Source organism: Cyanistes caeruleus, chromosome Z, assembly GCF_971803275.1.
Source record: "Cyanistes caeruleus chromosome Z, bCyaCae1.hap1.1, whole genome shotgun sequence".
NCBI lineage: Eukaryota > Metazoa > Chordata > Aves > Passeriformes > Paridae > Cyanistes > Cyanistes caeruleus.
Window position 1 is genome coordinate 35400796 of NC_141732.1, and position 122930 is coordinate 35523725.

The 122930-nt window shown below is 40.7% G+C and overlaps 2 protein-coding genes and 2 long non-coding RNA genes across 12 annotated transcripts; 2 read left to right on the forward strand and 2 right to left on the reverse strand.

Moving 5' to 3' along the window:
- Positions 1-4658: 4658 nt before the first annotated feature.
- Positions 4659-60151, reverse strand: PCGF3 (polycomb group ring finger 3). 9 transcript variants are annotated; one of them, XM_086866759.1, is made up of 10 exons: positions 59865-59912; positions 32879-32921; positions 25544-25661; positions 20807-20903; positions 17077-17132; positions 15846-15956; positions 15226-15314; positions 13470-13607; positions 11396-11476; positions 4659-9963 (listed from the first exon to the last, which is right to left on the reverse strand). In XM_086866759.1, the coding sequence occupies exons 3-10, from the start codon at positions 25650-25652 to the stop codon at positions 9916-9918; spliced, it is 729 nt and encodes a 242-aa protein (XP_086722885.1). In that variant the 5' UTR covers positions 25653-25661; positions 32879-32921; positions 59865-59912; the 3' UTR covers positions 4659-9915. The 9 variants fall into 9 exon arrangements, with proteins under 9 accessions (XP_086722885.1, XP_086722883.1, XP_086722886.1 ...); XM_086866757.1 differs by lacking the exon at positions 59865-59912 and adding an exon at positions 59252-59749; XM_086866760.1 differs by lacking the exon at positions 59865-59912 and adding an exon at positions 54227-55284.
- Positions 60152-65430: 5279 nt separating this feature from the next.
- Positions 65431-81383, forward strand: LOC111941768 (uncharacterized). Its single transcript, XR_002870248.2, has 4 exons — positions 65431-67204; positions 68257-68387; positions 79360-79600; positions 80174-81383. It is a non-coding gene; the product is annotated as an uncharacterized LOC111941768 (long non-coding RNA).
- Positions 81384-85155: 3772 nt separating this feature from the next.
- LOC147648346 (uncharacterized) lies at positions 85156-90062 on the reverse strand. The gene is made up of 5 exons (XR_015280035.1): positions 89141-90062; positions 88603-88744; positions 87959-88231; positions 87566-87655; positions 85156-86196 (listed from the first exon to the last, which is right to left on the reverse strand). It is a non-coding gene; the product is annotated as an uncharacterized LOC147648346 (long non-coding RNA).
- Position 90063: 1 nt separating this feature from the next.
- Positions 90064-115225, forward strand: SLC49A3 (solute carrier family 49 member 3). Its single transcript, XM_086866756.1, has 10 exons — positions 90064-90305; positions 98999-99157; positions 100000-100219; positions 106032-106108; positions 106226-106363; positions 106936-107052; positions 108585-108737; positions 110561-110718; positions 111742-111854; positions 113298-115225. The coding sequence occupies exons 1-10, from the start codon at positions 90177-90179 to the stop codon at positions 113450-113452; spliced, it is 1419 nt and encodes a 472-aa protein (XP_086722882.1). The 5' UTR covers positions 90064-90176; the 3' UTR covers positions 113453-115225.
- The last annotated feature ends 7705 nt before the right edge of the window (positions 115226-122930 follow it).

Below are 122930 nucleotides of genomic sequence, written 5' to 3' on the forward strand. Positions count from 1 at the left end.
AGAAGTAAGGGAAACTAATTAAGGAGTGCTTTGATAAAGAAAGTTGCAGCTAAATCAGGAAAATCCAGTTGTAAAATAATCAGAGCCATTTCTGGACTCCAAGAGCAGGAAGGCTTACAGAAGAGAATGAGCAAAGAGCCTCAATATGGAATAAACCTTTGAGGACCTAGAATGCCATGTTATGCCTACCTCCACATTGAAATCTTGCAGACATGTGCTCCTAGAGCTCCTGTGAGTACCTGCCAGCAGATGGGTGGGGTCTAGCTGACATTGGCCCTGGATCAGTACTAAGTTTGAAACAGCAGCATGCATCTCTGGTAAAACTGATCTGTCAGAGGGCAGATAAGGGATGATACGTGAACCATCTTGACTTTTTGACTTCTTGACTTCTCAGTTAATGACTGCACCCTAGCTGTCACTTTGATGGTGTGGAATATCCATTCTTTCAAAGATATGCTTTATTTTCTTTGAGGCTGTCTGTCTGGTAACCATCTGTCTGGTAACATAACTGTCTTTGGATACCCTCCTTGTTACTTCCAGGCCTGACCTCTCTGACTGGTTATATGATCACCTCAGAGGTGATCCAAAGACCCTGGAACACCCCAGGACACAGTTTCTTGCCCTCTCAGCTGTGACCGGCCACCTTGGAGCTACCTTTCCAATCCAAAACCTGACTCCCTCACAGCCAAAGGACTCAGTAAGGGCCTTCTTGCACAACTTCTGCACTGGGCCTGCTGGGTCACCAGGGACACATGCCCAGCACCTCCAGCATGCAACAAGACATTAAAACAACACAACATCCAAAGCAACCTCATGTACTGGAAAAGGCATTTCCCAACTCATCTCTCTTTCCATTGTGTCCTTTTCCAATTACTTTGCACTCAGAAGGGCACAGACTTTCCAGACATCCCAAGTAACGCCTGTGAAGTCCATACTTTTTCCCTTGACTTCACTGTTTCAGTCAGCTCACCCTTCCTGATGACCTTCAGAATCTCCTGTAGTATTCCATTTTTTTTTCCTTTGACTTCAAATTAAGTCTATCATCTATTATGTAAGAGTGACTGTCCTTTCAGATCCACAGCCACAATAATCACATTTTGTATGTTCCAGGAACCTAGTGTGTTAATCTACACAGTTCTTACCTCTTCCATGAATTATGGAAAATTAGTAATAAAATCAGCAAGTGGACCAAGACTCGATCACAGGGATTGGGCACCGTGCCTGCATTTTGAAGGATGGGCAGCTCCAGCTAAACTGTTCCTGAGATCAGAGAGGACAGATAAGATACTTCAAATGGCAAAAAATAAGGAGAAAAAAAAAGGCACAAACTGCTTCGCCCCAGCCTGGTATCAGTGGCAAAAAAAGGTAGCAACAGTGTGGTGATGACCTATACTATACTTTTTAAAGTAACCTTAGGTTTTTCTAACTTTTCTTTCTCCTTGCCTCTTTTACTGTTAAATAAATATATAAATTTTTTTTGCATGTGTTTAACCTCATTTTGGTTTTATTCTTATTTCTGGGAATAACTGGACCTTGAGTTCATCCTGCTTCATTCACAAGAGTTTTCTTTGCTCCTTCATGAAGGGGGTGGATTGTAAAAACACCAACAGAACTGGCTCCTGCTCCCAGCTTGAAGCAGGAAGCTGAACTGTCACCTGTACCACTTACAACACAATGTGCAACATCAAATGGGCCACAGATCAGAGTAACAGAACAGGGAAGGATGGAGAGATGGGGCCTTGGCATATCCAGCAGGAACAGCTCCCACACTGCAGCAACAAAGGCAGTCAACCCACCAAAGGCAATGAAGCAGAAGGATGAGGCCCAAGGCAAGATGAGAGCACAGTTTCTTGAGAAGGACCCTCAGAGATCAGACAAACAATACCAAGATGTCAGTCAGATATGGAAAACACTGAAGGTAAGACCCATCTAATATCTCAGACCTGAAAACTTCTTTAAGGCAATGTGGGGTTCCCCAGCTGCCCACCACAGCTCTGTAAGCAACTCTTTGCATTTCCAGCCTCCAGCCATTCTGACTAAAACTAGTGAAGTTATTTGTGAGACTTCATGAGCCTGAATAAACAACCTTGTCCATAAAGGATACTCTAATCTCAAAAAGCTCTTGAAGAGAGAATGGGGAAGTAGGCCCTGACATATCAGAATGCACAGACTTGGGACTGCTTGTTTTCTAGGGAAGGAGGAGACAGTCATCAGAAAGAGGTGCCTGCTTTCTCTTGAGTCACAACACACATCTGTTGAGGTGCCAATGGCAGAGGATCCAGAAACAACTCATCGTCTATGTTTCAAAACAGCATTGACCATTTTAAAGCAATGCCCACTGCAATGGCTGCAATAAAATCTAGAGAGACCCTCAAAGATGAGTGTTTCAGTTGAAATCATTAAGTGTCAGATGTCGCAGCTGCAGTCTGTAACACTGACATGAAGCAGAGAACAGGATCTTTCCCAGAGGTGTGAGAGCAGGCCCAAGGGATACATTCTACCTGACATCCAGATTCACTAGTGTACTAAGTCTCTTTCCAGGCACTTCTGTAAAACAGCAAAATGCATGTAAACAACAATCCAATTAACCCTAATACAGCTGGTTACAAATGCATTGGTTAAATGGAAAAACAGAAGCAACTGGACAATACATTGTATTACAAAATACACCAAAGCAGAACTGCTCTGCACCCTCCTGAGAACCAGTAGAAAAGACCTGAAGTAGAGACATTATTTTCTGCATCAGCAGTCAGCACTGTTCCCAACACCAATTAAAACTGTCATATGATGCAGCCTTGGGGCACCCAGAATCAAAGCCTTTGTGTTCTCTTAAAACAAGGATTCGGGCAAGGGATAGTGAACTTTGCATCAAAGGAGAAAACAAATAAACAAACAAATAGCCTTAAAGAATTTAATGAGAATGAAGTTTCACTTTCTTCAGGTATGCAAAGAAACAATTACAACCTACAAATGGGCAGAAAACAACAGGCAAGGCTTTAACGTCAATCAGTCTTCGTACTGAAGCCAATGGCTTTCAGTTTTGTTCTGCTCTTATTTCCATGGACACATCAACATGCAATCATTACACAAAACACACAAAGCATTGGACAGATATGTCCAATTCAAACCCTTCAGTAGAACACCTCTACACTGTGACAAGTGCAAGCGTACAGTCATGTGAAAGACTAGACATATTTATACAGACGTGGACCACATCTTCCTCTTCGTAGCTGAATCTCTCAGACTACTCTTGTAAACCTTTTTCTCTACTAACATCAGATCATTGATTCACTCTCTCAAAAAAAACCCCAAAAAACTAATCAAAATGAAGCCTAAAAAAAAATCAAGAATAAAAAAAAAAAAAAAAAGAAGCCTAAAAAAAAAAATCAAGAATATAAAAAGCTAAACGATGATGATGTTGGAAATTAAAGATGCAGGGACTGGTTACAGAAGTACATAGAGATTTGCACTGCAGTATACCTCTATTCATATGTGACACTGGATTAAGCCTAATTTGAGACCAACTGACCCATGAATGACTATGTATACACCTGTGTTTAAACAGCTGAATTTATCTATTTTACCTGCACATATTCAATTGATATGGATTTTTTCCCTGACCGCTCTAATCCCAAGGATGAAGTTATTGCACAAAAAAGAGGTATTCCACTCAAAGTAATGTTTTTTTATAGCGGAATTGTCAATCAGCAAAATAAGAAAATGTCAGTTACAGATAAAGTAAGAAATACCAGTAAAATTTTTTTCATATTGTATTACCTCTGGGGGAAAAAAATGTAGTTAGCTCCTACTGGCTGAGTTAGCTCCTACTGGCTGCAGGGCAGGTTTATGCTTTCGGGGCTAGCAAACACATGCGTTAGCACAATTTCTTTTTGTGATGCTTGGGAATTTCAGTCCAAGAGGAAAAGTTTCTACTCTTTATTAGAATAATACCATGTTCAGGAAAGGAGGGAGCCAGGCCCATCACTGGTTACTTCACAGATAGATGGAAGCAACTAGTAGTAAAAAGTTCAGCTAAGTATTAGAACCACTTATAATAAAGGCATGGAAGACTTATAAAATGTAACTTGCTGAATTAGTGCTAATTTTCATTCTCTTTTAAGTAACCATACACAAGCAAAGGGACTTCTCTGCAGACAGTTTGTCATACTGATACTTAAATGAAGCTAGTAGGTGGCAAAGCCCTAATTTCCTCAGGACAATAATGCATGGGTAGTATCAGCGCAACTAAGAAATATGTGTATGAATAAAACTGCCTTCAAAGCAGCCCAGAGTAGCTGACAGTTCCCAACAGGCCAAGTGCATAAACAAAGGAACACATACAGGTCAGGTAAGTAAGTGCCTTTTTATCCAGGTACATAAAGACACCGGGATAATGCTGTTTTCCCTCTGGGTGACTGAAGCCATTTAATCCGGCAGTTTTAATCTGCCTATCTGGCAGTTACTTGACGCACAATTGTCACAGACATACTGCCAGTAGAGTAATACTTTTTGTGTTTTGAGCAAAAGGCAGATTTTATGACAATGCAATGCCACACCACCTCTGTTTCAGTCACACTGCATTTATTCAGTGCTACGATGACTGCTAGTTCCTTATTTACCCGGGAAAGAATGGGACAAAAACTTCCAGCCTCACAGCATTTCAGTTAGTTTCTCTGCTTTTATTAACAAGCATATAATATTCATTGGCAAAACACTGGATACAAGCTTCACTATCATAAAATCGAACATTAAGCATTAATCCCCAAAAGGCTTATTCAGACAAAACTAGCCACCAGTAGTACAGAAATTACACAGCAACACAAAGCATAAAAAATTGTAAACTTTTAAATGAAGCTAAGCCAAAAATATGGTTTTACACTCTGACAGTTCCAGAATCTTTATTATGCCATATATGAGGATAAAAGGCTTAGTGGTTGCACTGGCTAATTGTCCCTTAACTGCAAAATGATCCTGTTTGCAGAAGGAAAGAACAAACTTTCCTTTTGTCCAGATAAGTCACTTGAATTAAAGATTCCATCAAACCAATACTTTCAGTTTCAAACAGAAATAACAAAAATAGTGGAATATCAGTATTCAAAACTCAGGAGTTCTTCCTTCAGCCATACCTCTGTTTGAATGGATGATCCCACTGGTTTCTGTGGAACCATCCAGGTTATTAGTAAAGTTACCAATGTAAATATTCATAGAATTGGACATTTAGTTCCCACCCTACCACCAGGACATTGTACAGGTCTTCGTGGCTTCAAAAGATTTCCAAAAACTCTAAGCAGGATAAAATATGGAGCAAACAGTAAAGTCATACCTTTAATTTGTATATAAATAAACAGGTAAAACATTACCTGTTGACTTGCCACAAGACCCACGTTCCTAGGTAATTTCTGTCCTGACTGCAAGTTAGTGCAGAGATTGAAGATGATTCCATGCTCTTTAATCTTGTTCTCTGCAGCTTTTTCTTCAAAAATAGATCTCAAGACCCAAGTAACATCTAATTATATCTTATGTAGGGAGACTTGTGTGTGGAACTATTTCTTTCCCTGTTACCAACTTTAGGCAGACTAACTGAAGTTGCATTAACGTTTTCAGTGAAACATACAAACTGAAGTGATTACCTGAGGAAAAGCAGAAACTTTGTTTTTCTGTTCAGTAAAGCCTTCTGTACAAAACATGTACCTAAGATTCATCTCACTGATGTACAGACTGGTTGGCTTTTTCCTATTATATTTATCTCAATGTAATATGCAGAATGCTGTAAAATAGCAAGTTATATTTATCATCTAGTAGAAAAAAAAAAAATCTGTAAATCCCCTAGGACTGTGTTGTTATAAAGACAATAAGAGCCAGATAAGCTTTCAAAGGCTAGTAGCCTATTGGAAAAAATAGCACCATCATAGTTGTAGTCTGATATTTTTTATGGTCCCATATCTCCTGAGTGACAGTGTTGTGCATACTATTGCACAACCAGTAGAAAAAAATATTCCCAGGTGTGATGGTACACAAATATACCAGACCTAACAATGGCACAAAACATTTTCAGATAGGCTGCAAGTCTTGTCGATTGCTTCCACAATTCACATTAAGGTTTCTTGCAAGATCGTTTATTTTAAAATATTGCTGACAGATAGTTCTTGTACTTACAGATATTTTAAATCCCCCATTTCACTCTTAAAATAAAAAATGGAACAAAGCATAAAACACACACACCACCCCCAAATAACAGCCCCAAATAAAACTCCATTTAAACAAGTGAGAAAAGCCATCTACATTCCTTTTAAATGTATGGTAAGTAGATGCTACATTTACAATTTAAACATAAGCCTAAAAAATGCATGTTTCAAACCTATTGCACAAAAGCATAAGTAATGCTCTTTATCCGTACAAAACAAAATCATACAGATGAAAGCTACTTAAACTCAATGTAAAAGGAAGAAGCTTGTAAAAACATCTTAAAATTTCATTCTATGTGCCCGTAAATAAAGCTGAACCATTGAAACCAAAAATACTTGGATGGTAAAATAAGACAGAAGGCTTAAAATAGAATAAATAATTTTATAAAGTTAAAATTTAAACCCCCAAATCTTATTTAAATTCAATATTATATATTCTATCTGAATTCTTTATTTTTAATGAAAGTATACTTAATGAGACTCTAAGCCCAGGTGATTCATCAGTCTCATTGCTGCTGAGGATAATGCAACAAGATACTTCCTTACTGCAACTATTTACCAGCGTAAGAAATTGTAAAAACTACTTCACAGTAATGGCATCTTCACAAAAGCCAAAATAAACTACCATGATCTCACCAGGACTAAGTAATATCTATGGCCGAGTCCAAATTTTAGTTCAACTTTGAACAGTATCAGGGTAACTTTACCCAATATAATCTTGATATAAATTCTTTTAAGTGTCACAGAAATTAAACAAGGCTCTGACCCAAAGAAAACCTTGCTCTACACTGTAGTCTTTTAGTGAGACTAACATATGGTACAGACACAGTCACACCACTCCCGAGGGCAAATTTATAGTGAAGATGTTATCACATGTGATTCATTAAAACAACTGAGTAACTTTGGGTTTCTTTGTTGGTTTGGGGGTTTTTTGTTTGGTTTTCTTTGTTGTTGTTGGTTTTTTTCACTGGTGCGGTTTTATCAGATTAAACACATTGCAAAAGCAGTTACACACAATTATAAGCAAAAACCCCAGCTATAGGTATTAATACTGGCTTGAATTTATGTATCCATATAAACAGTTTTCTATATACTGATAGCACCATAACAAATTCAAGTGATTCTAAAGATGGTTATAAACTTTTAAGTTTTGTATTGTAAGTTGTTACAGCAAGAGATAGATTTGAAAGGCTTCTGAATTTGTGTGTTCATAATTAATTTCTCAGTTGCTCAAGTACACAAGGAAATAATGAAATCCCAATGTACTTTAACAGCACTGCGTCAATGCCTAGTCATACAAAAGTTTTCTGCTGTACACACACTTGAGGTAGACATCTCATTTATATGTGTCTATGTATATATATTTTTGTGTGTGTGTGTATATATATATTCTGATTAAGGTGGTTAATCAGAATGCTGTCTGGCAGCTTTAGTTTTATGTCTACACCAGGTACAGCCACTGTGTGTATACTCTGGGTACACAGAGTGGGGACTCTTTACAGTCCTGTCCATATTCTCAGTGCCTCAGTGACAAAGCCAGCCCCTTCTTTACTAGAACAGTAACAACCATGTAACAAACAGTTCCAGAGAGGCCCAGTATGTCAGCTTGTGTACACATCCGTATCACCTGCATTCACTGCTTTCATGGAAAGTTTTAAAAATGGTAGACACATGATCTCATCTGTTCTTTTCTGCCAGATCAAGTAATTAGAAAGACAGAAAAAAAGCTGAAAATACACAAACAGCAAGACAAAATCAGAGCCAAATTTGACTCAATGAATCACAGACATGCACACACACAATGCCACACAAGAACCAGATGTGGATTTTTGTGTAACCTAAACATTCAAATGCAGCTATCTTAGACTTTCACCCGGCAAGGACAGCAGCATGTTCTGGCTTTAGTGTGGCTCTCCTTTCCATCTCCACAATTCAGGAGGCTCCCTTTCATTCTCTGCTCACGTAATTTTTTTTTATTTCCTTCCCACTCACATCTGTGACTGTAATCAAAAATAAGGAGCCCTGTTGTCAGAGGTAAGCACAAGCAGCAGCAGAGCTGGGAAAGGAGAACTGAAGATTCCAGAGAGAGAAATTAAGGGAAATGTGCTGAGGAATGTAGCGCTTTGAAAACTCAAGAGGAAGAATATTTAAAATGCTTAGATAATCTCTTGCAGTATCAGCTTCTGGTTATCAAGTAACACTTTCTAGCAGAAGAAGCAAAGGAGCAAGCAAGAGGAAGCAGGGCTTCTTATCCAAAGACAATTTATCAAACAATAACAGGGTTTAATAATAGGAATAGCAACTAGCATTTTCAGCTGACAGGAAAACGCAAAACCAAAAATTAAGTTAACTATTTCCATCTGGCAGCAATAGGGCATACACTGTTTTCAGTGACTTCACACCTGTGCCAGACAAATGTTCTTACAATCGTACTATGGACGATACATAGCGGATATAGCTTGCAGAAATCACTTTCAACTACTGTTTTTTTCAAAGCCAATTATTTCAAAAAGCCTTACAAAAAGTGCAGTGAGCCCTGCTAAGTGCCATTGAGGGTGCTTTCTATAACATACATAGTTATATGTGTATATAGATGTATGTACCCATACATACATGAATGTGTACTACCTTGCATCCATTAGGGCTGATGCAAGCAAAATTACTAGTTAAGGCCAAAAGGTGCTAAAATAATCTTGTCTTGACTCCCCATTTCTCCCTACCCCATGTAAGCTAGGAATTCCAGTAAGGAAAATGCTATGGTTTCATAAGAAAACAGCTAAAGAAATTTAAAGCTGCCCGTAATATCTGAAGAAGTTTTAATCAGTGAAATGAAAAATCTGCAATACTCTCAAAGTTGCCAAGAGCCACTGTTTCAACAGCTAGTGATAGCAAATTCTCTCCAAATTAAAAACTGATTTCTGCAAGCCACAAATACATAAGAAATGCTTATTTTTTAAGAAATTCACAAATCTAGCACTTGTGAGTATTTGTCATTACATGGTGCAATTTATACCATAGCAAAATATATATCACGGCACATTAAAATCAACTGAAATTATTTCTATTAGTCTTACCAAATTAACACGTATACAGAAGTATCAAAACTTTATTAAAACACAAGGTGAGGGAAAGCAATAACTGGGCAAAAAATGACAAATTTATTGGTTTCCCAGAATTTCTTAAGTTTTCAATGCAGCATAATAAATTATCACCAGTCACTGTATTATCAGGTATGTTCAATGCTCTACAGAATAACTTGAATAAAGCCAATGCAATCAGGCATACTATATAAGACAATAACACTTTGCAAAAATATAGTTTTTAAAGATTTAGAATGCGAGAAGTAACTAAATGCAACTTGGTGTCAAAAGCAACATATTTATATCACCCCACAACACTCTAATTTTTTTTCTGTGTGTAACTGTAAGAGACAAATCAGGCTGAGCTACATGGAACTGTGAAGTGTTTTCAGTATCTGTAAACTTAATGCTGGTAGTGTCTTGTTGAATTGAAACTTCTTTCTTCCATACAAAAAAAGTATAAATATTGTCTGCCCAGAAGTCTAGGTAAAACATACCTAGGTGAAATATTCAGGACAGTCCACTATGAAAGCCCTCCAGTCTTCCAAAATTATTCAGCTGGTTTGTGTCATGTGATTAGTGATGCACTAAGAAGGTGCCAGATGATAGTCTCTGCAAAAAGCTCTGTCCAGAAGGACAATAAAGTTCCCTTACAGCAAGTCCATTTTGGGTCTATAGTGTAGCAGTAGAGGTGCTTTCTGTAAAAGAGAAATACCATTAAGTTAAGAAACAAATCCAGAATTAATCTGTTCAGTAGGAAAAACTTCTGTGTCATAAACCATAGCTTCAATTAAAGATGAGAGCAGCTATCTGACTTATGAAAAATTCACCAAGACAAAGACAATGGGCAACTTCATCTGTGGGGCTCAAACAAGTGATAAAGAATCCCTTCCCCTTTATTTCAGGAACAGATTTGTTTATCTTGGGAAACTCCCTGAAGCAATGGACGTGTCTAGAAAGCAGCATTAGAGTATCTGGTACTTCACATGTAATAGCTCTCACTTGATTCCTCTTCTGTGAAAGCATCCATTGATTTTTTTATTTTTTTTTTATGAATAGGCAAACTTCTAAAAACCACAACATCCTGCACCATCGAGTTTTGTATCTCATGAAAACACTTGCTTCAGCTTGTTTGTTCTGGACCTTCCATGTCTCCGTTTCATTTTACATCCACCACATCTTTCACTTGGGAAGACAGTTTACAGTTCTGCTTTCCACATCTCAATTACACAGATCTCTCACAGGTGAAGAGTAGACTATGTACAGATGCATATTAATTTGATGCCCCTGTTTGGTTCTCCCTGCTACACCACAAAGCCCTACTATTTGCATTGTATCTTTTTATCTATACCTACATTCAACTTCAGGTGTTAATCACCGGTCAATCAGAACTGTGAAGACTTCATCCAAGACTTTATCATCCATCTGTCACTAACCTAAATAATGCCAATGCTGTCACTGCACTCTTAATTAACTACTCAAATCCATTTCCATGTCATTCAGAAACACTGTATGAAACAGATTCCAGCAAGATTCCACTTGTGACATTTGCATTTTTAACACTGATCATTGACTTTATCTCGTGACTCTTACACAGGTCAATTTTTTTTTAACTCCAAGACAGAAAAATGCTTCTCTACTCACATGTGGACTGCTTCTAGGTATGCATCCAAAGCCCCCAAGTGATTTCACCTCAGTGTACACTCACTGTATGCTCAGAATGTGTTGCTTTTGCACTACAATTATGAACTTCTTGTTCCAATAACTCCATGTATACACATACTGACTCTGTTCAGTGTTGACTTCCCTCCTAAGTGTTTGGTTTTGCTATTCATCCTTACTGTCTGAAGGGGCTAAAAATAATACTTTTTGTAGCTGCTACTTCCTCTGCCAGACTTTATAACAATTTGACAGCTAATGCAGTCTTTTCTCTTTTCTCTTGCAATGAATACTTCTCCTTTCCCTCATTTACTGGAAACAACTAAATACTTGGTGTCTAAGGATGTTGTAGTAGATATTTATAAAAGTAGCTTGTATGAAAGTATACTGCAGTATAGTTCCAAATTATTGCTATTTTATAAACATTTTATTTGACCACTTCATGATTTACATTGCACCACTGTGTCATACCTTAAATCTCCATCTAGTAACAACTACAAACTTGAGCGTGTGGTCCTTGCCAAGAATCTCTTCATTGCATAATATGTCCAGCTGACAAAATAAAGGTAACAGTTAATTCATTGGGACCCAATGGACCAAACAACATATTTCACATAATACTACACATTTGACAAGACTTCTTTTTCCCTGAAGATACTGGAACTGGTAATCCTGCAGCTGTCCTGCAGACAAAAAACATACCAGGAAAGAAAAGATAGTATCTTTTCTCAACTCTCAACACAGAGTACTGAAAGACAATGTCAATGCCTGCCTAGGAAACACATTATGATCTGGACTTAACTGCTTGATTTATCTTCCTGAAGAGTACTAATGGCCTTTCCTGAAAGCTTTATGTGCTTTTAAAAAGGCTGCATACATGAACAAGGAGAAAAAAAATCTCAAAGAGACCTGTTATTTAGCATACTATGATTTATTTTTTTTTTTTAACTAACACCAGTCAGCTGGCATTGTTAAAAGGATAGACTTTTTTTAAAACTGTCTGCCATATACTCATATGCTATATTTATGGGGTTTTTACAGATGGTGAATAAACATCTTTTGTTTTTTACCCCAGTTTTAAAAAAAAAATCTTGATATTAGAAACAGTAAGGATCTCAACAAAAAAAACAAAAGGATCGTATGACTACTCACCTACAATAACTGAACATGAACTAAAACCAGGGAACATGTATAAAAACAGTTAGTTCCAGCAAGGTGGCTTATATCACAATGCTTTACCCCACAGCCCAGAAAGATCTGAATATGCATACAAGTCTACTTACATGGCAATATTTCAAACCTGGAATAGTCTGTATCAAGCAACCAAGTGACCACAAACTCAAATTCTCCTTCTATGTTACTTGGTACTGGTACAATTACACAGCCATTTATGTCCTTTTTAAGAAGGCAGAAAGGGATAAAGGAATAAACAGTACTCCTGAAAAGTCTTTCTTTCAGTAGAAACCAAGTAGATCTTTAAGTCACAGATTGGCACAGTACACTGGAGGGCTTACACATGTATATACCAAAAGAATACATTAAAAAAAAGCCTTCTGAACAATCCTTCTAGCTATGCAGCTGCTGGGGTAAAGCTGGGAGTCAGCCACCTCTGAGCCAGATGGGGACAGGACAGGATAAATGGTTTTGTTTCAGGAAGACTGGCAGAGTTTGGGGATGCACTTGAATCATAAGACAGAAAGAATGTCAGTTTGAAGTGTACAGAAGCTGTGACGGAAAAGTAGTAAGAGATGCAAATTGGCTGTTGACAAGTTTGAGCAGAAAGGTATTGACACACTGGACTGGAAGCAGATGATCTGATTTGGATGAAATGTCTTAATGAAATTCAGTGAATCAGGGTCACAATATGGAACAGAAAGATGTCAAGTTAAGAGTCAGCTGAGATGTCCAAAAACTGTGACCAAGATCCACCCAAGTGATAAACAGGGGCTGCATTCATAGTTTCCCATTGTTATTTTTGAATCTGATCTAGGAGAAGTGCAAAGTATTGCCTTTCCTTCTGTACCTTTCAACTTAAACTATTCCCATGATTCCTTGTAAAGACAGGGAAAAGCAGGCATCTGGTAACACTCCGGCTGTGGTAGGCAGCACCTTCAGACTGAGCTCCACTAAGAGCTCAGAAAAGAACAAAGTATTTGTGGTGCTTTCTCTTCAGCCAGGCTTCAGTGTTGTTCAAGTGTTGGCTTCTGCCTGGCCCCTGTAGATTGCAAACTTCCTGAAACACTGGGGATAAACTCAGCTACAACTGATCAAACAAATCATCTTGCCGGAGTCCATTTCAACATATGTCGAAGCATATAACCAAGCCTTTTAGCTCAACTATTTATAAATGCACATGAAAAGATGCACTGCAAACTAAGAGGAAAGTCCTAAGAAAGGACAAGAAAATGGCTATATAACATATAATTCAATAAGCAGTGTATGCTTCTGTTTTCTGAAAATAAAATACATCCTTTTGCAAAGGAACAAACACATCCCTTTAAAGTTTTTATATCTGTAAACTTATTTTAAAAAATTAAAATAGTACCTCATTAAAAGAAGAAAGGTTGAGTTTTTTGGCAATGAACTTCTTTAGATGCAAGACTGTTGCTTGTGCAGAGCAACGAATCCATTTTCGTTTCAGTCCACGCAGTTTGCTGCTATTGCACTCCAAGCAGATGCTTACCTTCAGGAAAAGGCAAACAATCAAGAGCTGGCTGCAACCATTTTCTGCAGTCCCCCTTATGTATTCCGCGTGCAGTTTTTATTGATCCAATAAAGTGAAGTACAGTACTAGTATTCTTTAAACTGAAACACCTATTAAGAAAATCACATTTTCCAAGATCTCAAAAGTTGAGTGGTAAGTAATAAGACAAAAATGTTCAAGTAGTAATTTTTGGTGTCAGAAGGCTGCTTTAGTCCAAATTCCATAGGCTGTTAATAGCTTACGAAAACTGTATGTTAAAAGCTAGAGCAAGAAAAAAGTAAGAAGAACTACTTCCAATTCTTAATGATTGCTTCTAACAATTTCTTACTGTTAATGCAACTGCTAATCGAGTTTAATTCTAACATGTTTTAAAAGAATGAATACAAATGATATGACTATTTTTTCAAATTCTCACTTCTTTTCCCATCCAGCTACAGTCTAAGCTTTGTGATGATATGCTTGTATTGCACTAGGAGGGTCTAGTAACAAGTACAATCCCTTTGAAAGTTCCCTCACATGGAAACTGAAAAGAAAATTAACCCAAGCCAAAGTTACTCTGGACACACATAACCAGAAAACATAAAAGGCATGGCTTGTTTATCCCAAAAGGAGTTATCACCTTTCAAGCAAGGTTGTGTTCAAAACATAACATTGGGCTTCCCTGCTTTTCTGATATAGGGCTAACTCTGACTTAGTATTAAAGGCTGAAAACAAAATATGTAGTAAATTACTGAGAGTGCTGTTAGGGAAGCTTCCCTGTCTGACCATCCAGGAAGCACTCTGGCAGTCACATTCACACCACCTGAGCTGGGAATGAAGCCCCTTCACAGCTATACTCCTCACACTGTCAGACCAGGATTTCAGCTCAACCCCAGGTTTCCCATAGCAGATTCTCAGACATCCATGTCCTTCAAACAGCTTAATTGTGGTGCAATAACTAAATAACAACAGCTCCAGCTGGTGCCTCTGAGAAGGGACCCTGAACAAAGGAACCCCTGAGCTTTCATACCCTCACAGCTTCAGTGTCTGGGGTGGGGGGTGGTCTCAGCTCCTTCTGTGTCTCAGTGTCCAGTCCTTGATGGTGCCACAGGTCCCTGTGCCCCTTCCTGTGCCAATGGTTACCAGCACATGGCCTCTTGCCTTGGGCTCCCAGCCAGAGCTCAGCCTGCAGCTCTCACTGCAATTGCACCCTGAGCTACCTGCACTGAATGTGTTAACAGTGCCAGAGGTTTAATTCGTAATTATCAATATACATTCAGCTCAATGTATCATGGTAACAATGGGGTACACTCCTGTAGATGGCAGAAAATTACACAGATTTGTTTTGACAGCAATCTTTGAAAACTCATAAACAGTAGGAACTATAAAGACATTTGCATGAAAATTTGAATGTATTCTCCCTTCGTGCCAAAACCCTGAAGTAAAACCTCATGCTTACAAAAAAACATTACCCAAACTGCATTGTATTTGTATCAGAGAGCAGAAAAAGTAGCTTGAAAGAAGCTTATTTTCTTCTCTGTTAGATTATCCAAGTTATCCTACCAAAGCACAACAGCTAAAACACAAGATAAAACTAGAGCGTGCCCTTTGAGCCCACCTGTTCATCACTTCGGTGGTAGTCATTATCTTCTTCCTGTTTTTCCTCCGAAGTTTCTTTATTAATATTTTCATCTGCTTTAGTTTCACCTTAGATAAAAAAACCCAGATATACAGGACACATACATATTATTTTTATATATAAACCCCAGATAAACTCAGCAGTCGTTTAGCTGTCAGTTGTTTAGTTGTATTAGCATTATAATGCTAATACAATTAAAACAGCACATTTCAGGACTAAAGTATAGAATAAGCTTTGCTATTCCCAAATTGTGTTTATCGGCTCAAGTAACACTGGCAGCCAACAGCCCATGACATGAAAGAGGAAAATACCTACGGAGTTCAGCTGCCAGCAGCCCAGAAGCTGGGTAATTTCACAGTCCCCATGTACGCACTACTATGGAGACCGATTTTGCCACAAGCAACATGCTAGTAACAGCTAAAACAGAATTCTGTGCACAAATAAGGGACAAGGCAACAATCTCATGCCGACTCAGTTCCTCACTGTTAGGAAAAAATTGTGACTGTAATATACCCACTGGGCACATACTTCCAACAGATCTGTTTATCAATTTACTAGCTGTCACCCACCAAAGATAGAATAAAAAAAGGACTATTTACCATTTCGATGAGAATCTAGGTGCTGTTTTGTAGAACATGTCTCCCCTTTGATGTCCCCTGGAACTTCCATGCCCAGTTTGTGATAAAACTCCCTTTGCTTTTTCATTTCCGCTGTTTAAAATTGCAAATATTAATCCCTGTAATAAAGTTCTAATGCAATATTTATGAAGTTATTCCAAATCCCTTCCCACTTAAGGATTGCCAACAAGTGGTGGTGGTGTCATTATTTACTGTCCTCTATCTCTCCTATCGCATCAAGTCATGCCTCATCTTATTTTTCAGAATTACAACAGCATAAAGCTATCTACTACTACTACTATACCATCACTGCTAAAATGAGATGGAATTTAAAATACGGCAGCTAATTTTGAATATCTCCCATTCTGAATACGGCCCTATTTCAGTCAAAACATTGGTTTTGATTTTTTATTTATACTTCTGATTTTCAATATCCTAGAAATAATTTTTGAAGTACCTACTTAATCACACCGATATTTGAAAATGCTCTGGTTAAAAAGCAGCTTAAAGAGATTAAAATACTCTATTTAAATGAAAGCTTTAACGTACATTAAGAGAAGAAAAATACTGAGAAAGTTTTATAAAGTATTTCTTTAGTTTATCAGATCTAATGTCAAATAGGATTATGAAAACACAAATTGGAAGCTCCCCGATAGGAAAGAACTCTCAAAATATTAACTAAAAGCAGTCTGCATTGCATTTCACCTCTGAGAATTCTAGAAAGTTTGAACAACAGGTACACAGTTTGACAAAAACAAATCAGTTATGGTACAGCAAGATTCAAAAGCTGAATAACTATTCTGCTTTATGTAATATTGCTTTTGGAAGAAACATCCCATGTTGCCTCTCACCACCCCCACACCCAGTTGCTGCTAATACAGGTATGAAATTAAATTAAAGTAATTGCTAAAAATCAGCTATTAATCCTCTATCCAGTCCCAAAACTTATAAAATACTATACTACATGATATACTCACTAACTTGAAGTTACAACTGAGAAGGGTATGGAGAAAAGAACAGAGGTTTTCTTGAAGTGTACTAGTTCATATAGTCTTGGTATTAATTACACAAGTGAAAGAGTCTAGTTTTCTACTGTGTATTTTTCTCAGTTGCCCTCTCCCATCCCCTTTTTCATCACTTGAAACTTTTGGTTTTTTTAATGTCAAAGAATTATCTGCAAACTGACCTTTAAAAAGGTCACACCACAACTCACCTTCTTGGAGGCCTGGCACAAGTTTGTAAACAATATCTTGCATTGTTCTGTCATGACTAGCAAGGAAAAAAAAAGAACAAAAACAAAATCAAAAGCTTAAGTTCACCATCTTGATTGAAAACATTTCTCTTTAAAAAGTTCCAGTACTAACCATATGCAAAAATCTTTAAATTTACCTAAGCAGAATTTTACTTCTCAATCAATATTCCTATCAAATCAGAAAGAACAGCAACAGAAAACAAATTATGAAAAAATTACAGGCTAAGACAGAAAGCAAATGAAAGTTTGAGAAAGACTAGGCTGTGGAGGAAATCACCCCACTGAATACATCCTGCTGCATCAAAACAATTATGTAACTAATAATCTAGAATTCTTTTCCAACTTTGAGATAAACTCTTTTTTATTACAAACAATCAACGATAGCTTGTTTCTCACCACTATAGACTAATTTCTCACATTTCTAGATTAGTTACCTTTACTACGATTCTTCTAAAATGCATAAGAACAGTTCACACAAAAAGACCATAAAAAAACCTAAATTTTACTTTGTTCTTAAAAGACAACATTTTAACTGTGAGAAGCATTATGTACCTAAGTAGCTTGTATAGGTAGTGTGGCTCAAATGAAAAAAAGGTAATAATCCCACCACAAGTAGAACAGCAGGGCCACTTAAGATTCTAAACTCAAATCCTCAGCTCACCCAGAAAAATCCTGTTCTAGTCTAAAATAAGTTACAGTGTCAAAAGAAATTAAATATTACATTAAATTCCATTTAAGAAATAATCTAAGAAGTAATTCAAATGTCTGCCTTGGCTACTGCAATGTCATTACCCCAAAGAATCTGCAGTATCAAGTCCTGAATCTGCAGTGGAGATCAGTAAGCAAGTACAGAAATGGCGAGAAACATTTACAAACAGTAATAACAATACTTTAAGTAGCACTACAAAAATATTCAAAATATCACTTATCCTAAATTCATGTCATTTTGACCAGTAGCAATCTCAGGCTTGGACTATGAAGTGTCACATATGGACTGCAAATACATTGCCACAAATATTTCAACAGAACTATGTAAGTAAGACATCATCATTACATCAGAGGTGGCAATCTGGGGGTTGGAACTAGATCATACAAATCATCTTTAAGGTCTTAAAAAAATTTAAGATTTTATGATGCCATTTAACAGTATTTAGAAATATAAACAAGGAGACACATTTGGTTTACCTATTTTCTAGACAGACTGAGATGAATAGGAGTTTAAATCTCCACTTTCAAATACCTTGTGGAACTCTGGACTGTCAATTATTTTTTAAGAAAGATAAGAGAATATATCCAAACATAGGCTGGACAAAGTTTGCTTCAATTTTGATGAGACAATATTTTACAACTAGTTGTAAAATCTAAGTGTCTAACTGACTTGAGTTGAAGTCTATTCAACAACAAAAGTCAAATAACAAATTGCCTTCCAGCTGCTCTCAATATCATGTTGTTTCCTGGCCCCTTTTTGCACAAAAAACCAAGACCAATATGTTGTTTTTGTTTACATGTCATTTACTCATTCTTGCCTATTTGCATCTACCTATCCCTTTAATTATACACTCATACAGGATATTATCAGTGTATTATATAAATGTGGGGACAGCATACTTAGTTTCAGGCTCCTGAATGAGGATGGGCTTGAGCAATATAAGCGTGTATGAAATACTGACAGTTTTCTGTAAAAGTGCAATCAAACTTATTTGCTATAACCATTGCTTCTGAAATTTTTATAGAAGTGAGAAAGGCATACTGAAAAATGCTGTGAACAATGCAAGTTCTTTATAATGGAAGACAAAACACTACTTGATATGCAACAGCTAATGCAGACACACCATCACAATGCATTTTCAGCAGGAGTTACTACACTGCAGTAAAATGAAAAGAAAGCACTCACGGAAAAGAAAGAATGTCTTTTCTGACAAGAAAAGGAGAAAAAAACCCAACAAAAACACTTAGTGAAAAGGCAATTATAGTATGTAAATGCAGATGGAAAATAAGGAGGTGACTGGCAACAGCCAACATGGCTTTCACTAAGACTAAACTGTGTCTGACAGATTTGGTGGTCTTCTATGATGAGGTTACAGAGACAGCAGATGAGGAAAGGCATCTGCCTTGGAATTGTGCAAAACATTAGATGCTGTCCTGCAACAACATCCTTGACCCTATTTGGAGAAACATGGATTTGACCAATGCAGCACTTGGTGGATAAGGAATTGGCTGGATGGTTGCACTCAAAAGAGCTGTGATGAATGGTTCAATAGCCAAGAGGTCTCTCAGGGGTCAGTACTGGAACCATTGCTGTTTAACATCTTTGTCAGTGACAGTGGGATGGAGAGCACCCTCAGCAAATTTGCCAGCAACACCAAGCTCTGTGGGGCAGTTGACACACTGGAAGGAAGGAATGCTTAGGAGGTGGGTCCATGTGAAGCTCAAAGTTCGACATGGCTAAGTACAAGGTCCTGCACCTGGGTTGGGGTAATCCCAAGTACAAATATAGGCTGGGCAGAGAAGTGATTGAGAGCAGCTCTGAGGATAAGGACTTGAGGGTATTAGAGAATGGGAGAATTAGCATGACCTGGCAATATGCACTTGCATATGCATATGCACAGAAAGCAAACTGCATCCTGGGCTGCATCAAAAGAAACCTGGCAGCAAATCAAAGCAAGTGATTTTGTCCTACTCTGCCTGCAAAAGACCCCACCTAGACCACTGCTTTCAGCTCTGGGGCCCTCAAATAAAAAAGATGTGGACCTGCTGGAGTAAGTCCAGAGGACAGGCATGAAAATGATCAGAGGGATAGACCTCCTCTCCTGTGAAAACAAGCTGAGAGAGTTGGGGCTGTAGAGTCTGGAAAACAAAGGTTGCAGGGAACCCTCAGAGCAGCCTTCCAGTACGTGCAGAGAACCCATAAGAAGGCTGGAAACAGACTTAATACATGAGCATGTAGTCATATGACAAGGAGGAGTAGTTTTAAACTAAAAGATAGCAGGTGTAGGTTAGATAATAGGTAGAAATTTTTCTCTGAGAGTGATGAGGCTGGAAGAGATTGCCCAGGGAAACTGTGCGTATCCCATCCCCGGAAATGTTCAGTCCAGGCTGCATAGAACTTTGAGAGATCTGATCCAGGTAAAAGGCATCCCTGCCCACAGCAGGGCAGCTGAAACTAGATCTCAAAAGATCCTTTCCAACCAAAACCATTTTATGATGATTCTATGACATTCTTATCTGCTCCTATGACCTAATCAGACCTTTGAAAGATTAACTGAACAATAAAGCTGAAAATTATTTTGTTCATTACTGTCAGAAGCTGAAAAGCATTGTTCATCTGAGACTAATGTTTGATGACTTTGTGAAAGTGTAACTCCTCTAAATATTTATATATATATATATTTATTTTTTTTTTACAACCCAAGTGTACAAAACTAGTAATTACTAAATCCTACTAAAAATCACACAGAAATTAAACATTTAAGTATTCATTTGTTTTTAAGTCTGGAACAAGCTGCCATGCTACAGCCTTGCAAATTCATAGCAGAAATTTCATCCTGTATCTCCTCCTCAATCTCCTTCAAACTTCTTTTTAAATGTTCAACATGCTGATGAGCAAGAATGAAAATTTTGGGAGAAGCTGTACTGTAACAAAGGGTATAAACCAGAATGAAGCTACTTGCATTTCTGCTTTTATACTTACCCAATATACTGTAATGGGTGGCTCTGATGTATAACAATCCGACAGGTTGGACAGGTGTTGTTTTCCTCCAAATATTTTACTAGGCAGCTTCTACAGACTAGTAACAAAGAGAGTCACAATTAAAAAGTTAATTTTTTTACATCGTATATGCATGATGACTAATTCATTAATCTTCTTGATACACGGAAGGGATGCAGTAGAATTAAAGCATCCATACCTATCGAAAACCTTCTTAACACAGCATACAACATATATACACATACAACAAATCTGAAATTTACTAGAATAAAAACTTCTAGCAGGTCAGCATTCAGTTTGCATAGATGACATTACAGGAACTACTTTCCATTAAGATACTAAACAAAACATATTTTCTTTAACCATTGCTGCACACAGAACAAATGTGTATGGTGGCAATAAAGCCAACACAAAAAAAAAGAAAAAAAAATCCAAAGCAGGAAAGTGGCTATCTGGGTGTTATTTTAATTCTAACCTTCACAGAGTATACTACAGCTCAGCTTCCACCAGAAGAAAAATTACATTGTCACAGACCCTCAGTATTAGTAAAATGTCCTAGTAGGAGTTGCTAAAGCAGTCTTTCACTATTAAGCTGAATATAAGCACATTTCTATATGCAAACACAATCACCGATCTCTTTCAGATTAAACTATTTATACACCACTCTCCTCTGTCCTGCCCCAAAATAGTACTCATAAAATACACCACTACATGATATAATCACTAACTTGAAGTTACAACTGAAAGGGGTATGGAGAAAAGAAAAGAGGTTTTCTTGAAGCGCACTCATTCATGTAGTCTTGGTATTAATGCACTTATCACACAAAATGAAAGGATTTCTGTAACTGTAGTGCCATCTACCTCTCAAACAAGAAGACAGTAAAATTACATAAACACTGGTTAATTAAAAAAATAAAGTAACAGTAAATGAGGCATTATAACTTTGCATTGTGCTTTGTATTTACACACCTAGGGTGACAGGACTGTTGGTAGCAGAGGTTAGACAAAGCCTCATAGCTTTGCACATTAAGTACACATCTCGCACAGTAGCTTGTTCCAGCAGAGTGCCAGAACAGTAGATCCACTTGCAAAAGTGAAGAAAAACTCCATTCCTACCAAGTCAATAAAAGCAGAATCCGACTGAGGAAGTAGGGACAAGTATCCTGGAAAGAGTACAAGGATGTTGCTAAGTTGTGTAAGGAGGGGTCAGAAAGGCCAAATCACAGCAGAACTTGACAATGGATATGAAGAATTGTAAGAGTTTCTGTAAGTACGTCAGAAAAAGGTGGTAAAAGAATGTGTACCCACCCCTAGATGAACATGACTGGCAAACCAGTAACAATGAACAAGAAGAAAGCTGAGGTATTCTATTTTTCTGCCTCAGTCTTCTCTAGCAATTTCTCTTCCCACAGCTCTCGCGCAGTTGAACTGCAAAAGAGACTGAACTGCAAAGGAGGCACTGGGGACGTAAAGTCCCTTCAACTATATGAAAAGATAAGACTCATGAACACCTGGGAACATGAATACACTTAAGTCTCTAGGATCTGATGAGATGTCTTGAAGATCCAGGGTCTTGAATTGGCTGATGTAGTTTCCAAGCCACTCACAGCAATACACCTGACAGTCAGGTAAAATCCCTGGTGACCAGAAAAAGGGAAACATTGCTTCCGCTTTTAGGAAGTGGTAGAGAGACCTGGAAATCACCAACCTGACTGCCTTCATTCTGTGTCTGGAAAGATCATGGAACAGATCTTCCTAGAAGCTGTGCTAAGGCACATGGAGGACAGGGAGGTGATTTCAGGCAGCCAGCACAGCTTCACCAAGAGCTCTGAGCAACCTGATGCAACAGAAGACGCCCCTGCCCATTGCAGTGGTAATGCATTAGGTGACTTTTTTAAGGTCCCTTCCAACCCAAAGCATCCTGTGGTCTATGGTATCTAAAACATCATTGTATGTCAGTACATCTTCCAGCCTGGACTAGGTAAGCACTAACTCCTCTTAAAATTAACTGGTCACAAATTGGCTAATGCTCTGGCAAGTTTCAGTCTCAGCATAGTATCCAAATAAATGCCACTAGATGGCTCATGAAGGGCAGTACAGCCACCTAGATTCTTTTCTTCTGGGGTCAGGTTTGGATTAATAAACTCTCCTGAAACTGGAAGTCTTTAGAGTAATGGATAGACAACATGGAAATCATTCTATGGTTTCAAACAATATTATTACCAGTATTTTATATTACCTTGGTTTTCCAGTATTTCTAATCTGTTTACCCAGATATGTGGGCACTGATGTGGACATGAACTGAGCTGTACATTTTCTTATTTCCTAAACACATCAGAGAAGTTTCATCAAAAACAGGAAGTGGCAAGGCTAATGCTCACTTTTTTATTTTAACAGTTTTACTTCTCTTGACTTTTTTCATTTCTGTATCTAGTTCAAGCCAACCTTTTATCATCCTGATGAATCCAGAAGATGAAACCTTCAATAACATGAGGTTTTCCCTTTCATAAAATAGAAAGATAGCTTTCACATGTAAACACTAACAAAACTGACATTACAAACACGAAGTTTAACAAGACCTGCATATATCATCTAGCCCAGTTTAATCAGGGAACAGATACCAAGTAAAAAACATACTTAAGACTTCACTACTAATGAAGTTTTTAGCAACTGACCTACAGGCCTAATTGTCACCAATAAGCTAAAACCACAGCAGGGAAACAAGTAAGAAAGAATTCCCCCTGAATTCAGTTTTACAAAAAACTTGCCCTGTTCCTCCTAAGGACTGGCCTTGGTCCTCCAAATTACTTCCACTAAAGGACTCAAGAACTTCATTTGCTACTGAAGAGACTTTGGCTGAAGATCAGGAAAATAGAGAAAAATTGCAAAGTTGAGAAAAATGTGTAGTTCTGAGTAAAGGAGAATTAAAGTTTCAAAGTGGTATAATTTAGAAGAGAAATCACCATCTCAACAGACAGGGTAATTTCATGATAGATTTTGCAAGACTGCTTTTCCAGGAACATACATTATTAGCATTATCTTATACAATACAAACAATGCCAACATGCATGTAAGATTTTTTTAAAAGACAGGACCCTGTGCCTCTTCTCACGAAACTAATTCTACAGAACACTGAGTGAAGCAATATTCATAAAATATAAACTGTCAAAATAAGGGAGAAACAACACAAAGAAAACCCCAGAAAAAGCAGCAGGAAAAGGTTCTAAGATACATTCCCTGACTTTTGCAGCAAGCACTGTACCACTGTGGATTAATCTATGTATATCCTCCATAAGCAAACATAAGGTATAGTGTGGATGATATCAGCTGAAGGGTATTTGTGAGGTTTTATTTTTAAAGAACAATGAAAAATGACCTCTCTCTAGCTCTCTGACAGCCATCTTAACTTGTTATGATACTCATTTTCTATACACTCTACTTACTAGCAGCAGTAAAGAAATTTGGGCAAAACTAAGTAGAAGTCCAACTCTGAAAACAATACTACAGAAATTGAGACATGAAGCAAGAAGGCTCTGGAGAGACCTTAAAGCAGTTTTCCTGAAGTTGAAGGACACCAACTGTCACTTCTTTACTGTGAGGGTAACTGGCACAGGTTGCCCAAAGAAGTTGTGGATGTCCCAACCCTGGAAGCATTCAAGGCCAGGTTTTATGGGGCTTTGAGCAACCTGATCCAGTAGATGCTGACCAGATGGGCCCATGGCTTGGGGTTTGGATATAGATTCTGGAACCATTCTGCGGTTCTTGGAATCATAGAACGAATCATTCTATAATCCTGCATTCTATAAGGATATCCAGAACAACACAAAGCGTGACAAGTACAACAAATTAATCAAGGCTGATAAACAGAGCTTTATATATTATAAACAAAGCTTTATTATATTATGGAATATAATAAAAAGCATAATCACTAACAAATTGTGAGCACTGCCTTTCCCCTTTGTCAGATATATAAGGTGAAGAAGTCTGCTGACACTTTCTGTTTTCTGATGAAGACACAGTCACCAAATAATTGCCTTTCAAGAAAATTTATGACTATGTCATTTAACTAATTAAACAACATACTAGCTTTTTCCAATGAACATAAATATTGTGGCAGAATAATTTTAAAACATGGGATGTGTTGCAAGGTTCTAAGTCATCCTTTGTTTACATGAAAGTAAAAAGTCACAAAGTAAATTAACAACAAACTACTTAATCACAATGTTTTGGAATACTAGCTTATTTCTAGGATACAATACAATGTAATTCTTCTTTATCAATAAACTACTCTGCTTTCTGCAGAAGAACAGGACAGAAACAGACATCTGAAAGGCTCCAGGTGGAGAACATAAGCTACATCAACTGTCATAGAAGAGAGAACTAGGTATTCCACATTCCTTTAGCATGAAGACAGACTGCATTCTTGAATATTTCCATTACCACTAATTGTACATGGCTTCAAGTTTATGCAGCACAGCTGGAAGGGAAGTAGTTCCCTTCATTTGCTTTGTTAAGAAAGCAATTCATCTGTTAAAGAAAAGCAATCTAGTAAAGCACATACTATTTTGGCTGATGAACAATAGGTATTTAAATTTCAACTGAAAACCACTACAACATGCTGCACATCAAGTTTAAAAAAAAAAAAAAAAAAAGAGAAAAACAAACTGGAACAAACAAAAACCAAGCCAGCAACTTTAACTTAATTATGCTTCTACTTACAAGTATGCAAGCATTCTGTTACAGTAGTAGCATCTATCAGGTATCCATTGCACAGACGACAGGTTATGTGGGCATTAATGTCCCAAAGCTTAATCTTCCTTGTTAGCATCTTTGGTGTCTGTGGAAGAGACATATCATAAAGTAACACAGTTGTAGTCATTTGGGAATAAATGGTTCTCTTGTGCTAGCCCGGCTCCAGAGTTCCGTACAACGTCCATGGATGTGCACGCACAGTGGTGGCACTAGCTTTTATGTCATTTCACAGAAGCTAAACAATGTAAACCCCACACTATTCTGCAAGTCAGTACTGCAAGAGCATAGAAAATGGCCTTTCCTGTATGCTACTAATAAGCTCCTTTACCAACCAATGGACTCACATCTAAGGTGAAACCCTACTATCCTGGTAACCTGAGTCATCATATTTGGTCTAGTAATGATGGAAAACTCACATAATACGAAGGGAGAAAATCCTCAAAGTAATTTCAGATTCAAAAATGTTTTGACAACTGAAAAGTCAAAGCAACTGTTAGGTTTAACCACACTTTTAAGCGCTTGTCTTGTGTCACTATGTTAAAGCATAATTTTGAATCTGTCTCTCAATAATGGGGCTAGAAAGTAAACGTTCTGAAAACCCTTTCATTTAAACACAAGTTAATTAAAGATTACATTACAGATTAAAATAATCCTATTGGCAGAGAAGCAGTATGTTGTGCTAAAACTTGAACTAGACATTTTTTCCTTTCTTTTGAGCATGGGATGACATAGCATATTTAAAAGGAAAAAAAATTAGAAATCAAAAATGAAAAAGCTCATTTAACTTTTCTTTGCAGCAACACCGTTTCCTTGGAGAGAAAACACCACACAAAGCCGTACCTTTACAAATATACTGCTACAAAATATTTTGGAAACTGTACTGTTACCAGAACTTGACCAGCATTTTAGTTAATTGACAGAGCAGGCTACACTTGCTTACAACCTACTACATTTGGTTCTCACACTGCAGAAATTACCAAATTACACTTCTTTCCTTTAAAGTGATTTTACTGTCCCTGGCTCATAAATACTGGTTTTCATCTAGCTTGGTTTGGAAAACATTACACATTACAGAATTTGAATGGCAACACATGTTCCCCAAGTTTCACAAATAGATACTGCAACAAGGTTGTCTGATCTTTAATTTTGTCATGGTTTTTTTTTTTTTCCTGTGTTCAGTGAAGTGGTACCAATAAAAAAGAACTATCAAACAGCAAACTTCCACACCCATCTGAATTATTCCAGTGCAGAGAAGTACCATATGTTCTACTATAAACTATGGAGAAACATATCCGACACCCACCCATTCAAATCTGCATTGTCCTACACAAAAAGGACTACAAAGACCTCCAGTTCTCATAGTTAAGAAGTAAACAATGGGGGAAAAAAATTCAAACTTACAGTATTGGAGTTTAGTTATAAATCTAGTGACCTCTGATTACAGAAGAATAAAGGAGCAGATTGGTTTTGCAGAGTGGACAAAAGAGGTGAGAACCTATACCCAGAAACTGAATTACTTTTCTAAACTCTATAATTATTTTTAACCCTCTGAAAACCAGCCACACATTAAATCCTTGCAAGTTAGTGCATGAGATCATCAGTTAGAAGCTACTGCAAGAGGTATGTACATTTCTGTGGTGCTGAGGAAGAGCTATTCAACATCACACTTCAAGAAGAGCTCAAGGGATGGCACCAAGACACCAGTTAAATACAAAGTGAGCATGCTAAAAAACACAATTCATGACAGACAAAAGTGAAATTAGGATACACAGATCCTAAAAAAGGTAGTATCAGTACAAGTCTAGTTACTTGTCTAGGCAGGAATTCAGATGAAGGTGTTCAGGATAACCACAGGCAGAATCCAAGCACAACTAAGGCAGAAGAGGCAAAGACTTAATAGTGAAATCTGAAGCAAAGAATTTGTTTATTTTCTGGAAAAAAAAATACAATTTTTCCTCAGAACAGTAGAGATAAACACTGCCACTAGAAGAAACATCAACAAACAAACAAAAAATTTCAGATGGAGTATAATATTACAAGAACAGTGATAGAACCACACAACAAAGGCAAAAATAATATAAAAAAATAGTAAAGCCCATTGTGCCAGAGGAAAAAAAAAACAAAAAAAGATGATAACAATAATAATACACACTTTTCCAATTTAATAGGAAAAAAAACTGTATACATTTTGGAACTGGACAAATGAGTATCTTCTAGAATATCAAAAGCAAGCCTATCAAATCAACCTTATGAAAATTTCATACACCTTTTAAGGAGGACAGAAAGTCTCTCTCATTAGATGTTTAAAGGACTGAAAGTAAGAACTACTGGAAGAAGTAACAGAAAGGTAACAGGTCTTTCCAGGGCAGTAGACACCTCAGTTTCAAATGGTAATAAAGCCCACAGTAGGAGATTTCTCCAGAAGGCCTGGAAGAAGCTGCTTTCTTCCAGCTATTGAAACAGGAAAAGGATCTCTTCTCTGCTCATGGAGTGATTCAGACATGGTTGCTTCAGCACACATGGGATCTCCAATAAACAATGCAACTTTTAAGGTCTGTAAGCAAACTATCAGTGTCAGAGTTTACTTAAGCCTGCTTTTTGTACAGTTGTGACCCATGTCCTCTAGGCTTGGGAAAAAGAAGAACTCAGAATGACTCTCTTGCCTTTCAAAGCAGTTAACATGTTACCACAAGAGAACTTATTAAAAAAAAAATAAAAAATTAAAAAGTCCAGACCACTTCTAATCTATTTAGAAAGGTAGAGAGAAGCTCTCAAAAAAATGGCATATTACCAAGATGTCAGTTCAGTCAGATAACATAAATACTCAGACTTTGCAGAAAACTTGAACTGCTTCCTAAAGGGAAATAGAAAAAAAAATTTAGCAGAACTAATGACACATATAAAGAAAAAATAGAGACACTAATGTTACAACCTCATATAAGAAATTAAATCCACTAATCATAGCAACTAATTAGAAACATAAAGTAATTCCACAATATGTAAATTCCACATTTATCACCTGCCTGCTCTGTATCACTTCAGTAATAACATAATTTCAGATTTCATCATCAAGTTGGGGGGTTTTTTTCTCATTATTACTGCATTTTTAGATAATATACAGTCATACTAGGAAATACAAAGCTAAGCTACTACACTACAATGCTTAAGAAGAAACTCTCCATGTGGCTAGGTGGCTAATACAGAATGTCTTTCATGTTCCTATCTGGAATACATTAGCTATCAGCTCAGAAGGGATACTAGGCTATTTGAACCACACATCTGCTTTTGGGAAGGCATCCCAAGATACCCATGTTTCTACAGCCTACTGCCAAACAAAAATCATATAAAGATAACCAAGTTGTTACCACCCCACCAAAAAAACCCACACCACACACTTATTGTAAGTAATCATATATAATCTGAAGTACACTGCTGCAGGAGAAAAATGTGCATTAGATCTGGAGATTAGAAGCAAGATGGAAGCACAAAATATTCACAAGATGTTAATACTGTATATAATAATTGATATGCCTAGTCCAAGTTCGATGTTATCTCAATCCCAGCTTGTTGTAAAGACTGCTACTTTAACATTAAGAGTACAGATTTTAATTAAAAATATATTTCTCAAATATTTAAGATTTATATCATTCTAATCACCCTGAAAATTTCAGTTTACTTGAGTTTATAAAACATGCAAATACTGAGTTTACCAAACCGCAGCAAATGAAGACCGAACTAGTTTTTTTCTAACTGCTGGCCTCCCATGAATGCAAGATGACCCTTCTCTTGACAAAGTCTGAGTTTTTTGAGAAAATCTCAATTTTGTCCTTCACAAGTCTCAGCATCTGTTTTTATTATTATTTAAGTAGACTTTCAAAGAGCTACTTTTAGTATATAAACATGTAGTAATGTAAAAGAAGCAAAGCATGTTTGCCAGATGCTGGATTCCTCCAAAGTATTCTGAATGAAGGGACATCCTTCTGCTTAGGCTACTGAGTGTTCTGCACATGCAATTAATCCATGCCAGCAATCTCATACAAAGTGGAACTAAACAGCAAAACCACACAACATCCAAAACATCAAAATTGACTAAGAATCACACAACCTACTTTTCTATTTTTCAGACAAATCCAGGTCTCCCTTAAACACCTTCCCTTTGAAAAAGGGGTATTTTTTTCAAATCTGAATTTCAGGTATCTCTTTCACAGAACACATCTTCCCATCTCTCAAACAGTTATATGCTGAATGGAAAGCTAAAAATTACTTCACATACCTCCAAAACAAGTAATCTAACCTTAAAAACAAAACCCACAGGAGTCTAAATACACCTTCCCAAGAAACTGTGCAGCTTAAAAACACAGACAGATATCTGGATAACACACTGAGCCACTTGGTCTGACCTCAGTTTACTCTGCTTTGAGCAGCTGGATTATACAGCATATCCTGAGTTGGAAGAGACCCATGGAATCATAAAGTCCAAATTCCTAAGAATCACATCATGTGCCTGAGAGTGTTGTCCAAACGCTTCTTGAGCTCTGTCAGGCTGGGTGCTGTGACCATTTCCCTGGGGAGCCTGTTCCAGTGCCCAACTAGCCCCTGAGAGAAGAGCCTTTCCCCAATACGTAACCCAAATCTCCCCTGACACAGGTAATGCCATTCCCTCAGGTCCAATTACAGGTCACATCACATGAAGGACACGAACTCCTGATGTGTTTTCTAACCTGAATTATCATGTGATCCTATGAATTTACTATCTCTGCCTATCTGTGTAATAAACAAGCTGAACTTCTTACTATATTGACTGCTCTCAAGCTATGGATGGCTGGTAGACCATCACAATCATAGACACCAACTCCATGAAGTTAGTGTGAGCTCAACATATAGAACTGGCTGCTATAAAAAGAAAACAGAGAATCAGCTTGACAGTAAAGTCACGCACACCAGCTTGAAGCAGTAACAGCAGATGATAAGTTTATTGTTCCAAAGCACAAACTAGGCTGATACCTTCTTGCCTAAAAATATATTAAAAAAAAAATCAGACCAAAAACATATCACCCAATTGATACCACTTTTTTTACAGACTCCCTAGACTGTGCAGGATTTAGTAAGAATAGCAAGCTTCTAAAAGAGTATTTACATTTGCCTTATTTTGTAATGTGACCCATCATTCACTGTAGAAGATGCATGCTCAAGAGCTTCTAAATCTTTCACAGGATCACAGTCAAGCTCAGAGGAGAAAGTTTCATAGAAAGCTACCACTCTATATGAAAACAGGTAAATTAGAGGACAGACCAAATTCTGAACATTAACAATATGATTTTCCAAACCTAATAGCTCATTTGAACACTGCAAACCTCAGTACTCCCACTAAACCCTTACAGCAGTTAGCAGACAACAGAAAACCATACTTTAATTTAGTTTTTAGAATGCCAAAGTAAAGAAAGTCGAATCTCTGTAACACAGAAATTCTTTAGTTCTCCTACATTAAATTGTTAGTTGTTCTAATATTTACCTGCTCAAATAGAAACCTATGAGAGCAAGCAATCTCAAACTTTAAGAACTGTAGATAACTTTGAAACTTTCAACCCACGGACTGAACCATGACATTTCAGTATAGAAATTTAAAATCTTATTTTTTAGTGAGTCAACAAATGGACACTGAAGCCAAAATACAGTTCTTCTTCCTCAAAACCATGTTGCAGGAATAGTAAGAAATCACTCCTCAGATTTATAATCACAAAACTCTTTTCAACTTGCCAACCAACCAACAAAACCAAACAAAAAACCCAAAAACAACCCAACCAACCAAAAAAAAAAACCCACGAAAAAAACCACCACCACACAAAAAACGACACACAACACACCAACCTGAGCCTCAGCTGTTTCTATAGGAAATGTAAAATTCCTAAAAAGTTTCCCTTCAGCATATTACATAGATTCATAGGATAATGTTATGGATATAATGAAGTAACCTCTCCAAGCTGCTCTAATCCAACCTTGCACTCAAAGTGGGCCCACTTAAATTGAGTTACAGTGGGCTATTCCTGCTTCACTCAGAAAATGCTCAACAATGAAAATTTCACAGCCTCTTTGGGCAGCCTGTTCCAGGGCCAGATCACCCTCCCTGGCAATAAAAGCTCTTACTGTCTCATAGGAATCCTCTGCATTGCAACTTGCATACAACACCTCTCAGTCTACAAGTGTGCACCTCCAAGAGCAGTGCAGTACCCTCATCTCGATTTCTCTCTACAGATTGTGTTGAAAATAGCAGTAACATCCTCCCTAATTCTTAGCATCACTTTCTTTAGGACTTTTGTAAACACTGCATAAAAAAGAGCAACATCGAAATCTTACTTAACAACTGAAGAGCCACTCTTAACCCAAGTTGTTAGTACTTCATTCTGGTTATTATTCTGGAGGCAGAACAAATCAGCATTGCACTGCTTTAGAAAAATAGGAAGCCCTCTGAAGTGGTAATAAAGAATTAAGAGATCCTGTTTAAAAAAGTTAAGAAAATACACCAATCTTTCTCTTACAAAGACAAAGCCTACTTTTCTAATATATGCCACCACATCTGCTTGAAATGGATGGGAGACCTGGTAGAAGAATTCCATTTGAACAGACTGTTTTCTTAACAGCTGCCAAGCAATCAATTATTCAGAAACAACATACCAACAATGAAGAGACAAGAGACACTTTCTTTCGGTGCTGGAACACGAAATCCCAAACAAATATAGAAAATGTTCCAAACATTCAGCTAACATGAAAAAAAAAGATAATTTGCAAAAAGATTAGTATTTCTTCATCTTGGTTCCAGCTGACATTATTTTAAACCACACTGTTGGCACGGTGTCAGCCTTTCACTGTCTGGAAGTCTTACAAAACACCAAAAAGAGACTGAGGACATTTACAAAATCTGGACTAAATTCCCAATTAAGAAACAAGCAAACAAATGAACCCACACACATAGAGAGATCAGGAGAGGCTGGAAGGGGATATGCACATTTCAGAAAGTCAACTCATTTTGTTTGTGCTTCATCCACTTCGTCCACTATGGCAATGTTCTCTTAAGATGATCAAGCAAAAAGTTAGGCAATGTATTACAGGCCTCTCAACTAAAATTGTGTCACTGATAAGCCTGCATATCTCGGTACAAGCATTCACATTTCAGAGAGATGTCAGCACTGAAACTATTATTCATGCAAGATTACAGAGAGGATGCACAGAGGGACTCCTCAGAAGTACAACCTTATCATTTATATAGAAACCAGTCCAGAATATTTTGGCCTACATGAGGCATACCTCTTAAAACAGCATCTCTTTTCAGAGTCTGCCATCCAGAGACCTGAAAAGACAGAAAAATAGTCTGAAAGTTAACATCCAAAATTCCTCAAAATACAGCTGCCACAAAGAAATACTCAGCTCACTAAGTTCACCTAAGTTTTTAGGTATCTCTATTAATTTAAGATAACAGTGGGGCAAAAGCACTTGTAAGCCAGAAAAGGCAAAAAAATTTGATCCTCAGGAAAAAGAAAGAAAAAAAAGTTTTAACACAGTGTCCCACTAGACAAGGAAAACTGACCAAAAAAGAAGTCCTAAGAAGTCCTCTTACCATGTGATGGAAAAATAAAAAGAAACTCATTATCTTCAAAAATGACTGGGAAAATAACCAAATAAATAAGAAGAATTCTTGAACAACAATCTATGGATAGGAAGTCTGTAAGGTAAGAAAATACTTTGAATTGAGGATGCACATTTAGATGAGCCACATTCTCAGTTTTCAAGTTGTTTTCAAGCAATTTGCACTTTGTGTTATAATCTTCCAAAATACTTTCAAGGAAATAATTAGTATTGCCAGAATCTCTAGGTATTTGACAGAATAATTTGACTGTGATTATGTAAATAAAATTGTACTTTAAAAAATAGTAAAAAAGAAGAACTTTATTCTTTGGCTAAAGGTGATGCAATCTCACATGAATAGCTAAGTTTGACAGAAGAAGCAATTTTTCTTATTGATTCACACAGGGAAGATTCAGCTGTTACAGACACAGGTAAAGAGTACTACTAGCTCCATCTTCCTGTCCAAAAACATCAAAGGTATAGACTGTAGTTACTGATTTTGCTGTTATATTGCTAAAGGAATTATGAAAACAATGACAAAACAAGATGTTAATGATAACACTTGACGAAAACTTCAGAACAATGCCAATAAAAATCGCTTTGCAGTTCCACTTTCTTTGACTGAATTCAAAATAAAGAATTACTATTAGCTGAAAGCAATGCAAAGTTGCATGAGATGCTCTTTTGTTGGAACCCACAAAAAAAGACTCCCATTGAGGACACAAAGCCCCTCATACAGTAGAATAAACTCTGTAAGACTTTGTCATTTTAAATTTAATTCTATTTCTCCAGCAAAATGTGGAGAACAGAGCAGTGACTGCTTCTAAAGAAACCAGCTCAGAGGCTTATCACCACTCCAAAAGCGTATCACAACATGAAGTCAAGTAACAGTCTTCCAAAAGGACTTGTAAAGCATCTTCCCTCATTGCTGCTGGAAAAGTTACACTTTGGTTCATGTGGAAGAAGAAAATGGCACTCAATTTGTGAGAAAAAAACCAACAATCAAATTGGTCTAAATCATCACCATATTCTTGCTGTTCTAATTACAGGATGATAGTGATGCTATGAAAACTAAAGACAGGGAAATTCAGTTCTTTTTTAAATCTAGTTAATTGCTGGAGACTGGGCAGGTGGATCATTCTACTGATCCTGTAAAAAGTTAGAAGTGAGTACTAATATTTTCTTTAAAGGATTTCCTAAGTGCTGTGATTGCTCTTAACAACTTCTCACATTATCAAACTGTAACTGTTGTTTGTACCACCTAGCTTTGTAAAGCTAAACAGGAAGTTATGCCTACCAGGTACAAATCCAGAATTCCAATGAATGGCAGATTTACAAAGCATTACAACTTTGCTCTATTTTAACAGAATAAGCATGCATATTTTTCTTTTGCTGAAACATAGCACAATAATATTAATTGACTGAAAAGCAGAAATATAATGCTCACAGTGGGGAAACCCTGAGAAAAACAGCTAAATGCAGCAAATAAAAACAATTTTGCCAAATAATTACTGAAAGGTACTAAAGCCACACAGCACTGAAAGCTGAATGACAACAGTACTGGAAGCAACAGGTGTACCTCAATTCACAAGGACAGTATATTTAAGGTGAAAGTCACAGCTCTAAGAACAAAGCATTACAATAACAGAACTTTGTTGAGATACAAAAATAAGTGTGGAAAAAGAATACTACCCTTGCTACGGCAATCAGTTTCATTATTTTCAAAGATGACCAGTAAGTATTGATAAATTAACATTTTGAATATTAAGTATTAACATTAAATTCTTAAGTATTATTATGTATGTTCAATTTTAGTAATTCCACAAACTACACTAGCTGAACAGGCCTGAAAACACCTCATTCCATAAAGATAGAATTAAAAAATGGCTCCTGATATTGTGAGCACAACTACGTAATGAGAGAACTAATGCAGCCAGTTACTAGAATTAAGTCTAATTCACATTTCAATCACAGTGAAAGTAAAGTGTTGACGGTCATGAGGTCAGAGATTATGAAGAGATACAAGCACAGAATCTATGTTTTTCAGCTAGCTGGATTGAAACAAAAATAGTTGAAAAGACAGAAATTGCAAATCAGTTGCAATAGAAAAACAGAAGTTGTTAATGACTGAATAGACAGAGCTCTGCTCTGTAAGGAAATTTATTTAAAATTGACTTACTAGAATAATACACTGACCTGCAACGGATGAAGAGTAACAGTTAAATTAAATTAATTAAAGAGTCTCACCACATTAAAATAAAGTACCTTCCACTTTTCTAAGTTTTTCCATTGTAGGCAAGATCACACATTATCACTCAGAAATTTACCTCAAGAGAACTGGAGAAGCAGTCATAGTCCTACTTCCATTGCTAGAAATGTCAATACATCCTGTACAATATTCTGAAGAAGGATGAGGATATTACCTCAGGTAAGCAACACAGGATGCAGAACATGATTTCAACAGATGGAAGGACAAAGAAAACAGTACTGTGGGTGCTTTAGCTTCAGATATCAAAGTTGTCAGATGTATGTTGTTGAACTTTCACCTTGAAACAATGTATAAGCGACTCACAGAAGAGCACAATGACATCAAACATTAGCAGCGAGAAGTTTGTGCTAGGTTTAGCAAAATGCAGTAACAGAAGATAATTTGTCTTTCAAATTAAATTTTAAAATATTGTAAGCTCCAATAAAACTCTTATGTTTTGTTTGCAAAGCACTGTTTCATAAAATAAACTACTAGAAACAAACCTTTCTGTTGAGCAGAAAACAAAAGATTTAAATTTTCTGTAGCAAGCCTAGTTATGAGTGCATGTAAGATTTTTATGACTTAATTCAAGAGAATAATTACATGTTAAGGCAGAAAATAAATCCTGTCAGCAATTTTTCACATCTCAGTGGAATTCCTCACAAGTTGTTTTTCTTATTCCTGGGAATGTCCTAACACCACCAGATGGCACCAGTACTCTAACTTCAATAAAGCAGGTGGCTGTATCTTAATAACACAGAAAAAACCAGGAGCCTAGAAACAGAATGAATTATATTAAAACAACACATTCACCACCAATCCCATGATGGAGACTTCCAGATACCACCGTGTCCCTGGCAGCCATCCAGACTCACCTGGTCACCCCAATAGTCAGTTCCTCCTGTCTCCCCCTTACACACACGCCTGTCCATGCTGGCAAGCTTGGCTGGTTTGTCAGTAGCACTCGCTCACTTTACTGTAATTGCTGGCACTATAGACTATGGATTCAGCCAAGCACACCAGTAAACCATGTCCCTTAGTGCCACATCTACTCATCTTTTAAACAACTTCAGGGCTCCAACACTACCCTGGACAGCCTGGCTTGAGGCCTGACCACGATTTCAGCACAGAAATCTTTCCAAATATCCAGTCTAAACCTCACCTGGCATAGTTTGAGGCCACTTCCTCTTCTTGTATCACTTGCTTCCAGGGAGAAGAGACTGACCTCCACCTGGTTACAGCCTCCTCTCAGGTGGAGATTGAGGTTTCCCCAAGCCTCCTTTTGTCCAGACTAAACAACGCCTGCTCCCTCAGCTGCTCTTCCTATAGAACTTGTGCTCCAGACACCTTCACCAGGCTCCTATGCCCTTCTCTGGACTCGCTCCAGCTCTTCAATGTCCTTTCTGTTATGAAGGGCCCAGAACTAGACATGGAACTTGAGGTGCAGTCACACCAGTAACGTGTGTAGGGGGACAATCACTGCCCTGGGCCCACTGGCCACACTGTTGCTCATACAAGCCAGGATGTCATTAGCCTTCTTGGACACCAGGGAACACTCCTGGCTCATGTGCAGTCACTGTCAACCAGCACACCCAGGCCCTTTTATATTGGGACATTTTCTAGCCACTCTGCCCCCAACCCAGAGCACTGCATGGGGTTGTTTTGACCCAAGGGCAGGACATGGCACTGGGCCTTTTTCAGTCTCATACTACCAGCCTCAGCCTACCAATACATCCTGCCCAGATAACCCTGTAGAGCCTTCCTGCCCTCCAGATCAACACTCCCACCCAATTCTGTGTCATCTGCAGGCTGACTGAAGCAGCATTTGATCTCCTGATACAGGTTGTTGATAAAAACATTAAAGAGATCTGGCCCCAATACTGAGCACTTGGCCATCTGTGACCAATGGCCAACTGAATTTAATTCCATTTCCCACCAGTCTCTAGGCTTGGCTCTCCAGAGAGCCTTTCAGCCAGCAAAAACTGTACCTGTCCAAGCCATGGGCAGTTAGTTTCTTCAAAATACTGTAGAAAATGGTGCCAAAGGGTCTACTAAAGTTCATATAAACAAGATGAGCCTTTCCCTCATTCACTAAGTGGGTCACCTTGTCACTGAAGGAGATCAAGTCAGTCAATCAAGATTAAAAACTAGGTCAATACAAGACCTATATAGTTATCAGAATACACTCAGTTTTCATGAAGTGACTAGGAAGAAAATCACCAAACCTTCCTACTCCAAGCTAACATCCACATCTATTTTGTTTTTATGTATCCCAGTATTTGGAAAGGACAAGGTGTCTGGGGGTGCTGGAATATTTCACTGTTCCTTAATAAAGGAGGAACTTTCTTTAGCAGGAATAACTTTATAAGACGTAAGAAAGTTATGGATTTCTTCCCAGTAACTCATACTATTACACACTTGTATCACAGGTACTGCTTCCAAGAACAATGCTTAACAAACATATTCACAAACTTCGAGAAGACAACTAAGCAAAAGGGAAGGTGATAGAAGAAAAACTGGAGCAGTACTTAAAGCTCTAGACTACCACATTTTTCTCCCTGAAATACTCCCCAGGTCTAAGTTTATTTGTTTGAAGTACAGCTCCGAGGAAATCACAAAAGGGGAAAAAACCCAAATAAACCAACCAAGGACAAAACCCCCACCTTATTTTGCATACAGCAAGTAAAAGCATCTTAAATACAGACATTAAAATTTCTAATTTATACAAGAGCATTACTATTGCCACAAGAATACTGGAGAAAATTTTTAAAAAACAAAGCTTATGATCCTAGTTTTAAAGCGACTGTGAGAGTTGGTAACTGAAAAGGCTGTTTAGATTTAGTAATTTTGTTTTTTTCCTCTCTAGTCTTTGTTCTGGAACTAAACAAATGAGTGAAATGTTTTTTTCTTCCTCCCTGCAACCAGCTAGCAACCCAAATAAGCTCTATCTGAACACTTCTGTAGTAAAATTTACTATACATAGGAAGTATAACTTGATCCTCAATATTGCTACCCAAGAGACTGATTCAGTGATGAACTTTATGCTAGACAGAGTTTTAGTCTAGAAGTTCTTCCTATTCATTAGCCAATTCACATTTCACATTCATCAAAAGACAAAGAGCTGAGAAGTCAACCAAAGCACAAACCATGTGATCTTTAGCCAAATTCTTTGTAATTGAGTTTGCCATGTCACTTTACAGAACTTGGATCATGATTAATGATGTCAGCTATCAGGTAATGCAAAACAAGGAAGTCTTTGATATCACACTACTTTCATGAAAATATCCTTAAAAATGACCATTGATCTATTATACTCAAAAGAACCTAGCTCTTTTTTTGAGGAGACTTGACTAGCTGCTTAAAGAAAAACTACTAGGAGTGTATTCGCACCACTACTAATAGTTGCATTAAGGTGGCTTAAGAAATGTCCACCCCAAAGCAAAACACATTCACTTTTACACAGGTTTCATTAATTTCAATGTAAAATAAAAGACAGCACTGATAATAAATGACATGTAAAAACTGACACAAATGTTTGAGATTAAGTAGAAGCAATAATCAGAACATAGTAGTGTTAAATCTACCCATCTACTCTCTATTCATATCACATACTTTCTTTTATGGTACAATGAGAGACTGATCTATCTGGTACTTCTCCATCAAACATGTGTTTCTGTCCAGAGAAAATGAAACAGGCCCTGCAGTAAATTGTCAAAGCAGGAAAGATGTTCAAAATTTCTGTCTTACATGTCATTAGTGAAAGGCATAATAAAGAAAAGAAGGATTTCATTAAGGCAGAAGAAATAGCAATGAAGTTGAAGTCTAAGTGACTGAGTGACTCAAAACTGGGTCCCACACCCCTTCAGACAAATTTTGGTAACATTTTCTGTCATTTTAATTTGAAGAAGCAAATGATGAACATAAAACCACCTCCTCCCAGTTGTCACAGGAATTAACTTTCTTAGAAAATTCATAAGATATAAGTACTATTAAAATGTTAAACATATTAAAAATAAACTTAGTTCCCCCCACACAAAGCCATCACCACAAACAACAACAAGAGCCATTCAATTTCAGTTTACCAAGTATCTTAAAAATCTCATTTACTAGACATGTGAATAATACCAGGGTTGAATACAATGACATTTTGATATAAGGTTTTATTTCAATATTTTCTCTTATACATTGCTTAGATTTGGAGTCTTTATTAAAATTAATTGACTGCACTGGAGTCCTGAACTGTGAAGCAACCTTTTAAATTTAGCTAATAGATGGCTGCAAAACTGATCCATCAATGTTTGCAGCCAAAGAGATAAACAAATACCAAAATATCAACGTTAGTGTTCTTTACATTTTCAATTAACAGATGCTTATAAAGCACTAAATGCAGGAAGATATATAGCAAATCAAGTAAGTAATCATTACTTCTCTAATATAATCAACTGAAGACAAGAAATATCTATTTGTCAGAAAAATGGACTAACTAGAGAGTAGTTATACACAGGTTTTACTTTAAAAACACATCTACATCTTCACCTACCAAGAACATAATAGAACACTTCAAAGAAGGAAGACATAATCCCTGCACTGAGATTCCTATTTCGTTTTCAATAAATACTGAGTTTCATCAGACTCAAAATTCATTGCAGATTTGAATTCACAGATGCCAAAACTTAGCAGTATAAAAACCTCCCATGGACAGATGGACTGTGCCTTCCATCCAAACATGTGAAAGCACAGGCTTCAAACATTAACGATATTTACTGCAGCCATAATCAGATAGAGACTAATCCAGAATGTATCATGGGCCAACTTAAGTAACTACAGTCTGCCTTAAGTGCAGTGTTGTAAGCCACTAAGTAAAGCACCTTCTGAGATAATGCTCAATTCTAGATGAAGACATTAAGGAAGAATGGCATGAAACTGGACCAAACATCAGAACACTGTGTGAATAAGAAAAAAACTCCTGTCTTTCCTATATTCACCTATCATATCCTGGTCTGAGAGGGCTGTATGACTGTTACTTACAAGATGAGGGGAAAACAAAAAGAGTTATTTAAATTAAATATACACTGGAAAGAAACCACATGGGCAAACTATCTAAGAGCTAAGTTTAGATGGGCTTTATTCCCAAATATCTGTAATACTCTTATACTTCAGATAATGTAGAAATATAATCAGGAACCTTGTTTGTTTACTTAAAGACACTGGGAGTTAACTAAATGATCCAGACAGTGCTTCAGGCTGTTAGTTTCTCTAAGATGGAGCCTTTGATACAGCAAGGTCACCGCAAACACAGGAAAATTACAATAAATGTGTTTTTTTCTTCCCAGTATGCCAGCTGCAGAAAAACAAATGCAAATTATGTCAACCCTCACTCTGACTTGCAGCACAACCATTATTAAACCCCTCCCATAAAGATTACCTGTAACCTCTCCAAATATTTATTATAGAAGCCCACTGCAGAGTTTTGTGGCAGGACTATGTCATGAGGAAAGAAAATGGAAGTGCAGTTAAAATGTACAAATGGGAATCCAACAGAGCAGAAAAATAAGGACCCTGCTTTTCTATAGGAAGCTGGAGACAGATTTTGGCATTAGCTGCCTCCAGCTCTGAAGGCAAAAGCAAACACAGTGCAAAGAAATTAAAGACTAAGGTTTTCCTGACGTCAAGCAATGATGATTAAAAATTGTCTTATATTAATATGCATAAAGAGCCAATACTAAATCAGAGTTGGCATTTTAAAAGGTTCTGTTTAGGAAGAAGAGCAATGAGAGTGAAAAATAAGAGAATGGCAGATTTTTAAAATAAGGAACATGTACATACACACTAAATGCAACAACCTGGCCTACTTACTTGATTGCTTCCCACCTACCATCACAACTGTCAGCCCCAGTGCGTTATTCCCCATATCCTTCCTCCTCCACTTTTTCCACTACCTCAACATTTCTTAGAGTCAGACAAGGGATAAATATGTATTACATCCACCCAAGACACACTGGAAGTGTTATTATGGAAGTGATCATATTTCCATAGCTCATCAATAGGAAGCTTTTCAAGTGGCAACAGATGGCAGGCACTTCTTATCAGAAATAAACATGATAATGAACATAAAGTAATACATTGTATGAGATTTTTTTATAGGTAGTTTCAGTTTTCTTTCAGAGTATTAATTTAAAAAGTTACAGTAAGTGCAGTTAAAGTGCTTTTACTTGAGCATGTTAGTTCAACACAGATTTCACTGTAAAATGATATCTTATTTTAAAATCAATATTCAAAATTTATTGAAACTAATCCAAAGACTGCTGCTGTTACAAAAGAAAAAGGATTAAAAAAAGAAAAAAAAGGGCTGACTACTGGAAAAAACATTCATCATAGAGAAAGAAACATTAATTATAAAGACCATGCATTCCTGTAGCTAGCCAAAAATGTACAAAACACAAGTTGAATCCAATTCTCAGAGTACTTTCAGAATGGCTAATTTCTTTTTCCTATTACTTTACTGAAGTGTATTAGGATACTACAGTTTGGAGTATTGTTTGTTTATATAGTGGTTCACTATTTTGCCTCCAAGAAGTCATCTCAAAACTACATGCTACAGGTCAGTATTCCTCAACTTTGTCTTACAAGTTTGTCTTACATACTAATATCATAAACCCAGACTGTAAACCTCAGTAAAGGGGGTAAAAAGGTGATTCAACTCTTCAAGGTTTCTTGAATGACATTTAAAATGTCAGTAAGCATACTACCAGAAAAATACAGGGATATTTAGTGTTGTGAATTCCTATAATTTAAACATGCTTTTTCCACATCAACATTTTCTTCATCAGGCACTAGGAGGCAACTGGCTAGCCAGCCAAATTTCAGATGCAGGATACTGAATTGCATTAGTATGAGACCCTAATCACTGGGATCAGATTTACAAGCTTCTGAAATAGTACTGAATTTCTCTATCTTGGGAGGAAAAGTGTCTGGCAAAAGATCTGCATTGCGCAGCAGTGTATCTGGAGACTCAGACTGAGAGCATATGAAATGGCCCTACTGCAACAACTCAAAAATTTCTAAGTTTTGTTGTACCTGCAGTGCCAGCTGCTAAGGGAAACTTGATTCTTTTATTTTCAGCTCCAGCCTTCCAAATCATTGACTCCTTTTAACCTCTGAGACAAGTAATGTAGTGGGCAGAGCAGGAGCCAGCAGCACAAAAGGGAAAGGAATCAGTAGAGGGAAAGAAAGGGCAAGACAAAAAGGTTTTGAAAACAACAAAACACCTTTAAAACTTGGTGCCTTGTACTGGTTTTGGCTGTGCTTGCACTCTGTATCACTGAAATTTGGGATGGTTAGTTAACTATAATGTCAGTTATCACACTATTAAGCCCATTTAGAAAGAGGATGGAATTTTATTACCAAGAATTTTATACCTTTCTTCTACAAACCCTGGTAGACTGAGTACCATCTCCAGGAAAAAAAAAAAAAAGGTACTAAATACAAAGAGTCATAAGACAAAAAAATATTCTTCTCAACTTTTGTGCTCATCTGTTAATAGGGAGGGCGTAGTTTTTAGAACTCACTTAACTCATGCAAACCCGTACAGTTCGTATTTCAGCTCAGCCACTACTTTGTCTTCCACAGAAACCATTTTGACACAGTTGCTTTCACTAACAGCACGTATTCAATGTATCTATCTGAAATCATGTTATGGTAATGTAGGCCATTTCCATTTTATTCTGATAAGACTTAGGCAGCTGAAGCATAAACAGAGAAGAACTACAACAACAGGAAAACAGTCCTTTAAAGCAGATGTTTCAATTTGTTATAGAAAACCTAAGAGAATCTCATCAAACTGTAATATGATCCAACTAGAAAAGGTGAAGTAATGGTCTAAAAATTCTGAAGTATCAGTTATTATTTGTCTTTATTTTGGTGGATTTTCAAAAAATCAAATGGACTTACTACTGTGTATCTACTACTTTGTGTTTTACTGTATGTGCATAAAGTCCTATATAGACTAGTATGGTATACATTTAAAATACAATTTAGTTAATTAAACCTTTGCTTAGAAAAGCTTTTATAAATTACATTGTCAGTAAAATTCCTTGCAAGAAAAATATTTTGTTGCACTTTACATTAGAAAATATATTTTCCTAACTGACATCTAGCCTGTCTTGATTAGCAGAACTTTAAAATATCATCACTGTACTGTTCAAAGCACTTCCTAATAGAGTCACATTAAAACAGTAACTTCTAGGCAGGCAGTGCTGTTTCAAAGCTTAGAGACGCTTTGGGAATGACTCAAATCTGTGGATGATCTTCTGCTGGACTACCAAATTCACTTATTCACAGGAAGGTTAATGGAGAACTTGAGAATGCTCAAGCAAAGAGGATGCACTGCACAGTGAAAACTGAAATTTGTTTGGCAGTGAAACACCACTAGCTTGGCTGCAGTCTGTGAAACCACTTCCTTTAAAAATCTTAATTTAGGTGCTTTCCAGACTCTTCTTCCAATTAAAATAGGCTTAGCTGTTCATCCCATGAGATGCTCATGACAAGGTCTTGACACAGCCCTAAGAACAAAGTAACAAATACAAGGACACAAAAAAATATTTGTACAACAACAGATAAAATTCTCTGCAAGATAGCTTGAATAAAAACATTTGTCTGGCAAGATTTTATCCTCCTAAACATTTTCCAACTTCTGACAAAGAAACACTGATTTAATTACATTCAGATTACTCTTTATATTCTGCTATTTCCTTTTTTAGTGCTGAGGTCATTTCCAATCAACATGCATTTACAAGCATGGATAAAACTGGGAAGCAGTCTTAAGAGTGTCAAAATTTCTAAAGCCTTAAAATATTATAAAAGCAAAGCATTATTGAAGTAGTGAACTTACTTTCTGTAATGAACACCACTATGACCTTCTCTAAATAAAATCTAGCTCATTATCAGAAATCAAAATCACTGCTAGAGGTAGGAGGCTTTTGAAGTAAATACTACTCTTCAGTGCTATCCCATATCAAGTCTTGACAAAAATGTTTCGGAGACATTTGTCACAGACTTGAAGAATATATTCCAACATCCTATTTGTTGAGAATTTAGAGATGTAAACTACAAGTCATTAAAAAGCACTTTGTTTCACATGGACTAGGAGACCAAGAGATCATTGACTTCTCTGACTTCTTGAATTAAAACTGAGATCAAAACCAGCCCTGAATCTCATGAAGAAAAAAAATCTTCAGTGAGATTTTACTACCTGATTTCACATCACTTTTTGAATGTTTAATATCCATGCACTTCAGAGAAGTAATTTAAGGTCTTAACCAAAGCTGAAACAAACTCTAATGTTCATTATGAAGACCTCTGCAGAACAGATGGACAACTCAAAATAACAAATGTCTTTCAGCTGTCGTTTGGGTCTGACGGTGTACATTTAAACTGATTGCTCTGACTCCATGCTGACAAGAAAACCAGGGCCTGAAGAAGCAAGAAGCATGAAGAAACAAGAAACCTTATGGATCTGTACCATCAACTCCTCAAAATCTTTAAGCTATGGTGATTTGCTTACCTTGTTCCACTTACACATATATGTTTTAACTTCCACTGTTGAAAAATCCTAATCACACAATAAAAGCATCTTATCATACAATAAAAGCTATAACCTCAGAAATCAACCACTTATTAACAAAGACAAGAAAAATGTGTGTCCCTGGTAAGTAACTGTATGATAGCCTGAGTACTAGGATTTTTATATCTTTCATCACAGATGTCTACCAGAAATTATAATTTTCTCTATCAACTGTTTCTGGAAAAGAGAGGAAGAATATTCATGTAATTGTCATAAGACAATTCCTCTTGGTATCTATTAAAAAGCCCTTAAAAATTCAGGTTTTCAGTCACCTGACTCCACTTACTGGTCCAGGTACACTGGCAGACCAGTAAAAGAGCAGCTCTTAAAATGGAAGTATGTAGTGAGAGTCCAGAAGCTACTAGCTGGTAAAAAGTAGGAAGGTCAAGTACAATTCAACTGAAGGCACACTTTACTAGCAATCACTTTTTACACATATCTATGTAGATCAAGCCCAGACAGCAGCACTTGATGATGGTTAATTAATCCAAACAAAGATTTGGAAGGGCCTGAGAAAGTACCTATAATTAAAAATTAAGTGACTAAAGCTTTTAACTTCACCCATCTGTCCAATAATTGCCTCGGCACTGCTACAACAGATGACAAGAAAATGTTGCTAGAATTGCTCCATAACCTGGAAGTGGTTAGCAGGTATTCTGAAGTCTTTCTGGATTCAAATGTACAGATAGCAAATTACAGAAAATTAGCTATCCATGTACCATATAATTCAAATTATACAGGTGCCTTGCAAAATTGTTCTTTTGTTCCTGAAAGTTTGGGAGGACTCTTAAGATGCACTCTGTTCATACACGTCTCTCATTATTCTGACATTCAATTCTTTCAGATATCAATTGCAGCAGTGATACAACACACTCAGTCTCCTTGGAACTCTTGCTGCTGCAGTTTTCTTACCCCAGACAATCCTCATGTCTGGCAATGTGAAAACAAACCTGATAATTTTCACATTATTTATTTCATATTAAATACTACAGCAGGATTTTAACCAATAGAGCACAAAAGCTGTTTTTCTTTCTACTTACAGTACTACTTGTTCAGTCCTCCATTTCTTTCAGCATTTAATTCTCTCAATTCTTAACTTGAAGTCTTGAAACTTCGGCTTTGAAAACGTTTTCCATTTTTTTTCCTCTCTCAAAACAAATGTAATTGTAAAGTGACATCATGCTCAGTATACTAAGCGGGGGGTGGGGGGGGAAGAAAGGATACATTTGGCATGATGGCATTTGTCTTCCCAAGTGACAGTTAAAAGTGATGGGGCCCTGTTCCTGGCTGAAAAACTGCCCATGGGTAGTGGTGAACTTCTTATTTTCTCTGCTTCTATGCACAGCTTTTGCTTTTCCTGTTAAACTGCCATTATCTAAACCCATGAGTTTTTCTAGAGTAGGCTCTTCCAATTCTCTCCTCCTTCCTGCTCCAGGGGCATGAGTGAGAGGCTGTGTGAGGCTTGGTTAAACCATGACAGTCCTTTTTCGCACCAGACGTGAGGCACAAAGGGCTCAAGATAATGACAGATTCCATTGGGACATATCAGACTGAATATATAGCTGTTAGTACAGTTCAGCTGGTAAACAGCAGCCTCCTGTGGTTGCCATAGGGCTTGCTTTCCTGATGTGTGTTAAGAACCAACTGCTTACTAGTGCTTGCTTTTTGCTGCTTTCTGTACTGCTGCGCTGCTTCTCACATTAATGAATTGTCCCTGGGAACACTGGTAACACCACATCAATGTGCCTGGGCTGGCAGATGGCCAGGGTAGTGCTGCTGTGCTGACAGGCTGAACTTCAGTCTGAAGTTGAGCTGGAGATGGCAATGTGTGAATGCTTCCATGGTGGAGGACCATGCACCCGCAGCCCAGGTAGAATCCCCTGCTGGAGCAGACAGATGCCTTAAGGAAGCTGAGACCTTGTAAGAAGCCCATGCAGGAGCAGGGTTTCTGGAAGGACCTGTAGCTCCATGGGGAACTCTCATTGAATCAGTTTATGAACAATAGCAGCCCGTGGCAAGGACCCACATTGGACAAGTTCAAGGACAATTGTTTCCCATTAGTGGGACCTCACACTGGAGTAGGGGAAGCAGAGAGCTCCCTGCAGCCTGTGGTGAAGACCATGGTGAAGGAGGCTGTGTCCCTGCAGCCTCAGGAGGACTATGATGTGAACTCCACTAACAGTGGACTCTAACAGGGACCCCTTGCTGCAACCAGGTTGGGGACAAGAATAAGAGTTCACTGCAATATTAGACCCTATACACCCAAAAGGATCAGGTGTAGAGATTATAATGGATATATCATTAAATTGTTCCATTATCTGAATTGTATGTTACAGGAATAAATATAACAGGACTACTCAAACCAACAGAGGACAAGCCTTCCAAGAAGTCCAAGCACAGCAGTGACACAATCTGAGCTGGCTTTGGTGCCCCGTAATTGCATGCAACGCATCTCCTCTCCTGTCCTGAGTGACTACCACAACAGATGGAGCCCAAAGTCACGGACTAAACAAAATCAAAGGATGTATCATGGACATTTTGCAGGGGTGGTCCACAAACTGTGAGAATGACACCTGAGTATTTTATCAAAGAGTGGAAAATGGAATGGTGGTTAATGCACTTGTACTGAATAGTGTGGCACCTGAGCATGATGTAAATGGTATGGAATAAGGGGTAGAATCTGCTGGTTTTGAACAGGGCAGAGCTAATTCTCTTCACAGTGGCTTGTATGGGGCTGTGTTCTGGATGTGTGCTGAACCATGTTGATAATACAGGGATCTATTTGGCTGCTGGCTGGAGTTAAACCACAAGAGGCTTTGACATGTTATTTACAAAGATTGGAAGATTTCTCCTTTTTAAATATATGCTAGAATACACTATTAAAGGCTTCCCTTTTTTAACAAGGAGACCAACAAATAATTTCAATGATATATTAACCCATTAACACTTGGGCTAAAGCAAACCTGTCAGCCACTCCAGGAAATACAGGAATATACCACGAAAAAAAATATTCACTTATTAGTGAGAGTGCACCTGTCACAAAGCAGCATCCACTCCTACTCTAACAGACCTTTCTTCAGTGTCAACCCCACAGGCCTTTTACTACACATATGTTTCTCATGGTTAAGTCTTTTTCATTCATGTACCACTGATGACATGTGATAAACTTCCCTTGAAAGAAAGTGGACAGCCAGCAGTGGAGGTCCGAAAGCCATTTACATTAGCCCACAACTGAGCAGCCAAACTGTCTGAAAAATGTGAGACACTATTCCTCAGCTGCACAAAAACCCCTTAGGCCCTTTTGTCCTCTGAAGAATCAAGGGCAACGAATAAGCACTTGTCAACCCTACAAAGGCAGGGAAAAAACAGCAACCTGGGCAAATCAAACCTAGCAGAACTCTCCTTTTCTCCCTCTGTACCAATGCAAATTGCACTCAAATAACAGCCTTCAATATAAAAACCCTAAAAGGAAGGCTGCCATTAGAATGAAAAAAAAATAAGCTTCTAGTAGAAGAAGGAATAGATGAGAGGAATTACAAAAGAAATGGATGCATTAACAGGTAATAAAAAGGAAAGTGAAAAATAGTAGTTTGAACAAGGGAGGACTAAGGGCAAAAAATGCCTACACTCACCCTATAAGCATGAAACCACATCCTTTCAATAGAGTAAAATTCTAGCTTTTAAGATCTGAGCTTATTTTGACATGATGAACATACCACTTTTGCCATATTAAATAAAAATAGGAACATAAAGTCCTGAACTACTAACCCAGCCATCTTAAGAGGTTTTCTTTTTAATCTTTACAACCTTTCAGCAATTAGGTGCTGTATCCATTAGAACCAGCAGACAGCAGAGAGATCTCGAAGTATCTTCGACCAAAACACAGAAGACATTCATAACTACATTTCATCAGCTATGTCTCTCACATTTCATATGTTCTGAATTTGTCTTACTATGTTTGTACTTAGGATTGCTCCCATTATGTGAAGGAAAGATTCCACTCATGCTTGTGGCAGGCTTAATGAAATAATTAAAGACATGAGCCTGGCATCTTTGAAATTTCTTTGTGTTGCTATGTGTGCTCATAAAAAACAACTACTACACTTCCAAGTCTGAACGACTTCAGCAATGAGGATTACTCCACTTTCCAGTTCAAAATATTCTCAGCAGGGTAACAGCATTTGAAAACTTACACTTGTAGAAAGAATTATACCTTTAAAGCACCCACATTCTACTTATTTTCATTTCTTTGTCATCATTAGATCTGGTGTTTTGCATGCATGTAGGAACAAAGGGAAAAAGTCAGATGTCTAACAATATGAAAACATGCATTATCTTCCTCAATGAAATGACACTTCACAGAAAAAACACCTGCAGTTAACAAAGTTTTTTCTGTTTTACTGGGTTTTGGTTTGAGGTTTTTTTTATTATTTTGTTTTACACTGTTGGTAGGTTTGTGCATTTGGGGTTTGTTTTTATATTTCACTGTCAATGTTGCAGAAAGAAAAGATTTCCAAAGTCTAACTGTTGAGATTTTTCTTCACTGCAGTCTAATAATGCATCACTGTTCAAGAAAACCTGATAATTCCACATGTTGTTGCATCGAAGTTGTTATTAACAGATACTTCCTCGAACTCTGATACCAGCAGACTGACACCATTACACCATCACTATTCTTGTCTGTCAGTGTCAATGAAGAACATTGCTGACAGTGGACAACAACAGCATGAAAGGCTTCAGCATTTACATCTGAATTCTTTGCTGTGACCTAAACACTGCCATGATGTGACATTTGCTGGTATTTCAAATGGAGAAAATTTGCTTGGCAGTATGCAGGAGCTGAAAGGTCTAAATTACTAAATCAACAAAATCTCACCAGGAGATTAGTTTCACTTGTGCAAGAGCCTACACAAACTCACTTCTGCAGTTTTAGAAAATACTGATTGGAACTGTCCACTCCTCTCCTCTCTAATCCCTGGAAGCAAAACCTTCTTACACATCAGGTGCTTATTTTAACAGATACTATCACAAATGAATGATGAAGGCAACTTTATGGCAGTGCAGGCTTCATATAGCGAAAAAGGAGGCAGAAACTTTAGGAAAAGAGGCAGGCGTAAGAAGAGCTACATCCACTGACCTGCTGGACAGACATAATTCTCAAGTGCTGTTTTAACAGCATACATTATTAAGATCTGTCAAAATGATAGTCTGCATTTCCTTCCCTGGGTTCATTAAGAGTGACGGTTTAATCTGGAAGGAGTAGCCAAGGAAACCCTGCTAAATTGCCAAATACCAGCTGCTTACCTGAATCCCAGAGAAAGTAAACAGTTACCAGCTTCTCTTACAGGCACATCAGCACTGCTGCAACACTACAAAAAAATCACACAATCCAGCTAGTAGAAGTTTCCCTTTTCAGCCTTGCCTGTAGACATTTTGCCAAACAGAGGCCTGTCCCTCTGGAATCAGATACTTGAGAAGTGCAAAAGTGAAATTGCTCTTCCCTATCCAGTCCTGGTAATGGTACTTTACAGTCTCTAGAATATAGTTTTAGTCCAAAGAAGAGTTGAAGACATATTCTACATTTAGCTCTTTGCACAAAACTCAGAATCCTTTAAAACCAGACATTGATATCAACTTTGAAAGGAATGGGATATTGTTAGTGAAAATAAAGAAACTGGAACAGAAACCGAACAACCACCTAGCTCTTGCAAACTTCAAGTAAAAAAGACAGCACTAACAGGTGAAACAAAGTAACAATACCTATGTGGAAAGCTAGTATAAAAGCAGACAAATAATGACTAAAATAATGTCTGAAATTACTTTTACGCTGTGAGGAGTCATGACAGCATTTCACATGGACATAATGAGTTTCTGATATACTGACAAATTTTTCTAACCCACACTTTAAGATCAGAAATCAGCAAATTACAAAGAAAGGAGTGGCAGGTCACTGATGAGCTACAGCTTTTTGTAATTATCTTTTATTCAGTCTGTATAAAAAGGTATCTATCATTAGAAACATCACTGAACTTAGAGAATTGATAATTAACATTCAAAGAGACAGCCCTTTCCACACAAAACTGTTCAGCTGCACATTGATACAAACTGTTCAAAAACCATAGCAAGAAACTATTCTCTGAAAAGACTCAGCTTAAACAGAGTCTGACAGTCCATGCAAGGAATAAGTAAATAAACACTATCTCTGGTACTTATCTTAATAATTGTATTCCAGATATACTTTTAAACTACCCTCAATAATTTCTTAATGCCAAATTACTTTCATAGATCCTATTGCCTCCTACAAAAAATTTCAAATTCTAGATGGATGTATAACATACAGCAAAGAGAGAAGAAAATCTTTCACTGAAAGTTATTAACCACTGCAACCTGCTAGTAGTATCTGTAGGCTTGAATTTGGTCCTTCTCTGCAATTCAAGAAGACCTGCTTCTGGTGACTGAACTATACCATAAGAGACAATCAAAATAACTTAACTGACCAACTTCATTAAAAATGTAGTATTTTTTTAAAAGATGACACCCACACTGACACTTGCCTCCCTCCATTCTTCAGAACACAACACACATCACAATGAACATGCACCAGTAAAGGTTTGGTTAACAATGTCAGAAAGGACCATGTCTCCCAGCGATCTCCACAAAGCAAATCCTGAGCATCTGGAAGACTTTCTGCTCTTAGGATTTACCATGTATAGATCTCTTCATACTAGAAAGAAGTCATTTCAGAGGAATAAGAAAAAAAAATAATTCCTTTGGTTATTGGATGAAAGTTTGGAGACGAGAGCTGAATTTGTTTTTTTTTTCCATTTGAATGCTAAAATTGTCAAACTCTGCAGATGGCGATAATGGATGAGTAAGTCGAAAAAAAGGTTACTTATGAGAAGCCATAAACGGCTAAGGAAGCTTGGGGGGGGAAGCAAAAGCAGCTCATTTTTCCCTTCTCTTCACTCTTACAGTGAATATATCTTAAGGTAACAGCAAGTCTAATAATGGAAGCTACACAAGAGGACTTCAGAAACTTTTCACATGTACTTATACTCTAAATTTCCCATTCTAAAGACTAAGAAAAAAAAATCAAAAAACAAAAAACTATGACACTTTCCAAACACCTCCAGAAATTCAATTCATTAGCAACTAATGCTTGTGACTTGGAGAACAAATTCTCTGACAGAGCACTAGCTTTGAAAGTGTACCTCAAGTTCCATTAAGAAAGTAATTTGACCCATTTGGTGGAGTGATGGAGAGAAGAACTGAAGAATGGGAGCAGGATGTACTTTCTCTTCCCTAACGGAAGCAGCAAAAATATTTCATTTGAAGACCATAACTGATTTACATATTTGATCACAGAATTGCTTATGTAAAGAATTAGTTCTACAATTATTTTCAATCCATAGCATTGATAAATTCAGTAAATTAGAAAAAAGCCCACGGTAAAAGACATCTTTGTCCAAAAAAAAGAAAAACCAAAGCCACCAAAACCAGTGGGAAAATAAACAAAATATTATCCTCCATGTATCTGCAAAACTTTGTCCAAATTCAAGCCATTTTTAATCATAATCACACAACCCAAGAGCTATTATTGTTTGGACAAAATAACCTTACATAATTTGAGTAATTGCTAGAGATTAGAGAAAACAAATTAAGATAAACAATTTCCAGTGGCAGTATCTAAGATTATCCCTAAAATGTTACATTAAAAATGACTGCAACTAATACAGTAATTTTTACACCTACGTATTTCCAAGAGAGTAAAACAAAACATTGAAGCGCCAAAATTCACTTAATAGCACATAGGTGCAGACTGCTTTTGGTGACTTTTATCAAAACTTCAAAGAATCTCACAAGCAAGAAGGTGAAGAAAACTGCTCCACCCAGAGTCCTTTTTACCTGGTGTGGTGCCATTTACAATATATCTAATACAAGCCCATACAAGTCTAGGCTACTTTCCCTGTGGCAAATGGTCAAAGAATAACAAATTAAGTATTTTACTAATATAAACACAAATCTTCTGAAATTGTTGCAGAATACCCTGATCCTGGGAGGGATTTCTACCTCACTCTAGTCAATCAAGAAAGAGAAGTACAAGACTAGAAACAAAAAATTAATAAACTGATATGCAAATAAAGTACTTACTCTGGTGCTACCAAGCCTGACACTACTATTAACAAGTATACATGTCATTAAAAAGTATTTCAATTCAACTACTCCTACGCAATAATAGTTAGACTGAAACTTTTGGTAAAATATGTTATTATCACAGTACTTCAATAACAGAAAAGACCCACATGGATTTTTCAAAGAAAATAGAAAAATATTGGGCATCTGCAATTTGTCTGAGAACAGTATAAGCATAAATCAGAGAACTTTCTTTTGCCAATATTCGAACTAAATATCTGTGAAGTAATCATCATGTTATGGCAAACCAATTAAAAAAGCATGATCTTAAAGCCTAAATTTACTTAAGATGCAAGTCTACTTTGCAATTAGTTTAAGGAAACTGCTACAAGGAGAAGATAGTTTAATTACTCATTTCATTCAACAAATTAAATAAATCCATGCAAATGTTACTAAAAAAGGTAAATGTTTAAGACCATGGATTTCACTCAAGAGTGTAATTTTTTACTACACTTTTCACAGCAAAGAACTTTTCCACAAGTGTAGTCTTTTGTACATGGCAAGGACAACTTGTGCATGTGGGTAAGAAATTTTAAGTGAGCATTTAACAAGTTATGTTTGCTTTTTCCTAAAAAGGTTCAGTAAAGCTTAAAAAACAGACAGTAAACAACCAATTAGTACAATGCTAAAGCAAGAAAGATTAATCACTTGCTCTAGCACTTGCAGCTGGGGGGGCTTTCCTAATTACAGACAGAAACAATCTGGTGTGGGGTCCAGACCTCAAAGAAAAGGAATAACTCAAAAATGGAAAGAATACCATTTCAAGCATTAAGAAGATGGGTTTGAATACAGTGTGTTAACACTTTAAGAAAGTGATGAAATACTATTACAAGTATCTTTAACAGGTATAGATTTAACAGAAACTGTGCTCTGAAATGTAAATACTTGGATGTAGGAAAAGGAGCATATATACTTTCAGGAAAATGCATTATTAGATACTTACACAGCACATAAAAAATCCCTTTACCTCCTCCTATTTTGAATCCTGAAATCAATATCTGAGTCCTTGTGTCTAGAACGTAATTTATATATTAGGGAAAAAAATATAAATGAAAGAAAAATCCAGTTATTATCACAACAAAAAAGTATGAAATACAATCATCTGAAATGCAGGAGTTAAGATCCCAGACCATCTTGATTACTAGTGCCGAGGAAGAGCTTAAGCTTCTAAATGTCTCCATGTTCAAATAATTTTTGGGAAAAGTCACTCTGGAGGAACAAAGGATGGCACTATATTGGAAAAAAAACAACCCAAAAAATCCTGTTCCTCAGATCTGTTCTAATGATTGCCATTGCTCAGTACAACAAATAATTTTTTATCATAAAAACGTTTTGTCCAGTCATTTAAAATAAATTTGGCAATGTCCTTTAACTAAGTAATCAACTGACCCATGGCTTTCATTATGCCAATCAATACTCAATGAACTCAATAGTTCAAATACAGCAATATGTGTTACATACAATGATTCATAAATGAAGAATTTATAATTTAGCCGGCTTTACTGTATCTTTCAGCTTGTTCTTTCAGGTGACAAACTAGAAAAAAACTGTATAGCACAACACATTAAATGAAAACACTGACACATTTGCATGAAAAAATGACATTTACGTTTACAAAAACTATATTGTTTGCACACATACTGAAAAAGAAGAAAAAGGATGACCTGTACCAGCATAATTCACACAAAATCTGCATTATATATAATAACTGTGATGTTACTGGATAATAATCAACTAGAGAAGGTATTATATGCTGTCTGGTTATGTAGGGAGGAAACAAAGTTCTTAAGTGAAAAGCTTGACAAAACAGCCATTTGCAAGTTAGCAAATAACATCAAACTCATTCCATTAACCTAAAAAATTAACTTTTCCTCTCTTAATTACACAGGTACTGCACAGGATTTTCTCATTGACACCAAATACATAGAGAATGCTTTCTGTCTTAAATCAAAATGAACTTACACTATCCATAAACCAACAGTTTCCACCAGTAAGGACAGTCTCAGTACCAAACAAGAAGGATCCTAACTACTGCCAGAATACAGACCTTTTTAATGTAGACAAAGTTCTAAGTTACTGTCAGTTAAAATTTCAGAATATTTTGAGAAAAATAGTTTTCTCAAAATCATCCAAAATAAATGTCTGCAGGGAGAATAAGTCTCCTCCATGCCACTTTGCAGAGATGAAAAACAGTGTCAGAACTATAAAGAAGTTCCTCTGCTGGCAACAAAACTACAAAAAAGACTAATTATCACTCTTGCATATTTCTTCCTTACAATCTCTGCCCTATCGTAATGCTACCACACATACCTTGATTTACTCCAGTTCTCACCCCCTCAACAATTTCCCCCACTGGCTCCATCAACTTATAATTGTGATTTCAAAAAGGCAGTCATAACTGTGAGAACAGTCATTTTCTGACACAAAGAACAAGTAACTTGAGCTCACCAGAGTTCGTCATTCTCCCTACTTTTAATGATCTGTACCACCCCCTACTTTTGAAAAGTATGTGTTGTGTTTGTCAAAGGAATAAAGAGACCCTTAAGTTCCTACATACACTTTGAAATTCCTAGTCTAAAGTACTGTTTCTGATTAAGGAGAAATAAGAAAAGGCAGAGAGGGGAAAGAAAATAGTGTCATTGAAGAACTCACTGCTGGTTTATTAGTTCCTACAGTGCTGGCTCTCCGGTATGATTTAAAGACTTCAGGTCTCTACAAACTTCAATCAAACTTTCAGTAGCACACAAGGTTTTTTTGTCCAATTAGTTCCCATCACACTGAGTATTTCAATTTCATATTCTGTTGATTTAAGTATAGATGAACTTAGTCAGTAAAATTAACTTGAGAAAAGCTAATTTTCAGTCAATGAGGCAGCATCACGAGCAGTAACTGAGGTAAGTGTGGGGGTAAACACTAGATCAAGCTGTACAGGGGGTTCCCAAGGTCAGGGACTCTAGAGCAAGTGCTCAGAGCTGCATTCAGACCTGGAAGCCTTATTGTGCCAATCAAGCTGGTGGATGAATAGATGGAGAGCAGCCCTGGGGAGAAGAACTCGGGGGTGCCGGTGGTGGCCAGCCAGGGGATTCTGCCTCTCTGCTCTGGTGAGATCCCACATGGGTCTAACCCTAACCCTGCATCCAGCTCTGGGGTCTCAGCAAACTGGTATTGCTCAGCCTGGAAAAGAAAAAACTTTAGGTGACCTAGTCGCAGCCTTCCAGTACCTGAAGGCAGGCTACGAGAAAAGAGAGGGATTTTTTACAAGAGCATGTAAGGACAGGACAAGAGGGAAAGGCTTCAAAGTGAAAGACAGGAGGTGTAGACTAGATATTACAAGGAAATTCTTTTCTGTATGGGTGGTGAGACACTGAAACAGGTTGCCCAGAGAAGCTGTGGATGCTCCATCCCTAGAAGTGTTCAAGGCCAGTTTGGATGCTGCCCTGAGCACCTGGGTCTAGTGGGAGATGTCCCTGTCCACAGCAGCGAAGTAGGGACAAAATCATATTCAAGGTCCCTTCCAACCCAAACATCCTGTGATTCTATGAAATTTCAGTAAGAGATGCAAGTTTTCTCCAGACTCTTCAAAGCAATTATAGAACAAACCACTATTTATAGTGTTTCTTCAGTTAGCTATAAAACTGTGTTACATATCACAATAGGTAAGATTGCTTTTAACACAGAATAATCTGCTTCTTTTTTCTCTTGTACTGCATATAAGATTTTCACATACTTGCAGTTGAATACAGCAAGCTTAAATTTTAAAAAGGGAGGTGTGACAAATGCAAAACTACTTCAAGACAGAGCTTCCAAATAAGTCTTGTATAAGCTAAAAGACATGGTCACCTTCCACCTGGCTTCTAACCTACTCGTCAAACTGTCCTTCACATTTTCTTTAAACATGACAGCAAACCTAACCTAGTAAATCAGAGAAGTTTCAAACATCATTAAACATCTTTAGCAGCACTGAAAAAAGAGACTAGAGTTTACATTAATAAACTCTCAGGAATGCTGACAGTCTTAAATCAACTGCATCTCCAAACACTACTATCAAAACAAGCTTTCACTTACTAACTACTGAATTACTACATACATGTATCAAACATGCAGTTCCAAAGCAGGAAGCAGAGAAAATATTTCTTTTATAAAATACAAGACGTCCTTATACTTTCTTGTAAGCTGGTATCATAATTTAAGATCTAAATTACAGAGTGAAATGTTATCAATATGCATGTTTTTCAAAACATCATGTCCACATCCATTTTGTAGCTTAAAGCTTAGTAGCTCCACTTAAGAGTTTCAATGGAAATGCTTCAACTTCTTCCCACAGTACTGCCCAAGGAGTTCAGGAATTGAATCCAGAATAATTTCAATCCTGGAAGTTCATTACATGACAAAAGCTAAAAAGGCCACAATACCTAGATTAAATGACCATATGGGAAAACAGAAATGAAAGCTATTAAAGTAAGTTTAGAATGGCTCTTGATGAGAGAACTTACCTGTATCTCAAATACAGAGCTTTGAGATGACCTCCTCTAAATTGCATAAGTAGACAGGAGATGTAAGAGCAGGACCGCTGCAGTGACTAAATGCTGTACTTTACAGTCTCTCAGTAGCAGAAATCTTTCATATCATAGTAATTAATTTCTGCCATTCTTGGCATTAGTATTAGGCTAGGATAATTACAAACTCTAAGTAGACTTTATTACAACATTTCCAAGTGTTCAGTCTTGATTTTCTATGGTGACAGAAGAGTAACAAGATCAAAGCAGCCAGATCAGCCCACAGAAAGAAATCCAATAGATTTTCCTCAAAAATTGTTTTATGAAATGTTTTATTTCCAAGCTTTCTGTCACTGTGCACCTATGCATCTCTAGAAAGTCACTTGACCCTCTTCTAGTACACCTTATGTGTTTTCACCAAGTAGCTTGGGTTCTGCACAGCTTCTGTAGTCCCTTAAACACATTATAAACTGTCTGCAAGCATAGCTTTAACAGAAATACTAAAGCTACTGAAAGGGTACAAAGTTTCTGTTTCTATTCCCCTTGTTACCAAAGAATTTTATGACTTTCAGAGCACCTTTATTAAACACATGATGAGTATCAGTTTATTCTAATCTGATTTGCACTAAAAGAATAAAAGCAAAACTTCACAAGTATCCTATCCCAAATTAATACTAATTTTTAAACAGCACATTACTTAGTACTAAAATAACCATTAACAACATATCTAGCATATGCTTTATTTTTCATTCAGTATAAACAAAACTGATCTAGAATGGACGACACATACATGGGATGCTCCTTAAACATAAAGGCTCATTTCAGCTTTTTTTTTTTTTTATTTTTTATATTTTTTTTTAATTCAAAGCTTTTTATCCACAAGCTTAATTCTTCTGTGAAACTCTGGAAGAAAATACACAGTATTATTTCAAAAAAATACCAAAGAAAATATTTTCAGAACATTCCAGAGGATGTAGGGGTAATAAACCAGAATGTCTTGAACTGGTTTCTCAGAGACATGCATTTTGTACAGAAAGCAGGAAGAGTCTAAACTGATCTGACAGAAAGCCTGCACAGTTTTGTAACCAAAAAAAAAAAAAAAAAGGAGAAATTGCAAATATGTGAAAGCAAAAGAACATCCAAGCACTTGATAACCCACAATAATCAAACCTCCTTTGAACATTATTAACTTTGGGACATGCAAAACTTTCCTCACAGGACACTGAAGTAACACCCAATGCTTTCAAGCTAAAAGTGACCAACTTACAAGGCCAAATGTGACACCACAAGTTACTAGAACTCGGTGGTTTAGAAAACTTTCCGAATTTCTTAATACCGAATACACACACACATATATGCATGCGTGTGTGCATATATGCATATTTGTCCTTAGACTGTAAAACAATCCAAGCCCCTATACTTTACCTATGATTATCAATTAATTTCCTATTTCCCACGACTTCGTATCCCATATACACAGCACTGGAGCCACATACCTGCACGGCTTAAGTCGCACACCGAAGGAACGTGTCCCCTCTATCTCCACCTTACTGGAAACGCCATCTTCACCCCTCCACTCAACGAGACCCCTTCTCCCCAAGCCCTGGGGTTCTGCCCCCTGCCCAGGCCCCTCCACACAGCCGGCAACTCCTCCCGAGGGTAGGAACGGGTGGGGCGAGGGGTGTGGGGGTTTCCTCTCCCCCAGCAGCCGACAGCCACCTTCCCCCGCGGTGGGCACACGCAGCAGGACAGGGACAGACACTCCCCCGGCCCACGGAGACTCCCTGACAGTTTCGGGAGAGGAACCCCACAGAACCCCGACCCCGCCTGTGACCACCCCACGCCCGCCCCGAAAGTTCCAGTGCGGCCCCCCCCCAACCCCGGCCCGATCCTCCGCAGCCCCCCACGCCGTCGGGCGGAGAAGACCCTCGGCCTACACCTCCCGCACCTCCCGGCCCCCTCCTTTCACCCCGCAGCCCACACCGCAAATACCCCGCAGACGGGCGGGGGGGCAGCGGGCCCGCCCCGCCCCCGAGCCCCTCGGCTGCCGTCCAGCCCCTCGGCGGGGCAAGGCCGGGACCCCCACGCCGCCCCCGGCCCCGCACTGACCTGACGGGGGGGGGGCGCGGCCGCCGCTCGGGGCTACAGCGGGGGCTCCCCCCGCCGCCGCCGACCCTCCGCTCCCCGGCCCGTCCTTCTCCGGGCGCCACCGCAGGGTAGAGAGCAGAGGAATCGGAAACGCGAGGCGGAGGGAAACACCGGCCCCTCTTCCCCTTCCCAAGAAATTTTTAAAAAGAAAAAAAGGGGGATTTAAAGGGCTCGGCCCGGAGTTTAAAACAAAGAGGCGGAAATAGCCGAGTGCGGCCCGAGCGGAGCCGAGCGGGGGCGCCGCACTCGCGGCGCATGCGCGTAGGGCGCTCACCCGGGCACGGCGCCGGCCGCCCCCTCCTTCCCTCCCCCGGGCCACGGGGCCGGCGAAAGGGGGTCCGGAGCCCCCGCCAGGCCTGGGCCTAAGCCACGTCCCGGTCATGGAACTGCAGAGTGCGCTGAGTTTGAAGGGAGCCATCAGGATCGTCGAGTCCGACTCTTATCCTTGCACAGGACACCCATAAGAATCACCATGTGCCTGAGAGCATTGTCCAGACACTTGTTCAGCTCAGTCGGGCTTGGTGCTGTGACCACTTCCCTGGGGGGGTCTGTTCTAGTGCCAAAACACCCTCTGGGTAAAGACACTTTTCTTAATACGAAACCTAAAGCATCTCTGATACAACTTCAGGCCATTCCCTCAGGTTCTGTCAGTGGTCACCGCAGAGAAGGGATCAGTGCCTGCCCGTCCATCTCCCCTGGTGAGGATGTTGAAAACTCAAATCCCCCCTCAGTCTCCTCCAGGCTGAACAGACCAGCCGACCTCAGGTACTGCTTGAATGGCTTCCCCTTACAGCCCTTCACTGTCTTCATTGCCCTCCTCTGGACATTAATGGCTTAATGCCTCTCTTACGTTGAGGTGCCTACAAGTGTACATAGCACCCAAGGTGAGGCCACAACAGCACAGAGTAAAGGTAGGAGGAGTAGAGGCTGGGTGCCCAGCCTTGAAAAGTCCATGCAACTTGTGAGCAGGAAGGTCACAGCAGAGGTGATTGGCTTCTAGTCAGCATGTGCCTATGCATTGCTCCAAGCTGCCTCTTCTCTCTGAAAGGTTTTCCTCGAAAGCACACAGGTGTCTTTTCAACAGATGAGAGTGGAAACTTGAGTAGGAGCTGGGTGGAAGGAGAAGCTTTAATATGAGTGCTGGTCGCAAGACACACTGGTATCAAACTGGGTGGCTCAAAACACTGACAAAAAACTGATGAAATGACAAAGATTCTGTCTTCCTGAAGGTGTGAAGTCATAGGTCAAAGAGTATGCAAAAAGCTTGGGAAGCCCATGCCAAATTCAAGTTTGCACCAAATAGCTGAACATTTAACTTTCAAAGACAAGTACTTAAAAATTCACCTATCCAAAGACTAAAGACACCAAACCAATCTTTACCTTCACAAATATGCATGTAATATGAATGTAACTGTTAAAATACCTGCATATTACCCTCTTTTCTTTCTTCCTTCCCAACAAAGAACAAGCCATGAGACAATCTTCCATCTTTCTAAAAATGCCATTGGAAATGGGCTATCTGATATGGCACAAGCCCTCCATGATCTACAAACCACTGAGCTTTTATTGTGTGCCAAGACAGGGGCTGTGCTTGGCTCTGGGAGCTATGTTTTCCAGATGCTAAGCCTGAGTTAATGGAAAATATGTCAGCATTTTAGATTTGCTTTGTTTCAGTTCAAGGGTTATGTAGTTACATGAGTGCATTTTGTCTATCTGAAATATAAACTCTGTTTCCAGTTTAACCACAAATTACTTTGTATGGGCCTTTGTTGTGTGTTGTAGAGAGTAATGGGACTTCCTATCTGACCCCTGGAACTGGGGATCAACTGCCCAGAAACAAAAGTAACAAACTAAAAGAATGTGCATGAAATTATAAACTGTATGCTTGCTTTTCTTGTTTGGCTGGCTTGTTTTTTCCTAGTGTTTCCAGACCAAACACTGCAAACTGGGAAAACCATTAAGGCCATGGTGTATAGGTGTTGACTTTGTCTTACTATAGAATTTTTTTAGAAGATGGCACCTTAAACAAAATGATGCGTCCATGCCTATTAAAACAATCTGTAATATACCCACAAACAAATCTATAGTATACCCACTATGACAAGATTTGTGACCCTCAGAGTGCAGGCAGTAATTTGCTCTTTTCTCAACCTCATCACCTAACATCATTTCTAACGCCTTTGGCAATATCATGAAAGTGTGTGTTGGCCATAAGTGATGTTTCTGAAATATAAGCTTTGCCAGTGACTACAGTATCTGATATCACAACTAGAGTGCCTTTTTTGAGCTACAACACTGGATATTAGGAGAGAAGTGAAACTTTTTGTTTGCATTGCAGTCATTGAGCTGCGGTCAAACTACAGAATTTCAGAGTGTGATTTGAGGAGAACTAGAAATTGCATTTAAAGGAGTCTTGATGTTAAGCTTTACATGAATTAGGCTTTATAGTTTTCACCCAAAAAGAGCATGATGTGAACATGGATAAATTGAATCTCTAGATTCCAGAAGTATGTATTTCCTCACTAAAACAATTCATGGAACAGAATCTTCTTGACAGAAAAAACCCCAAACATCTCAGGTTTTTTTTATCTTCTTTTAGTCTCTAACAGTGAGAAGTAACTGGTCAGCATGAGCACATTAATAGTAATGCTATAAACGAAGAAGTTACTAGAAACCAAACAAAGCGACATATTTTCATAAACAAAGCAGAAAAGTAGCAAATAAAATTAATAAAACACAAAGTAGGAAAATAAAGGACAAAATTACTTTAATTTAAGACTTACTATGATAAAGTGCTTAGAAACAGGAACATTGAGAACTAATATTTCCAGTAGTTTCTCAGAGCACATGAGCTACATTGATTCTGTAGGTCGGTGAGCAAGACTGCATCAGCAAGTGCTGAGAGAGCCTGTTGATGCCATTGCAAGGCTACTTCCCAATTATTACCCTCTCAAGATCATGGTGACCAGGCAAGCCCCCTCTGCACTGAAGAATAGTAAATATTTCATCTGTCTTTGAAAACAGTAAGAAAGATCATTTAGAGAACTACAGCTTCACTTTGGTCCTTGAGAGTCATGGAGAAAGATCTCAGAGCTGGGTTCAAACATCTTGCGGCCTGAAATCAAAGAGGTCAAGAACTGACCAGCTAATTTCTTACACAACGATGTACCAGGCACAAATTATTTAGGCACCATATTCTAATGGCTAAGTCTGTAAAATCTGGGCATTATCAGAACACACACACAGAATGTGAGGCTGGAAGGGGCCTTTGGAGATCACTCAGGGGAGTCTCCCTGCACAAGGGAGGATAAGCTACAGCAGCAGTGTTGCTTCTTTAGTTATCACCAGACCAAGCACTGCCATTCTAGATTCTAGATTGCCATTCTAGATTCTGCCATTGTAGATTCTGCATAGTCATCCTAAGGACTGAATGATAATTTTGCTCTTATCCAGGAACCACTGGAGAATAGTCTTTTGAATGTAAATTTCACCACAGCTACATTCTGCCTTCAGAGATGTAGTCTATTAATTCTCTGATTTAAAAATAAAGACCTGGAGGTCATTTACAGGAGGAGCAATGAGCTACCACCCTCTACGGACACAGATGCACAGGTGACAGGCCAATGAACCAGCAAACTGACTTGGCAAGAAACTATTTGAGGGTTCACTGCTCCCCAGATTCGATATTCTGAAATATGGTTCAGCATTTTGTTATAGATGTACTGGAGCATAAGCATAATCCATAAGTTTTTAACTCTAACTGTCATGCAGCCTCCTGCATCTATTAAAATATTAGGAAATTCTTGTTTCTTTCAATAACCTGTAATATTTGGGGCTTGGCGAGTTGATACTTTCTCCCTATTTTCTTTGCAAAAGAATTGATAAAACATTTTTTCAATCTCTAGCTGAAAAGTTTTATTCCTAAACTGATCTCCATTTTTTTTTTTTTTTTTTCATTATTTAAGGATACTGTAAAACTCTGGTAGGTTTAAACCTAAGTGATGGATGTCTAACTATACCTTCAGTCATTCCAACCCACTTGAGCTCTTCAATTGTCCCTGTTACTTGGCTTTCACGGTCCTCCATTTCCCATGGAAAAAGAAATCCTTCATTTTTCTCTGGTCTCAAAATCAAATAAATCAAGCTCATTCTCTAGCCAAATCCACTCAACTGTATGAGACAAACTGATTCAGCAATCATTTGTAAAAGAGCAAAAAGCAAATACCAGCCATTTAAGTATCTCTAGACTTACAAATATTCCCACTCGTAAGTGAAAGATTAATGCTCTTGCCAGAATGCTAGCAATTAGAAACTTCTGGTTATGAAGTCTTCCTCACCAGAAAACCTCTTAATGCTTCAAAGACAAGCATTAAATAGAAAAGAGGAAATAGTGAGGGATTTAGTGACTCAAAAATTAAGAATCTTTTACCACTAATTACTTAGATAAATACAGCTTAGATCCCTTCATTGATCTGGGTTTTCAACACAAACGTTTTAACAATATACTTACTTTTAAATGATGAAATTTAAACTGAGGGCAGGGGGCAGCAGGGAGAAGCAAAACAGAACCTCTTCCTCAGTTCCCAGGAGTTCTGCATCTTGGACATTCTGTTCTCAGAACCTGGAGCTTGCTCCAGTAAGAGGAAAATTATCAGCAGCCTACCTCATTGTGCAAGGGAGTGTGCTGTTCCTGTGACTGTCATCTATAATTATTGCAATAAAACAGAGGAGGAAGTTATCTTCCCGACTTCTTCATGACTATCAATTTTAATTTTAGTATGCCAGACTGAACACTGGTCAGCTGGTCAGTCTTTTGATTGACTGTGTATGTACAAACCACAAACGTCAATACTTAAATTCCAGCAATTCAGTTTCAGATACGCTTCCACACAACCTGTACAGAATCAAAAGCAGAGGTGGTAAACCAGACGTAAAGTATGTAAAGAGGAGCAGACTACTTGAGAGAGGAACATTTAGAAAAAGGGATAAAAATAATTTCTTCCAGTATCCAGCATGTGCTGGATTACCTCTTAGACACACACAAGTCCATGGGACCAGATGGGACCCACCCAAGGGTACTGAGGGAGCTGAGTCACAGAGTCATTTTCAATTATTTACCAGCAGGCCTGACTAAATAAGGAGGTCCCAGGTTGACCAGAAGTTAGTCAGTGTGATACTCATCTATAAGAAGGGCTGGAGAGACAATGCAGGGAACTACAGGCCTGGCAGTGGTGCCAGAGAAGGACATGGAGCATGTTGAGTGCCGTTATGCAGCACATACAGGACAACCAGGGGATCAGGCCCAGCCAGCAAAGGTTTCAGAAGGGCAGGTCCTGCTTGACCAACCTGATCTCCTTCTATAACAGGATGACCAACCTAGTGGATGAGAGAAAGGCTGTGGATGTTGTCTCTGTGAACTTTGGCAGAGCCTTTGACACTCTTTCCCGTAGCATTCACCTGGAGAAATTGGCTGTTCATGGCTTGGATTGGTGCACTCTTGTCTGGGTAAATATCTGGCTGAAGAGCTGGAGTGGTAGCAAATGGAGTTACATCCAGCTGGCATCTGGTTGCAAGCACTTTTCCCCACTACTGGGGCCACTCTTGTTTAACATTCTTATTGATAATTTGGACAAGGGAACAAGCGCCCCTTCGGTCAGATGACACCGAATTGGACAGAAAGGCAGGAAGGCTCTGCAGAAGGATCTGGACAAGCTGGATCAATAGGCTGAGGCCAACTGTATGAGGTTCAGCAAGTCAAAGTGCTGGGTCCTGCCCTTGGGTTACAACAGCCCCATGCAGTGCTGCAGGCTTGAGGAAGAGTGGCTGGAAAACTGTCTGATGGAAAAGGACCTGGAGGTGCTGGTTAACAGGTGGCTGAACATGAGCCAGGACTGTGCCCAGGTGGCCAAGGAAACCAATGGCCTACTGATCCTGATCCATATCACCTATTGTCTTTTGTGCTGAAGTGCAAATACTTCCTTCTATGGGAAGACACATATAGCCCATGCTGTGATCTTCTGCAAGGAATGGGGATCCCTGAGGCCTTTAACAATCTCCTTTTTAAACCTGTCCTGAGTATCCTTGGACTTTCCCTCCTAAGATTTCCAATTCTCTGCAAGGCTTCTCTATAGCATTTTTCACAAGAGTATTACAAGAGATTAATGCATGATCTTGGAAATAGATGGAAATGTCCAGTATGCTATTGGAAAGCTTTTTTCCATATAAATTTGGTCACCTGGTAATTCACCCATATGGAATTAAACATGTAGTTAGGAATGTCCAACATAGGATTTAGAAATTTATGATCAGGTTTCTTGTGGTAGGAAAAATAGGGGGACATCCTGATGATATGATAAAGTTTGTCAGATTGGTGACAATAGAAGATGTACTGGAATGCAAATGTTTCCAGATGTTGCTGCAGTCTTTGAGGTGAAGTAAGCTGTTGATCTAGGAAGGAGGAGAGAGACACAGGCACTAAAAAAGTCTCAAAAATAATCATTTACTGCCATCAAGACTTCAGGAATTAATATATTCACCTTCTGATCATATCCATTTGGGAGACTAGCATATTCATGCTGTGCCAGCCACAAACACTCTGCAGAAATAGCTAGAGTCCACTATGAAAAAGTTATCTTACAATAAGCTTCATCAGATGGCTAGACTTGAGTATGGAGGGAATAGACTGCACCTGCAGGCACAGAAGGAAACCATGTTCTGAGCAGCTTTAGATGGGACTTTATTGGACTTTCCATTGTGTATTCAGGGTTACAGGGATTCTGCATGAGACCTTCTGTGCTAAATGACACAAACCATCCTGTGAAATATTTGGGTCTGCATCATGTAGGTGATTTTCACAGCCTTTCTTAAAGCAGGAACTACTAACACTGCCACCTAATTTCCATGAAGCTCCACAGAAGCATGTGAGCTACTCAACTTTAGGCAGAGACTCCTAGGGCTGATTCAAATGTGTATATGTATGAAGGACAAACAGGATGTCTAAAGCTGTTTGCTTCAACCAGTTCGCTAGTGACCTGGATTTTTCAAGAGCTGTACCCACACCTAGGAACTACCTTTTATAATTTAACATTCAGTTAGATAATGTGACTCAGTGAAAAATAGCCACCTTGGCAAAGCACTTGGCAAGGCAAGATACTTTACTGTAAATCAGTTTTTTTCTAGTTGATCTTCGTGACCCTGTCTCACAAGGGAACAAGTTTCCTGCTTCTGTGATATATACCGGGAAGAGTTTATACCAGGAAGGAGGAACAGACAGAACCTTGGACAAGGAGAAAGGTTTAATGGTGAGTGAAAATCCCAAAGTAGCTATTTCTTTTGGGTGAGAAATTGATACAATGTTGTGAGATAAGTGTCCAATGACAGTCTTAGACATCTCAAGTTGAAGGCAAATCTCTTGTAAATATTGACAGTGAAAGTGTTTGGACTGTATTCCTTTTATAATCACAGAACCTACTCATAAATCTTTGCCTGGTTCCTCTACTTCTCTGTCATCTGATACTGCACAGTATTTTTCCTTTTTCTCTAAGAGAAACAATATCTGGAAATACAGGGACAAGGGAGAAGCAATTAAGGACAAGGTCCAGTCATCCCATGAACTATGTGCAACAAAAAGTCCTACAGTTTGAAGAGCCTTCCTTGAGCCCTCTGGCCTCTGGGGGTTTGGCAGGGAAGGCAGGGAGCAAGAGGAAGTCTTCACCCCAGCAGGGAGAAATCTGTGCTGTTTTTGGTAGAGACAACAGCTGTCATGTTTGAGAACTGGAGAATTTAAGGTTCTCTGGTTGCTAGGTCAAATGCAGCACTACTGCATGTACCCAACAAGGGAAGAATAATCTCTCCCAAGCAAAGACACAGCAAAGCAGCAATTGAGGCACACTCAAATTGAAATCTCACTGTTTGCATGGTTCTCCTCTATTATCCTGGCTCTACTACTTCTGTGCCTCTACCTCTCAGCTAGATGAGGAGGAGGAAGAATGACTGATCTTTCATTCATCCTGTCTGATCAAAGGTTTCCAAGCTTTTCTAGGTCAACATGAGGGGAAAAGCTGTCTGCTGTTGCAGAATGCTACTCTGAAATGGTTTAGATATCAGCACAAGGACATACAGTTAAGGAACTTCTGGAAGACACAGAGATTCTGGATTCATAGGTCGAACAATATAATGGCAATTAGAACAATATCTTGACTCCATCTTGAACCCTACCAGTCAAATCAGCATCACTCATTCAGCATGCAATTTTTGTTCAAGGTGACATTTTGAAAGTATTTCAATCTTAAGGACTCAGCAAGATTAAAAAATATATGTACCAGAGATTGATATCCTCCTTGGAATTTTGCAGGATTGGTGGCCAGATAAACAGGAATTGTGATTCCAGCACTGCCTTCAAAACATTACAATTAATAATCGCCATTTCTAAAAGGAAGAATGGTTCACCAGAGCGTCACAAATTATTTCTTCTCCTGAGCTCAGGTAAGAGGTAGAAATTACACCAGTTTTAACATTTCACAGACAAAACGTGGCTCCCACTTTACTTGCAAATTAGAAAATGGTACATTCTATGAAGGATGAGAGGAAAACATCTGACTATTGCAAAGAAATATTACATATTGACCAACCCATCCATCACCTAATCCATCAAGAAAATTAAACAAAAATGCAGGATGAAAATAAAATAAAATACATGCTATTGAAAGTATTAAATATCATTTAGTTACAGTGGTCTGATTTTCCATTTGGTAAAATTTTACCTCCTAATTATATCTGCCCAATTCTTTATTTAACAGTATTACTTCAAACATTTAGATACATAACAAAGCTGTCTATATCTAGGAGAAAAATGTTCTAGATTTGGCTGGGACAGAGTTAATCTCTTCATAGGTCTGGCTCAAGGTTATGTCTAAGTATACAAAACTTCTAAAAAGTTGTTCTCCTGAAAAAATTGTTTAATTGTACTAAACTCTGGTAGCAACTCAGCAGCCATGAGAACCATACAAGTTCCCCACTTTCTGAAAAGCTTCCTAGTTACTCAGTACAGTTGTTATCTGGTGACCAGAAGCAAATGGCCATGTCAGCTGGCCATCCCTGGTAAGGAGGATATCACCCCTGTTGCAGAAGCAGGATTGACAGCTGGAAGGCAGGGGTAGCCAATATTTCATCTACATATACCCACTGTCACCATATGACAAAGCCAGAGATGGGAAACAAGACAGACGGAGTGAGCAGAGCCACAGAAGACTGAGAAGGAAGGAGCAAGTTATAAGGACTGCAAGGAAGCAGGGAAATGGAGGACTGTCAAATTAATGGCTGCAGGGAGTGAGGAGGAATGACCAAGGAGAAAAGCAATGGGCTGTGCAAGGCGGGTGAAAAGGAGGCTGGGAGATAGGCACCCTGAGATCTGCTAGGCAAACTAAGTAGGGAAAAATTGAGCACAAATTAATACTAAGGGAGAGAAGAATACTGCAGAGAAGGAGCAAAAATATTAAAACAAACGTTGAAAGTCTGTAGGAGGGGAGAAAAAGGACAAAGAGAGAAAGTGGAGGAAAGAACAGGTGAAATTTGGATTTGTTTTTTTCTTAAATTTTACAGAAAATATAGTAAGTGTACATAAAAGCCAATTCCCTGTTTATCACTTCCAGATGTTCTGCAAACACACTTCTCTTTTGCAGAAAACTTGAAAACATTGGTAGACAAAATGAAATGTGTGTTTCTCTTTGATGTGTAACCTGTGACTAAGCCTAAGAGGTCACATGGCAGTGTCTCTAGGTTGTGCCATGACCTAAAGTCACCTGGCTTGTTAGATTTATTGTATTTTCAAATTGACATGAGTGCATTCCTCTTACTTTCAAGACAAAGTACTCTGAACTAAGATATAGTTGAAGCTGTGAATTTGCGTCAGGTTTTGAAAAAAATTTAGGGTGCAGGCCTTCTTCTAAAATGCAGCCACTATAAAGCCTGGGAAATTCTGGGTTGAGTTTTTTCATGTTTCTTTGAAACAGTTTTAGTAAAGGAATTGCTGATTTGAGGCAGTTAGCATTTGTCCAGTGACGTGTACCAAAGCCGGCAACACTTTCAGGCTTATGACTAACATAACTTTTTACAGTAGTTTATACTGGAGAATCCTAAGATTTGAATACTAACTACCTCCTCTAAGCCCTCTTCACTTCTGCAGTATCTGTCCCATTCTGTAACTGCACACATAACTGTAGAAGAATCAGTTTCCTCAAAACCAAAGAAATAAATCAGCTCTCTGAGTGGAAAAAAGGCAAGCATTTCAGCAGGAGATCTGTAATGCATACTTAAACTATGTCTTTATTGGCCACAAAGGAGCTTCCCACGTTGATGTACTCACTGAAAAGGATCACAAAGGATCACATCACAAAGGATGTGAAGGCCTGGCTCCTGTACCCCTTCTTCCTTCCAGGTTTAGGAAGGACTGCTGGTCTTTCCATCAAGAGGGCTACAGTGATATAGTGTCTCTTGACCCAGCCACCTGCTATCATAAACCTCATGACAGCTAGAGTCTGAGGTCACCACTTTATTGCTGAATGTCTTAGAGATTGGCAAAGGAAAGCAAAGATTTGGAGGAGGCAGACATAAGCCATTTTTCTTAGGAAAACAAAGATCGAAATGAGAAGGCTACAGCTTAATGTAAGGCATACTATTATTTCAATCAGGCATTCCCATAAAGGAACAAATCTGAATCATGGTTTTGTGCCACACATAGCAGTCATCCACTGATTAACAATCTCTGCCTGGATTAATGAGTCAGCCAAATCACCCACACGTGTGAAAACTAGAGATAAAATTTATAAGAGCAAAGGAAAAGGCAGCTCTGATTAATGAATCTTAGTCTGCTAAGGTTCCTAGTCATGGACAGCAACTCATTTATCCCTTCTATGAACTCTGAAGATGATGTTACTCACCAGTGATTAATGATTTGGAGTATTTCAAATTGGTGCAGTATAAAAAGCATTGCATAATCACTCTGGAAGTCAGTCATCTCGTTTTAGTTTCTTAAATCAAAACCTTTAGTAGTCCCTTTTGAAATATATTTGCCTTTAATTATTTTTTTATTAAGTAAGAAGCAAAATTGAGTTAGAGTCTTGCTTCCATTCTTAAATCCCTTTTAGGTGCCCTTAAGTTTTTGGCATAAATGAAAGTGTTCCATGTTTCTATGAGAACAAAAAATAAAATTATAAGTACTTCCGAAGTACCAACCATGGTACTTGCCTGCTTTGAAATCTGGATTTTTTTCTTAACATCTTTCTTCCTTATTTTTACCTCAAATGCTACCTTATTAGCACCTGTTTTGATGGTTTTGGAGAGATAGCCCTCACTGATAACCTGGGAGAAAACTAGGCTGACAGGAAAGAACTTCGGAGAAGGCGAGAAGTTAACAGGGCAAACACCAATTATATGGCTACTTTAGCTAGCACGCTCTGAAGTCAGATCCAGTCACTAATGTCAAATAACCAGGTTTGGTGGAACAAAAGTTTTGCATATAAATTTATACCTAAGACATTTAAATTGAATTTCCATTGTATGTAAAGAGAGAGTCAAATCGTCACATTTATCTCCAGTCTAATGAAGTGGTCAATCTGCTCAATGGATTGTGGCAAGGACTGAGAACAGTGTTGGGGCCATCTGAGCCAGGTTACAGCTGTTCTGTGTCCTCATTTAGAGATGAACAAACTCCTCAGCAGATTCCTACATGATGACCTTTCACTTTGAGATGGGGTCGGTGAGAGTGGGAAGGGGTTCTGCTGGGGAGTCCAAATCTCTGTCAAAGAGAATTCTGTTGGGTGCTGTGGGTTAGAATTTAATCAATTACTGAAGATAATACTCTAATGGTTAATCTACACCCATTTATTTAAAGATTCAGCTTGGCTCATTTAACACTGGGCAGTTCAAAGATTTGTTGCATGCTACAGCATACAGTTCCCATATGGGTGCTTTTCGCTTTCCAGAGTTCAATGTTGTTATGACATTTGCATACTGAGCAGCCATCCACGACTTCATTACAACAGCCTCTTTGGTCAACAGTACCAGCTCAATTACCATGTTATCTGAAATACATATAATGCTCAACTATCATTAAAAGGCACAGCAATCAAAAAATCTGCAAGAGCTCAGAGACCTAAACTTGAGTAAGTGGCCTCAGAAGTAATTCCTCCTCATTAGCCCCATGTCTAAAGCCAGATGGACACTGAAAACCCTGAAACTCTCCTGAATACAAAACAGTGCATGATTCTCCTTAGAGGAGGAGAAATTATCTCAACAAAGATGTTTGGCACTTCCTAATTTCGTAGTATGTGTAGCCTTCGAGTGGTGCAGCATGGAGGAGTTACTGTGTCCTGGAAATAGGAGCTGTGGAGAAGAAGCCCTGCAGAGAACAGTAGCAACAGAACTTCCATTTGAAGTGATCTGGTGCTTTTGGGTCCCTGGATGGTAACTCGCATTCTGTGCAGAAAACATACATAGTTTGATTTTTTTCCTGCCTATCTTTTGCCCAATAAACCTCTACTTTTCAACCCCATTTATGGCCTTCCTAGAGGTGCTAGGAAATCCATTTCCACTGTGGTTCTCCAGAAGTCTTCTCTCTCTCTCTCTCTCTCTGGTCAGAAGAAAACCCCTCAATCTGTGGTTCCCTGCCCAGGACAGGACCCAGCCCAATACTGGGACATCATGACTCTCCTCCGTGTTCTCTTCTACCCACTCTCCCCATGAGCCTCTAGTGAGTGGGTTTAAATACTGACAGGGTTCTTGTGCATAGCCACTCTCCCCAGTATGTAATCCCCACAGACAGTACAGCTCCATCTGTGCCACATTTCCAAGTACATGGGGGAGGATCTGCAGGCTGCAGGTTTATTTCAGTGGCATAGAACTTCCATAAGCTTTTGAAGCCCTGAGTGGGCAAGAGTTGGAGGGCAGTAAAAGCTGCCATCCCACCTTTCTTCCCTTCTTACAAGTCAGCTTTAATATCAAAGAGCAAACTGCAAACACAGGATGAAACAAGATGCCAGGCTCCTAAAAAGCAGTGTCAGTGATTAATAGTGTGATCATGCCAAGACATTTGTGGGTTAGCTTACTGCAGTTCAGATTTAAAAAAGAAAATTGAGAAATGTATTTGCATGATGAGAAATGCACGAAAGACTCACAGTGACAGGCTATTACTATGGTGACCAGTGCAGCATCATATTTAGACTACAGTGATAAGAGATGTTGATGGCAGAATCCTGGTCCCTGAAGCAGCCACACCTTTAGGGGAGCTGAGTACACTTTAAAAGGAGGATGAAGGTGTTTCCCAGAGATAATAAAGCAAAAACACAGACAGAAACACTGTCCTAGACATGCACAAGTTTGGAGCTGAGATAGGAGGGCTCTTACATTCCCAAGTACAGCTCAGAGACTACAGCACTACTTTTTCAGTATTTCTAGTGCAACAGGCAGAAAACAAGCAGAAACAATGGGTGCATTTGTGAAGCTGGATACCAGAGGAATACAAAGACTATATTTTTAGCTTCTTATGAGGAAAACATCACAGCTCAGTTGTTTTCAGCTTGCACATTGATGTTTTGTTGCCAGGGAAGCCAGGGCAGATCATGGGATACAAGGCTGAGACCCAGGAAACAGAAAATAATCCCTAAGTCCATATCTAGCTATAAATCATACATTATTTCTTAGAACAGCTATCTATAAAGGGAAACACATTGTCCCATAGCTCTGTGATAATTTTGCTCTGAAAAACCTTCATATTTTGAGCATGCCAAACGGATAGTATTCCATCTTTGGTATAAACTAAGAGCACGTACTTGTGTTAGACTTCAGTTCTATCCTGTTCCTTGCTAAGCTGGTTTTTGTTTTGTTTCATTTTCTCTAGCAATATGTTCATAAACATCTTCTGCTACTTTCCTCCCTGGATTAAGCCATTAGTCTTTTCTTGTACCTGCTTGCCTCTGGTGCTAATACTACAGATTCTACCACCAGATTTCCTTAGTCCTCTACAGTAGCCATCATAGCTCTGTGATAATTTTGCTCTGAAAAACCTTCATATTTTGAGCTTCTCTGTATCTCTCTCCCTCATTCTAGCATCTTGCTGGGGAATAAGGGGCCCCTTTGGTCTCTGGCAATTGTCTTTGGTGCTGTCCCTCTGTATCTCAGAGAAGAATCTGTCTCTTTCCTTTCTGTTACCCCACCACACTGAAGTAGAAGACATCCAAGAGTCCTCGTCTTTCTTGTTTCCAGGTGGAACAAAAGTCTTCTCTCCATCCCTTTCCAGATATACTGTTCTCCAGCACCTTCTCTATCTCTCTGGCAACTGTTGAACTTTTTCCATGGAGACAGTGACTGCCCAGCTCCGAGGAGCCAAAACTGGGCACAAATCTCCAGATGCAGCCAGACTCACTGGTGCTGATGCAAGGAGAAAGACACCTGAGTTTGGGATGAAGTGTCACAGAAGCAAGTTCAGGCATCTGAATCTATTAGAAGCACCAGCCTTGGTGCTCTCCTGAACTTGGGGAATTCTTGGGTGAGAAGTTTTTGTGTAGCAGGTACTGATTTTTCCGGGAGGAAACATCAAAGTGGCACTGAATCAGGTGTATAGAACAGTTCCTTAACACTGTGCCAGCCCTGCAGGGGAACACTGTTTAAAACTGTCCTCAGGGGATGCTGGACTAGATGTGTTTCTTTCCACTGTCTTAATCCCCTGTACCTGATTTTCTTTGGCCTCGTAAGAGATAAAAAGGTAACAGGTTTAAGATTGTAATCTATTTTATGCCATGATACCCCTTAAATAATTGTATTTATTAATTCTGTTTTTCATTCCTGTCAGATGCTGATGTATGAAACATTGATTCAGAGTCTAGCACAATAAAATGACTACTGTCCCACTGCCTGTCTACCCAGGGCAGAGCGTTTTCTTGTCCATGAGAAAACCACTGAAGGGCTCCCTAACCTTTATCTGGAATGTCTACACACTCCATACTAATACTTAAATAATGATAAAAGTACTTTAGTTCAAATTTTTGCAAGTAGCTTTCAGAAACTGCTCAAAGCCTTGTCTTTGTACAATGATCTAAATGCTACCCACTTCCATTGAAACAAATTCTTTTCAGGACTAAAGAATTAATCTAAAATCGTCTCTGAAACTTCTTTTCTCAAGAAGACAGAATTAATTTTAGACACAAAAATCCATACACATAATTTTAGATTCTTTAAGTAAACTGTTGAATGTGGAGCTGGAGTTCAAAAATTATCAGTTATTATTGCATTCTAAGTATCTTGACTAAGATTTAAATTTGAGAAACTGAAATAAATCACTTTAGGAGAGTAAATCACATGGTTCAATCCCAGCTCTTCTGTAATCATTTTAGATAGCAAAAAAAAAAGCTTACAAATATCCCTAGGAGAGGAGAAAACAAGATCAGCTCTTTCCTGGGATTGGCAAGGGCTTATTGTTGCAAACCCATAGCATCAGTTCTCATATGATGGGGAAGTGAGAAACCACATATAATTACTGTCTGCAGCCTTGGAGCCACTAGCTGTCTTTGTGTCTAATGTAAACTCTCTGCAGTTAAATCCAGCTTGCTCACATCTCACCTGTGCAACTGACCCTCAATGACACTGTAGGGAGGTTGGACTGGACCAGGATCTCCAGGGACCCTTGCCACGTCAGCTGTTTTGTGGCCCTGTGAGGCTGTGATCCCCACCACAGCAATGAGGAGGTGCTGTCAGCAGCCACCCTGAGACAGCCCTCCTTCCTGTGCAGAGCAGCACCCCAGTCAAGCCCCAGGTCAGGAGGTCTCAGCTCCTTACTCCTGCTCTATCCCAGAGCCCAGCAAGATGCCTACCAGCTGCAATGGCAGGGTGATGGCAATATGAAGCATTTCCTGACAGTCTGGAGTCACTTCGTAGAAGCTCACACTCAGAAGAAAGATGAAGGTGGGGGGTGATAATTGTGAGATGCTCACCTCAGCATGGAATGCCAAGCTGCAGAGAAAAGCTGCCCCACCACAGTTGAAGCCCCATGCATTTCCTGGCCTGACCTGAGGGATCAAGGAGACCCCAAACTTTCTGAAGCCCAGAAAACACGGATTCCCAGCTGAGATGGGTTAAAGTTTCTTTCAGGTGACATAGAGTGCTTCTCCAGAGGCTAGTGCTGGTGCTGAGGGTAGCTTTACATTTTTATGGAAGAAGAGCAACTGCTTGGTGATGATGGGGCAGTTCTTGAGAACCATCTTGTTTGCTGTCCCTGCCTATGGGAGAAAGCCCTTTGCAGAGACTGAGCCACCATCTGGCCTTAATGAAATAGCTATGATCAGTATCTGGGACATACTGGTGAGACAGGGAAAACCAAAGCCCACAGGCTCACAGGCAGCATGATTCAAGGGTCAGAGCTGCACTGTGCTGGCTGGGTCATGGGCAGGAGACACAAGTGCAGCCAGAGTGATAAACATGAGAAACCCTCACAAACACTATAGGCTTTAGGAGCCCTGGCTTCTGGAATCCTGACTTGCCTTTGTAATAACATTTCCATGCTCCAAACATCCTCCCATACCCACCCACAGCAAACTACCAGCAGGAAAAACAGGCTGCACATCAGAGGTAGAACATTTGTTGGGATAGGAGGAGCTGATGTGAGTTTGTTTTCCATACCCTTTAAGACATTGTTAATCTGAACAAATACATTCCTGCCCTGAAATTACTTTAAAGAGCAATTTTACAGATTATATGCAGAAATTACCTGGGCCTGGCTGATCTAATTTAAAAAGTTCTTTTATGTTCTTGCAACAAAAACAATCTTGTCATTCTCCTCTGTACAATGAACTCTGTTCAAAAGGATGTTAAAAAATAGCCTAACAAGTCGTTCTTGCTGGACATAAATTAAACAAACATAATTCAACTGCTGACTCATTAAATAGAAGCAAGAGGAAAAATTCCTGAACATGGAATGATTTGGAGATCTGGGTATGGCAAAAACACATTGTTAAATTTTATGCCAAGTGTGAGTCTGAGGAAATACCTATAAGGGAAAACACACTGGACAATGCAGATATTGCTGCAAATGGGCATTGGGGTTTCCTTACCCTGTTGCAGTCCACATCTCTCTGCAGTGAGAACTAGTTCTCATGGTATGTGTGACTTCACGTGAATGTAAATTTTTTTACCAGAAAGACTTCTTGAATGTATAAGTAAAATTCCAGACTAATGGAAATAATGTCAAAATCAAATGAGAGATCCTAAAAGCTTGATGACCAGGAGACAATGATAAAGTTTACATTTTACTTGTCTTAAATGAGTGATTTACCATCTAACTAGCATTAGGGAAAATGTAAAGCATAGTTTCATTACTGAATGTTTAGGCCAGGCAGATGTGGGGCTAACCAGTAGACATGTTCATGTTTTGCTATAATGGGATTATCTGAAAAAGGAAATTATAAACCACACTGCCATACCAGATGTGTTATTGCCTGATAGTTGCTCTTTTCCCACTTTGCTCAGGACTTATAATAGGCATTTTCCCAGTTAGGTCAGCCCTGTAAATTATCTTGTTAGAAGTCTTTTTGGGAGGATTTGGTGGAGACAGGTACTTTGCTGTGCAAAAGTATTCATTACTATGACGTGTTCTTTTGCTCTTGGTTTTAAATGCAAGCCAGGCTTTCTGCATGCTCTTCAAAGGAGATGCAGCAGCAGATTTGGAAAGCTTTTCTTCATTTTCTCAAGCAGTAACACTGCAGCAGCCTAGAGGCCTTAGTTTGTTTCCATCTGCCTGTGCAGACTTCTAAGACAGATCAGAATGATTTTTTTATGCCAGCAAAAATCTCAGTGAGATTTTACTTTGTGGCCTTCAAACATGCTCAAGGAACATTATATCTGTGTAGACAGATAGATGGAAACTAATCCTACAAAGAGGGAGGCAACTTCACATCAGAACCCTGTATGACTTAATTATAAACTAGCATGCCTGAGTCAGATGTTTTCATCTTGAAAACTGGGCACATCACACCAAATACTTTTTCCAGAAATTTGACATGAGCAACATATGACAAACATACTAAAATAGTATTCTTTCTGCACTTGGACTATGGAAAACTCCTACAATTTCATGCAAATTAGTTTTATCTTAACAGTTGCCCTCCAATGTATGTGGTATGGGTTTCATCATGTTATTAATGAGATTAGTTAAATTGCATTTCTGATGTGCCTTTGAGCTACAGGTCAAAGGGTAATTGACTGCCAGTACATGACTGGCTCTTATTCCACAGCTCTTCAACTATATTTCCAAGGCAGATGACTTGGGTATTTGACCCTGTGATCCAGAGTAATCCACAGCAGGAGAAGGCCTTCAAGAAAGACAAAGCATTGCCAGTTTCATAGAGCATGAGAAGTTTTGGTTTAAGTGGTGTTTGTCGAGTGGTGTTGTTGGTTCCACACGCACGTTCTTGGCAAGAGGATGTCCATGCTGCTATGATTTATCTTCCTTCCTGTAGCAATAGTCTTCATTATAATGGGTGTCTCCATTCACAGCTTCTTCACTATTGGCTTGCAGATACTTACCCTCGTTTAAACACTGAACATTACCTAGCATAGTTACTCTTCAGTAATATAATCCTACTTAGTCTTTTATTTTCTTTATTAGTTAGTATGCTGTCATTTGAAATGGTGCTACTTCACCCAGTTAAAACCAGATAAAAGAACAGAACATGAACTATTAATACAGGACCTACATACATGCTTGAAAAGCTTCCTGAGATCTTCAGTGATTATTTTATTATTAAGTCTTTTATTGCAGTAAACCTAGATGTCAGACCTAAATAAAGGAAACTTATTTATACTTTTTACAATAGAATTAGAGTAATAGGTCAACCTTTAAGGCTGCCAACACTGCAAAAAGATAGCCAGAGGCCAAAAAAGAAGAATTAGTTAAGTCTGAATGTATGAGTGGCTTTGGTTTTAAGAATGGTATCAATAAGTTGTACGCAAAATACTTCTTAGGAAAATGAAAATGTGGAAGAAATGTACAGCTAAATTGCAGAGAGATGGCTTTCTGCTTTCTCAAAGGTGTTCGAAATACTTGTTTCAATATAGAGGGAAGCCTTATGTTTTAAATAAAATGCAGACTGCTAAAGATTTGGATGGGTCAGAGGAGAAAACCTGGCCTATGTGTTTTTACAAAAAGCTATCAGAAGCTACAGTCCCTAACCCAAGGGGAATTTAGGAACATAAATAAATTGCGCCAGTGTCAGAAGTGATGAGTGTGTAGCATCTGACTGCGAGGAAGGCTTGCGAGCATACTGTAGCAAAGCACAAGAGCCAGGCAGTCTCTAAGCCTCTTGTAGTTTACAGCCCATTTCATACAGCTTCTCTGCACAAGAAATCGTGTAAGAGAAATTTAGAGACACAACTTCCTCCACTCAGCGTTTTTTGTTGATCCTCTTTCTAGAATTCAGAGCCAAATCAGAAGCTTACCTTGACAAATAAAATTTCCTTGTACGCTGTTGACTGTTCAGTAACTAGGCAGACTAAAAAGTTGAGCTCATGCTGACTGTACTTGGAGACAAGGCAGAGGACAGCAGCCTGATTTATTGTCTGCAGTAAGCTGCTTCTTCCAGTCTAGGAATGTGGTGTCTGAGGAGGCAACAGGAGCTCCTGCTGCAATTCACAGTACTTGTGACATGAGAAAGGTAAGGGCATGCTTTTTTAACAGGTGTTATTTTCTGAGTGCATAGGTGCAAAGTGGGCAACCTCACCTTTATGAAATGAGTACTCACACTTCCCCTTTTACATTAAACCTTTCAGTCTGCAAGGAAGCTCATCTGAAAATGCAACTGATGATGTGTTCAATGTGGAACTGAACAGCTGGATTTTAGAGCATTAATATAGTAAAATAAATTATTTTTGTATAGTTTTTTTTCTTTATATTAGTGATAAGTCAGCATAATGTACTGCAGAAGTACAATTACTGAATGGCTGCATTGGCGCTGCTATCACAGCTGATCTTTGTTTTACAAGCAACCAGTTCTATACAGGTTACCTTCACTGGTCTCTAGAATGTAATTTATCCCATGCTCTTTGTATGAACAACTGTCTTGGGTTGCAATGCAAGATGTAACCAAAAGTATTCTATTACCATCTGTTAAAACCAGGTGTGGCAGTGTTCTTTATCTCTTCCATGACGCTCCTCCCTCCAGGGGGATACCTTCTGTTAAGGGGCCATTGAGTCTCACTGCATGACTGATAAAATTACATCATCCCAGGGGGAGGAGCCAGGCATTTCTGTGTGGATGTAATCAGAGAGTTGGGACACCACAGTCAGCCTTTCTCCACCACATTCCCAGAGGAAATCCAGACCATTCTACATTACCACTGAACCTTCAGAGGAAAATGACACCTTTCTACAGGATCACTGCTTCAACAGAACCACATCTGTCACTGCAGGAGGACTGCAGCCACCATTTAATTGGACTGCTACCAACACCCTGACCAACAGGGTGTCAGGTTGTATTCCGACTCTGTCAGTGGGGTTTTTTGTACTACTGCATTTTATTTTAATTTTCCTTTTAAGTTGTAGGGGGTTTTTTTATTTGCATATTTTTTTATATACATACTAGTGAAGAACTGTTATTCCTACTCCCATATCTGTGCCTGAGACCCCCTTAATTTCAAAACTACAGTAATTTGGAGAGAGGGGGTTTAAATTTTCCATTTCAAGGGAGGCTTCTGCCTTCCTTAGAAGACACCTGTCTTTTCAAACCAAGACAACAATTCCTCTGGGTAACACATTACAGTGTTTCTCTTCAGCATGTGCAAAGGCCACAATGACAGTCAAATATCAATATCATTATTTCTGCTGGAATAAAAAATAGTTCAGTTCTGTCACATAGAAGCTTTACCACCCATGCAGTCTATGACATTTTCAAAGTCAAATGATAATTCCAGCTTCCTAGTCTCAAGTCACAGGATGTAAACCCCCTGATCACTTGCACAGAGGCTAATTATTCCCTAAAAGTGTTTAAAATTTTCTGTAACAATTTTGAATTTAAAAAATTTGTGCTTCTGAGAACATTTAAATAAAGTAATTGCATTTTCAGCTGTATTAGCATGTGTGACAACACAGTATAGAAAACAAATCAGCCTCTGGTGGATAAAGTTCTAATAGGAGTTGAGCTTTAAAGCATTTCAGTGATTCTGTAGGGCCATAAAGAGAATTTAAAAGCATAACAATTTGGATTAAATAATTGTATCTTCAGATCTGTTAGTTATGTATGGAAACAAGGACTGGTTATTTGCTCAAGGTGGGAAGCAAATGTGAAATTCAGCACAAGAAAACAGAAGAGGTTCTTTGTGAAATACTATCATAATTTAAAAAATTTGATGACAGACCTATACCCTACATATTTTCCTAACAGCTCTGTGATACTGTGAAACAAGAATCATTAAAGCTGAAAAAAGCAAGAAAACAGGCAATTTTTTTAATCAGGTGGTTTTTACTTTATGGCCTGGTGTAATAAAAATCTAAACAAAATTGGTCTTTCTGCAGAAACCATGTATTTCTCATGCATTTCTACCACATTAATCTTTTATTTTGATCTCCCTCTAAGACCCAGAGTGTCTCTCATGACCCTGAACTCTTTTTGGTTGAGTAGACAGTGGGCCAAGGGGCAGTGTGTGCCTTGGCTGGCTTGGAACAGAGACAGGTTGCCAACTGCCCAGCTTAATTCTGCTCCTGGGCTTTTGGGGTGCTCATCAGAAGACAGAATACCTGGCCCTTCTCTGCCTTCTTTTACACACAGTACTGCATCTTCCTTCTCGTCTTCCTAGAAACCAATTTTTATGAAATTTATATGGCATCACAGTCACGGGGATTTCCACCCTTTTACCCAGCATGACTGAAGCAGGTCAACACATACAAAAAGTTACACAGATCACAAACATTTCCCCTTGGCAAAGCAATGGGTCTTCTAGCAACGCACAGTGTGACTTGTCCTTCTTCCACCAATACTTGCTGGCTCTCATTTTCAGTAGCACTGACTACATGCATGACAAACATAATCATTTTGCCATTTCTCATCCTTCTGGGCTTGTTTAGGCCCAGATGGTTTGTTTTATGTTTACTGGTCAGCAGCTATTTCAGAAACAAAAAGAAGGACTGAGATTATTCCCTAAACTGGTTAATTCTGGATTCTGTGAAGTTTTCACATGCCACTTACTGCTGCCACTGTGTAATAAAAATATTGAATTGCTCTTTTCCAGTTACACAAACTGACAGAAGACCAGGAGTAAAGCAAGCATTCATGTGTTGTGGGTGTGTGAACATACTGTGTGTCCTCCTGCAGAGAGATTAAAAGTCCCCTGCTGGGGATTTCTGGCATGCACAGATGCAGGCAAAAGAGAAGAGAAGGGAAATAACCCTGTAGACCTCTGCACTTTGGTGTCTAAAATCCTCTGCTAACCTATATACGCCTCACCCAGCCTGTATAATTGTATAGCTGCTCTCTACATCTGCAAATTCATATGAAGCAGAAGGAATACATTAGTGCGTTTGACTACTGGAAGGCAAAACTAAAAAAGTTTTTTGAGAACTCAGTAGTTATTAGCAATCAAAAATGACAACATCCTTTTTGGTGTTTTGAATTAGGTTTAGGAAGGGATATTTCATTCCAGGTAAGTGTCCAGCTGAAGGAGCATATAACAGAATGTGCGTCCAATGACATGGTAAATTGCACTGAAGAGAAACTGAAATTACCACAAATCAGGTCTTCCTAACACTGGAAATTGGACTGAGGTGACCAATATGCAGGAAAGGCCTAGGTAAATCATCTTGAAGAGAGAAGGAAAAGGAAAGAGGAAGAGGAGAGAGAGAGAGAGAGAGAGAGAAGAAGATGGAAAGGCAGAACAGGGAGCTACTGTCCACAGATGCCACTGCTTTCTGGAAAGATGAACAACAGTGTTTTGAGGTATTTGAAAACGATAATGGTATGGCCTTTGCACAGTATTCTTAAAGCAGATTTAACTAAGTCCCTTGTGTGTTCCACCTGGATAGCACCCACAATCTCTTCTCATCAGCTTTGTTGCAGTGCATCTGGAATTGTAGCCGTTGCTTTCTGGGACCATCAGGCATCTAATTGTGTTGGTGATATGTGGATCCTTACTTCACTCCTTAGTTCCCATTTAATGTATTTCTTTGTCCAGGGAACAAAGGACAAATCTGGGAATGTTTCTGAGAAAAAGCCAAGGCTTGCCCACAGCTGGGGGGCAAAGCCCAGACACTGCTGACCCAGTGAGCCATCTTTGTGCTGACAAAGAAATAAGGGAGGAAAAAAAAAAAAGCAGAAACAATACTGCTAATTGCTGAAATTTCCTTTTACTTCAACATGTAAATTTGACCCATATTGTTTGGATTTTACATTCACTTATTTTAAATGGAGCATGAAATATGGTCCAATATCATGATTCTGAAAAAGTTTCAGCTATGCATGTTTGCAAAGCCATTAAAACTATTACATCTTTCTACTCAGAAAACAAAATAAAATAGTAAACTAAAATATTATTTCAACTTCTGTACTTGAAAAATTCATTCTACAAGGCAGTAATGAAGCTGCGAGTTCATAAAGGGCAGATTTTTTGATAAACTATAATTCCACTTGTTTTTCTTGTATTAAAAAAAATTAGTATAACTATAAATGGAAACAAAACAGCTCAAGGATGACTAAATACAAAATAAGAAAATAGTCTGAAATATTAGGAAATTTTTACATCTTTCACTGAGTGATCTTAGGCTTCAGAAAAGACCAGTAGCAGAAATACAGCAGTCAGGAGTGTGGTTTACTTCACATTCATAGGGTCCACTTTGTAAGACATATGTAATTTATTTTGGCCAAAAAAGACCTGTTGTGAGGCTGGATCTCCTCATTTGCAGGAATGGTTATAGTTACAAATTTGGAGTTGTTGCTCCATGGTAATAGTTTGGATAGTTTGGTTGTATTTATTTTATATTATAAAGCAATATTATGTTATAATATATTATAATATATGATATGATATGATATGATATTATATTATATTCAAATACAAATCTGTACTCAGCCTTGGGAGAAGGAACATCTCCACAGGGAGGAGCAAGACAAAGTGTAGACAAGTCTTTAAACTCATCCTGCAGAAATTTTTCAGAGATTAGACTGCATAATGGACTTTTATTTCCCTGGCATTTAGAGCAGCAGAGGTGACTTAGCTTCCCATGCTTTTTGCAGCTCCTCACAATTCCCTTACAGCTGGTTTTCCAGGCTCACAACTGCCAGTGATGGCAACACAAGGAATCATTCCCAGGACCTGCCTCACTGTGAAGAGATTCAGACTCTGGACAATTGCTTTGCTACCTGGAGTGCTGGACATGCATTTTGCTGTCTTCTGTGATATTTTTTGTAATTTCACTGGCCTGTTTTACTCTGTTTGCTGAAGCAAGCAGCTAATCTATGTCTGGAGGAAAGTGTCTGGTTCAGCAGTCTGCAAACATGCCAGTGCAGTGACTTCTGCGTTCCTGCTTTCTCTCAATACCTGCCAGTAATGCAGAACTTGCATATGCAATGCTCTCTTACAGTCTGGGAGACACTTTGCTACTGTTTTGCTCTGTGCACTCAGCAATTGCCCTCCCTTCTGAAATCTTTCATTGTTGCTGTTGTTTTTAATTTATTATCTACTCCATGAAGGATCCTTAGACTTGTATCATGGCAGTCTCTAACACAGAGATTTAACTAGTTTCTTCCAGTTCACCTCCCACACAGTGCACTGTGGAAACAAACAGCACACTTGCCGGCCTCCAGGTCTGCAGAATGAGTCTTCTCATTCTTGCTACAAACCAAACACATACACACTTTAATTAACATTAAAACAACCAGATAAAGTAAAACTCAGGACTCCCTGGCAAAACCACCTTTTGCTTCTGAGATCTAGCAAGAAAGAAGCAATGGGCACTGGATCCATTTATGTAATGACTGCACTTTTCACCATATTTTTGTGTAATGAAAATTAATTAAGACCTGCTAATTTAAACATTAAAACATTAAGAAATGCCAGAATAAAAATTTCTTGGGCAAGCCTAATTCCACCTCCACTCCCATACACACACTCTGTACTTAATGAGCCTTCGTGGCCTTTAATTACACTTCCAGGTACCATGTGGGCCCCTTTGATAATATAGAATACACGAAACTAGCAAGCTTGCCTATTTCCTTCTCCTATATTTCTTTATTTTTTTTTAATGTTATCAAGTTTTAGTGCTACTTGACAGAGGGACAGCATTCCTAACAGCAAGAAAGTTCCTGCAGTTTCCTGAAAACCTGTGGCTAAAGAGAGACAAGAACCTATTAGCACCGCAGCACAGAAACCTGCAGCGTCAGCAGCAAGCAGATGATCCATGCAGGTGGATATTACTAATGCCCCAGCTATGATGAAAGGGTTGCAACTCACTCAGTGCTAGTCAACCCAAAGGTGCACCCCTAAGGTGTCTGAGTCCTTATTTCTGCAGCTCCGGACATGTTGCTCCCTGTCGTTTGCACTGCACGGCAGGTGAAGGAGGTGCTTTTCACTCTGACACTCTTTCCAGCAGTGACGAGATCTCTGAAGCCTAAACCAAGTGTATGAACATGCCATCTCAGTTTTCAGGAGAAAAAGAGACAAATAAGCAGATCATCTTGAATAAACAGGGAATTATGGCAGAATTCCAATGCAAAAAAAGGATATGCAGAAGATGGAAGCAGGGATTGGCTACACAGGAAGAATTTACAAACATTGCCCAAGCAGGTAGGGATGACACCAGCTAAGTAAAAGCTCAGCAGAAATTTTAACTTGCATGTCAGTAGTAACAAAAAGAGCTTCCACTGCTAAATGGTAAGCAGCTGGACAAGGAAGATGTCATCTGGTCACTGAGTAGGCTGGGTGTTTTACTCAAAGTGATCACAGTCAAACCTGAGGAACTCAATGCTTTCTTTACACAGCAAGGTCTCCTAGTAGGGCTTCAGGCCGGGATTCATGGAGGGGAGAGATGATCACGAGTAGTAAGTTAGGAGTTGCTGGAGAAAACTTGGCTTGTACAAGTCCATGGAAACACAAGCGCTGTGTCCAACAATGCTGAGAGCTGTGTGATGCCAGTGCCAGGTCACTTTCGATCGTCTTTGAGGAGCCATGGATATCCCTGCCAACTGCAGAAATGTTGCACTTATACTTAAAAAGAACTCAAAGAACAGCCCAAGGAACTGCAGACTGTCCAGTCATACTGCAATCCCTGAGGAAAAAAAAATGAGAAACAAGTTCTCTTGCATGGTATTACTGAACACATGAAGGAGAAATAGTCAATTGTGGACAATCAGCACAGGTTCAAGGATAAGTCATAACAGTGAACATGCCTGATTGCCCTTTTTTAATAAAAGAATGGGATTTGTGGATGGGTGAGAGCAATGGATGTAATTTACCTTGAATTTAGCAACATTTGCAACTCTGTCTACCAGTGTTCTTCTGTTTGAGCTAAGACATTATGGTCTGGATGTGTAGCCAACTGATCCAATTTTGAATGAGGTCAGAGGGTTGTGCTTAATGAGTTGTACTCTATCTAAGGGCTGTGTTGTGGCATCTATCCTAGGACTGATCCAGCAGGAGAACCAATTGCCCAAAGAGGTTGTGCAGTCTCCATTGCTGAGGGTTTTGAAGACCAGATTGAGTCCTAAGCAAACTGGTCTGACTTCCTTGCTGAAGAATTCTAGGAGACAAGAGGGCTATCTTGTCTCAAATACCGATAGCCAGACAGCTGTGGAGCAAGCCATGGATCATTGGTGATAACAGCCAGGAATTGTTGGTAGTAACACACTGAGAAAGCAAAGGATGTGGCTGGAGAAGAGGCTGTAAGGCAGGGACAGCACATTTCCAGGACAAATGTCCTTGTTCTGGCTCCTGGAGATGAGCACAACACAGCACAGCACAAGCGCAGGGATGAGGCTGAGAAGTGGGCATGGACTGTAAGAGGGGATCAAGACCATCAGAGATGCCCAAAGCCTTCTGAGCCATTTCCAGAAAGGTCTAGAGGAATGGTCTGCACAGGATTGCTAATTTGCATAGAAAGTGAGAAGGGATAGGGAGATTTATCTGTAAAAGGTACCCCGATAAAGCCTGAGTGTGTAGGTGCTCCCAGAACCCTGAACATAACATCAGCTGGATCAGTGCTGGAACCAGGAGTGGTGTTCTCACCTTTTCCCTTTTATTCCTTTCACTCTCTCTCCTCCTCTTCAATTCATTCCTCTGTTCTCTTTCACCCTACCCCATTACCCAAACCCAGTGCCATGTGCTTATACCGATTTACATGCCAAGAGTGTCATTTACAAATGAAACTTTGTAAGATTTTGTGGTCCCTCTGACTTGTAATTTCTTTCAACCATGAGCACCTACAAATCTTGGGTACGCCCTTTCCACTTAAGCCACAATTTCTGACCCTGCTTTGAACCTGGATGACTCTGTAACTACCATCATGGGGGCTGAATACTGAAAAAGTGCTATGGGTGAGGAATTCCCTTCCAACACTAAATTATTTTATATACATTTTTCAACCAAAGTACAGAGACTTCACCTATTCCACTGCTGAAAACTTTCTTACCCTTACTTACTGTATCAATTGCATAGCTGGATCTGTTCAGTGCATCTTAGATACGCTCACACATCAGACACTACAGGCATCCCAGTACCTACAAAAGTACCTAAAAAACAAGAAACTGCTAAGAAGCAGACATCACACTTATGCTTCCAGTTCTTAGAAACAAAGATGAAAATAGGGATAGGATATGCTTGGGTATGGGAAAGAGAGGGGAAAAAGAGACTGATAGAAATGTATTAGGAACAAACAGGGCAGCAGGAAAGAATGAGAAGGTGCAGGGCAGACAAAGCCATTTTCTTTCAATACTGATCCTATTGCTGTCCTGGTTATGCTGCCAAATGGTGCCCCTGTTCATACGGGATGTGATATAGAGCAGAGGAATGAGGTCTGCTCGAAATACTCCTACCTTTCTGCAGCCTCAGACCAGTCCTTAAAGGGTGCATATAGCAAGGCAATATCCTTCTAGATGAAGGATAAGTGGAAAAAAGGATTTATTTTCCTCCCAGGTGTTGGAGTAAATTGTTCTGCTCCAAACATCAAAGCGGCTCTCTTTCTTGTGTTGTCCTTTTCCCTTTCCGTGGCCCTGTTTGACTCTGGATTTCTGATGTCTACGCCAAAATGGCAGAGCTCTCACAGAAATTATATCCTTCACCATCCAGCTCCAGTTTGCTCTGGGACCCTATTTCAAGTAGAAAACAGCGCATCACATTATCTTGACATAAATAATACAGAAAGGGGCTAAATAGGGCAGACTTGATTCTGATCTGTCCTACAAATATGTGCAATTTGAGCTTTTAACATATTTTACTAACAAAAGGAATCAGTAAGGAAATCTCACATGGGATCTTGGTTTCTGACAGCACTGTTCAGACATCTTTAATGATAATAGAGATTTTAAGCAGAAAAGGGAGCAAGCATGGTGAGGATCATGAGTCTTATTGAAGCTGATTTTCACACAGGGCTTGTCTGCCAGGAGAGACCAGGGAGAGGAGGGAATGATGGTTCTCTTGGTGAGCTCGGGCCACTATGCCCTTCTGCTGTCCCACACACCTGTGCCTCTTTCTAGCATATTGGTGTGTAAGTTTCTCTGCACATGACAGCACTGCTGGGTCAGAAGGGCAGTTCACTCGTGCACACAACCCAGATCACTGCATGTCTTTCCAGAGCGGGACGGAAGTTGCCGTACATCAGCCTACAACATACAAACAACAGTGCACATTTGTCAGCAGCTCACACACCAGGCAAAACAGGTCAGGCATTTGTAGACAAAGGACCATGTCAATCAGTATTATTACCTTAATATTCCTGGTTGCTATCACAAAATGTCAACTGCTATTACTAAATGTCATCCCATAATTCAGGCTGAGAGAGACTAGAAGGCACAATCTAACAGTCAGTAAAAATTGCTCACTAGCACAAATAGCCTGTGTTTCTCTCTTCAACAACAATCTTCTCAAACAACAGGCTTGACATAGGCTAGAAATGATTCCTTCCTCCTCATTTTCCTCTCTCCACTCCCAACTCCCACCCCAAAATATTTCAGCTAAAATGGTTCATGAGAGAATACTGGCAGGATAACCTTCCTTACCCACTCTTCCAAACATGCTCAAAGCATTCGGCATAAAGTCCTTCTAACAATAAGTGACCTCAGCCTCCTACTGAGAGGGTGATACGGTCTTAGCAGGTTGTGGTGAGGAATGGCACAAGGATTTCCAAGGCCTGAACAAGAGGTGGCGTGCAGATGTTTGTATTTTGGGACCGTTTCTGGAGTCCATCAGCCTGTCAGCTCAGTACTGCTGAGGCCAAGCCGTTGGTGCGTGGTGGGTGTGCGGGGGTGATTGCATATCAGGCTTGACATTAGGCACTACTAGCGTTCATCCAACTTGAAGTCACAGGTCACGTCTGGAACCAGTAGAGGCTTTTCCTTTGCATTCTTTCGCATTTTTTTCTCTTGATGTGTTTTTGGATAGGAGATAATATCTAGTGGGGTGTCTCTACATCGGGGAAAGAAAACGCTGCTGTCTGCAGCAAAACCGATCATAAAAATTCATAACCGAACTATCCTGTGGCTGATAGACCCCTATGGGTCTTACCATTCTCCCCTTATTCTCCTCTAGTCCTTTTATCTACTCCAGTAAGAGAACACCCCTCGGACAGGGCTGCTCCCGCAAGGCTTCTCCCTGCTCATGCCCCCACCAGCACCCGCAGCCGCGGCAGCTGCCGCTCGGGTGCTGCCCGGAGCCGGGAGCTAAGGGGGACTCTCACTGCGACGCGGAGCCCTCAGCGGGCATTAGCGATGCTGCCGACGCTTGCGTTGTATTTTTTAACGACACACGAGCAGGAGCGGTGTGTCCTCGCCCGGGCGTCCTCCTTTCCGCGCACTTGAGCAGCGCCGATGCGGAGCCGCTGCGGAGCGCGGCGAGGCAGCGGCGGCTCCGCGGGGAAGGGCTGGCGCTCCGCCCGGCGGCGCGGCCGGGCCGCCCCGGGGAGGCCGGGAAGGGCGGCGGGGCGGGGCCGGACGGGGCAGTGCCGAGCCGAGCCGAGCCGAGCCGAGCCGAGCCGAGCCGAGCCGAGCCGAGCCGAGCCGAGCCGAGCCGAGCCGAGCCGAGCCGAGCCGAGCCGCGATGGAGGGTGCCGAGGCGGCCAGCCTGCTGGGGGAGCGCAGCCCGGGGCCGCCGGCCCGGTTCAGGACGTACCGGCGGCGGTGGTTCCTGCTGGCCGTCGTGTGCCTGCTGAACTGCTCCAACGCCATGGTGAGTGCGGCCGCCTCTCCCGCCGCCGGCAGCAGCTCTCCGCAGCCGGCCTGGGGCCGGGACGCTCCTGCGGGGCGGTGGGGAAGGGGGCGGCCGGCGGCAGCCCCGGGTGCCCGAGCGGCAGGCCGAGGCGCAGAGCAGGCAGGGAGGGCACACAGCCCTCCGCTGCCGCCTCGCTGTGCGGCAGATCGGGAGAACAGCTCTGGCTGCTACTGCTGCTGCTGCTGCAGAGGGAAGACAGACTGACATGGCTCGCCGGAGCCAAAAGCACCTCGTGTTTCTTCCTAGAAGCAGCCGGGCAATCCTCAGGGCCCTGCCCCAGTGCCCTGTCTCAGATCCACCCCCTCATTCTTGGGGTACAGGGACTCGGTTGTACGCGCAGAGTTCAGGGAAGCGTCAGTCTGGCCGTGCCTTATAAGAATAAGAGGCTTTTACTTTTGAACTTTGTCGTTCTGGTTATGACCTCGGCCTTCACGTTTTCCTTTCGGACCGGGGGGATCCGGGGCACCGAGGGGTGGTGACGGGGGAAGGGCAGGATGGGGCGGGAGGGTGTGTGTGATATCCAAGAGCACAGCAGGAAGTACCGCAGCGTCAAGTCAGACTGGGATGGAGCAAAATGTGTCCTGGAACTCAGCAAAAGTTGCTGCCGAGTCCGCTTCGTAAGCCATGGGGAGACAGAGAAAGTATTCATCGTCTGTGATGGTCACATGTTTCTAGCACAAGAATAGCAGAGCAGTGTTGAAACGCGGTGGGAGAGGAGCAGGAGTTAACTCTGCCGCGCTGCTGGCCTGTGACAGCAGATTTATCTGCTCAGGAAGAGGAGCAAGCTTTCTTTCAGGGTCTGTTGCATATACAGAACACTATAGGAGTAATTCTGCACTAAGCAGATGGTTGTATGAGCTTCGTTTTGCCTACTCTTACTGTCTTGTTCTGAGATACTTGAAAAAATTTGATTCCAGATCATACTCCACCTGTTGAATAGATTTAAATTAAGTTCAGTAGTTACGGAGATAAACCCATAAAGTTTCCTCTTACCAAGGCTTAAATATGAAAAAGAATCCCAGATCGTTGCTTATTAAGTCATTGAGGACATTGTTGATAATTATCAGACTGATGTAGAATTATTCATGTTCTTGAGGATTACCATGCTCTGAATGCAGGTTGTCTGGCAGACAAGATCAGGCACTGCAACCTGAAAACATTTAAATGCTTTGAAGGAAGATTTAGGTATTCCATGATGCAAGAGTGCTGGAGTAGAGAAATGGAAAAACATATTGAATTTGGCAGTTTATGGAAAAAAAAATATAAAAATAGTGCACCTTCTCAATGGAAAATCAGCATATCCTTTAAGAGTTTAAAAAAGTGTACTGCAGCACACTGCATGCTTGCAGTTAAATTGGCACAGCAGAAGAACATTATGTGACAAGAAATAAACACATCCTGCTAGAAGTAGATGGTGACAGCATGGGTGAAGGAAGCTGTACCAAGTCTTTTCCAGGATATGTTGTCAGATCTTGACTTTGCTGAAACCTTAAAAGTGAAACTGGAGGGGTTCTTAAACAGATCTTTTCAGTACCTCTGCAAGTATTACTGTGTCCTCAGTATGTTGCAAAAAACTTTGTAGCCCTGGAAGACTGACCTGTTCTGTCTCATTTGTATCTTATTAACTTCCTGACTGCCCACAGTTTTATTTTTCCATGGTATGAAATTAGGCCAGAACTTTACGACTTCAAAACTGAGTGCCTATTAAACATCCTAGAGTGGAATTACTATTTCTAAGCCATTGCAAAGATCTGGAATGGCAACTGTGCTGACATATAAAGTTGTAATCAAACATTTCCTGATACTAAAGTTTATCCTAAACCTTCCTGATAAAAATCACAGAACAGAGTGATTGAAAGTCCATGAAATCAAAGCGGTTGGTTGCCATTTAAAAGTTCCAGATTAAAAGATTAATTTACCAGTTCTGTGGTGTGAAAAATTGCCCTGCAAGTTGTGTCCTCAATTCCTGTGCAGATTTTGCATGCAGCACTTTGTTCTATGTACACTGTGTCAGGCTATCTGCAAATGCATATAGTAACACATGACTTTCGAATTATCTGACTTGGACCTCAATTACTGGATGAAGCTTCCAGAATAGTGCCTTGTACTCCTCACTCTTGTCCACATACATGCAGTTTTCTATTAGTGGCCTTTGGTGCCCCTAACTGTGGCAATCAGGAGACAGTACTAAGTGGGGGAAACTTTCACAGTGTCAAGAAGACAAGGTAGAAGCAATTTAAGTGCAGGACGGCACATTTGGTCATGCAGCAAGGGCAGATTGAGAAAGGAGTATTTCTTAGTCTGGTTTTGAGTGTGATTGAGCAAAATCATACCAGACCATGTGGTGATGAAAGGACCACTCTTAACACTATTCCACTATATCCCACTATTCCCCCTTCCACTATATCCTCCTGCTCCACTTCATCATATGAGATCCTTTCATTGACCGGAGCAGAGTGGGTTTAATATGGTATAGAGACTGTTAAACCAATGATGAATAGTCCCTTACTGTGCTTCTATTACTGACCTGAGTTTAAAAGCCTCTGTCTCTCCCTGCTGTACAAAGTGGGTACTACCTTAGCAGAAATTTGTTCTCATTTCCTAAATGAGGCTATTCTGGGAATTCCTAGCTGACCATATAGTGTAAGAAACTCCTGCCTTATCTTAAGAAGGCCATAAGCAGACATCAGTATAATATACGTGCTGCCTGGAGTTGTGAGCAGGGAGGATGTTCTGACCACAGCTAAGCTTAAATGATTTATCCCTATCTGTCTCTTGCAGCACTGCTGATGGGGGAGATGACGTAATTCTGCCTGTGATTTCTCCCCAGATTTGTTTTGCCAAACTTATGCTGTGGTTTTGAATGTGATTTTTTTCATCTGAAGGCTTAATATTTAAGGGTATTCATGGTGTGCTTGCAGCTGCTGTAGCACATATGTCCTTCCTTTTTTCCTCCTTCCTGTGGAGCTGAACAGGTGGGAACTTGTGCTTCACAGGAGGGACTGTCTTGCTTTAGCACTGGGGACACAGAAAAAGACAGAAGAATGAAACCAAGAGTGTTGACTGCCCAGTTCTGTGTTCACCAGCATGAGCAAGCTGGGGAGGAGCAGGGGAGCAGAGGGTTGGAGCTAGCTCACATTTGGCCAAGTGGCTCCTGACTCACCAACTGGAGGACTTACACCACCACTTAGTGTACTTGGGAGAGGAAGGAGAGCTGCACAAGTGGAGCCTGGCGTGCTCCAGGGCAGGATACACACGCTCCTCACCACACCTGTCTGCTCCAGCAGTGCCCTTGTAGATACGCATGCGCACACTGCTGCTGCTCTTTTTTCCTGCTACTTCTCCTGAGAGCTGTAGAGACTAAGAGACATCGTGGCAATGATCTGGCCTTTTCTACGATCATGCCTTTGTCCTAATGTCCTAGCTCCTGTGTCAGTGTGGGTGCCTGCAGCTGAGCTTCAGCTGTTTGCTTCCAAACGGTGTGGCCCTTTTAACCTTGAATGTGAAGACCCTGGTGTAAGGGCTTCATCATCCAGTCTCAGGGGAGAAAAAGGCAGCATCCATGTCACAGAAAGACATCTCACATCACCTTGTAAGTGGTGTTCAGATACATGAAAGAAAGCATGCTGGAATTGGCAGAATTGCTGTAGGCAAAGCCCATGTTGGGACTGGCAAGCTGTGCTGCTGCCTATTATGAAGCAGAAGTTCCCGTTTCATGCAAGACAACCCCACTGGCTCCTCTTTTTAAAACTGTACATAAAAGGTACTGCAGGGCCATTTCCAGGGTCTAGTCAGCTATACAGTATGCCAGACAATGAAAAGCACTCCATATAGGAACTTTTGGTAGCTGATACTACCATTCACATGGGAAAGTGGCCTGATTCCCGCCCTGCCTGATTTGCCTTTTTGCAAATATTTTGCTTTCCACTTTCAGAATCTTGATTTGTTCATGAGGAAAGTAGGCATTGATTACCAGCTTGCCCTTTGTGAGGAACTGATTCTGGCAGGGCTGTACCTGCCAGATTTGATTACAGGAATGCCCATACCCTTCGATTGTCATAGGATCATGATCATAGAATCATAGAATGATTCTATGGGCTAGAAGGGATATTAAAGGTCACCTAGTTACATCCTTCTGCCATGAGCAGAGACACCTTCCACTAGATGAAGTTGTTCATACAGCCTGACCTTGAACACCTCCAGACATGGATAGTCCATAATCTCTCTGTGCAACCTGTTCCTGTGCCTCACCAACCTTACAGTAAATTTCCTAATATCTAATCTAGATCTACCCTCCCCGTTTTTAAATCCATTCCAAATGGTTTTACCTGTATATACCTTGTGAAAAGGCATATAGAGGCATGAAGATGCTTCTCTTTTCAGCCACCTTTAATGGAGATTAAGTCTCACTTAATGAACAAGGGACCAAGCAGTCTTTGGAAGGTGCAGGAGAATTAAAATGTCAGCTAGAAGAAGACTAAAGCAGAGGGCAAGAGAGCTGAAAGTGGAGCCGGTACCATTCCCAACATCAGTCAGATAGTTTGAGTGTCACTGTCCTGGCCCTGGTGAAAGCTTTGCTGTTATAAGGTGTGGAGGGGCCCTCCTGTCACTGAGGATATGAGTAGACTCTGGGTGGAAAACATTTATGTCCTTTTCTCCCGGTGTTGGGGCATGGCTCCCCAGCCCGCCAGCCAGCTGTGTGCAGTGAGAGTTAAAGCTGTACTGCAGTGCAAGCCAGAACAGGCTTATGGATCATCAGGGGCCCTTCTGTCCTCTTCCTCAGCTGCCGAGCACAAGTTTTTATTGTGAAGAGTGTGTGCTGAGGTATGTCTTCCAGACCAGACTAGCATGCACTGGAGCTTTTGCTGTCTTCAAACCTAGAAACCACAATGAGATGAGCATGTTTCTAAGGCTTGAGCTCAGAAGAGGCATGTAGGAACTAAAATTCCTGCCTTTGGAGAAGAAACAGTGTCTATTATTATGCTGGCTGTTCCAAAGTCCTGCTAGATGCATATCTGAAAGGAGGGAAGCGTCCATACCAAATGCTGAAGGAGCAACTGTGATCTAAAACATCCCTGAAATAACCAAGGATATTTATTTATTTAATTATGTGTTTATTTATTTATTTATTTATTTATTTCCAATTATGGTAATTTATTTAAATTACAGCTCCTTATGCTACACAAGGAGCTGTAATTTGAAAACAGCTAATGCAAAATCTGTGAGAGAATGCTAGGGAAGTCAGTTTTGACAAGTGTCAGGGGATGGAGCTCAGAATTGAGCTCAAACTCATTGAGGCTTTTTGACTTGCAAAGAGTCCCTGTGATTTAGTGGTTCTTCATGGGCTTCCGTGTAAGTCTCTTGATTAATATACAATGGCCCAGAGCATGAGCTTCTGCTGACTTCCATCATCATCCACTCCAACTTGTGCTAAGTTGAGAATTTTGGCAAAATTTGCTGAAAGTTTTTCATTAATTGTAGCACTGGCAAGGCTTTGAAGGTGAGTGAAAATTGCTTGTCAGCATTACAGTCAGGAATTGACATTGTGGCATCTATTGAGCTTCCTTTGGAGAAGTGCATGTGAGCACAGATGAAGCAGTGCAGTGTGTAACAAGGACTCATCTTGATGCCTTCTGTAACTGACACTGAGGCTTTGGTTTTATGTGGCCTCTCAGGAAATGGAGCTGCATGCAGTTTGACCAGACTGCAAGCTTCACTTTCCACAAAGTGAAGCTTATGCAGGGACTGAAAATTGCAAGGACTGAACAACCCTGCAAGGACAGAGGTATCTCTTTATCTGTCCCAGAAGAAGCAAGCTTCTGGGGTCTGACATCCTGTAACCCCACACATTCTCTTTCCCTTTGCATCTGTCACTGTCATCTACAGTGGGAAGTTTTGACACAGACCATTCAGTTAAGAATTGGGCGTGATGATCCTTGTAGGGCCCTTCCATCTCAGAATATTCTGTCATTCTGTGATTCTGTGTTTTTGGTGTGCCAAAGATGAGTGAAGACAATGGCCCCTGGGGAGTGGTGGAGGGCAGAACCTCTCTCTGTCCCTATTCTGCATCTTTGGATGGAATTTACAGGACTTTGACCTGTCCAAGCTGCATCTCTTTACCTGTTCTCTCTGAGGGGGCTTACCTCAGGGCAGCCCCTGTATAAGCACCAGCCTTGGCAAGGCAAAGTTTCAGAAAAACATGCTGTATAGGGGCTCTAGCTTCCAGCAGAAGAGTTTATTAACTACAGTGGATGAAGTTACCAAAACTGGGAAAATCAAAAGCGGAAGGTGGCATACTGACTGTGTATTTACCTGTGTAGGCAAAACTCCACAATGCCCCCTCTTTGTTGCAGGGGCATTTGGTGGTCTTTTTGACTACAGCTGCATCTTGAGCTCCACTGCCCAGTTCTGAGTTTCTCTGTTAGAGCAACACATGGTAAACAACAAAACATACTTTTTCTCTCCAGTTCCATAAATAAACCCAATTCCTATTTTGAGAGACAAGCTCAGTCTTGGACAAGCTGCAACTTTCTACCCTCCATGCTCTCACACAGTTATGCTAGAACTGGAGTTCAGGATAGGAATATGGGTCAGCCCCTATGCTTGGTTTTCAGCAAGAAATAGTTTTACTAGATGTAGTGGAATTGTGCCAGTTCTTGATCCCAGCTCACCTAGATGCATACAGTCACTGAACAGAAAATGCTGTGCTCTGGCTTGTGGCATCACTTTCCTAATGATGTAATGAATGGTTGAGCATGTTGTGTAGAGAAGCAGGACGGGTGAAAATGTACCTGAAGCTGGCTGACAAAATGTATACTCTCTTTAATTACAGTGTTTCCTGGTAGAGTGTTTCATCACCACCACCCCTGGTGGAAGGCCTTGGGGAACCCAGAAGTGCTATTGCTGAAAATAAACAGCTGGGATTTGTTTGGCAGCTGTTTAGCATCCCATAAGCAAACTAATGCTCATGCCTTAGTAATGCTTGTAACATCTAAACAGTTACATTAGCATTAAACATTTAAATTCCCATCCCAGTCTGATGGAAGTCTGGAAAGTGACCTGGATTAGCCTCCTTGTTGTCTAAGACTACAGTTTCCCTCAGCACCTAGCATCTTCATTCACCTGACTGTAGAAGCTGAGTGAACACCAAATCCATCCCCTACCAGATCTTTGAATGATGTCACATAGTGACATGCTGATTTGAACTGAGTACAGGAGATAGAGCATGGCAGCTCCTTTGGAGAAGAAAGAGCTAATGCTAGGAGTCCTTGCAAGGTTGCTAAGAATATATTCAAAACTTCTCTGTTACTACCACTTACTCATTGCATCCCTGCTAGGTGAAAAACCTAGCTAAAGAATGATTTGCATCTGGCTGTTGTCACCCAGTGACTCTAGGGAGAAGAAAACTCCATCTCCCCTTCTGCTCCTGTCTAATGTGGTAGTTATGGTCCCTGTCATGTAAGAAAAAAAATAAATAAATCCAGGAACACTGGAAGTAGCAAGAAGCAGTTTGTAGGAGCACACCTTCCTCTGAGGTTACCCAAGCCTTTTCCAGTTACACATGAACATCACTGCTGCAGGTTGCAGGCTGTGAAGAGGAAGCTTGTGAGGACAGAGGGGACTACCTGAAAGGCATCTATGGCTGGAGTTCTTTCCTAGGAAGCTATAACTGAAGCTTTTTTCTTTTGAAGGAATGTGAACTGTTTTGTCCACATTTCTGCAAACTCTATAACCTTGAGTATTCAGCTGCAGCAAGGTCTTCTTCTAACAGTGAGGTAACCTGTAATCAACATTATTGAATGGTTATGCCATTTGAGAGGTTAGACCAGTCTTTTTGAAAAGCACCAGGATGCATCTTGGCAAAGAATCCACAGAAACATCCTCTAACTTGTAGCACCTCATTTTTTTTTTTTTCTTGTGGATGTGATCTCAGAACCTGATTTTAGGATCAAGGAGTTCTCATCATTCCCATAAGAAACCAGAAGTAGACAGGAACCATGAAATCAGTGTCTAAAACAAAGTCTGAGGAGCTGTGATCAGATATGGCACTGGAAGGAAAATGTGGATACTTATTGAAGTATGTCTTCTGTGTGTACCTCCCTCTTATGTGTTCTAATACATTAAATAATGCAATCTCTGGATCATTTTCTAATTGTTGAGTGTGTCTAGGAAGGCAGGGAATAATTTATCTCTTGGTTGACATACAGTGAATTTGTTCTTAGAAGGCCACATACAAGTGTTACAAATGGAACTGAAAATGTCAGTCCAAAACCTTAGCTGCTGAGAGAAGACTGCAGATTCTATTTTGTTTTTGCTAACACAGAATGAGTCCATGTGGTTTCCATTAGGTAAGTGTGTGTGTCAGGGCCAACCTGTTCAACATGGGGGCAGAAAAAGGTTGGCTGGCTGCTTTTGCCAGCCTCCAGCATTAGGACTAGGGAACTGGGGATGAGGCAGTGAAATGTATGGGGTGCTCTGGGTCGAGTAACTGCAGACACTGAGGGTTTGAACTTTTATTACCAGCCTTAACATCACAATTTCAAGGAGAGACTAAGACAATGAGCCTCCTCTCAACTCAGTTTGATGGGATGGTGAATTTCTGTTCTGTTGGAGGTGTTCCTGCTTACCCATTCTTGGTACTTGTTTTGCAGCTGTGGCTGACGTTTGCTCCTGTGGCTGATAAGACAGCTGCTTACTTCCATATTTCCCTGGAGATGGTCAACTGGCTCTCAATGGTGTACCTCCTCATCTCAATCCCATTTGGTCTGGTGGCAACATGGGTCCTCGACAGTGTGGGGCTCCGCTGTGCTGTGAGTTGAAGTGTTCTGTTTCCCTGAGGAAGTTTCACCTAGAGGTAGCAGTAGATGCACAAAGCAGTAATGTACGTGCTTTGAATAGGGGTCTTGCCAAATCCTGCAGAGAATCCACTAGATCTCTGTGCTAGTTCAGTAACATCACCTCTGTGGAGATGATGGAGAGAGCAGTGGGAAAAATCAGAATAAAGTTGCCTGCTTGTCTTTTCCAGCTTTAGTTTTAGTTGTCTTAGCTAACTGACAGGGACAGATAGTGTGAGCTGACTCTGTGAAGAGCTTTGTGTAATTGGGTCAGATTTGGGAAAAGTCTTAGCACCGCAATTTCGTTGGCAGGGCCAGTTTAAAGAGTAGCAGGATGGAATGCAAGCGAGAGACCCCTCTGGTCAGAGCTTGGTCTCTGCTGAGCCAGCTTGCGATCTCTGCACAATCCCAGAATTGTGTTGTGGAATACAGCACTGAAACACTAGCATTATAATAGAAGAACATTTGTAGGATCCTTAAGATGGATGATTCATTGCCATGATCTTTGGATTGTCTCAGCAAAATATGGGTGATGGCGCAAGCCTGACAATAGGTGTAATTAGTGAACTTCATATTTCTCATCAATGTGGTTCTTCAGGGAGCCACCTTGCTCCCTATCACCCCAAGACACTCCCTAAGGGGGCGGGTAGGATCAGGAGCATCTTGCCCAGAGGGGTGGGGATGGTCTGCAGGCAGTGATTGCTAAAACCCAGACTCTCCTGTAGTGCATTTAAGACCTTGCTCATGCCAATCTATTGTGTTAAGTTCTGCCCTTCAGGCTTCAGCACACAAAACCTGTTTGTTTCTGCTCACTGCAGGTGGTCCTGAGTGCATGGCTGAACATGGTTGGTAGCATCACCCGGATGTTCAGTGTTCTGAAGTTCATGAGCTTGGGTTCCTGGAATTACTGGTACCTGTTTATTGGACAATGCTTCTGTGCATTAGCACAGCCTCTTATCATCTTTTCACCAACAAAGCTGGCAGCACTATGGTTCCCAGACCACCAGAGAGCAACTGCAAATATGATTGCATCAATGTGTAAGTGATAGCTTCAGAGTGATACTGCTGCCTCATGTAACTTGCTAGAAATTTGTTTGCCTCTCAGAGGCAGCAGGCATGGGAAGTCCTTTGTACTACAGCCATTTGCCTGTGCAAATACAGCTCGGCTCAAGAGTCTTGTAGTCACATGCAACAAAACAAGTGAACAAGAAGGGGGTATAAGCCGCATCCAGCAATAGTGCTTAGTATATGCCACCCAGATTCCTAACCTCCTGCCTCTCTTCCAGGACCATGTTGTCATCTTTGCCTAAATATCACATAGGTGATAGCCCTTAATGTTACTAAGTCTTTAAAGGCCTTAATTTTGCAGTTTCATAGGAAGGTCTTAAATTGCGTTGTAGTGCCAATGGTCACAGTTGCCAGATTCTGTAACTGGATAGAGGTGAGGTGAGGTGAGGTGAAGTAAGGTGAGGTGAGGCTGCTGTGGCAATTTTGCCCATCAGTTCATCCAGTAGGAAGGCTGAGCACGTATTCTTAATTGGTATGTATGCATACACAGATAAAATATACTTGTCTGTCTGCACAAACATGTTGGGGATGCTAAATGGCAGGGCTCTCCATGCAGAAAGCACACCTCCCTTGCTAAGTGCCTGGAAGCTGGGAAACTGGAGGAGAGGCACCAGATAAGCTTGCTCTAATCACATTCCTGTCTTGGCTCCTTTGGGCACAGATAGAGACAGGATACTGCACTTGATAGACCTGTTTCCTCCCTTCATGGGACATTTTATCTAGCAGCCAAATAATTATCTTCCTCTTCTCTCCAAGGACTTGAGAGGTGCTCCAGAAACTGGGCTCGTTCACTGGCTCCAGCTGTGAAGCCTCATGCTACCTGCATGTGTGTGGCAGCCCCATCTATCCTTCTCTCAAAAGCCAGCAGCTGCCTTCCTTCCCCATTGCCTTGAAGCTTTAAGGAAGGGTGAGGCATGGGGAAAGAAGAGCACCTCTATGCAGCTTTTACAATGCTGCTGCTAGACTAGCGCGTAGACGTTGTTTAGCAAGAATGGGTCTATGGTGTCTGAACAAATAAATTATTTTTGCACTGCTTTTCCTAGAATAGGATGGATATGATGACTCACCTGGTTTTCCAGTGCTGAGACAGACCTTCACCTTCCCCACTGCAGGAGCTCTGTTGTCAGTGTGGCATGATACAAGCACTACCAAGGACCACTGGGCACTCAGTGCTTCACAGCCCTGAAGGAACAAAGCCTGCAAACAAAGTGCTCTTTATAAGTGAGAGAGCGGCCTGAGAAGCTACAGAGCATTTTGTTCACACAGCATCCTCAGTCTTTACAGAGCCAAATGAATCTATGACAAAGAACAAACCTGAAGAGCAATGAAGAGTGGAATCCCGAGACCTGAAGCTGTTCAGTGTCTGGCATTTTGGGATGTCAGAGTGCAGGCTGAGTAGGCTATGACTTTTGTCTGCTGCAACACCTGCGTGTTGCTCTATGGAAGACTTTCATTAATAATGCCTGGTTACATCCATAATGTCTTGCTGAACAATATCAGGATTTAATTTCAAGAAAATTTAAATACTGTCTGGAAGGAGTATCTACCACAGCCCCAGTTGTTTAATCCAGTGGTTAATTAGCTCATGGCAAATGTAAACATCTCAATGCTTTTTATGCCTCGTCTTGTTGCACCTGTCTGTCAGGTAGTTATGGACAGAATCAGCTCTTCCTTTTCTTGAAAGACTGAATGGCTCCCACTCAGCCACTTTACAGACAAATTTCCCTTTGCTTCTTCACACTTGTCTCCATTCTTCCTGTTGCTGATGTGAGCTTTTTGTGTCATCCTGCTCCAATTTATCAGTTCCCACTTCCTGTGTAATTAATGCTGAGCAGCACTCAGCATTTCAGTACTGTCAGTATCAGTGCTGCATACAGAAACTGGCTCTACAGCCTCCTACTGTTAATGCCTATGGGTAGGCTTCCCTGGGCTTTTGTGACAAATATAAACCTTGCACCCAGGATCCTGCTGAGCAGCTGAAATTACTATGACTCAGCTGTCAAAATGATTAATCACTCAGCTCATGAGTGTTTGTTCTACCCATCACTTGTAGAGGCTTACTCAGAGAGAAGCAGTGCAGGGCCAAGAACTCAAACTCATTCCCAGATCACAAGAAATTCTCCTTTGTAAGAAGTAGAAAGAGTTGTCTGAGTCCAGTGAAGTGATCTCTGCTTCATCCATAGGAGTCTTCATTTCCTGAGGTCTGTTATGGTTTGTCATTTTCTGCACTCTGAAGAGTTTCAGTGCATCAGCATCACTGACCACAAAACACACAGCCCCACTGCAGAGTACTGCAAGCAAGCCCACCAGGACCCATGGGTCGTAATGTGTAGTTGATTAATTCAGTGACCTCCTTTCTATTCATCATCTAGGCCAGGTAATAGCTCTTCCTAGGAAAAGCAGGCAACTGAAACCATGTAATTACTCAGGTGATCTCAGTCCTTTCAAATTTAGCCCAATGCCCACCTATACCTTTCCAACCCTCATCTACACTTTCTGGAACTGCTTCAGCAAGTTGATAGTTCATGGAAACAGCTGAATAGTTTACAGGCTGTCCCCTACAACGCCCAGTTGCATTTGACACCAACAGAGAAGATGTAATCCATCTCCTTGGAAACTGCTGTTTGATTGTTTCCATGTACTTAGAAGTAGGTAATATTTCACCAGCATCATAAGCTAGTACTTTCCCAAACACAGAGTAGAAATGCTAGAGTTGTGTGCTATAGGATTATTAATGGTACCTCAACATCATTATAGAACAGTCAGGGGTAGAAGGCACCTCTTGGGATCATCTTGTCTAGCCCCCTGCTCAACCAGGTTTGTCTAGACCAGGTTGCCCCTGGTATATGTTGAGTCAGTTTTTGATTATCTCCATGGATGGCATTGTAGGAGCTTATCTGAGCATCTTGTTTCAGTGCTAAACAGCTATCACAGTAATTTAGTTTATATTCAGGTAGCGTTTTCTGTGTTAAGCTTTACTTAACCACTGAGAAAAGTCTGGTTCCATCATTTAAATTATATTTATTATTTATTATATTTAATTATAATTGCAGATCAATGTTCTTTTCTCCAGGCTAACCAGTCCCAGCTGTCCCAGCCTCCTTAGGCATGAGAGATGTTCCAGACCTTTAATCATGTTTTTGGCCCTTAACTGAACTTTCTCCACTAACTTGGAGAAGGAGCCCTGCATTGGACTTGACACTCTGTTTCTCACCAGGGCTTAGTAGAGGAGGAGGATCAGGATCTTCCACCTGCTCCTCCTCATGCAGCCCAGCATGCTGTTGGACACCTTTCTTCAAGGATGCATTGCTGGCTTATGGTCAACCTGCAATCCACCAGGACCTGACATTCTTCTCTGCAAAACTGCTTTCCAGCAGCTTTTCCAGGCTGATCAATCCCAACTCTTTTAGTGTCTCCTCACAGAAGCTCTGGTCCTCTAATCATATTTTCTCTTTTCTGGACCTGCAAATTCATGAGTTCCTCACACTGGGAACCTGAGAACTGCTCACAGTTCTCCAGATGTCGACTTGCTAGTGCTGAGAGTGAAGTCCAGCTCCCACTGACAACACTGCCTAATGCTGAGCCCAGGATTGTGGAGGCTTTCTTTAACAGAAGGCTGTGTTGCTGGCTCATGGTCAAGTTGGTGTCCACCGGGACCCCCCTACCCACTCCTCCTCTGGTCCTTCTTTGCAGAGCTGCTTTCCAGTTGCTGAGTCTCAAGGGGTACTGGTGCATGAGTTATTATTCATACCCAGGTGCAGCATATTGTATTTCCTGTAGTCAAACTTCACAAGGTTCCCCTCTGCCTATTTCTGCAGTCTGTTGCAGTGCCTCTGAGTGGCAGCATTGCCATCTCTTCTGCAAGTCACTCCTCCCAGTGTCACATTGTCTGCAAACTAGCTGTGGGTGCACTCTGTCCTGTCATCCAAACTGCATGGCCCCAGTATCAACCCTTGGGGTGCACCACTGATGATGGGCCTCCAGCTGGTCTTCATGTCAGAGATGACAATCCTCTTGGCCCAGCCATTCAGCTGGATTTCAGTTCATCTCACTGTTCAGTTGTCTAGACAGTGCTTTATCAGCTTGTCTGCAAGGTTGTTGTGGATACAGTGTCAAATTGCTCTTTCCTCATCCATCCAGCAGCCATTTCACTGATTAAAGCTACCAGGTTAGTTAAGTGTTTTTCTTAAATGCTTTAAGTTAAGCATTTTTCATAAGTCATCCTTCATGTGCCTGGAAATGGTGGCAGTGTTCCATGACTTTTCCAGGGAACAAAGTAAGACTGAAAAGCCTGAAGTTCCCTGGATTCTCCTTCTTGTTCTTTTTTGAAGATGGGAGTGACATTTGCGCTCTTCCAATCTCAGGAGCCTCTGTGGCTTTTTAAAGGTAACCAGAAACGGCCTTGCAATAGAAACAATCTGCTGCTTCAGCTCTGATGCATCCTGTCAATGCTATGGATTTGTGTGTGTCTGGCTTATTTAATGTTCTCCAACCTAGTCTTTCTCCACTGAGGGTGAATCTTCATTGCTTCAAGCTTTAGCTCTGGTCTCAGAGCTGAAAGTCAGACTTACCAATCACAGAAGATGTGAAGTAGGTATTGAATACCTTGATGTTTTCTGTGTCCTTTATCACTGAGTGTCCTACCCCATTCAGCAACAGGACCACATTTCTCTAACTTTCCTTTTGCTGCTAAAGTACTTAAGGGTGCCTTTCTCATTGCCCTTCACCAGACTCACCAGGCTGGCTTTGGCTTTCTTAATTCCATCCCTGTACACTAGTAGAAAAACAGCTTTACTGTTTGACTACTTGCAGAATGCTGCCTTAACATTAAAAATTTGTTGTCTGCAATTTTGGATGTTCCCAAGCTGAGTCCCAGGAGTGCTGCTTCAAACACAGCTGAACTCCAGACCCATAATAATGCAAGTGCCTCCTCCTGTACAAAGTCTGCAAGATTCTCTGCTGCCATATAATTTTTGTAATTTGTGTCAGGGATCAGCTTGTTTACCTGCCTGGCCTTTGCAAAGGGTGTATGAAGGCTTGAAAGGTCTCAGGAATGACATAGTGTCACTTCAGAGTGCTGTTCATGGCCTTTTAACAAAGAAAAATAACAGCATCCTGGTGACCCTTGTGAAGAGCATTGCTAGCAGCTTGAGGGAGGTCTCCTGTCGACATCTGAAGAGCTGTGTCTGGTTGTAGATTCCTATGTATAAGAAGGACATGGGCGTATTAGTGTAAGTGCAGTTAAGAAGCCACTAAGACAATTAAGGGTATGGAGCATCTGTCATGGCAGCAGAGGCTAAGAGAGCTATGGCTGCTCACCCTTGAGCTGGGGAATCCTCTACACACTGTATACATGCCTAATGGCATAGGGAAATACAGAAGGAAAAAAACCTCTGTAACTCCTGCTATGTCCAGGACAGATGAAATGGATTTGCCAGTTTTAGTTTTGTCCCTTCAGCTTGAGATTTACTGAGACAGCCTTGAGAGGGTGAGGACATCATAGTCCATAGCTGGAAAATGTTTTACAGGAGTTAGGAGTTGAAGTGAGATAGTTTTATAGAATGGATTTCATGGGGGTGAGACAATAGATATGGCAATATTAAGACCACACAGTCAGCTTCTCCAAATGTTCCCCTCCTGGTTCTCCCTATATATGCCTTGTTTCGTCCTTATTCCTTACAGTGCTGTGCACTGCAGCTGTAGCACTGGCAGGCAATAGGGGTGGATACATGATTCTGGCTTCTTGCATGAAAAAAAATGTTTCTCTTCTATTTCCTTCCAGCCAATCCCTTGGGCATTCTTATAGCAAACTTGTTGTCACCTGCACTAGTTCCTGAAGGAAAGCACATTCCATTGATGGTAAATGAAAACTGCTTTAATCAGTCAGCAGGGCTGATTTGGGTCCAGCTGATTTATTTGTTTGGAGGTAGTGGAGCTGGAAAGACTGGTAATTTGTCTTGTCTTTCTGTTGTGTAGCTGGGTATTTATGCTGTCCCAGCAGTAACAGCCTGTGCTCTAGCAACTCTGGGGATTCACGAGAAGGTCCCGCCAACGCCTCCGTCAGCCAGTGCCACTAACTCCAACTCACAGCCATTCTTCACAGGGCTCAAAATGGTAAGTGCTACAGCATAGGGACTGACATGCTGGAGTGAAGGATGCAGCCCTATAAGATGGGGATATGCTGAATGATCTGCTTACAAAGCAGATTCTGAATGCCATGCCCCCAAACCTGCCATGGAAAGCCCCTTGAAGGAGCTCAAGATGCTTTCCTTCTCAGGGAGTGGAACCTGCTCACAACAAAGCTGCAAGAGATGCTATCGGACCATTCAGCCGTGGACTGGCAGCCATTCAGATAGCTCAAGGCAGACCTCAGTAGGCAGACTTGGGCTTATCCATGAGGAACACAGAACCTGGGTCTTCTGAACAGAAGTAGGAAAGTACATGGCAGAGCAAAGGAAAAATTTGAGCACTGAAGAGTTCCTTCCTCCCTACATGGTCCTCACTGTAACTTGTCCTCTGGCTGAAATGAAAGGACAAAGCCATATTTTCGTCAATTATCATGGGGTCACATGACATCACCTTGTCAGCATTTTCAGCTGAGGAGTCAGAGCTGCTGGCCCTCAAGTCTGCTGTCACAGCCAGGACTTTTTCTTCTTCCACTTATTAACATTAACTTTTTTTTATAGCTCCTGAGAAACAAACCATATATCATCCTGGCAGTGTGTTTTGGAGGAGGAATTGGGATGTTCACCTGCTTTTCAGCTCTACTAGAACAGATCCTTTGTGAAAAGGGGTATTCAAATGTGAGTCTTCTTCCTTTTCTCCCCATTGTCCACATTGTCTGTGATACAATCAAATCGATTTTCCCTTATAAAGGACTCAGAGAAAAATTAAGACAATTGAATATGCTGCAGTCTCATATCTTATTTGCTCATGTTTTCTAATACATATTAACCCAGAACATGGTCAACCTCTTAGTATGATAGATGACCTGTATTTTCATTAATCCCCATGACCAGGCTCCCACTTGCAAATGAAAAATTTTTTTAGGAAAAAAGAATATTGTGATTTTTCTAAGCCACTCCAGAGCACTGCTGTCTATACAGCCTTCTGCCACCTACTCCAGAGTAGAATGGGGCCCAGGTAGGCCCTAGAGTGAGGCTGGAGACCATCTGATGCAAGCACCTTTTCCACTTTGCATAGATTTACATGAAGCCAGGGCAGCAGAAGAGGTCAGTGGTACTGTGTAAGCTATTTCTTTAGCCTTCTCATGACACCAGCAGGTGCTTTTACAGTTCAACACTGTATATGCACATCTGGTTCCTGCTGCTCTCTCCCTCCTGTTTATTAGGAGGATCCCCCATTTCAGGTGCTTCCTCTCAGCAGGCTGCACTTCAGTCCTGGTGTTTGTATTGCCATGAGGGTCCTCTTAAAACACCTCTCCAGCTGTTACGTATGCACATTTACATGTCTGGTCTCTGTCCACCCCATCTTCAGCTCCCAGATCTGCTAGTTGGCTCAGGGCTCCATAGCCAGGTCACATTTTGTACATTCCATTGGCTCTTAATTTGAGACCACTTAAACTTTGCTTTCTGTGCATCATGATTTTGTCTCTGTGTGACTGGCTTGTCCTGGCCCTTTAGCCCAGAGAAGCTATTCCATATACCTTTTCTTTCCAGTGCCCCTGAGGGTCCCAAAAATGTTTTTCCAAATTTGTTAAAAGCTTCTCTGCTTTCAGGATTGCTGTCTGTGTTTGAATTCTTATGGAGCTGAAGAAGTGCTGCAAGCAAAGGGCAATCACTACAGGCAACAGAGCATGTACCCTATCCTAGCCACTGCTCGCTGCCTCTCTAATTAGACTTTGACACAGCCAGTGTCTCCTCTAACATGCTTTGGGTTTGCCAGTGCAGATTCCTGGTAAGAAAAGGGCCAGGAAGATAATTATAAGCATCAGCAGGTCCCAAGGTAGCTGGGCCTGTTGCTACCAGTGTGGACAAAGCACCTGACTGCCCCTGGAAGAGCCCAGTGGCTCCAGGCTGGAATACTTAATGCCAGGGAACTGCTCTTGCTCTGCATCCAGCCTCCCTTGTCAGGTGTACAGACTTGTCATTCTTTGGGAGTGCTGTCACCCCGCTGTCCCCACACACTTGTAGAAGTACCCTGACTCTTGTCATTTGCTGCTCAGAGCCCTGTGAAGGCCTCAGCTACTGCAATGGGCAAGAAAGCTTTTCCTACTTCAGTAAGTGAACCACTGGTAGCTGGCAGATGGGTCAGTGACATTGAAACCTCTTTCCTAATTGCTTTAGTTTCTCATACTTATTCTTCTGCCCTCCAGGATTTTGCTGGCCTGAATGGTGCACTGTTCACAGTCTGTGGTTTGTTGGGTGCTTTCCTGCTAGGCATGTATGTCGACCGGACAAGGAAGTTCATAGAGTCCACCAAGATTAGTTTCTGTCTGAGTGCACTTGCCAGCATCATGTTCGCCGTGGTGAGTTCTTCCTTGCATTGTGCCATTCCCATGGGCTTATTTATCACATATTGCCATGTGATAAATCATCAACTTAAACCAAGGTCGTTTGATGTCATAGTGTTAAGCCCTGTGTTACACTTTGGGATTACCTCTTTGGGCTAGTTTTAAAGAAGAACCCTTTACTGAGGATTTGACAGTCACTGTGGCACCTGGGACAGACTGAATAATATTATTAAATATATATTATAATATATTGTGGTATAGATAAACAGGCATAATCTTACTTCCCTATTCTGGTCGATCATGTTTGCTTATTGACTCCTGAGACCATTCTTTCAAAAAAGGAAAGGGAATTCCTAAGTATTTTTATCACAAAAAATTTACAAGAATGTCATGTTTTTCCAGCACCTGCCTTTAACAGTGGTGGCTGTCAGGGTTGTTGCATTAGCAGAAAGGACCTAGTTATATTCTAGCTCTGAAGTAGTTCCTTGAGAGGGACTAGGGAGGCAGAAGAGGAGGACGCTTGAATTCAGCCAGGAGAGGAATGCACAGCCTGGAGACTTTACACCCGTGGGGCCAGGGTACAGCTGCTCAAGCACAGCCACTGCCAGTGGGAGCCGTCACACAGCAGGAATCTGATCACGACACACAGCACTGCAGAAGACCCAGAATGGTGCAGATCTCTGATTTCCCAGCAGTCTTATGCTGTATGTTTCTCTTCTGTGATGAAAAATCCAGACTTTCACAAGAGAATGATCACACTTTCCCTGGGGCTAAGACCCCAGAGATGGTAGCTCTATTTGGAAAAGATAGACAAATGCGATGCTTTTGTCAATGTAGGACAATGTGCCTAAAGCGCACCTTGCATTTTCCCCTTTCATATTCTGGCATTTGTTTGGAGGATGATCTGAATACAAGTCAGCTTGTCTGGACTCAGGTAAAGTACTGAGTAGGTGAAAGGCTGTGTTAGGAGCAATAAACAAAATATTCCTCCTGCCCTTCCCTCCTCACCTTCATCCCATACAGATGAACTTTTAGTTCAAAGTAGTAGAACAAAAATCACCCATTCAAATCTGTTTGATCCCTTTGCATTTTGAACTCAGATTCCAGACACATAGAGTTTTCCTTGACTTAACCAGTTTAGCTGGGTCAGGCTTGCTGCTGTGCCAGGACAGACACCCTGTGTTCCTCTGTGTGAATTTATTACATGGTCAGGGAAGGAGGTACCAGCAGCATGGCTGCAAAGTACTTAATCTTTAGTAGAATTGGCTGGACAAGGTCATGCTCTTTCCTCCAGAGTTAGGGACAAGGCTATTCTAGGTACTAATCCAGTCTCCAGGTTTTGTTAATATTTCAGGTGTTTCTTTGCTTTTTTGTTTGGGTCTTTTGATGTTAAAATCCCTGTGTTACAAATGCATGTCTGACTGATTTTCCTTACCATTGAGCGGCAGCATCCCAGAATTCTCACAAGTAACCTAATGCAAACATCATTTCCAAAATGTTACTTTGCTGTGGGACAAAGGTGTGTGTTTGGCCCTAGAGAGATGTTGAACATGCTCCTGGTAAGCTACTGACTAGTCAAGTTACTGCAGTACAACCACACACCAGTGCTTTTCAGATAATTCTGCTGATCCTCTCCTTACTTCAGTTCAACAGATAGCTCTCCATTTTGTAGCCTTTTGTTGACCCTAGAGGGTTGAAAGTAAAAAATCAATTTTAGGAAAAGGTAGGGAATATACTGGTGAGTTACCCCCTGAGACATCCTGCAGGTTAAATGTTCAGAGACTTTCTGCACAGCAGTGCTAACATTGAGACTTTGGTATTGTTTTTTTTCCCTGCAGACTTCTCGGTTCAGACATCAGGCCATCATGTTGGCCATCACCAGTTCGCTTTTTGGTTTCTTTGGTTTTGCCATCTACCCCATTGCCATGGAGCTGGCTGTGGAGTGCTCCTACCCTGTAGGAGAGGGCACATCTACAGGCCTGATTTTTGTTGCAAGGTAAGCAGGCAGATTAAATCCAATTGACAGATGAGCTTGTGTTCCAACACTTACACACACACACAGTGGCCTGTGGGTGGAGATAGAGAAGAGCATAGACATCAGTCCTTGCCGTCCTGCTGAATGTCTTTCTGCTATCTGTGCACATGTCCCTGGCAAGGGGAGCTACCTGGCTGAGCCATAGAGTTGAAGAGCTAAATGTTTTAAAACAGGGAGGACTGTGTGGAAGAGGTGCAAGAAAAGGAAGAAGGAAGATAAAGGCCTCCCTTGGTTGGCACAAAGCATGAGTTAACCATGTCCAGCACCACCTGCCTTTGAAGCAGATGTGGGCTACACGCCTGAGAGAGGCATCCATTCCCACAAGAGTACAGAGATGAGTCAGTTCCTGGTGCTCTGTTGAGGGAGATGGGGCTCATCAGTTAGTGAGGAACAGTGACTGTTCCTCCTACCTATTTACGTGCCTAGGGCTGGCTCTGGACTTCAGCAGGAATGACTTGCTGGAGCTCTAAAGAGTGACACCAGTGATCTGATGACATGTGTCAGGTGGAGGTGCCACAGCAAGAAACATCAGTGATGGGCATCAGACACTGCCTTTGAAGGCTGTTGTCCCTCACTGGTTGTGGATGTAGTGGCTGCTGCCAGTCAGCTGTGAATGAGGAGGAGGCTGAAGCCACAGCCTTTTTTGCATCCTCAGTCCTGCACTGAGAAGTGTGTCCAAGTCTCTGCCCAGTGAATATACCTCAGTTTTTTGACAGGTGGAGTTCAACACCTGCTCACCTTCTGAGGGAATATATAGTGATCCTGCCACACAGGCCCTGTGTCTGGAGTTGACCTGGACACCCTGTTGGCGAGAATCAGTTAACCAAACATCTGGGGCAGAGGAATCCAGCAGTAGCTTTCTCTGCTAGAAGGACCATGCTCCAGAAAGAGGCATCATTCTCTGCCAGCTGGGGAAGATGGCCTTGTCTGCAGCACTGGTACCTCAGGCAGGTAACATAACTGCATGTTGGCTTCTTCCCACAGCCAGATTGAGGGTGTGATTTTAATGATTCTTCTACAAGCTCTCACCGTCCATGTTTCTGAGGATCCATTCTCCACCTGTGCCCTTGACCAGGATGGAGCCCTGGACTGGACAAGTAAGTATGTTCTTGAGAAATAACACTGGACACTGTTGCACCCCACGTAGTCCCCACTCTCCTCTAGGTCTCAGTGTGAGAAACTCTGAAAGTCTGAATGCAATTGTAGGGTATCTTCTAATACCCTTTCTGAATCTGTTGGTGCACTCCTTGCTGCTCCTGCTAAACTGATCCTGCAAGATTGAAATGGAAAGAACTCTAAGGTGCCATGAATGCCACTGCTAGCTCTGGGTTAAAATTCTCTTACAGTCACCCTGCAGAGACTTGAGTTTCATAAAGCTAGAAAGCAGCTCTTCTGAGGTGAAGACACTGTCCATGTAGTATAACCAAGGCTGGTTTTCGTATCAGAGGCCAAGGTTACAAATGCTTTGACTGAAAGATACATCACTTGCTTCTGTACACACAGTTGCCTGTGATTGTAGCATACTTGTATGACTTTGTTCTGAGTTATTCCAGATTTCCCCTCCTTTCCTAGCTGGTCAGAAGAGCCATCAACTGAGATGAGCAGGATTACATAAGTGTTTTCAGTGCAGGCTAAACCCTAGACTTGATCTCGCAAGTGGTTCATGTTTATGTCATACTGACACCTAGGGACACCATAAGCAAAGGCTGACCATCACCTATTAAATATATCCTGCTTGGCTGAGCAGAGACTCCCCAGAATAAAGTCTACTAGCTGTAAGGGATCAAGGCTTCATAATAACTGTCCCCAAAAAGCAATTTGACTGCTTCATTCTGAAAGCCTTCAATTTGCCATTTAATCAGATCAGAGTGGGATGTTGGGATTAGGTACACTTCTGTTCCTTTTGTGGTCTGATACATACAGGAAAACCATTGGAGAAAGGGATGAAGATTGTTCATTTGGGACACTGGTGAAATTATAACCACTTCCAGGCTTTGTGGAATAGTCTTTTAGATATACTTTTTCTTTCCCTTCAGAAAAGATTCTTTAAACACTAATTTGTCTGTAATAAAAGTGCATGCTTAGTGAATTTTTCTACACTTTGCTCTCAGATGATATAACAAGAATTACTACCTGTAAGGACCTGTTCCCTTGTGGAGCTCAAGTGATTTGATTCAATCTCTTTTGTAACATTTTTCACAACCCCCCAAGACACAAATGTGGACACTTATGGAGAGACACACACTCCTACAAGTACAATGTGTGCACTGGTGTAAGGCCTCTAACATGGTCATGCAGGACACAGTGTTCTGGAAGCCTTCCACATTTTGCCTGAATTCTCTTCCTATGTTAATGTTAGGTAAAGCAAGATTTGCCTGTTACCAAACTGGTAATGTCCCACTGTGGTCTGCACCCTGTCCTCAGGGGTATCGCTTTTGAGGAGGTCAGACAGAATGTGCTGTTCTGGGGATTTGACCTGTATATTTCTGCACCCATGGGAAGTTTTGGATTCACTGACTAAAAGCGTCTCTCTCTCACAGCTCCGGTGCTGGTGCTGGCTGGCCTCTGCAGTGGTATGGCTTGTTTCTACGTCATCTTCTTCCACACTGACTACAAGCGGCTCCATGCTGAGACAATCAGTGCTGATTTGGTCAAGGCAGAAGATGCAGCAACAGCACATGTTCCTGAACCCTAAACAGATCAAAAAGGGCACGCCAAGGGCCGACTCAGACTAGTGGGCATGGACCAATCCTGAGCTGGTACACTGGGATATCTGTGTCATATTGCACAACAAGCAAGGACTAGAGCAAATAGCACGTTTGCTGTGCATCTCTCAGTCTTGTGTCTATTTGGGGATCTGGGCTGTTAAGGAAGGCTGTCCTGCCAGAAAGGTCAAACTGGCAATGGATAACTATGCACACAACTAAAATTTTTGCCTGACTTGATTCAAGCTAAAGAAATACCACAGTGGAGGGTAGCATCATATTTCAGCCATTTTTAAATTTTCATGTATGTCAATCAAGGGTGGAAGTTTCAGAAAGACAGAAGTTGTGCCTACAACAAACCCAGTGGAAAACTTCTGTTTAAGGTCTGGGGTGCAGCATAACAATGCTTCCACTCCTGTTGGAACTAATTGTGCCTTTTAGCTGAAGGGCAGTAAAAGCTAAAGCATCCTTTCACTTCAGCGGGGATATGTAAGTATGTGATCTGTAATATAAGTCTGTTACAATGAGTCACTTTGTCTTCTACAAGAAAGAAAAGCCTTGCCTGCAGTGCTGCCTATAAAAGAAAATATCAGTAAGCATTAGAAGTTAAATACAGCAGCATTTCACATCCCTCCGGTTCCCTGCTAAATGCTGAGACATTCAGTATTAGTTTGTTTTACTTGGGATTCTCTTTCTTCACCTCTCTTGCAATTTCAGTGATTTAAGTTTTCCACAAGAAGATGAATCTACTGCTTTAATATTAGACTAGCATGATGCTCTCCTATAGAGTATCACTCTTTGAGCAATGATGCTGTAGTGCCTGGCATGATAGAAGCTGGCAGAACAGCTGGCAAAGGTGACATTTTAGTGCAGAGACTTGTCATAAGTTTCTGCAGGTGACAGGGGCTTTGGGAAGGAGACCAAGTAAGAACAACATCAACAAACACCTTCCAGTTCTTTTTGCAACTGACATAATTCTTTAGTGTTAGATGAGATGGGAAGTGAAACAAAAGATCCCATTTAGAAGTCAATTACACTGACAGTGGGTACAACTGGATTTTTTCAATTTACAGTACTTCCACAGCAGTGTAATGTCTTGCTTTGGAGTTTAGGTCTAGTGTACTACCTGAGAAATTCTTACTTTATCACTCCTATGTGATTGAAAAAAAATTAGATGGGATTTCATGATGCTTCATATTATACTTATTTAAAGGGAATCCGAGTACTTGCTGATTGAGGGACCTTGATGCAAATGGAACCTGTAACTAGCTTTACAGGTAGCTAGCTTTTTTCTAGCTTTGTCCAGCTAGAAGATGATCCAATGCCAAGAACACACTGTCCCTGAGGAACACTGTACAAAGGAGCTCTCTCAGTGCCTGAATTCTCTTCCCCATTAGCAACTGAAAGGCTCTCCCTTTGTAAAACACCTGTTTGGGTCCTTCTAAGGAGCCTGCTCACTTCTATAGCTCCAGCCTTGCTCTCACTAGTAAGCACTGATGTTTGTCAAAAGGAGCAGGAAAAAAGTCTGAAACAAAAGTGAAATAAGATTGTTTAAATCTGTCAGAGGAATGAGATAAGCTGTCTTTTGCAAAACTAGATGGTCAGTTCTGCAGCCCTGGAACTAACACAACAAACAGATTAATGCTAAATTTACCTGCCACTTCTGAATTCCGTTGTACTGGGAAGCAAGAAGCACTTGATATTTTATAATTTTATATATTTACAAATGTTTATGTTTTTTAATAAAGGGTGGTTTAAGAAAAGATTAATCTCTTCTCATTGTATCAGTCTTTTAAAACATATTTTATAGATGCAAAGGTGCGTCAGATCTGCTGTGCGGCACAAAGCCAAGGCCCCTGTATTTGCCAGATGTCATTAACTTCTGCTTACACTGACAATGTGTTAATTATAACCTCAGATTCTTAAAATGACGGTGTGAAATTAGCTGTAGGTTAAGCTATGGTTAGCTCTGTTTAGGATAGGTTAAAGGAGTAAGGAGATACTGCTAGCAACTGTCTCCGAAATCTGCTGTTCCCCTGGTCAGCTTGCACCAACTGAGACACTATTATCTTTATCTATGCACATCAAAGAGATTGTGAAAAGGGGAGACTTTTCTCTCTACTAATTCATGAGACATAGAAGTGTGTAAGACACTTTCTAGATTGCTAATGAGTAGTTGCTCCCTCACTGTATGATTTGTCATATCCTGACAGCATGCCATAAAGGCATGATGGCACTGCCAGCAGTGAGGCCAGGCAGTTCATGCAGGTACCTACTTTGCATCTCTTCCTGCTGGCTCAGCTAACTTCACATTTTGTATTTAGAACAAAAGCAGCTCAAGTGTCCATGCTAGTCTGTAATTACCACCACAGCTGAAGTAGACTTTCTGCTGTGTACTGTTCTCTTCAAGACTGTATAACTCATGTATCTCACACCTCACTTACAGATGCCCTTCCCTGCAAAAACCTATGGAAAATGTGAAGCTGAAATCTTAGCAGAACAGAGGGGTCTTGATGGTAAAGCATGGGCCAGGTATGCTGGGGACCCATGTCCTTTCCCTGCCAGAGGAGTGGCCTTCCATGATCCCAATGTTAGCATTCAGGAACACATAATCACGGAATGATTATATGTAGGTGCTTTTGTAAAAGAGTTCTGGGTGTCAGGGGTACACAGACCCAAATCTGACCTGACCTGGTTTTGACCTGAACATGTTTTATACTCTATAGTTACATAACTTACATATTAATTATTAAACTTAATGTTGTTCTATTGTATACATTGATTTCATCCAAGCATGGATTTCTCATGATCCCCCTCAAACCCCTAACAGTTTCTCATGATTCTTTAAACAATAATTATATCTAATCACATCTAACAATTATATAATTTATCATATACTGACTACACAGATAGTAGTCTAGCAGTTTCACATGATCTAGCAAGCACAAGTCCTAACATTTCCCAGAGCTTACCTTTAACACTTTCCCAGGGCCTACCAAGCCTAACTTTCTTTCTAACTCCCTGAATTTTCTGTAATTTTAAAATCTTTTACTATCACCAGCAGAGACCTCTACCATTAGGTCTGTAGGTGTCACTGGAAACCTGCAGAAGGCCTCCTACAAAGGTGAATGGTCCTGGCAGTGGTTTGGACTCACTAAACCCTTCTGTTTTCGTGAAGTTGAAGGAGAGGAGATGGGACAGTCATGTCACCGGTCTCATCACAGCAGTGGATCAGAGAGAAGCCCTCTGAAGCAGGCGGGGATACACAGTCTTGTTGTGGCTGCAGTCTGAGGTCTGCAATGCAGCCTTTCTCTACAGCAGCTCTGTCTGGGTGGGAATTGCAGACACCACCAGAACAGATGGGGCAGATCTCAGATTGCAGGAAAATACATATTTTTCCTGGGGCAGAGACAGAGAGCAGACCTGCATGCAGAACATGTGCTCAGGTAATGCACCTCCTACAGCAGGTGGCTGAGCTGCAGAAGGCAGTGAGAAAGCTGCATAGCATCAGGGAGACTGAGAGAAGGTGTTAGATAGCTGGTCCCAAGCTCAGCCTGCAGTGGCCCCATGAGGCAACAACCAAACAGCCAAAAAAACTCCCTCACCAGAACACATGGAAGGGAGGAGGCTAATAATGCATAAGAATAGAAGCTTGCAACAGCAAGGACCACAGGGGGAAGAGACATCCCCGAAGCCTGAAGTGCTCTTGCATAACCAGTTTGTTTCTCTGCAGACCGAAGGGGAAAGACCTGTCACATCACGAGAGGCACTGGAGCTGAGTAAGGCAGCCCCATCTGCTCCCTGTGTAACAACCAGTACAGCAGCCCCATCTGGTCCCACATTACAGCCAGCACAACTAAGAAAAGGCAGAGGGTGATAGCAGCAGGTGTCTTCTGAGAGGTTCAGAGGTGCTGAGAGACCTGACACTCTAGATAGCTGGTGCTTACTGAGGAGTCGTAGCAGGGATGTCACTGATAGATTACTGAGCCTTGTACACTCCACTCACTGACTGTTAGACACTGCTGTTTCATTAATCCTCCCCTGAAAAAGAAGATGTTTGAAAGGGCCAGTCAGATCTGGCAAATCAACAAATGGCTACAAGCTGCTAGCAGAGTCAGGGTTTCAGCTTCTTGGACGACATGACACACCTTGAGAAACTGGGCGTACTGAGGGCTGATGGGGTCCATCTGCCAGAGAAGGGGAAGAGCATCTTCAACCACAGCCTTGCCAGGCTGGTGAAGAGAGCTTTAAATTCAAGGTGTCGGGAGATGGGAACCTCAGTCTCTCTTAGTCTTTCCAGTCTGGTGGCAAGGCAGCAAGAGATGCCCAGAACTTGGAGTGGGTCAGGAGGAGAATCCATGAAAAGTCACAAAGGAATTCCTGGCACTCCAGCCTGTAAGTCAGTTTCATAAGCAACTGAACTTAAATTCCTTTGTGCCAACACACACAGCACAGGGAATGAACGAGAGGAGGTAGGGGCAGGCACCACAGAGATATGGTAGGGTGGTATGGTAGGGCTCCTACAACTCAAGCATTAGAATGAGAGGTTACAGGCTCTTTGGAAAACAGGCAGGACAGATAAGGAAAGAGTGTTGCTCTCTGTACCAAGGATGCTATGCTGAAGTGGATGGAGTTCTGCAGTGGGTTGGATGAAGAGCCAACAGAGCTCATGGATCTGGATTAGAGCCAAGGCAGGGACAGGTGACATTATAGCAGGGGTTCACTACAGGCTGCCTGACCGGGGACACTGGGCAGGTAAGTCCTTCTGTAGACAGATAGGAACAGCCTCACATTCACAAGCCTGGGCCACAGAGGGGACTTAAACCACCCTGGTAGCTGTTTGGGGGAGAATAGAGCAGGCCGGGAGGTCTCTGGAACACAATGATAATTTCTGTCTCCAAGTGATTAGAGAAAAAGAGGTGTGCTATGCAGGACCTTGTTCTACCAAGAAGGAGAGGCCAGTGGGGAATGTAAAGCCCAGAACAGTCTTGGCTGCAGTAACCATGAAATGGTGGAGTTTGAGATCTATAGGACAGTGACAAAGGTGCAAGCAAGTTCACCACCACCCTGGACCTCAGGACAGATCTTGGGTTCTTCAGAGATGTTTAGGGATAAAGTCCTGAAGGGAAGAGAAGCCCAGGAAAGCTGGTTGATATTCAAGGATCACCTCCTTCAAGCTCAGCAGCATGCACTCCAGCAAGGAGGAAATCAGGCAAAAAATGCCAGGAGACCTGCATGGATGAAGAAGGAACCCCTGGACAAACTCAAACACAACAAGGAAACACACAGAGTGTGGACACAAGTGCAGGTAGCCTGGGAGAAGTGCTGAGAGATTGTCTGAACTGCCAGGGATTAAGTAAAGAAAGCTGGTTTTGGCCTGGTTTTTGGTAGCAGGGGAGACCACAGAAGTGGCTTCTGTGAGAAGTTGCTGGAAATTTCCACCATGTCTGCCAGAGCCGGTCCCTGATGGCTCTGAAGATGGATATGCCACTGGCCAAGACTGGACCAACTAGAGATGATGGTAACGCCTCTGTGATAATATATTTAAGAAGAAACCAAAACAAAGGTAGGAGTACAGTTTTAATTCTAGACAGAGAAGACAAGGAGGTGAGAACATGTGAGACACCACGGTCAGTGGAGAAGGAGGGGCAGGAGGAGCTCCAGGCACCAGAGCTGAGGTTCCCCTGCAGCCCCTGGTGCGGCCCATGGTGAAGCAGCTGTGCCCTGCAGCCCCTGGGGATCCACGGGGGATGCAGAGATCCACCCACAGCCCATGGGGAGGTGCCCATGCCAGAGCGGATGGATGCCTGGAGGAGGCTGTGATCTAGTGGGAAACCCACCAGAGAGAGGGCCCTGCTTCCAGCATGGAGCAGCCTGTCCTTGGGGGACTGCACCCTGTGGAAAAGTGACCTTCACCACAGCAGTTTTGGGAGGATTGTGTGCCTATGGGAGGGACTCACATAGTTTTGGGAGGACTGCTGCTCCTTAGATTTGGAGCCAAGCTGGAGATGTTCACAGGGAACTGTCTCCTATGGGAAGGAACTCCATGGTCTCACAGGGGAAAGACTTCCCTCCCTGTGCAGCAGAAGAAAACCTTGGGTGATGAGCTGACCAAAAACCCATGCCCTATCTCCTGTGCTGTGGGTGAGAAGGAGGAAGTGGCTGGGGGAAGAAAAGGCACTTTTAAGGTCTTATATTACTTCTCACTATCCTCCTCTGATTTTGTTAGTAAAAAAGTCAATTTGTATCTCTAAATTGAGCTTATTTTGCCCTTGGAGTATTTTCTCCCAGTCCTTATGTCAACTCACAGACTCTTCGATAATTTCTTCTCTCCTCTGCTTAGCTGTAGCAGAGGAGGGTGAGTGAGCACTTTTGTGGGTGCCTGGCATTTGGCCAGTGTCAAATCACAACAAATCCTCATAGACATAAATCTAGCCAGGGACAACAAGGGCAACAAGAACGATTCTATAGGTATACTGTATAGGTACTGTAGCTAGGCTGTCTCAGGCACTGTCAAGTAACAATTGTTTTGGCATTGGCAAAGGCACAGTGACAGACCTATTGCTGGGATAGTCCTGGTGAGAAGGAGGTTGGACTGAAAATGTCCTGCCAGCAGCACAGCTGTAAATCCACATTCAGATGAAGAAAACAAGTGGGTTGTATGTACCTCAAATCCCCTCTAATAACTCAAGCACCATGGGACCCAGACTTCCAGGATCACTCTTTGCAGTTTCCAGATGATATCAAGCAGTTCAAACAGACAACATGCCACAAGTTCGGTGGAGGCCATCTAGTTGCATGTGCCCCACCATCAGGTATGAAACTTTGCAGACTATCTTTAGGTAGGTCAGGGTTGGGCACTTTTGGGTCCAATTGTATTCTGCAAGACTCCTCGTGTCTCGCAGCCTCCATAGAATCTTGACTTTCAGAGATCTGTAACTCAGTCAGGGAGTTGTGTAACCAAAGCAAAAGTTTTAGTTACCCATGAATTACAAATATACTGATCAGCACATAATGAATATAATCTTTTCTTAAACACATGTGTAAGTATACTCAACTCCTGTTCCACAAACAGTGTCCAAGCACTTTGTAACACTGTGATGGCACAGCCAGACACACTTTGTGGTTACGTGAGTGAACCATATAACCAGCAAGGGGGCAAAGTAGGACTCAGGTTTATTCAGAATAAAGGTTGCTAGAAAATGAGCACAAGAGACTGGAAATAAGAAACATACATTCTATATACACAGTAGCAAAAGCAAAACAAATATAAACAGTGTGAGGAACAGGGAAGACCTCTACCCCATTGTGGGAAAGAGACAGCATAGAAGAAGTCAGGCACAATGGAGCAAAATCAGAAGACATAAGACAAGCTTACTTTAACCTCTCTCCTCAAAGTGCTTCTGTGTTTCAGTGCCATCCCCTCCTTGACAAGAAGCCACTCAGGACCTCAGGCAGCAATGCTAAGGAGGTTGCATCTGCTACATGGTACTCATAGCTTATTGAGAGCTGAGCTACATAGTCACAGGGTGGGAAAATGAAGATGCGATGAACATCATGCAAGAATGAATCATTAGCAACAACTGTGTTGTTACAGAATAGATCTACAATTTTCCATCTGATAGATCTGAAATACAGGTGTATTCACATACCAGTCCTGGTTTGGGCTGCTTTGATGACTACTAGCCTTCCTCCATAGGTCTCCGTGCCACTTCCCTTTGCCAGTTCCTGCAGGACAGAGTCTCAGAAAAGTCTGAGAAACCTGACAGCCTTCATTGAGCTTTGTCCGGCACTAAGGAAATACAGAGGAAAAGAAGCTGTGGGAGATGTTGCTGTACCTATCATGCAACCTCATCTTAACCTGCTTTTTCCTTGCCAAGCAAGCTGTGAGTGGAAAAGGGAAAGTCCCACACAGGGGCTACTAGGGAGCCAGGCACTGTGCAAAATCCCTTGGTGTGAAACTAACACCTTACTTATAGAAAAGTTGCACAGAACCTGGCAGGTAGTTGTAAAACTTTATGGCCATTGTGAGCCTATTTTGTGGGAAAGTAGCACACCTCAGTGTTGAAAGCAGTCCATTCAGACAATCTCCCTTGCAGCAAAGAATCCAAATTCTGGGTGCCTTCTTGGGCAGGGTATTGAGTCTTGCAGAGCCAACAAGAGCTATGGCACATTTGGGTATATTGGAGTTTGGTGAGACAGTGTATGGGCCCTTGGGCATGGCCTTGGAAAAGTCTGAGAAAGTCTGGAGGGTTTAGGGTTTAGGTTGTGGACAATTTAGATGAGTCTTTGGGGACAGTTGAATGTGGCTTGAGATGTAGTCCTGGCCCAAGAGAAAGGTTTCATGGTATTTAGTGGTTGCAGACCTAGACACAGGTTATGGGAAATTCTGGGGGCCATGGACAAGCTTGTGGTTTGCTTGGTGGCTCCTGCAAGAGACTTATGCATATTTTGTGAACAACAAAAAGGGTTTATGGGGTGTTTATAGGAAATGATGGCTTGTGGGCCTTTGAAGGACTTTCATGGGTTCAGACGCAGGGGCTGGGAACTTTGGGGGGGCTGTGAGGCAGGTTTGTGGGGTTTTGAGGGTACTTAGGTAGAGTTTGCAGGTATTCATCACAGCTAGATGACATTCTCTGGGTCCCATTCAGAAGTATTTGCACACTTTGAAAGCAGTTTTGGGGGTGTACCCAATCTCCAGTCTCCAGGACTGGAGAATACTGGAGACACTCAGGTAGTCTGTGGGGATAAGTGGAAATAGCCTGGAACAGGACTTAAGAGAGTTTTAAACTGCTGGCATGGGGATAAGGGTGTTTGGGGACATCTAGGTAGAGTAAGGGGAAACTCCTGAGGAAGGTTCAGAGGGAGGGGACTAGAATAGGGTTGGGGATGTTTTGGGGTCCTGTGACAACTCGGGCATCCCTGGGTTTAGTCAGGCAAGGATTTGGAGTCCTGCTCTTGCATCCAAAGGAAGGCTATGAAGACGGTTGAAGAGCCTTGAGGAGAGGCCATATGAGGAGTGGCTGATGTCACTTGATCTGCTCAGCTTGCAGGAGACTGAGGCAAAACCTCACCCCATTGTTCAACTTCCTTGTGAGAGAAGATGGAGAGGCAGGCACTGACCAGTGACAGGACCGGAGGGAATGGGGTGAACTTGTGTCAGGGGAGGTTTAGGTTGGATATAAGGAAAAGGTTCTTTACCCAGAGGGTGTCTGGGCACTGGAACAGGCTCTCCAGGGAAGTGTTCACAGCACCAAGCCTGAGAGAGTTCAAGAAGCAATTAGACAACGCTCTCAGGCACATGGTGTGAGGATAGTGCTCTGCAGGGCCAGAAGTTCTACTGTATGATCCTTGTGGGTCCCTTCCAACTCAGAACATTCTGTGTTTCTGGAATTATATAAGGTCGAATCTTGGGGGCAAGCAGAGCTCTGGGTGTCTGAGGCTGTGGGGATAGCTCGGGTGTTGCTG

Bases quoted from the DNA above. Each gene is read 5' to 3' on its own strand.
- SLC49A3 (XM_086866756.1), top strand. From the start codon at position 90,177: ATGGAGGGTGCCGAGGCGGCCAGCCTGCTGGGGGAGCGCAGCCCGGGG. The intron at 100,220-106,031 runs GTAAGTGATAGC...ATTTCCTTCCAG, and splicing joins AAATATGATTGCATCAATGT to CCAATCCCTTGGGCATTCTT. The intron at 108,738-110,560 runs GTGAGTTCTTCC...TTTTCCCTGCAG, and splicing joins CCAGCATCATGTTCGCCGTG to ACTTCTCGGTTCAGACATCA.
- PCGF3 (XM_023944965.2), bottom strand. From the start codon at position 25,676: ATGTCTCTTCCACAGACACCAAAGATGCTAACAAGGAAGATTAAGCTT. The intron at 13,608-15,225 runs GTGGGCTCAAAG...CTTTTCCTGAAG, and splicing joins ACCACCGAAGTGATGAACAG to GTAAGCATCTGCTTGGAGTG. The intron at 11,477-13,469 runs GTACTATTTTAA...TTATTTTGTCAG, and splicing joins ACCTTTCTTCTTTTAATGAG to CTGGACATATTATGCAATGA.